Source organism: Mytilus trossulus, chromosome 1, assembly GCF_036588685.1.
Source record: "Mytilus trossulus isolate FHL-02 chromosome 1, PNRI_Mtr1.1.1.hap1, whole genome shotgun sequence".
Lineage (NCBI taxonomy): Eukaryota > Metazoa > Mollusca > Bivalvia > Mytilida > Mytilidae > Mytilus > Mytilus trossulus.
The window spans coordinates 46,022,309-46,146,360 of NC_086373.1; the positions used below are offsets into that span (position 1 = coordinate 46,022,309).

General features: G+C 31.9%; 3 protein-coding genes and 2 long non-coding RNA genes across 8 annotated transcripts; 4 read left to right on the forward strand and 1 right to left on the reverse strand.

Annotated features, from left to right (window-relative positions):
• Positions 1 to 14,978: 14,978 nt before the first annotated feature.
• On the forward strand, positions 14,979 to 57,511 carry LOC134725617 (gelsolin-like protein 2). Of its 3 annotated transcripts, none has more exons than XM_063589585.1 (14): positions 14,979 to 15,058; positions 29,679 to 29,723; positions 35,467 to 35,547; positions 36,823 to 36,896; positions 38,873 to 38,947; positions 40,005 to 40,079; positions 40,574 to 40,701; positions 42,491 to 42,596; positions 43,839 to 43,949; positions 47,334 to 47,417; positions 48,914 to 49,005; positions 52,388 to 52,466; positions 55,118 to 55,213; positions 55,486 to 57,511. In XM_063589585.1, exons 2-14 carry the CDS (start codon positions 29,717 to 29,719, stop codon positions 55,579 to 55,581), a joined length of 1,104 nt encoding a protein of 367 aa, XP_063445655.1. In that variant the 5' UTR covers positions 14,979 to 15,058; positions 29,679 to 29,716; the 3' UTR covers positions 55,582 to 57,511. The 3 variants fall into 3 exon arrangements, with proteins under 3 accessions (XP_063445655.1, XP_063445646.1, XP_063445665.1); XM_063589576.1 differs by lacking the exon at positions 43,839 to 43,949 and adding an exon at positions 43,677 to 43,787 and having other exon boundaries at positions 14,980 to 15,058; XM_063589595.1 differs by lacking the exons at positions 14,979 to 15,058; positions 43,839 to 43,949 and adding exons at positions 28,613 to 28,631; positions 43,677 to 43,787.
• Positions 23,234 to 32,949, reverse strand: LOC134725631 (uncharacterized). The gene is made up of 3 exons (XR_010108576.1): positions 32,864 to 32,949; positions 30,980 to 31,194; positions 23,234 to 23,729 (listed from the first exon to the last, which is right to left on the reverse strand). It is a non-coding gene; the product is annotated as an uncharacterized LOC134725631 (long non-coding RNA).
• An 899-nt stretch (positions 57,512 to 58,410) lies between the features above and the next one.
• LOC134721733 (uncharacterized) lies at positions 58,411 to 62,230 on the forward strand. Its single transcript, XM_063584959.1, has 2 exons — positions 58,411 to 60,709; positions 61,215 to 62,230. The coding sequence occupies exons 1-2, from the start codon at positions 58,411 to 58,413 to the stop codon at positions 62,228 to 62,230; spliced, it is 3,315 nt and encodes a 1,104-aa protein (XP_063441029.1).
• Positions 62,231 to 82,350: 20,120 nt separating this feature from the next.
• Positions 82,351 to 84,310, forward strand: LOC134708246 (uncharacterized). Its single transcript, XR_010105820.1, has 3 exons — positions 82,351 to 82,563; positions 83,224 to 83,341; positions 83,859 to 84,310. It is a non-coding gene; the product is annotated as an uncharacterized LOC134708246 (long non-coding RNA).
• A 3,134-nt stretch (positions 84,311 to 87,444) lies between these two features.
• On the forward strand, positions 87,445 to 117,597 carry LOC134725635 (gelsolin-like protein 2). 2 transcript variants are annotated; one of them, XM_063589617.1, is made up of 14 exons: positions 87,445 to 87,551; positions 98,089 to 98,126; positions 100,899 to 100,979; positions 105,628 to 105,701; positions 106,000 to 106,074; positions 106,799 to 106,870; positions 107,663 to 107,790; positions 110,498 to 110,606; positions 111,159 to 111,269; positions 111,615 to 111,704; positions 114,113 to 114,207; positions 115,803 to 115,881; positions 116,311 to 116,406; positions 117,281 to 117,597. In XM_063589617.1, exons 1-14 carry the CDS (start codon positions 87,472 to 87,474, stop codon positions 117,374 to 117,376), a joined length of 1,224 nt encoding a protein of 407 aa, XP_063445687.1. In that variant the 5' UTR covers positions 87,445 to 87,471; the 3' UTR covers positions 117,377 to 117,597. The 2 variants fall into 2 exon arrangements, with proteins under 2 accessions (XP_063445687.1, XP_063445696.1); XM_063589626.1 differs by lacking the exon at positions 87,445 to 87,551 and adding an exon at positions 87,978 to 88,192.
• The last annotated feature ends 6,455 nt before the right edge of the window (positions 117,598 to 124,052 follow it).

Consider the following 124,052-nt stretch of genomic DNA (forward strand, 5'->3'; position numbering starts at 1 on the left):
AGAGTTTTTAGAATAAATATGCTATCAGACGTTCTATGATTTGAACGGAATCCAAATTGATGACTGGAGCACTTATTTTCATAATGTTTTATTAATCTTTTATTTAAAATAGAGCTATATAATTTTGCTAGACAGTTTAAAATAGAAATACCTCTGTAGGTACATTATGTCTTCTTTATCTCCAGATTTATGGATTAAAACAATAAAAGCTTTCCTCCAGCTGGTGGGGTAAATACCAGATGATAAAATAAGATTAAAAAGTTTAACTATGGCTGTAACTGTTACAATGCTACTACATTTAATAATTTCATTAGATATTAAGTGTTTTAAGTCAGGTCCAGCGCTTTTCCCTGACTGTCAGTACAAATATTATGTTTTAAAGTACTCTCAAGTATATTTAAATCTTTTTGAACTTTTTCTTTAAAAGAATTATCATATTTTTTCAGCTTTACCAAGATTTTGAAAATGTTCTTCATAGTTATTTAAGTTAATATTTGAACAAGCATCCTGTTTAGTGTCTCCATTTTTTATTTTTTTTAAGGAGTTCCCAATATTTTTGGGGGTCCTTTTCTTGCAAATTTGATAATGTTTCATATAAGTTCTTTTTAAATATAAGTTTCTTTCTCTTTACTACTTTTTAAAGTTTTTAAGCATGTGTAAAAAAATTACATTTTAGCTCTAAATTAAATTAAGATCACGTACTTCATGGTCTACCCATGGTTTTCTATTAATATTTTCTGTTAATATTTTTTATATCTTACAATTTTATAGGATTTTTTTGCTAGGTTCTCAAAAATATGTTTTATATTAGAAGTTGCCTTATCAATTCCTGAAAAAGTTTGTTCAAAACAGGGACGAAAGATACCAAAGGGACAGTCAAACTCATAAATCTAAAACAAACTGACAACGCCATGGCTAAAAATGAAAAAGACAAACAGAAAAACAATAGTACACATGACACAACATAGAAAACTAAAGAATAAACAACACGAACCCCACCAAAAACTAGGAGTGATCTCAGGTGCTCCGGAAGGGTAAGCAGATCCTGCTCCACATGCGGCACCCGTCGTGTTGCTTATGTGATTACAAATCCGGTAAATAGTCTAATTCGGTAGGTCAAATTATCATTTTATTTGTTGATGTATTCTCCCATCTATATTTCACTCCTAACTGAGTAAAGGATTAATGACTTTTACGTTCTGTATGACATATATTATATATTATACTGCAATCAGCTAGTTTACTGTACAGATAAAGCTATACGTATAAACGTTAGCTTTATACGTCAATGAACCCAACTGACCTATAAGCCCCGCCTCCTTATTGTATTTCATCAACAACATCACGTCACAATCATGACAACGTAAAGTAACAATGGTCAAACTTTTTTCAATTTAAACTTTTATGTCTTCAAATTGGTTATTTATATATGATGTTTATCAAATGTTATTAATTAAGTTCATTTTCCCTTTCTAATTCCTTAATACGCCAATGTCTTACCTTTGAAACTTTGAAACTTTTTATTTCTCAAGACCCCATCAGGGGTATGTGAATATAAACAATAATAACAAACAATAACATATATACAAAATAATGAGATCATAGAATGACATGGTTACATATTCAATGGTATACTTAAAGTACATGATTTAAGGAATTTGCAGTGGAAGGCAAATCTAATTTATAACAGACAGAACAATTTTACAAAATTTGGCAAGTTTGACAATTAAATTGTAGTCATCAGAACAAAAAAGTTCACAATATTTTATAGCATTTGGCTTTTTATACACATTACAGGGCAAAAGCCTTTTTCTTTCATTTGAAAAAAAAGTACATTTAAATAGATAATGAAATTCATCACCAATTTCACATAAATTGCATAAATCACAAATGCGATCATCACGTTCAACACCCCAAAAACGACCTTGTTCTATTGGCAATTTATGGTTCATACATCTAAAATTACAAAATGCCTTTCGAAGATCATATGGTAGATCAACAATATATCTTTCAAAATTATGAATGGTTTTGAAAATTCTATAATTTAAACATTTAGCTGAATCATAAACAGTAGTAACCCATGTTTGTTTGAACTGATCACAGAGACATTGTTTGACTAGATTTGATATGGCTACATTTTTTGGTACACTCTGTGACAGCCAGTACTCTGAGAGACCACAATTATTAAGGGTTTTTTCAATACAAACAATCCATTTAGAATGGAAAAAATTCTTGGTATGCATGTTATATAATAACTTGTACAAAGTAGCAGCAATTTTATCTTGCTTATTACAAATAATTCTTTTCCAGAATGCAACCATTCTACTTTTGATAAAAATATCAATAGGAAATCTTCCTAGTTCACCATACATGATACAATTTGGTGTACATTTCTTCAGACTTAGTATATATTTATAAAATTGCAGACAAAATGATTCTAGTATACTGTTATTAGTAGAACCCCAAATCTCACAACCATACATTAATATAGGTAAAACCATTACATCAAACATCTCAAGCTGTATATCAATAGGTAAATTTAGTTTTCTACTTTTTTTCATTATACTAAACATAGCCTTTCTAGCTTGACAAACTAATCTTTCTTTATTTTTACAAAATGAACCATTTGAAGCAAAAATTATTCCAAGATATGTAAAATCATCAACAATATCTATATTTTGACCATCATAAGTGAAAGCAAGGTTATTATTCAGTTCAAAAGTACGTTTTCTAAAAATTACTATCTTAGTCTTAGCAACATTTACTTCTAATTTCCAACATTTGCAATACAAATACATGGCATTCAAGGCAGCTTGCAATTCAGATTCAGACTCTGCTAGAATTACAGTGTCATCAGCATAAAGTAATAGATACAATCTAAAGTATACAGCAATTTCATCATTATCAAGAAAAATATGAGCAGCATTGTAAACATTTGACAAACCTTCATAAGAATGTGACAAAAATTCAACTAGATCATTTAAAAACAATGAAAATAGTACAGGAGACAAATTTTCTCCTTGGCGTACGCCAACATTGCTAAAAAAGAAACTGGAGGTGTTACAACCTAATCGTACACAAGATTTGGCATTTTTATACATACTGTGAATAACTTTAAACATTTTACCATCAATACATTGTTGTAGTAACTTGTGCCATAATGCACATCTATCCACCGAGTCAAAGGCTTTCCGGTAGTCAACAAAAGCACAAAATAAAGGTTTGTTACATCGCAAGTAAAGATCAATCAGACAGTTCATATTAAAAATGTGATCAGTAGTACCATAATGCTTTCTAAAGCCTGCTTGCTCTTCGCAGAGAACATTAAAATTATCTAAATAACAATTAAGCCTATTATTCAGCACACATGTGAATAATTTACCAAAACAGCTAAGAACCGTAATGCCCCTGTAGTTATCAGGATTTGCAGGGTCTCCTTTACATTTATATATTGGTACAATAATACCTTCAGACCATGAGTCTGGTATACAACCAGATTCAAAAACAATATTAAACAAAGCAATAAAAACTGGTAACATTTTATCAGCAGAATGCTTCAAAAATTCATTAATAATCAAATCATTTCCACAGGCTTTATTATTTTTCAACCCTTTAATAGCCTGTCTCACCTCATTTTCTGAAATAGCTCTATTCACTTCAGTATTTAAACTAGTAATATTATCAACATCAATATTTTCAAATGTATCATCATTTTCATCTTGAGCAGAGTTCAATTTCTTAAAATGTTTATAAAAACAATCAAGAGACACTTTATTGACAATATTCTGTTTAGTCTGAGAGCTACATGCTCTGTTCAGCAAGTTCCAGTATGATTTACAATCATTTTGTCTAAGATTTTTTAACTTCTTAATGAAATTCTTATTATACAATCTATATTGATTACATAAAACCTTTTTGTACTCTTTACTACACACTGTTAAATTTGTCTTGCTTTCAGCAGTTTTAACTCTCCAGTTATAATTTTTTGCTCTATGATACAATTTGCGTTTTTCAGCACATTCTCTATTGAACCATGGTTTCTTAACCTTTCTTTTTTTTAAAGAATTATCAACCTTTCTAATGACCTTTTTTTCCAATAACAAATCACATTTTGAGGCAGCTTGTAAAATTAAAGAATTACATTCATCAACTATTGAATTAACAACAATATTATCTATCAGATCAGTATCTATTTCTTCAAGTTTAACAACAATTGAGTGAATAACAGCTTCATCAATACAATCATTAAATTCCTGATATTTGTCATTTTCCCACTTACATTTAGTAACAACAGAGGAATCATCAATATCAACATTTATATTTTCAACAACAGGCATACATGTATCTTTACTTGACAATTCAATATAAATTGCATTATGCACATCACTTAGCATTGGATCATAAGGAAGAATTTCAAAATCTAAAATATTTGTAAACAATTCAGGAGACATAATACAATAGTCAACAACAGTCGATTCTTTACAAGTAAGTGCCCCAATATTTTTATCTTTGAACAATCTGCCATTTGCAATCAATAAATTTAAGTCTTTGCATAACAATAATAATCTATTTCCATAATTATCTACAGATTTATCCAGGCTAGAACGTTTTTTACAAATACCTAATGCATCTAAGTCTACAAAGTCAAAATTCTGCTTAATCTCCTTGTCAAGTTGAGCTGATTCACTAACATAGTGATTCATTTCAACAAAGTCATCTTTCTTTCCGGTATGCGCGTTAAAGTCGCCAAGAAGGCAGACTTTACAGTTTTTGTCGACTGCATACTTTAAAAGTTCAGTTTCAATAACATCGAAAATGTCAATAGAGCTATAGTCACTTCTCTCAGGTGGTATATAACATGCACCAAATAAAACAGGTTCATATAAAATATTATTTACAATAAACCACAATGCATTTTCACTAGAACATTCAAGGACTTCAATATTTGAATATAAAAACTCTTTAACAAACCACCTGGACTACGCTCATAGGGAAATACCCCAAAATGGTACCTCAAGAGGGAAATTCCAAACACTTTTTTTAACAATTTTTGTTACATGTTTTTTTCATTTTTCATTTTTTTTTCGATTTCAGTATAAAAACAATATACGTATAGTGTCTTGAAATATGAAATTTATTTGTATTCGGCACGAAACGGGAAAATACTCGGTAGAACCTCGCATTTTCCCGTTTCTAAGCCTCATACAAATAAATTTCATATTTCAAGACACTATACGTATATTGTCTAAGTATATAGGAAGTAGATCCCCGAGAGAAATGACAGTGTCTGTTTTGCCGGTTCCGGCAACATAGTTTCCTTGGTGTTATTTTGCAAAACTAAACAAAATGCACCAAATGTAAGGCACTACGGTTTTGTAACGCTTGAAAGGGGCACTAGCTTCGAGATATATAAAAAATCTTAAGTAAGATTGTTTTTGTTCAATCAATAATGAAAGTGAAATAGTGAAATAATAATTCGCTTTTAGCAGCCAAAATGGTTCAATTTTGTCAAATTAAGCGAAGAAATATTGATAATTACTCATTCACTTGCAAGTGAATTAGTCGACCTCATTAAATCCGTATTCATGTGAACTTCAATTTAACCCCTAACTAGAGATTGACAACGCATGCATTATACGTGTACAGGTTATTTAAAGAAAAAGAATGTCAACAATGAAAGTGAAACTACGGCAAATCATTTGATTACTGATTCGATCTATATAAAATCATTCTTATACGGTTAAAAACAATGATAAACATACATTTTTAATCTATAAGAAAAATCAAACAGACCTATAAAAATCTAATTGCACGTGTTGGTTTAAGCTTTTCATATCTATACTATTAAACGAGAAGACCTCATTTTGTGTGTCGCTTCTCTTCCTTCCAAGATAAATTAATCATCATGTCTCTGTGTTCTATAGGTAACATGCATAGTCGCATTTGTCATCCATTCTTATGATTTTTCAGATTGAGTTATTTTTGGAGAAAAACGACAAAAAAGGAGTCCGGATATTGATTTCGTCATCAGACTGATTTTTAGTCAGATGAGACTTCCGGTTTGAAACATGCACAAGTACAATCAATCGTATGATAGATAACAAAAATGAAAAATAAATAAGCCAATCAGAGCGTTCTCCATATCATGGTGTTTAGATCGCAAGAACCACAACTATTATACCTCCTTGGAGAAAACATTATTTTTTGCGTTTATCTACATGTAAACTAAGATTATACTACTTTAATATATTAATATAGAGACTCTGTATTCTGTCTACTGTTTTCTTTGAATTGTTTACTATTTAAGGGGTCATACCAGTTGCATATATATTAAATATATATGTTCCTGGTAAAACATGTGGAAACAAGAATGTGTCCAAAGTTCACGGATGCCACATCGGCACCATTATATTTACTAAGTTTCGAGTTGATTGGACTTCAACTTCATCAAAATCTATATAGCTACCTCGACCAAAAACTTTAACCCGAAGCGGGACATACGAAAGGACGAACGAATGGACGAACGCACAGATACACAGACTAGAAAACATTATGCCCATAAATGGGGCATTAAAATTTATTGTTAAACGTGAAAGTAGTGATTTGGCAAAAATGAAAGAAGGGCAGAGATTAGAGTGAGGCAGGACCTTTTTCGGGACGTCGGGATAGGGTTTTTAAGCGAGGGATTTATGGGATCCGGGAATATATTTTTCGATTTTGGGATTTCGGGATATGAATTTCTTAAAATTCTGCATCTCGGGATTTCATGTTTTTAAGCCCGGGATTTCAGGATCAGGACCCCTCCGACCACCCCTAAAATTAGCCTTAGTCGGTCTTAGTCATTTATACAAGATTCATATCCTACCATTGACATGTTAATAAGGCTCTCAGACGAAAAAAAACACTGATGGGTTGTCCTAGAAGCATATTTTATTAGACTAATAATGGTCTATATATAAGCAGTTACGTTTATTTCATGTTTTTAGCGGTGCAAATTTTAAATTTAATTTGACTTTTACCAAAAGATGCATTGTAGCAAAGGAGAAGAATAATTGTGGTTTGAGGCCAGAAACACGAAAATAATTGAATTTAACAAAAATGAAACAAATATCGGACTTTGGAAAAAGGGAGAGGGCTTTTGATACCTTTTATGAAATTCTCCATACAATAATATCTTTTACCAAAAAACCGTCCTATTACAACAGTTCACAAGCTGTATATGCCCGCGATTTCGCGGGTGTGTTCTAGTCGTTATTTATGTTTACCGTCGCTTATATGGTCATCTGAGGTCAAATCAATAGTTTTAAATTAGATGGCGTCTGGGCTAACATAGATACACACGAAACGAACCTACATATTAGAGGCCCCTCATGGGGGGGTCCTAGTAATCACATAATCACCATTGTTTGCCAATATAATCACATAATCATTAAATATTTGCTTATCTTTAGTAACCAAATAATCATAAACTAAAAATACAGTCCTAGGTAATCAAATAATCATGAAATATTTGGCTTAATAATCAAATAATCATTAAAAAAACGGCCAAGTAATCACATAATCAAAAACCCCATGAGGGCCCTCATATTATCTACACCATGCTCTGTAAACTGTTTATTTTAGACTTTTGGTAGTTTGGATAAATGTTTTACATTGTTATAAATCAAATATGAGAATTTGAGTCAAATAAGTGACCATGAATTTGACAGCTAGTGCCCCTTTAATTGTGAAGCAGTTTTTTTAAATGTTACTTTTCTAGGGAAGCTAGCTCACATTTTCTGGGTAGGCTGAGGCACATATAAAAACAAATGTTTCTCATCAACATTCTATTCTAATCTCCAAATTCTAATTACAAAACAATATACGGAACATAATATTGAAGAAACTATACAAAGATGTTTCAGATGGTCAGTGAGATTTCATAACATTAAAAAAAAACATTATTCAAACAGATCAATCATCATCAAATACTTCTACTTTCGAAGACTCAAACTCAATGCTATAATATGATTTGCGTGGTATATTTAGACTCGCAGTAAATATTTATCAACAATGTGTATAACCTAACACTGTAACATGTATGTATACCCTTAGAAAATGAACAACACTGCAAACTTAGCATGTTTTCAACGGTATTAATGAAAATTCATAAAAATACGGATGATTTTACGAGAGAACTGTTTATAAATAGGTATTCCATTTTTGGTTTACACTTGAAACCGGAATTAACCACATAGTTCATTGACCTCTCAAAATATTTTATGACATCCGATAACAATGTGTACCATTTGTTTTCATCTCATTGAACCCTAAATTCGTTATCTCAAGGGAAATTTGTCATAATTCTACATGTGTAAAACAGTCATCAATAATCAAAAATACAATATCAGTTGTACACAATAAATTGGAAAAAAAAAAAAAACACTTCATAACAAATACACAGCAAAAAAAAACAAAAAACTTCAGACTTTATATTTTTCTATTGTTATCTTTTTTTTCTTTTTCTTATAATTATAACTAGCTACTTTACTAAAAAGCAAATTAACGACTAAGAAAAATTTAAAAATGCTAAAACACAAAACTAACTACAAAAACTTGTCAAATTAATAACTATTGTCTATGATATGGAAATGCAATCATGTCTATTAAATTGTCAACATATCAATTAACGAAGTAATTTCAAATGGTATTTAAAGTCCATGAAAAGAATGTAACATCACTCTTTACTTCTTATTCTATAACTGGAGGTGGTCTTTTTATTATAGATTGTTTTGCGGCTTCATTTAACTGGTTCTCCACGGTCCATATCGCATTTTGTGCAGGTTCACCTTTATATTGCACTAAATATTCATAACACTCGTTCCGTTTTCGTTGAGCCAAAATGCGTTTGACTTTGTAAAAAGTATTGTCAGTCTGTTCAGATGATGAAGTATCGGCTACTGTACTTTCACTTATATTGTCTAGTTCTGATCGATACCGCACTGGCTTACGAATTTGTCTCACGGGTCTTGTTCGTAAATTATTGTTAACTGAGGGTTCACTATTTGGTTCGTCAGAGACGACATTACTATTAGGTTCGGAATTAGTGATAGCTCCTTTTTCTATTTCATTCAAAGTTTGCTCATTTTTCACTGATATTGGAATAAAATAATTGGTCGGATTCGGAGCGCGAACAAACGCTATTTTAAGACGGTCCAAATGCACTGGATTCTTAAACAATTTACCACTGTCCTTTTCTCGGAGTTTAACTAAATGTGGCGATAAAATTTCATGAACAACATATGGTCCCGCGTATTTTGGTTGAAGCTTTTTTCCTGGTCCAACTACTTCTTTCAACATATATACAAAATCACCAATGTTAAGTTTAAGCGGATTTGTCTTTTTATTTTCGCGTTCCTTCATAATTTCACTTGCTTTTTGTGCATTAACAACTGCTTCTTCTCGGATTAGTTTCAGTTTGTCTATTTGTTGGTTCATATAACTATGATAATCACTATGAAGCGAATTAAGGTCTATTCCAAGTTTCGAAACGGAAAGAGGAAATTTCGGACGAAATCCGTAAACCACTTCGTACGGCGAATATTTAGTTGAGCCACTTGGCGAGCTATTAAAAGAAAATGTTATCGCAGGTAACATATTGTCCCACTGTATTCCCTTTTTAGTATAAGGTGTTAAACGTTCTGCAACAGTCCTATGTGTACGTTCGCACAATCCCAAGCAATGGTGTATAAAACTTGGGGTAAAGTTTTGATTTACTTCTAAAATTTTGCAAAGCTGATCAGTGCACTGTGAAATAAATTCACTACCTTTGTCACTTATAACGCAATCACACACGCCAAAAGTACATACTAATTGAAAAAGTGCATGTGACACTGTAACTGAGTCTGAACTGAGTAACGGAACACAAAATAATAGTTTGGAAAACATATCAATTGCTGTTAAAACATATGCGTTCCCTTTTTGTGTTATTGGCAATGGTCCAAACAAGTCTACCTGCCAAGTTTGAAAAGGTTCTGTAGGCTTTCGAAAAGAAATTATTTCGGACTTCGTATGAGCTTTTGTCATCTTTCGTTCCTGACAGTCGTGACAAGAACGAACATAACTTGACACTGTTGATGGCAAGTTTTGAAAATAAAATTGTTCTGAAATATTGTCCACTGTTTGTTGTATACCCATATGGCCTGCTAAAGGTGTTTGGTGGTAAGTTTCTAAAACTTTAGGTATCAATTGTTTTGGTATAACTAACTGAAATTCTCCCATTCTTTGGGTGCGTTTCGACTTTGCAACTCGCGAGTGAAATAATAAGTCATCGATCATGCTGTAATCAGGTGCTTTTAATAACAAACGACGAGCTTCCTTCTGAAGTTTCGGTAATGTTTCATTTTCTAAGTAAAGAATAACTGGAAGTAATGTTTCGTCTAGTCTTTGTAAATGTTTAATATTTTCTCTGTTAAAATCAGTTGGCTGATCACGTGTCTTATCAGCTGTGCCAACAAATTTTATATCCTGTACTGTTGTGAATTCAGTACCAAATCCAGAGTTATGTACATGTAAATATAAACTATCACCAGTTTGATCACATTCAGGTCCACAAGAATCAATAAAATCAATAGGATGCCGTTGGAAAATAGGAGTTAAGTCATCAATGCGTAAGTTATCAGTCTCATTTTCATATTTATTTACAAACAAAGTGTCACAAGCACAGTCAGAAACGCATTCATTTCCACATACATCGAATAAATCCGTCGGGTGCCTCTGTAAAAAAGAATTGTTTTCGGAACTATCTACGTCACATGAGTGACTATCGATAAAAAGTATATCGTTTTCATTAGTAGTTCGGTTATCATCAGGGTAATTCGAAGTAATCCCACTATCGGCTAAAGTCACTGAATTGCACGGTAAAGACGAATGTCCATCAATACTTTCTTGTTTGAATGTCAATTTACTCGACTCCTCCTCGGTATCTGCCGTTTCGATTTCGTCAGTACTGAGTTTTGCAAAATTAACAAATGAAATTTTTCCAACTTCTTCGACTTCATACGGAAAATGGGGGTCATTTTCATTGAGTGATTCTTCCGCATTAACGTCCAGTAGTGGCGCATTTTCGACTCTTGAAAGTGCATCGGGAACTTGCATATCGGCGGCAGGCTTGTATTTGATATCAAAATTAAATTGTTGTTACACAGCTAACCATCGGTCGTAAATGGCTCCTTTAAACTGATTTTGAAATAATGATCGCAACGCCTGATGGTCACATTCTACGGTGAATCTGTCTCCGCGTAAATAACTAGCACAGTCAACTATACTTGTAACAACTCCTAGTAATTCCAATTTGGTTGGTCCGTACGATTTCTGCCATGAGTTCAATGATTTAGACCCAAACCGTACCACTCGGATTTGTTCACCTGTATCACTTGGGTGTTTTTGATAAAGCATGTAGCCTATACCTGTCGCTGAACTATCTACTGCTAGGAAAAATTGTAAATCAAATCTAGGAAATGCCAAAACTGCGGATGTTAGCAATAAATGTTTGATTCTTGTAAATGATGTTTCCTGTTCCTGTGACCACACAAATTTAGCAGATTTCTTTAATAATCGAGTAAGCGGTTCGGCCGCTGAGCTGTAGTTTGGAATAAATTTCCGAAACCAATTAAACATACCTAACGCACGACGTAGCTGTTTAACATTCTGTGGAGGAGGAAATTCATTCAAAGCCCTGACACGGTCGGAAGGTGGTCGGATGCCTTCTTTTGAAATATGGTGTCCTAAAAATATTGCTGACGAATTTGCAAAAGTACATTTCTGTGGATTAAGTTTAAGCCCTGCATTACGGAAACGATCAAAAACTTCTTGAAGATCAGACATATGTTGTTCGAAAGTTTCGGAGCAAATGAGAACGTCGTCTAGATAACATAAGCAAGATTTAAATGTCAAACCTCGTAAAATCTTGTCCATTAACAACTGAAATGAGTTGGGAGCTGTGTGTAAACCCATTGGTACTCGCAAAAACTTGTAAGTCCCGAAACATGTATTAAATGCGGTATATTTCGAACTATTTGGTGACAACTTCATTTGAAAAAATCCACTACTCATGTCTATTGACGCTATATAATTTGGAATTCGTTCCGTAAAGGATTCTGTTAGCTCTTGTATATCCGGAATAAATGATTTAAGAGGCTCCGTTTGGGTATTTAAATAACGAAAGTCGACACAAAATCTAAATTGTCTTAAACTAGTAGTTTTTTCACTTATTTGTTCAGAAGACGGTTTCGAACGTTTTGCCACTAAAACAACTGGGCTCGTAATCGGTACATCTTCAGTTGCGTTGAGTTCACAAATAACACCTTGTTGTAGAAGCTCATCAAGATGGTGTCTTAATACCTCCTTTTTGTGAGGAGTTAATCTATACGGTTTTTGATGTAAAGGTCTCATATCTGGTTTAAGTATGATATGGTGTTGAGCAATATCGGTGCAGCCAAGATTCGGACTATCCGTTGTTACAAATACCTCCTTATTGTCACATAATAAATGATTTAATGCAATCTTTTGATCGTCCTTTAGATTCGGATTAATTTCAAAATTTTCTAGAAATTCGCAATTTATGCTGTCACCTTGTTCAGCTGGACATTGTTTCACTAAATTAATATTTTGTACAACAGGAACATTGTTCTTGCAATTAACATGTCGGACCTGGTACTCCTCGGTCAATTGACTAAATTTGGCAATGATTTTACCTTTCGGAATAACAACAGAATTACTACCGGGATTCAAAATTTTAACGGGTACGGTTCTGTCTTGTGATACAGTAACTACGGCTTTACTAGAAATTAAACCATGTGACAATATCTGAGTACTACTTTCACACATTCCTTGATAACCGAAGTGAATATTTCTCGGTAGTCTACCCCATATTATAATTTCGCTGTGTGGATCTAGAGTAATGCGTTTTCGACACCTTATGTTTGCATGTTTTTGAACAACTTTGGACTCTCCAAAATCAATAGTAATTTTATTGTCTTTTAAATACGATGTACCCAAAATAAATGAATGGGACGTTTGCTCCAGTATATACACTTGTAAACAATGTTTATCACCCTTATAGTACATTTTCACTGTAGCAGTACCTTTTACCTGCACATTTTGGCCATTAGCTAACTTTATATTGTCACCATTATTTACATCAATCATCGATTTACACGCTTGTGGAATAGAATTGTATAAACTTGTGGACATAATATTGATTGAACTTCCCGAATCAAGGAGTGCTGCAACTTGTACAGAATGAAATTTAACATGTAAAAAGATAAACTTAGAGTCTGTTGGTGCAATCGAAAAATTTTCGTTGTCAGAGTAAAACTCGGATGTATCATTGTCACTATAACCACTAAAGCTAGGTACATTATTAGTATTAGTCAAAGTATTTACAATCCCTGAATGACGAAAAGGAGCAGGCTCTCGATATTCGGCACCATTTACCTTCCTGAGGGGCCGTGCCTGGTGTCCCCCAGGGTTTCCCTGTTGAGCGAATTGATTGTGATAGCATTCAGATGCTGTATGGTTTGGTTTAGAACATATCTGACAAACAACACGATTCCTATTATAGTTATCAGTTTTTGCTTTGAATTTTAGGCATTGACCTGCACCATGTCCTGACTGATTACATAGCTGACAAGAAATGTCAGCCGATATCGTTCCACTTCCATTCCAATTGCAATACCTTTTAGCGTGTCCGGTACAACTACAATTAAAACAACCTGATGACTGTCGTTGGTCATTTTGTTGAAATGTCTTATCAGGGGTCAGTCTCTTCATCATGTTAGTCAACTCAGAAATTTGCGATTTCATCTCCGATATATCATCGGAATGTGAAGCATTTCGGAATGAGGGACCTTTTCCAACAGCGGCGCATTGTTCGTGAATTCGATATTTATATGCCTCGCCTGCTTTGGCAAATGATAACGCTTCTGATTGAGTTTTTGGATGACTAGTCCTAACATAAAACGCTAGTTTCTCAGGTAGACCATTGATGAAACGAAACATAATTTCATGTTCAGGTTTAGCTAATATTTGCCCCTTTTCTTGAACTTGACAAGAAAAATCTTCAATTTCCTGTGTTGGACCCAATTGCATATTGTGAAAAGTTTCACTTTCTATAACTACCGAAGGATGCTGCCAACCAATTTGAACATATTTGTCAGTAAATAGTCTCTTTACAGTGGTCCATGAAAGATCCGGGCTAAGACCGTTAAACCAAGTGAGGGCGGGTCCCTCTAAATGAAGATGAAAAGCAGCAACTGTCTTTTCATTTAAAATGTCTAGTTCATGAAGCTTACAGAATGACTCAAATTCTCGTAGAAATTTTGTTCCATTGTCTTTAGGATAACCCGCAAATTTTCGGCATGTACCCAATTTTTCCATTACTGCAATGCTCCTGTATTTTGAACTTGAATTTATGATTGAGGGGGTACTTGTGCTAAATGTTACTTTCTTCAAATTTTCGGAATTGCATTTTATATTTTGTCTAGCGGAAACTAATTGTTCATCAATATCAGCAGGTGTTAATACAGTTTTTGTGAAGTATGGCTGAACTGGGTCTATTTCAGGTGTTTCGGGAGTTTGTACCATTAAATATTTTTCAGCAAAACTAGAGTCAGAATCAGACCTTGAAATTGGTGTATATGTTTCGCCCAAAAAAGTTTTAATTATAGTGTCGATTTTTTTATATGGGTTTGCATACTTTGCTCTCAGACTTTGCTTATATGCATGATGCATTATATATATTTCAGTTTTAAACATTTTTACATTTACAGACTTCCTATTAAAAAAATACTAGTAAACTTGTATTTATGCTTTGAAAAATGGTTTTAAAAGCGTGTCTTTAAGACTTCTTATAAAAGTAAAGAATATCAGGGACATACTAAATATCGACATACGCATATTTTCATTTAAAAAAGGGCGCGAAAAATCTCGCCCACATCTCAGGTGAAAACCATATAAGGTAGAACCCGGAAGTCGGCACTTGCAGAAAGTTTTTTCCACAGTTAGTGAGTTACTCTTGGTAAGTGATGCTTGTTTGATATTAATTAATGATAACAGTTACTTGTTAATTATAATATATTTATGAAAAAAGGACAGAAGTCGAATTGATTGTTAGTGAATCTGAATTAATGGTTATCAGACAGTATTAAATAGATAAGTACAAGAATGGGAAAAAGTTTTGACACGCCCAATATATTGCACGGTCGAATGCACCTGGTATTCAATGAATGTAGGGACAATGTAAATGGATAGCCGACCGTGCAAGGGCTGTATAGCCAGTCAAGGTCGTTAAAAACTTCCATTTGTAAATGTTTTTATTATTGAAAAATCAAAACTAGAAATAACCTCCTATCACACATAAAATAACAAATTACATGTACTTGTTAATCTATGTAATCACCAGCTGGTATTCTATGAATTTAGGGACAATATAACGAGAATATAACTATTTTTATTAATGAAAAATGAAAATTGAAAATAACCTCTGTATCACACATAACTGAGGGTACCTTCATGACGTATAATTAAAAATTCTTGCCAAATGATGTTAATGGTAATTTTTAGTGCATGACGATAAAATATGTACGCATTCTTTTAGACGATAAAAAAAACCTAGCTGAATTGACGAATCAGGCTATTTTTTTTTCCAAAAATAAAGCTCATAACGATAATTATTTGAGACCTCTGACGAAACAGGATAAGGATATTTTGACGAATCACGGTAAAATTTTAACCAATTTGATGCTAATGACAGTTTGAAGCCTGATGGTAAAGGGCATTTTCATCCTCATAAATAACCACAAATTACATGAACATAAACTTTAATTGATAACTTTTTAATATCTTTACTGGTATTTGCAATTTTTTTTAACAATTCATTCATAAAAAGCAAACGACATGGAAGTTGGATTGGAACAGCAATCGATGACTTTGGCGATCAGCTGACATATGAATATATGTAAATGCTCTTTTGTTCCAACGTTGGAAAGTTCAGGCGGAAAGAACTATCTAGCCGAAAAGTTCTGGAGGAACTTATTAACTAGTTACTTTGTTCTTCCTCTGGTTTAAAAGTTCCAAAGTGACTAGTTGAAAAATTCAACAGAACATATCAACTAGTAAGAAAGTTCCTTTTGGCCAAATTAGTCAAAACCGGAACTAACAAACTAGCCCAAAAGTTCCAACAGAACTTATCAACCAGTCACAAAGTTCCTTTTGGAGAATTGATGCAAAGAGCCACATGAGGAGAGGGGGTGGGGGGGGGGGGGTATTCTTCCTTCTCTTGAGGGTACTATGAATACTAAATTTGCATGATAATGCAACTTATTCCGTTTTATGTGAGCTATGAAATACAACTTAAATTTTGCTGGCGGAGTTTGTTCTTCCCCCTCAGTACATCACAATTTAAATACATGTTCACTTATAACTCAAAAACCATGCATTTAGAGCAAATCAGACAGATTATAATTGTTTATCAGGTCAAGATCTATCTGCTCTGAAATTTTCAGACGAATCGGACAACCCGTTGTTGGGTTGCTGCCCCTGAATTTGTAATTTTAAGGAAATTTTGCTGTTTTTGGTTATTATCTTGAATACTATTATAGATAGAGATAAACTGTAAACAGCAATAATGTTCGGCAAAGTATGATTCACAAATAAGTCACCATCAGACTTGGGGTCAATTACATTGTAATGTAAGTAATTAAATTACACATTACATTGCAAAAATGGTCAATTACATCAATTACACATTACACTGTTTTTGGAATGTAATTAATTAAATTACAATTACTTTACTAAAGTAATTAATTAAATTACACATTACATTTCATTTCGTCATGGGATTTTTTAGCAGTATTATGCATGTATAAATAATGTCTGTGTAAACTATTTGTGTAAGCATAGTTTAAACGTTGCATTTGATAATCATTAGCTATTTTAATGATTTGTCACTTAGTCTACAACCCTCTGGTCTGAACACTGCGACATCAATTCTAAATAGCTTTTCAACAGTTACTAAGCTCATGTGGCAGATATTGCTTGATCAGAACATAGAAGTTCCATGATCAGAAGATCATCGTACTGAAAGGAGGGGGAATTGGTTCTTATTAACTTGACAAAACATCAAGGGGTATTTTAACATTTCAAAAATGGAGTCTTTTAAATTTAAATTAAACAGAATATAAATAAAGATATTTTACATAAATCATAAATGTTTTTTTTTACATTAAAAATATCAAAAAGTGAGCTTGTCACAATATTGAAAATAATTTTTAGTACAAATAATGTATGTATAATGTCTAAATATTAGCAATATTTTGCTAATTAGATAAAAATACATGTAAAAGTGGCATTGCCCCTGGATATTTTAATCTGATTAATTGCTGTTTGTTTTTACAGCTATTAATTTTTATTACTATAATCCTTTTGTGTATACTTATTTGAAAAAATGATAGTGTGCAGTGATTTTAAATTATAAATGAACTGTCTAAGAAAGATTTTTCACAGTGACACTTGTTTGTTTTTGTTTGTTTAACAAGGTGATTAATACCTTATCAATCTATTTGTTAAAATATCTTTCTTAACACCACTATATGATTCTCACATTTTTTAAATTTATAATTAAAGAATAATTATCAAAGAAAACATCTGTAGGTCAAATAAATATTAATATACATTGTAACTTCAGTATTAATTATAGACTTCATATATAAAAAATAGTATGTGATATCAATATTTGAAAAACCAAGTATAATATTAGTTTACAATATATATTATTAAACACAAATCCTTATCTTTAACACCCAAAAAGTATATGTAATTGAAATGTAATTCAAAAGTAATTGAGCATTACATGCTTTTTTCAATGTAATTAATTAAATTACCATTACATGTAATTAAAAAAAATGCTCAATTACACATTACATTCAATTACATGGAAAATTGTAATGCATTACACTTAATTACCATTACATTTTCAATTACCCCATCCCTGGTCACCATGAACGAAATGGTCAGTTGACCCCTTTAGGAGTTTTTGCCCTTTATAGTAAATTTTTAACCATTTTTCATAAATCTTAGCTATCTTTTACAAAAATCTTCTCCTCTGAAACTACTTGGCCAAATTAATCCAACCTTGGCAACAATCATCTTTGGGGTATTTAGTTAAAAAAAATGTGTCCTGTGACCCGGCCATCAAATCAAAATGGCCGCCACAGCAAAAAATAGAACATAGAGGTAAAATGCAGTTTTTGGCTTATAACTCAAAAGCCAAAGCATTTAGAGCAAATCTGACAGTGTGTGACATTGTTTATCTGATCAATAACTATCTGCTGTACAATTTTTAGAAGAATCTGACAACCTGTTGTTGGGTTGCTGCCCCTGAATCAGTAATCTTAAGGAAATTTTGCTGTTTTTGGTTATTATCTTGAATATTATTATAGATAAAGATAAACTGTAAACAGCAATAATGTTCAGCAAAGTAAGATTTACAAATAAGTTAACTTGACCATAATGGTCAATTGATGTCACCCCCTTAGGAGTTATTGTCCTTTATAGTAAATTTATAACAATTTTCATAAAATTTGTAAATTTTTATTAACACTTTCCATTGAAACTACTGGGCCAAGTTCATAATAGATAGAGATAATTGTAAGCAGCAAGACTGTTTAGTAAAGTAAGATTTACAAACACATCACCATCACCAAAACACAATTTTTTCATGAATCCGTCTGCTTCCTTTGTTTAATATTCACATAGACCAAGGTGAGTGACACAGGCTCTTTAGAGCCTCTAGTTTCATATTTTCCCCCAAATAAACCCCTTTCAGTGCGTTGGGTATTCTTGTAAATTAATGATTTGCTCTTATACATGTTATATATGGGCCATAATTTACTATTGGGCTCTGTTTCCTACATTTATAACTATAGAAAAGTGATAAAATGTGAATTCCTGTAAGAAAAGTTGTAACTACATCTAAAGATGCCATTATTTTTATCAACATACAAGTGTATGCTACTCTTCCCTAGAAAAAAAATTGAAATATACGAATTTCAAAGATTCTACAACCGTATTTTTGTGTCGTTTCTCGCGTTACTTTTTGCTTCCGAAGAGCATAACGCTGACTGATTATAGATAATCGTCACCGGCAAATTCGTAACTTTTGCTTTCAAATAACAAAGAACATCGACCAATAGAAGAAAATGCCGAGAACTTTAAGTATTTATGTAGCAGATGTAAGAACAGTGGCGTGACTTTTGTGTCCGATTTCGTAACGCAAATTTTAGATGATGTAATCTGCTTTGTTGTAATAGAATTCTTAAAAAACAATATGCAAATATGAACTCTCACGAGATGTTCAAACAGGTAAATCAGAGATGATTTACATTCTTGTTTTGATCTTCGTAATAATTAAGTAAGAAAATGACGTTATCGTTATGCGTTACATTTCACACGAAACAGAAGTCCAGTTATTTATTAAAATTGTTTTTTGTCCTTAAGTTCTAATCATTTCCGGTCATACTTGAAACATGTGACTATTAAACATGTGATCACGCCCTTACAGCCGGACATACGATATACTAGTTCTAAACAATGTTTTTGTTTCCAATGGGATGTTAGCAAACATAATCTGTAGAATTGTTTCGACTTGTTTAAAAAAGGAAAATACAGTTTTCAAAGAGATTGCGCCGGGGGTCTATCTTTTTTCCTATGTGCATAATGTTACATACGATCTTGTGTGAAAATAAATGCCCAATGACTTGACAAAATCGAATTCAGATTTGACCGATGTTTAAACACACTACGTTTCCCAATAACGATGTAAAGGGTCCTTGGAAAATTCAATCGAAATTACGTCTCTCATCATGGTGCCGATGTTTGTTGGATTGATTTTGCTTCAGCAGTAAATATTACTGGATATTTTAGGTTTATAAAGATAATTAAATGAAAAATGCATGTGAATATACCGTTACACTTGGAATGTACAAAGTTGGTAACTTTGTCACAATTTTTAATTATTTTTTTTTATTCATGTTCTGCAAACACTTTTCAGAAACGCAATAAACTTGTCAAAGGAAAAGTAAACTTTTACCAGGCATTACTTGAAAGGAAGTACTTTATTGATTTTAGCCCACTAAAGTAGGTTAAAATGTGGAAACCATGTAGATGGTGTACAGGTCACAAATATCACATGGTGCCTATTTTAAACATTGTTAAAGATTTTAATTCCAAGTTAAAAGTTTTTTCTTTACTGGATTTAAAGAATTTTACATTGCCAATGATTTGGAATAAATTTTATATAACTGGAATTTCAAAACCAAATATAAATATATTTTTTTGGCCAAAACATCAAGATACAACGATTATGGTATCCTGTATCAATGAAAAAAATATGGAAAATTCTGAATAAATTGTACTAATTGTTTTCAAAACAAGCACATATTTAGGAGTTTTATAATACTGTTACATTTAAGATGGATTTTAAGAAAAAGTATACTGTTCATATTATTTTAAGCAGATTTTGCAATAAAATAAAACTAAAAAAATGTTTTCGGTTTCTTATGGTTTCCTGTCACGTTTAAAAAAAACTTTAATATAACATTGAAAAAAGATTTTAAATATTAACATGAAGCAAGTAACACTAGTAATGGTGTTTATTTATGCCTTTTGAATTATATTGTGCAAAATAAAGAAAATAAAGATTGGTTTCCTGTCACGTAAACGGTGAATCAAAATGTATAAATTTTTCTCGAAAAACTCAATTGTTCCATTCATACTATTCTAACACCAACACAACCCACAAAATAAAAGTTAAAATTTTAGAACTTATAAAAAAGGATACAAAAAGAAACCAAAGGCTGAATACCAAATTATGGTCCATATACTGATACTCATTCTTCCCCCTCTTTCTACAATAAGGACAAAATATGGTATATTCGGAACGACGTAACTAGTTGTTCTGTTCTGCCAGAACTATTCAACTAGCTACATTGTTCCGGGACTTTTCAACTAGCTCCTTTTTTCAGGAACTTTTCGACTGCACTCGGAATAAAACAACTAGTTGAAAAGTTCCACCGGAACAAAGTAACTGATGGAACATAGTGGCTGTTAAATATATTTATATTTTACCAGAGTTGTGTACTCAAAGCATTTGAATAGTTAATCTATTGTCAAAAATAACTTCATTTGTAAATATAGTTGTTTTTGAAATAGCTATAATGACATGAAATTTGGAACTCTAAAAACATCTGATCTTTTAAAGGAGAAAGATTTCGGCCTAAAACTCGAGGTATGTCTGATGAAAGATTTTTTACTCTTTTTAAGCACTAAAGTGTCTACTTCATTCAATCCAATTGGTTATTGTGAAATATTTGGACTGACTTGGTAGTTAAAAATGCTCAAATTGAAGCTTAAGGGGGCTCAAGGGTATAATTTTATTTTATTTAAATATAGGATTTCTCTATTCTTCTCTGTATATGAACTTTATTCTATACTTTCCGTAATAGAAAAATAAAATAAAAATATGGGGTCACCGTTCATTTTAGCTCACAATCTGGCTGGGAAAGAAGCATGCATTTTTGTTAAGGTACTTTTTTTTCTGTTGAATAAATAGGAGAAAAAAAGGTAATATCGAAATAGAACTAAACTACAGAAATTGATTAAATTTTACAATTGTTCAGTTTAAGATCAGCTAATTTTTAAAAATTATAAAAAAAATATAAGTTACAGATGAGTTATATAAATATATTATAATTTTAATGCAAACAAAATGGCATTTTTGCACCAAAGGGAGATAATTTTGAGCTTTTTCAATGATATAAACATGTTTAAAGTCATCGGGGACAAAACAAATTGATTTTTTAGGTAAATTTTTGTACCATATAATAGTGTATAATAGTATTAAATCAAATTTGTAATGAAAAGCAAAATGTTTAATATTTTGCTGAAATTTTTGTACCAGTGAGCCTCCTTAAATAAGAAAAATCTATCAAATATGCCATTTAACCTCACTATTCAGACGCTTTGTGGTTAAAACAGAAGTGGCTGCATTCTTGTTCACCCTTAACATTTAAATATGTTGTGTATTATAATAAGCTTCAACATATATTTAAATATTAAGACTGAACATAAGTGTGGCCTTATTAGTTTTAGACGAAAACAGTCTTAAAATAAGCACAAATTTTGAAGATATCAGTATTTTAGCATGAACTAATGATGCCAGTACCTGATGTACATGTATGTCCATTGTATTATCCAATACAGCCCATATTTCTGTAACAAAAGTATACTACTTTCTGATAAATGAGTAATAGTTTACAATTTAACAAGCCAAAAAGGGGTCTTACAGGGCCTACTCCTTTTTGTTAACCTTTTTAATTCACCATTTTTATTGTTGTTAAATTGCCTGCTCTCTGTGGACATTGTGTTTTCTTAATACATTTTCATACACAGAATCTTCTTATAGGTCAATAGTACATGTATGGATGAGGAATTTCTGTTAATAATACTTATAAAACTCCAGTGTGTATACAAATTATTGAATGGTGCTGCAACCTACCCTAGCACACAAACTACATTTGTAGAAGCAAGGTTATCCCTCATCTTGTTTTGCAATCAATTGTTTTCCTTGTATATAATGTACAGTTTGGTAGTCTACATGCTTAATTAACAGTACTGATCATTTTCATTTCTGTTCCACACTGGTTATCATTATTCTTCTTGTAGTTAACATGGTTAATAATACATTGTTGTAATTAGTACCCTGAGTTTAACTTATCATAAACATATTTTGGAATGCCTGTTTTCACAGAAGAATGTACAGGTGATTTGTAGATAAAATTGAAATATATATTGAAAAAAAACCAACATTTTTCTACATTTTTTTTAACCATGCGTACATGATCAGTTTAAAGCATATATTGGAATACTCATCAGAGTTACTGAAATAGTCACGCTCAGGCCTCTTTCACACAACTGCTGCGGATAGGTAATTGGGTCAATCCAAAGTTTGCAATAACATGAATAATGTGGCCTATAGTTATCATGCTGTTTGTCCGTTGGCTTTTCTTTGTCATACCATCAGATAAGTTCCCTCAACTCATTTCCATAATTTTTAAAACGATAATGCTAATACCTATTAACATCATTAAAGAAAGACTAATAGGCCTGTTCCCTTTTTATGTAAATTAGACAAAAATGGAACATGTAGTTTAATAAAAAAATCACAAAGTAAAAGAAATATATATATTCATCATGCTCATGTAAGAACAAAATGTTAAAAATAAAAGAAAAAAGTGGAGTTAAGTTTCTTTTTTGGAATAATCACAAATTATAAGAAAATCTTGTTAAATTGCCAGATCCCGTCAAACATTTTTTACTGTGACTAATCATTTTATTACCATATAAGGAACAAATTTACTATTACAAATGTATTTGAGATATAAATGCTGAAAGTTAATAACAAAAATTTAAAGTTCCATGTGTTCCTGGCAATAAACTAAATAATCAAACTGATTGTTCCATAATCACTCAGCTGGTGGCTGAATATCCTGGTAAAACAATATACCACTCATTCAAATTTTGAATACGATAGTCCTCAAAAGTTTGTTCAGCAAGCAAATCCATTGGCTTAGTCTAGTTTATCTTTATTTTGTCCAACAACGTACTATGTATCCAACTTTTTTCTGAACAGCCTGAAAAATAAATAAAACAGCTGCAGACACAAGAAATTGTTGGTAGATTGTAAGGGGAGGTGGGTGGGTTTTTTAAATTATCACAAATCTAGAGCGGCTAGTTCAAATGTGAGGCTGAAGTCACGTGATGTTTATAAGCGGGAAGCAAGATGCTGGTCCGAATGATAAAAGACGTCATTTATGGAAAATAAATATATTAATCAAATCTCTTTCATTATAAAGTTTATCTTATAAATGAGATAAACCTTATTATACTTGGATTTCAACCATAAATTCATAACTGATGATACATTTACATGTATCATCGTACAGTAAGTCTAGTACATACATGACATATTCATTGAATAATACCATATCAACTTGTTGTTAAATAGGGTAAAAACTTTCTTTATTGATAAAAGTCACAAATTTTGGAAACCATCTTTTTGTGTTAGTTTTTTTAAAAGAAAATTGGTATACATGTACGTACATGTATAGAGTATGCCGGCTGTGTTTTTTTTTATCAACCAATTTTCTCTCTTTTGACACTTTGGTACTCCACTCTTACATTTCACACCAAATGAAACAAAAACTATATGGGAAAAGTAACATTTTTACCTACACAATATATGAAAGGTATGCCTTTTTAAAATCTAAATTATATGAAAAGGGTCCAGCGGTAACCCTATAAATTAAGAATTGAAGTTGCCCCCAGAACTGTGCCCTCTCTATGCACTCATTTCCCTATAGCCTAAGCTCTACATGCATGCATGTTGTTTTCCTTTATTTTACAACCCTTAGAATAAACATTTTTTTAAATTCTTAAAATTTATAATCTAATACATGAAATTGAAAGGATCAAGTTGTGCCTTTTGATATATGACAACACCTGGCTGAAGTGCCTATCATCAAAATGTGTCCTACTGTCATTGAAACCTAGCTAGAACACTGAAACCACACATGAACTTGAATTTCTTTGCTTGTGTGAGCATTTGATAATTATTTGTGTCTGTGTCTAACAGCAGAGCACTTGCTGACATGTCAGTTTTGTAAGGTGATAAAATATGTTGTTTCAGTAAGTGTGATTATGCAGCTGTTTTTAGCATTCAGTGCAGTACATGCATGTGTTAACACACTTGTAATCAAAACAATATGTTAATTGTTTATTTTGGATGTGTATTGATTGATTATTATTTGAATTAAGGTACATGTAGTTTTGATATGATTATCATTTATTCATTGTAAAAATACTTACGAAATCTACATTTTTGAAGAAACTTTAAACACCAAATAGAGGGATGGGAACTGTGGATACATATTATACAGATTCAACCCCACCATCCCAACTGATAATAAAATATTTATATTTTCCAGTTGTAATGTATTTTTTTGCCCCTGTCGATGCTGAGGGGGCATTAAGTTTAACCCTTGTCTGTTTGTATGTCCATCCTTACAAGTTGATTTCTGTTCTCTTCCTTTAGTTTGCCTCAACCAAATGGTATGAAACTTAAACTGTCACTTAAAGAGTAATGCCCCTTTACAAATGGAAAAATTGCAGAATTTTCTTTTCTGATCTGCATGATCTCTAACTTAAATTTGCCTAAACCAAATGTTATGAACATGATGAAACTTGTACACAATGCATATTTTCACAAAATACAGATTGAGCTTAAATTTTGGTGGTGTCACTTTTAGCCATTCCAGAGTTCTATATATATGCACATTTACAAATGAAAAAATTACTGAATTTTTCGTTTCTGTTCTTCTTCTCAGGTTTACCTCAACCAAATGTTATAAAACTTATACAAAATACTTATTTACCCAAAACTCAGATTAAGAACAAAATTGGGTAGTGTCACTTTTACCTTTCTTCAGTTATGTCCCTTTATAACAATATGATATGCAATTGGGGGCATCATCTGTGTCCCATGGACACATTCCCCATTTATTCACTTTAATATGTGAGGTTTGCTAAGAAATTAGAATTTAAAAAAAACTTTTCTCTTATGGTATATAATGTAAAATCTTTAGTGCATACTATTTTGAATAGATGGTGGGACGTTACAGTTCACAAATTTGATAAATGTTTGGTTTATCAAAACTAATCAAACTAGTATAAATACATACAGATTAGAATACATTTTTTAACAATACACATCTGATTCTTGTTTATTAACTAGAATGTGGCTGGGGTTCAAGGTTTTGTTACCTGAGTGTAAAATAATCAATTCACTTTCATCAGAGACATATAATACATATATAGTATTATATGTCTCTGCTTTCATGTATAAATAATGTAAACAGACAGGCATAGTAGAATATATGTATGAATACAGTATTCAAGAATGTAATCAAATCTTAAAAATAACAATTAATACTGGTACATTTATATGTTGTGTACAAGTTGTAATGTTGTACAGATTATTTGTACAAGTTATTAGTGTTTTATGAACTGCTTCACACAAATAGTTGATGCAAGCATTCAATTTTTTTCCCTGCATATTTCTAGCTGTCATTTTTCACAACTACTATTAATGGATATTAATATTGTATATGGACAAAAATAAAATTAAAATTCAATCCATTTGGTAGATATCCTCATTTCCAGTTTGAGGACAAGGAGAACAGCACTAAATGTTAGGTTGAAGTATATAAATTGGAATTTAAAACATTAAACTGGTACATTAAAGAAGATAAACCTGTATCACCTGGTGCAAGAAGGTATGTGTCAAAAAACTTATAACTTGTACAAAAACCCTGTACAAATTATAACTTGTACAAACTTTCATCTTGTACACAACATACGTGACATATATACAATTATTTCAATATAATTTACTTTGGATGTAGCATTGTCTTCTGATTGGCTGACAGTGTTTTGTCTATCAGCTCATAGACATAATTAAGTCATGTGACTGTGATGTTGTCAGCGTTTTTTCATGATTTACTCCTGTTTAAAATGGAGTTTACAATTAAATTGCAAGAAATGACTGTAAAAGGAAAAAAAATCTGTCTGTTCTAAATAACTTAAAAAATGTGGTACACACTTTGAAATAACCCACTACGCTGGTTATTCAGTGTGCACCACATTTTATATCTGAAGAAAACTTGTTAATTTTTTTTTAATTGCTTCAGTTAAAAAATGTTTTCACCAACTGTGTCATTAGTGATGTATTTCTGACATCTTAAATTATGGTATATTTCATTAAAACCTGATTTTTTTGCACAGTTTTTCAAAAATGATGACAGCTGTTTGAATAATTAACAGTCACTGGTGCCTCCCCTTGCCAACAAATATTTTTGTTGAAATATTCTTCACTTTTCTCATTCACTCAGTCCCTCAACCTCGACCTGACCTGTTACTTTTCAAATTCCGTCAGTTACATCTAACTAAAGTTATTGAAAACCCTGATTTCAACAAAAATTTCAATGGTCATAAATTATTTTTTAATGTCTGGGTCTTTTATAGAAGACATTGTATGGGTTTTTCTCAGTGTTGAAGGCTGTACAGTTGTCTTACATCCTTTTCATTTGAACTTTGGTGGATAGTGTTGTCTCAATGACAGTCATTATTGTAACCACACATCTCTTTATTTTTCTAAAAGGTAAGGAACTTAATTAACCATAAAAATTGGTTGAACAAGAATGTGTCCAAAGTACACGGATGCTCCACTCGCACTATCATTTTCCCTGTTCAATTGGGTAAAAAATCTAATATGTCTTTAAAATTAGAAAGATCATACCATAGGGAACATATGTACTAAGTTTCAAGTTGATTAGACTTCAACCTCATCAAAAACTACCTTGACCAAAAACTTTAACCTGTACATGTAACTTGCATTTTCATTTTCTATGTTCAGTGGACCGTAAAATTGGGGTCAAAAGTCTGATTTGGCTTTAAAATTAGAAAAATCATTTCATAAGAAACATGTGTACTTTAAAGTTTCAAGTTGATTGGACTTCAACTTTATCAAAAACTACCTTGACCAAAAACTTTAACCTGAAACTCGCACTTTCATTTTCTATGTCCAGTGGACGGTGAAATTGGGGTCAAAAGTCTGATTTGGCTTTAAAATTAGAAAGATCATTTCATAAGAAACATGTGTACTTTAAAGTTTCAAGTTGATTGGACTTCAACTTTATCAAAAACTACCTTGACCAAAAACTTTAACCTGAAACTCGCACTTTCATTTTCTATGTCCAGTGGACGGTGACATTGGGGTCAAAAGTCTGATTTGGCTTTAAAATTAGAAAGATCATTTTAATTTATAAGAAACATGTGTACTTTAAAGTTTCAAGTTGATTGGACTTCAGCTTCAACAAAAACTACCTTGACCAAAAACTTTAACCTGAAACGAGACAGACAGACGAACGAACGGACGCACAGACCAGAAAACATAATGCCCCTCTACTTTTGTAGGTGGGGCTTAAAAAGGAAAAAACGGACTAAAATGAAACTTAATCTGATTTCATGTCAATATATATAAATATAAAGCAGGTGTACAATTTTTCTTAAAAATACAGACTTTTACTTTCATATTGCTGGTAATCTCAATCTTATCATAAACATTCTTTCTAATATATATTCCCTTAAAGGGGACCAATATCATCTTAAGCTAGGGGTTTTTCAAATGGAATGGATGAACATTTTAACTGTTACCTTATTACATGTATTGTATGGTTATTTAGTAATGCACAAGTAAATTTCGTCCATGTATTATTTACAATCAGGGTGTATGCTTTTTGTTACAAATCAAACAAAATTTTGTTTCTTTCTTCCCTGATTTTTGATTCATCATCACAAAATCTATAAAGCTTTCATACATTATTTGCCTGGAATGTGAAATTATGAATCATCTGATATGTGTGTAAACCTGGTTACAATCTTGTCTGTGTTTAAGTTAGCAGTTGATGTGTCAGTAAGTAAGTAAGTTAGTAGCATAGATTATTATGAAAAGTTGTAAAACTTGATTTGATTTTAGAACTTAGACTACTTTAAATAAAGTTTTAATGATTTAGTAAACATTGATTTTAATTTTTCCTGACAAAGTTAAAAAGTTAGGAATCATAATTTATTGATATTATTTTATAACAACATGAACAAGGGACATCTTAATTTGTTCACAATTTTATAAAAAAAAACCTTGCATGAACTGGAAAAATTAGATGTCAAACATATGAAAGAAACTTAGCGATAATTTGTTTTCTCCGACATGCTTGTCAGACAAATAATTGTTCAGTTATATCTAGATAAAGGAAGACGTGGTATGATTGCCAATGAAACACCTCTCCATCCAAGTCATAATTTGTAAAAGTAAACCATTATAGGTTAAAGGACACATTATTTCCTACAATTTGTGGAATACTAGTATGCTATTTTTAAATGTTTGTCCTGTATTATTCATTTTTCTTGCATTCATTTGTCAAAAAAACACCTTTTCTATTTTGTTGTTTTAAAGTAACTTCCTGTTCATTGATAAGTTGGTAGTCACACTTAAATATTAACTGTATAAGTAGTATTTTCCGGGTTGTACACCTTTCATTGACATGAATCACTACTAAGGAAGATTTAGGTAGGAGTAGATTAAAAGATATTATCTCATAGAAGTATATAAGTGTAATATATATACCAGGGAAGATCTATATTTTGTAGTTAATCATTCACACTTGTCATATGTTGTAGATATACATGTAATGATAATTCTTTACAACTACATTAAAAAATTTTGTCAATGAGTATAATATACATATAAGTCATAAACCTTTAGGGTGTTCGAAAAGAGAATACTTAAATAAACATTGTAAATCTGAAACCATCCCCTCTATCATTTTTATACAGAAAAATGTTTTTTAAAATTATTTTTTTCTCATTTGCATTTTGCAATTATAATTGACCAACAAAATTACAGTATAAACAGAAATTAAAACAGTATTGACATTTTTAGCTAATAATAATGCTTTTTTTTACAGGTCTCCTCTGTTGATTCAAAATACAGTAAAAATAAAAAATGACAGGTAAGAAAGTTATCCAAAAAGACAAAGTAGATCCCCATAGTTTGTATGTTATTATGATTGTAATGATTTTTGGAAGCACTGACAGATTTAAAAGGAGTAGGTCCTTAATGGGCTGATTTTGGCCTCAAATTTCAGGTTCATATGACGAAAAATTTTGGGACACTTTTTAAACACTTAAGGCGGCTTGAGGGTAAAATAATTTCAGAAAAAAATCAAACAAAAAAAAAAAATCCTAACAAATTTTTATTTTTTACTTTACAAGATTGATGGTTTATATAATTATACAGTGTTAATTTCCATTGTTTAACGCAAACGAACATTTAAGATAAATAAATTGAATGAAAACTACGGTTCCATTGAGTTTAGTTATGTCTCGTGTGGTTCTGTCTCTGACCTAGGTTTTCTGTATTTGGCACATGTGGTGCATCATGACATAATACATTGTTACGTGTGCCATGATGAACTTTTGTGCAGGACTGCTGTGTGTATTTTTGACTTGGGACTATGACTTTTTGACTCTTGACCTATGCACGTTGGGTGTGTCATCATGATACAGTGTGTATATTACCTTGACCTCAAAATATAATTTTCAATTGACATTTCTTCTGAATATGTGGCATGTAGATAAGATGCATTGTCATAAGATGGTGAGTCTAGCGGCACGAAAAACTTCATGTGAGCTTATCCTTTGTCCTCAATGTACAACTTGTATATATTGTTTGAATTAAATGGAGAATTGTTTGATTGGCACTCATACCACATCTTCTTATATATCCATATATATATTAGATATGAAGATACATGTGTTAGTTTTGTGTACCACAATGACCCTTTTCTCAAAATCTGATTTGTGTTTTTTTGACAAGGAACTCTTGACCATACTATGACTTTTCGACTCTTGACCTATGCATATTGGGTGTGTCTCTTGATATGATTACCTTGAATCAAGTCAGGAGTCTCTGGCTTTTGTTAGTCTTGTAAGTTGTATGTTTTTGATTATAAGTTCATATTTTATGTTTTGGATTTTGAACTTGTAAAAATTTTGTTTAAGGGCCTTCTGAAGCCGCCTCTGGGTGAGGGACCCATTGGTAGCCTTCGACTGCTTTCTGCTCTTTTGTTATATTACTGTCTCTTTTATGCATTCCACAGTTCCATTCTCAATTTTTAAGATTTTTTTTAACAAAATCCTTTAATTTCCATGAAAAATTAGAGAAAACAGTTGTGATAGATAACGCAAAATATTTCAATAATTTTACCTTAGATTTCATTTCATGGACATGTAGATATGAGTAGTCTGTTTTTACATCTTATAATTTCACACAGAAGGTATACTCATATCAATAAACTGAACTCAGTGCAAAGAACCTTTAAAGTACACTTAGACAGAGAGCTCAATCTAGTGAAACACTTTGTTATGCTGGTCACATGTAACTTGAAATATCACTGTCTGTTACCAAACTGCACCAAGATCCTGAAAAAAATATGCAAGTTAATTCTATTAGAAGTAGAATTCAATGGAAGTAAATAAGTTGTTTACTGAAATAAATATAGAATATGTCTCTGGGCCGCAGATGCCCCTGCTTGTGAAAAACCATGAGTAAACTTCAACATATAGATGCAGGATTCACGTAATTTTTACTGTTTTGTGACCATAAGCATTGTGTATAAGTTTCAAAACATTTGGTTGAGGCAAACTAAAGTTAAAGAACGGAAACAACAGATTTAGCATGTTTCCTATCTCAAGGCTCCGTGTTGACATTTGTATCATTGGTACTCGTACCACATCTTCTTACATCTAATTATGAATAACTTATGAACAGTGACGCCACCCAATATCGAACTTGATAGGTCTGTGTTATGGAGTAATAAGCATTGCGTATAAGGTTTATAATATTTGATTGAGTCAAACTTATTTAAGAGCAGGGGAAAAAAAATTCAGCATATTCTATGCTTTTAAAGGGACATGATAACTAAAATTTGATTTTGTGCGATGTGGTAATAAGCATTATCCCAGGTCAGGGGGATGATGGGGATCCCGCTAATATGTTCAAACCCGCCTTATTCGGTATGTATGAGCCTGTGGCAAGCCAGGAGCCTGTAATTTATTGGTTGTTGTTTGTTTATGTGTTACATTGCGGCTTATTTAACGATTTATACGGGTATTTGTTTTTCGTTCATATTTTGCACATAAATTTGTCTGTTTCTTTTCTTGTTTGAATTGTTTTAAAATGTCGTTTCGGTGCCTTTTATAGCTGACTATGCTGTATAGACTTTGCTCATTGTTGAAGGCCTATTGTGACCTTTAGCTGTTAACTTCTGTGTCATTAGGGTCTCTTGTGCTTGGAGAGTACTCATTGGCACTCATGTCACATCTTTTTTATATTTTTTATAAGTTTTGTAGTATTTGGTTGAGGCAAACTAAAGCACCCATGTTTTGGGACGTTCGGGACAGACAGACTAGGGTAACACTTTATGCCCCTCCACCATGGCAAAAACACAGAAGTTCTGACTATTGTGCTGGTGATACTCATCCCACTAGCACTGTCATGAACACACACACACAATTTTGTTATAAAAATATTTAATCTTAATTTTGATTTCTTTATTTTGGACCGAATGATTATATGCATGCCCTTTACAAGGAGTATCAAATTTGACAATACATATACAATTTTGTAATATTTTATAGCTTATTTTTCAACTTATTAAAGCTTACAAACTGAAATTGATCATCACTTTCTTTTATATGTCTTTTAACATTCTGTTTTGAACAAAATTATTGTTTGCATGTATATACTTCACATGTATTTCTATCAAATCTGACATTATTACAAAGATCTGCAAAGCCAATTAAATAAAATTCAGTCGAACTTGAAAATAAATGTGCAATCAAATATATATGCAAGTCGTCAACTGGTCAAGTGGCTAGATGCACATATCGTTGGCCAATTGAACGAGGACCTAATTGGGTGGTTTTAAAACTTCTAGAAATATTACGGAAACAAGGGATTAGTAAAGGAAAATAAATGAAAACAGAATGACTGAATCAAATAAAGATGTTCGATATACTGTATATTTCGGTTTATTTTTAAAATCTATACGATTCTTTATTTTTATAATTAAAATGAGAAGATAAATACCTTAATTACAGCTTCCTTTACCGTTGATGCTGAAATGTTTAATGATTTAAAATGCTGTTAGCGTCTTTGACCTACTTCAACTTTTTATTCGGATACTTGCGGTTATCTTCTCCAAGTTCAACGGGAACATTAGAATGATCTAGAATAGAACCCAGATGGAACCAAGAAGTTGGGTTGCTATAACCAAACAACCTGGATGTTGAACCAGTTACCATGGCTTCGAAACCAAAGAACCCCACACAGAAACGGACTAAGCATCAGACAAAATCCCACAGGAATAACATCAAAACCAAATACATGAATTTGGGATAGACAAGTACCGTGACACGTCTTATCGCAATGTGAATTTACACTCAAAAATAAGAGAAAACAAACGACGCAACTTTAAAATGTAACACACACAGAAACGAACAATAATATAACAATTACATCTTCCTTACTTGGTACAGGACATTTTGAAAGGAAAAATGGTGGGTTGAACCTGGTTTTGTGGCATCCCAAACCCCGCACTTGAATGGCAATGTTGAATATAACATTGAAATGACAACATAATATAACAGGACTACAATACAAATTAATAGGAAAACATATTAGACAAAGAAACACATGATTAATAGATAACAAAAAGCATCAGGTTAAACTTGATGCAATAAATGTTCATCAATCATGATAATTTTCATTGATATTCAAATGCAATCGATTTTAGAAATATTTTTTTTTAACAAATACACTTTCAGTTCAGTTAAAAGACCATGCTAAGGTTGTAATATGTTTATAGCCCACAATTAGCTTACCTGTGATAAATGTAAATACGGGCATTACTGTACTTCGTTTATAAAACATTTATTAAAGACCAAAGCTATTGATGGTGATATTTATTCACATAAACTGATAACAACTATGAGCATTGCATAATTTAGCAGCTGATAATTCTTTTTAACAAATGCGATAATGTATATGGTATAAACCCTCTAATCCTTTATATACCCATGTATAGCAGTGGTGAAGACTTGTATCATGTCGGGATTTGGGCAACTCATTAATTCAATTATCAATTAATTAAATATATCTTCTAATGCCAGTAATTGGATCGTTTTTGCCAAGTTTTGGGTATCAAATTTGCACAAATCTACTGTACAATGGATGAAAACTATTAACTTTATATAAATCATTGTTATTGCAGCAAACTCTGCATTTGTGAGGCATACTAGGGCTAGCAGGTCAGTTTTGCTGGGCTAATAGTTCTTCCAACAGGGCTAGTAATATCATGCTACCAATTAGCCCTGGGCTAGTTAGCTAATACAAAATTTCTTAACCCTTGCCGATATATCCAAGGTTCAGAACCAAAAAACCCAGATGGAACCAAGGTTTAGAACTAGAGTGCTCGGATAGAACCTAATTGCATTCGGAATTCTCATGACTTTTTATATCTTCAATGGATTTGGAAGGTTTAGAACCAGAGTGCCCAGATAGACGCAGAACCTAATTGCATTCGGAATTCTCATGACTTTTTATACCTTCAATGTATTTTCCAAATCATTTATTTATTTATCATACATGTATGTTACAAAAATCATCCAAAAAAGTCTATTTGTTAAGGCCCCAGATGACTTTTAAAATGTATATATGTCATTGAAAAAGCTCCAAATTATCTCCCTTTGGTGCAAAAATGCTATTTTTTGGCATTAAAAATATCTTTTTATAATTCATCGATGCCTATATTTTTTATTATTTTTTTCAAATGAGCTGTAAAATTTGAGTGATTTCTGTAAGTTAGTTCTTTTTTTATTTCGACATTACCTTTATTTCTCCTATAAATTCAACAGAAAAAAAGTACCTTTACAAAAATGTATGCTTTTTTCGAAGGAAGATTGTGAGCTTAAATGAACAGTGACCCCATATTTTTATTTTATTTTTCTAATAAGTATATGTTAAAGTTCATTTAAAGAAAAATATTGCGAAATCCTATACAGTACTTTTGATTTATACCCGCGAGCCCCTAAGTGTCTACTTCAGTTGATTCAAAATTTGAACTGATTTAGTCATTAAAAACACTCAAATTAAAGCTAAACTATGAAAAATCTAAATCTATATATTCTTGATGAAGATAAATTGATCTATCTGGGTACTCCACAAATAAAATCTGGCCATCACTCTATAGACCAGCATGCTGAAAATAGTGTTACAAAGAGATGGCATCAAAAAACATGGTCCCCTCACATTCACGCATCAATAAAAATGTGGTACTTAAGATGAAGTCTGCTTTGTACTAGACAGACATACTGTTATAGACTTGATTAGCTTTAAATGTACTCTCTAGGCAAATGTTAGCAGGACAACATGTCACCCTTAAGGAACACTGGTTCTAACTCAGAGCCTACCAATCTTTGCTCCTACTAGTAAATTCTTTGTGTAGAATCAGTAAATACTACATATGAGGCAAATACAACATCACTGAGGATGAAATAATCAACTGTCTCTTGTAACTTAAAATTATATAGATTAGATCTAGCCTAGTGGATTAATGATGAGGAATTTTATGATAAGTGGAATCCTGGCTTTATAATAATTATATATTTTATGTTACAATAAATCTTTTTCAGGATTAATTAAAGCTAAGAAGTATGATTGGAAGGACTCCAATATGGCTCTGTTTGGTACTGATGTCGAAAGACAAGTTAAAAGTATGTAGGATATTGAACAAACATGATCAGTACTGGGTACACAGTTCAATGTGCAGTATTTTCCACTTTTAATTTTTTTTGGCTTAAAATTCTTGTTAAGGTGGTACCATGCTAACACTACAGGGAGATAACTCTGTAAAGTCAGCTAAACATTTTAATTAACATTTGGTGTAAAAGGAATATTAAGATTCTCCAGAGTGATCAAATTGGTGTTTGTCAAACTGCTATATAACCAGTGTAATTTGTCTGATAAAATGGTTGGTTCAAAATTTTCAAAATAATTATATTTTTGTTAACATTGTTAAAGGGTCAAAGTAAATACTTTTATGAAAATTAAATGAGCCAAATTAATTTTAGTGCAAGTGTTGGTTACCACCTTAAAAACTATTACATTGTATCATTCATGATGACACAAGCTTCCACAATTAAGTGCACAGGTAAATAAAAGAAAAACTTCATAGAATTCCTATTTTCAGGATCTTAGCAAAAAAATGTAATTTTAAGTATTGAATGCTTCTTTAAATAATTTTAAAGGTTTGTAAAAGCTTTGACCATGCACAAAATTTTAAAATGAAGCACTTCTGCGCTTCATACAAATGTTCTACAGTCAATGCTTTACAGCCTAATAAATTTTCTAAAAGAAACATTAAATTCTTAAATAAGTCCCCTTGATGTAGTTGTTGAACAAAAGGGTGTCTTCAACCTATGCCAACATTTGATAAAAACATATTCAATCTATGCCTACAAACAAAATACAATAGGTGTTGTTATAGCAATTATTAATTAATTAAAGGTAAAATACAGTCAGTATATTTAAGCATTGAAAATACTCTTTGAAATTTCAGAAACAAAAATAAAGTATTTGGAAAATTGTGTTGTAGTAAAAATGGAATATTTCGTTTTCTAAAAGGACACATTTGTTAAATAAAACCCTTGATACTAGCAAAATTGTGTTGAAAAAAATAAAAAATGGAAAAATGAAAAAAAAATTATCTTCCTGAAATTAAACACTTAGACATGTTAGATATAACAATACTTGAGAAAAAAAGAGATAAAAAGCTATTTTATTGGTGCAAATTTTTATGATCATTTAACTTATAGTTTACTTATTGATCATACATGTAGTTAAAGGGAGATAAATCAATCACGAACTGACCAGAGAAAATGAAAGTAAGATGAAGATTAATTGTTGGTCACACTTTTCCCAAAAAATGAAAACACTGCAAAATTACAGTATTTTGCAGCCTACATTGTACTTTACTTTATTTTTTTTAGAGGAATCAGCCATGGGAGAACCTGCTTGGGAGGGAGCAGGACAATCTGTTGGTCTAAAAATCTGGAGAATTGTGGTAAGCTGACATTGGTGTTGACATAGATATAAAACAAAGGAATTATTTGAATCTGGAATTATTTTGACTTCTGGAAAATTAAAAAGAAATATATGATGAAAACTAACTATAAGATGAAAACACTCATATTTTTCCAATGTGGAATACATTTTTGTATTACAATACATGAGCTTTTGAGTGCTATTAATATTCTTAATCAAGGATTGATATTGTCACCCTTTTGATGGAAAAATTATTCAAGTAATTTTATTTAAGAGCTGATTCTTCTTTTTTATACAACCGCAAAAATTGAAAATTTTTTGGTCGTATATATTGGTATCACGTTGGCGTCGTCGTCATCGTCCCAATACTTTTAGTTTTCGCACTCTAACTTTAGTAAAAGTGAATAGAAATCTATGAAGTTTATAACCACAAAAGGAAAGTTTGGATTGGTTTTGGGAGTTTTGGTCCCACTATTTTAGGAATGAGGGGCCAAAAAGGGCCCAAATAAGCATTTTCTTGGTTTTCACACTATAACTTTAGTTTAAGTTAATCGAAATCTATAAAATTTTGACACAAGGTTTATGACCACAAAAGGAAGGTTGGGATTGAATTTGGGAGTTTTGGTTCCAACAGTTTAGAAATTAAGGGCCAAAAAAGGGCCCAAATAAGCATTATTCTTGGTTTTCGCACAATAACTTTAGTATAGTAAATAGAAATCAATGAAATTTAAACACAAGGTTTATAACCACAAAAGGAAGGTTGGGATTGATTTTAAGAGTTTTGGTCCAAACAGTTTAGGAATAAGGGGCCCAAAGGGTCCAAAATTAAACTTTGTTAAGTATTGTGCAATAGCAAGAAATTTTCAATTGCACAGTACTCAGCAATAACAAGAAATCTTCAATTGCACAGTATTGTGCAATAGCAAGAAATTTTCCATTGCACATTATTGCACAATAGCAAGAAATCTTCAATTGCAAAGTATTGTGCAATGGCAAGTATTTTCAATTGCACAGTATTGCGCAATAGCAAGAAATATCTAATTGCACAATATTGCGCAATAGCAAGAAATTTCAATTAGAGTCATCTTTCTTTGTCCAGAATAATAGTTAAATCAACTTAAATCATTGTTTTATACAATATACAATGTATATTCACTTTTACTACCAACTGATAAATTAAAACAATCTTTACCATTCAGTGATAACAAGCACTTTTTTTACATTTTAATATTTTATGATGTATTTAAATGAGTAGTTATTGTTGCAAACTCCATTAGAAATTTGAATTGAGATCAGTTTTAGAATAAGGGAAAGGGGGATGTGAAAGAAAATTGGGGTAGGGGGCAATTTTTCTCATTTCAGATTTCATAAATAAAAAGAAAATTTCTTCAATTTTTTTGAGAGGATTCAACAGCATAGTGAATTGCTCAAAGGCAAAAAAAAAATTTTAAGTTCATTAGACCACATTCATTCTGTGTCAGAAACCTATGCTGTGTCAACTATTTAATCACAATCCAAATTTAGAGCTGAATCCAGCTTGAATGTTGTGTCCATACTTGCCCCAACTGTTCAGGGTTCAACCTCTGCAGTCATATAAAGCTGCGCCCTGCGGAGCATCTGGTTTAGTTTAACTGGGTTGTTAAAGCATTGAATTGACTATAGCAGATGTTGTTTACCTGAAGTTATGAAGCTTGAAGTAATTTTTGCAGGTTTTAACATTTAAATAGAAAGTACCTAAGGCCATATTTTAAAGAATGTCTGTTTAAATTACCATTTGATTTATTTAAATTACCGATCCTTTTGCTTTCAAACTCTTTTCTAAAATGGAAAGGAATTATTTTCGGGAAAAAAATTATTTAATTTTTTTAATTGAATATAATTTTTTGAACTGGGTGGGGATTGGGAAACAACTATTTGTAATTTTGGCCTAATACATGTATGAAAATGATTCTCATTTTTAAGATATTAATATAAAAATTAAGGTTTGATTTTCAGAAATTCCAAATCACAGACTGGGCAGAAGAAGACTATGGAAAATTCTTTGATGGTGACTCTTACATCATTCTAAATGTGAGTTACTATTACTTTTTGAGTGTAGATTGACCTGCATTATCTGTTTCAAATATTTTAAAGGAAGGTTCCACAGAATTGAATCCATGTTTGAATGATTGAAAAACAAAAAAGTAGAATACATTCATTTCAAAAATTGTGCTTTTAAAATAATTGGTTTCACAAGTTTTATACTTTGAGTCTATTTTAATGGCCTGCAATGAGAATGTCACAAAATGTGAGACAGAGGGCTGCAAATCCAATGACTAACGTAAAATATTTGAATCAAGCTTATTATTTGAGAGGTAAAAGACCTGCATGCTTTATGTATACAGATGCCATAATTATGTTTTCATGTCTGTGCGTCTGTTCGTCTGCTTGTCCTTCAGTCTGTCCTGCTTCAGGTTTTTGGTCAAGATAGTTTTTGATGAAGTTGAAATCAAATTAACTTTAAAGTTAGTACACATGTTCCCTATGATATGATCTTTTTAATTTTAATGCCAAGTTAGAGTTTTTACCCAAATTTTTATGGTCATATGTTTTTGTGTTAATATGTTTTTCAGATGCTGTAAGCAATAGATCAACTATATTTGGTGGATGGTATAATTATATTGTTAAAGTTCTTCTTGACCAAATCTTTGCAATTTGAGCACACATGACACTGTCATGAATCATATTCTATTTGAATGGTGTTAACATTTACTGATTAAGATTTATTCCTCTTGATTACATTATTTGAAAAAAAATATATTATTTGATGAAGTCATATAGATTTTAATTCAATTGGCTTGAAACATAATATATATGTTACATTTCAGTTTGAAGTTTGCTATTCATTTTCTGTTAAAAGAGTTTTTCTGCAAGTGTGTTTTCTTTTTTTCTCTAAATCACTTAACTAGTTAGTATTAAAATTGATATCAAGCAATTTCTACTTCAGGAATGTTTTAAAAACAAAGTTTTAATGTTATGTATAGAATTTGTTATAAAGCAAAATTGAATGCTATACATTTATAGCTATATCTTATTTAGTATGATAAAAATATTTTTAATTACTATTTTAATTCCCATTTTGCTTTAGACATACAAGAAGAATGAAGATTCTGAGGAACTGTGTTATGATCTCCACTTCTGGATAGGCAAACATAGTACACAGGTATAATATTTCTTTTAGTAAAAGTGGGGAAAGATTAAAACTTCACCAATTCCAGAAGCCAAAATTCTATGAAATTGATAATTCATAAAAAAAAAACCAACAACATGCAAACAAAACATAATGGCATAGAATAACCAAAAATTTTGATATTAACGAATCTGACATCATCCTACTGTCCAATACATTGGGCTCATGAGGAGCAAATACATATACTTATGTATATACCCCCTCATGTACATAATAACAGCAATTTAAAAGTATTCAGTTGTATTCATAATACCTTCAAACAACAATGACAAGTGCCAAACTCTCAATACACAGTTCCAGATTCAGAAAAGTTATGAATACATTTATGTGACACTATAAAGATTTGTAATGAACAACAAATTCCCTACAGGGATTGTCAATGTTAATGATTATGAATATTTGTCAATCATCAATGTCTGAATATCCTTTCTAAATCTTATTTCTTTGCATTTGTCTTTTGAATGTAGGATGAATATGGAACAGCAGCCTACAAAACGGTTGAGTTGGACACTTTCTTAGATGATGCAGCTGTTCAACATAGAGAAGTTATGGGACATGAATCTACTCTGTTTAAATCATACTTTAAATCAATCACGTAAGTCATTGATTCAACTAGTCTTCCAGGTTATAAATGAAATAAATTGAAATAAATAGAAAGTTTTCAAAGATGGCCCCTATTAAGCAGAGGCTCTTAAAAGCATGTGTCACTCACATAGGCCTACATGCATCTTCAAAATTTGACTCTCTCCAACATTGTGAACTATAATAGAATTCATGACAGAAATCTGTTTTTTGTTCATTTTGGATTGCTGATCATTTTAATATTTACATTTTTCTCTGATCATTTTTGCATTTTAAAGTGTCTTCTAATCTTATATAATTACAAGATAATGCACAAAAGCACTAGAAATTGGTAAAAATTGTCATTAAACAGCAGTAAATGTAAGGAGGAGTCAACTAACGATTTTGGCCATTAGACTTATTTGTAGATCTTGCTTTGCTATAAAAAGTTTCAATCAATCTAAGTTTTGTAAGCAAAAGCCCCCCAAAAAATTAAAAGTCATCCTTTATAGGCAAATAATAATATTCTTGTGATATAACCTTTGATAATTTGTAAAAAAATGGTTTATTTCTAGTTATAGGTAACAAAAAGATGCAATATTAACAAAAACAGCTTAGTACAGAAAATTGTTCCTGTACAGTTAATGATGCAGTCACTACCAAAAAAAACCAACCATACAATAGTGCTTTTTGTCTTTATATTGAAAACTTAAATCTTTTTACAGATTCCCTTCCCTTCAGAAAATAACAGATGGTAGACCTGCCTTAACCCTTTCAACGCTATACACGGCATATGCCGCGATGACATATGCCGTTCGCCACTGCTATTTGCGGCATATGCCGCGATGAAAAAGGATTTTTCATTAGGACTCTTAAACCATTCGGTTTTCATTCGGGTTCTCTCTAATTTTTCATTGTTTGAATCTAGGATATGCAAGGTCTCATTTGCGCTTGAAATCCCGACAATTTTTATAGTAAAATCATGCAGTAGAAGGAAAATAGAAGGAAAATAAAAACAAATATTTTGACAAATGCAAATGGCGGAAATCGGAAACGAAGCTGTAAATATGGAAAAATTTCAGCATTTCCTTGGCTCAACTATCAACGAGGATTAGTTAAAAGGTTTCTTGTTATCTCAATGTGTTTATTACATTAAATTCGTGTGGGAAATCTGATTTGATCGATCATTACGAGACGTAGAAAAAGGGGGGAAAACGGAGGTTGACTGAATTTTTTTAGGACGGAGCTATTTATTTGTGCCACGATTACATAAAACGTTATGTATGGTACAATACGCTACGGAATCGGGCAACTGGTGTCTTCTTTACAATATGGCAGATAAAACAACAAAATAAATGAAGACTAAAACTAGTTTTTATTCAAAATTCAACACAAATGTAATAAATTACACCTTTTACCTGTTAATTACATGAAAACGCAGGTAACCTGATAAAAATTTCAGTAAAATAATTGCCTTACATTACAGTTCATGCTCTCCTGAGCATTTTTCATGCAATAAATTTCTCTGTATCTCATAAAATAAAAAAGATACAGCAGTCTGAAAAGGAAAATACTGTTCTAATGAATGAAATAAAAAAAAATGCAGCAGCAGCCATTTTTCTATTTTTTTGTGTAGCGTTGAAAGGGTTAATCAGTTATGTCAAGGATTTCTATACAAACTCAAAACTGCTATAGGATATCATTAATGAGTAAATTGTGTTACATTTGTAGATATATCAGGTCCAGAATTTCTGAAAATGCTTTTTTTTTTTAATTTTCTCTGTTCTTTCTGAAAGTGAATGAGAAATCTTTGTAATTTTCAGAACTATGCAAGGAGGAGCTGAAACTGGCTTTAAACATGTTTTACCAGAGGAATATAGACCCAGGCTTTTACACTTCAGTGGAAAGAGAAGAATTGAAGTTAAAGAGGTTAACTTACTGATCTATCAAAGGCTTGATACAGTTGTTATGGGTTTCCCTTACACTGATTCCTACATTTAAGTTTTATCAACTAGGAAAGAAATCAAGAGTTCATAAAATTAATATATGCCTATAGCCCCGAAAAATAATGAAATCTCAGGATGTGTTGTAGTTAGTAGTTGTGGTTGCATAAGAGTGAAACCAGAAGGAATCTAGCTCAAGATCATGTTATGAACAAATTCACTTAACTCTGCTGATCATGAAGTGAACAAAAAAGATTCCACTATTTCCAAGGAATCTCAAAACATGTCTTATACTGGTAGCCTTTTTAAATGATATTTTCATATTGTTCTTTGTATAGAATGACCACATATAATTAGCTATTACATGTATTACGGTAGAAATAATAAAACTGCTGTGTTTTCATTTATTTTCATGGGTACCAATTTTAATGGATTGCAGAAAAACTCAATTTTTATTGTTAGATACTTAATTTCATGGTTTTACCAAAAATTCTGAGTATACAATTTGTATTGTGGTGATTGATCAAATTTATGGTTCACTTTATACTCATGAAATCTATGAAAAATATTACTCCATGAATGATAAAGTACAATATTATAATACATTTGTCACTCCACACATGTATACATGTATACTTGATTTATAATAAGTTTCAAAATTATAAAGTGAGGTGCAAGAAATGATTGGCTGTATTTTGATTTTTACTTGTTTTTTGTTGACAAAGATAAATGCCATTCCAGGATGAAGACATACAGCTTTGGTTTGGCTGATGAAGACATAAATAAAAGTGACATGTAGTCACTGTGGACACTGAATTTTACTCCATTTTTACAGGTCAAGGGTTTAAATTGAATCTTTCAAAATCCGTTAAAAAGAATTTATTCATAGTGTTGTCTGTGTTAAAAATCGTGCTGAATCTCAAAATTATTCAAAAACATCACTAATTATCTTAAAAGGATCTGTTTAGCCTCAAATAAAAAATGAACCAAAACAAACCTGAATCCTTCCAAGTTGCATGACATTGTAACCCATTGATCCATGATCTATCCTTTCCTATTTCAACAGGTACCCTATAAACGATCAAGTCTTAACTCGGGTGATGTATATGTTCTTGATCTGGGCATGCAGATCTACCAATGGAATGGTGCTGAATCAAGCGGTATGGAGAGAATAAAGGTAGTATTTAAACTTTTGACTTTTTCATAAAATATTTCCTTGTATTGACAGGTTCCATATGTACAGTCAAGTCTTAACCCTGGTGATGTGTATATATTAGATTTGGGTATTCAGATCTACCAGTGGAATGGTTCAGAATCCAGTGGTATGGAGCGACACAAGGTATCATGGTCTCACGGCTATATTTATTTTATTTCTTGCTTTCAGGTATAGAGCTTTATTTGTGCTTAATATACTGACCAAAAATTAAAATGCAGCCGATAAGTTTCAGTCATTAATTTTGATGATGTTTGATGGAAAAATTAATCAAATTGACATCATGAATGAATACTTGCTTCTTATTTGAAGACATTTTTTTTAATTATAAATCAAATGTTAATAACAGCATGAAGCAGAGATTTGCAACTGTCATGACTTTCATGCTTTTAGATGAAATAAACTGAGTTTGTCTAAATCAGTTTTTGCTTTTCCTATTAATTTATTTGATATTTCACCATAACATATTTTAGATCAGAGTTATGTATTTCTTTTATGGTCAGTATATGACATTTTGCTTACAGTAGTCAAGAGGGCCAGCAATAAATGTATTTATTTGCAATATATATTTTATATATGGGTAAAGAAAGTTGTAAAGGGCTATGCCATGGAAATTGAAAGTAAGGGTTGGAAGACATTCTTAGGCTTGGTTTGTGTAGATACAAATACATTAGTCTATTAAATTTGCATTTCTGTTGATTCTTTGACAAATGTTCCTTCCAACCCTGACTGTACATTTTATTGGACTAGCCCTTAACATATATAGATAGATTTAGGTCACAGTAAAACCTAAATGCCAAACATCATGTTTTGATTTTGATTTTTTTAATTAATATCTACATGTATCTATGGTTTTTGTTTGTTCAGTATGATATTATACTATCAAAAAGTTTTAGTTTGAAAATGTAGTGTCTTTGGCATTAAATTTTATACTGTTTATACCCAAATGTAGCTTTATATAGTGGATTTAGAATTTATGTTAGGGTGTGAAAAAAAAGAGCTGCATATCTCTAGTTACATTCCAGATTAAAAGTAACAAGACAATTTTGACCTTTACTATATTCCATAAAACAGTCTATTTTATAATAAGATTATTAAAACTTAATTAAAGTGCACTTTATATTAAATTTTGAACCTTAAAAGCATAAATTAAGATTATTTAAACTTAAAGGGATAGTAGCTACGATTTTGACAAAATTATGAACAAGTTTTTAAGCTGCAAAAATCAAAGATATGGACTAAAAATAAACAAGAAGATCGCTAGAATGTTTTCATAAACTACAGAAGTGTTAATAATTGATAATTCATATTGTGTTGCGTGCCTATTCATCTCATTAATTATGCATCAGGTTTACTTCCCGAACTTTGCAGACACAGCGAGTGAGCTAACCAAGATATAAATAGATATGAACACATGCATTTTGTTTTCTTACATATTTGATAATTACTTTATATTAAACATACATATTTGACGTCATTTATCAAATTATGTAAATAAAAAATATAACAAAAACTGGCATATTATTCCAACCCGAGATTCTCCAACAATGGCGATATTATACACTTGTTATTAATTTGTATGACCAAACCATGCTGATAACATATACACGTATTTATGTGTTGAATAGGGGCCTCCATGAAGGATACACGTGAAGAATAATACTCAATTGTAGGAAGTTGATTTCTAATTTCTTCTAAGGTGGGAGATTCCTGGCTGTAAATTTATTAACATATTTTTGACAATAATGAACACGTTGCGATTTATTTTCACATGATCTGGAATTTTTAAGTAATGTAAACAAGTTACGCAAACCATTGGCTACTTCTGTTTGACTTAGCCTGCGTCGCAGGTGTTTTGAGTGATTTTAATTCCAATCTCATCGCCGTTTTTTATTTTTAATTTACAATAATTTGTCTGCACCTCTTTTTTGTTTCTTTTCTCGCAGAAACTGTAAATTCACGTACCATTTCCGCGATAACATTCCCCTGTTTGACAAGTTTCCCTTTGAGGCACAATGTGCGATTGTGCATTAGGAACTGAAGAGTTCAGATCAACATAGGTCATATGAATAAGGATTGGGCTTAACATCGAATTATTATCTATAGACAAGAAATAAATTTAGGTGTTAAATGTTAAAAAGCTTCTAAATGATAAATGGAAAGTAACCAGTAGTTGTTTTAATCATATTTATTAAACTTTTTGTACAAAATCCGGCATATAGATTAAAAAAGTAATTTTTATGAAAATCGTAGCTACTATCCATTTAATTAAAGTGCACTTTATATTAAATTTTGAACCTTAAAAGCCGAATTAATTTCATTTTCTTTGAATTTTTATGTTTTTCTTATTTAAAGAATTCTTAATTTCAACTGAACATGTTTACTTTATTTGTTCAAGTAAATCTGATGTGCAAATATTGCGTAAATATGTTATTTAAGAAAGTAGAAGAAAATATGTACTATTGCTTCATATTTATAAATAGATTAGCCAGAAAAGGGAATAGCGGTATATAAGATATTAAACTTTTTAAATTTTTTAAAGACTTTTAGAGCCTCAATTATGAATTAGTGAACCCAACTAAGTAGAGGGGATTTGCAATGTATCAACACCTTTCAAACAGAGCCATACATGTCCGTTAGTTATGTATTTTTATATATGCTTTATGTGTATTTTGTTTGACAAAGTGTATGTAAATATGGAGCTTTATAAGTAGTATAGAAATATTTGTTTCCTATATATGTAACAAGGTGGTAGTTCATTGACAGAAATTTACCTTTTATTTTACCTAAAAAAAAATTGTAAGCTTAAGTCAATTGTGTTGTAATCAAGTTTTATTATACCAAACTAGGCCTTTTGAATCATTGTAAAAGCACTTACCTTACATTTGTAACAAACACAAGAGATATCATCAGCACTAGACACATTTTTTCCTCATCTCTCAAAAAGCTTCCTGTAATACGAATGTTGCCATTTTGTTTATTTACGTCTGTGACGTCATTTACATGGGCAATGATGGAGATAAGTTGTGTTCTAATCAAGAAAGTCACAGATTATTCTCCTGTAGATAATATTGTTATTCACCGCTGGTGTAAATATTTTTAGAGTTATTCGTCCCTCCTTGCAATGTTATGAAAATAAACTTAATTATTCCATGTCATGTGATAATTTGTTACGGCTGAGAACATGTATAACAATAGACTTAATTGACAACTATTTATTTACTTTGATCAATTATTTGAAATTAATCATGACTTTGTCCGATTTCATTTTCTACATAGATAAATATACACTATAAAATATGCAATGTGTAAAGAATCTGATTTTTTATAAAACTATGTATGATGATCTAGAATTCAAATGGAATGTACATAATTCTAAAAAAAAAATAAGGTATAGGAAAGTTGAAGTATTAAGTATAGGAATTTATATGTATTATAAACTATAAGCAGTGTAGTGCTCATTCAATGATTTAACATCTTCAAAGGAAACTTCATTGATTTTTTTAATAGGCAGCTGAATACTTGCAACAGATGGAATCAGAAAGACCAAAAGCTAGCACAACAGTTCTTGATGAGAGTGGAATAAGCAAAGCTGTAAGTGTACATTCATTGAAAAAATTATTGATAATTTAGCTTATGTTCCTTCTTGAAAACTTTTGGCATCGTGAGTCTATCCAAGAGGCCCGAGAACAGTTATTACGTAGTGCATTTTTTTTAGACAATAAATTCAAATTAGAAAAATAGTACCTGCTCTATTTCAAAATGATTTTTACTGTGTAGTGTACTACTATTGGGACAAATAATATCAAAATTATAGAAACTTCTACCAGCCAAAATATTGACAATTCTGTGATAAGGGGGTCTAAAATTCAGTTTGACAGCTTCAGATGTACTAATTTTTTTACCTTTTTTTCATCCCCATACTTAATATTTCATGCATAGATATCAAGAAATGAATTGGGAAAGTGTAACAAAAAAAATGCAAGTTATACACTGTTCACACTAAGGACTATATTCGTAGACAAGGCAATCCAAAGGACGATAACTGAGTCCTTTGACCAGTAGATAGACAATAGCATAAACAGGGTTTTATTTGTGACAATATTAATCATTTGACATCACATTGACTGATTTGTTTTATAACCCTTAGTAGTTGTAGCAAATATTGTTATCAATGTCCTTTTTTACCTGCCCTCATTCTGTCATTAATTCCTATAGTCCGTTTGATATGACAATTTTTTATGGAAGTAATAGGACTTCAACTTACAGAAAACTCTCATGCTTGGTAGTACTATTTGAAATCATGAGTTATTGAACCAGATTATACTGTCATTTTAATCTGACCACTTTAAAGGGCAATATTGGACTTTGAATATTTTTTCTAGTATCTTGTTAATTTAACTCCTTTGATAGCAATTGAATGTATTGACAGAAAGCTCTCATACCTGTTAGTATTGTTTGCCATCCTGTGTTGCTGACCATATGTAACTGTCATTTTGATTGGACCATTTTTATGAGAGATATATGACTTGTTCCATATTTTGCATCAATGTTATCCTGTAAAATATCCTAAAATTACCCAAATAGCTAAGAATGTGCTAGCTCATGCAATAAAATCAGTAACCTGTATTTGTAGTTTGCTTATAAAGGCAATTTAAATTGTGAAAATGACTGACTTAATCTTCCTAGTTGGAGCTTTAAAAGGTTGACACCTATGAATTATATCTAATGATCTTCAGTTAAGATGGCTGCTATTAAAATGTAAAATAAAAAAACCTTTACTGTTTAATTATAATTTTTTGAAATTTTGATTCAAATGAAAAGGAGAAGGCATATTTTTATTTGCATGAATTGTAAAAAGCATGTTGTAAGGGAGATAACTCTTGATAATATGGAATAGTACAATTTTACAGATTTCTTGATCAAAGATTTGAAAGTCTTCTGAAAATTATATGTGAAGCAGTATAATGACATATTTTATGAACAATTGGTTTTATCATCATGTAGATTTAAATATGCTCAAGGAATATTCAAAGTTGCAATAGTTGCAAGCTATTTTGTCACCAAATAAAAAGTATTTTCCATTACAGCATCGTTTCTATGAAGCCATTCCAGAAGGGGATGCTGATGAAGTGGACTCAGATGATGAAGAGGAGGGTGATGATGAGAAGAAACTTTTGAGGTAATAATTGATTATTTGTAGAATCTAGTATGCTGCAAAGTGATGAAATACATGTAATTTGCTACTGTAGATAAAAAAATTGGTCTTCCCATTTTAACTTAATAAATAAATACAATCTTCAATTTGAGTTACAATGAGGTAGAACTGTACCACATTTCTTAGAATTTATTATATTCTACTGCTTTTAAAATTAATATAATAATGTAATAATGGTTGATACATCTACATCAAATATAACCATATTCTGCCATAGATATAATGATTTGGTTTTAAAGTTTGGTTGTACCTGTAGAAAATTTATTTTAAACAGGGTAGCACATCTTCATTTTTATACGAACGCAAAATTTGAAAAAAAATTCGTCGTATATTGCTATCACGTTGGCGTCGTCGTCCGAATACTTTTAGTTTTCGCACTCTTACTTTAGTAAAAGTGAATAGAAATCTATGAAATTTTAACACAAGGTCTATGACCACAAAAGGAAGGTTGGGATTGATTTTGGGAGTTTTGGTCCTAACATTTTAGGAATTAGGGGCCAAAAGGGGCCCAAATAAGCATTTTCTTGGTTTTCGCACTATAACCTTAGTTTAAGTTAATAGAAATCTATGAAATTTTGACACAAGGTTTATGACCACAAAAGAAAGGTTGGGATTGATTTTGGGAGTTTTGGTTCCAACAGTTTAGGAATTGGGGGCCAAAAAAGGGCCCAAATAAGCATTATTACTGGTTTTCGCACAATAACTTTAGTTTAAGTAAATAGAAATCAATGAAATTTAAACACAATGTTTATGACCACAAAAGGAAGGTTGGTATTGATTTTGGGAGTTTAGGTCCCAATAGTTAAGGAATTAGGGGCCAAAAAGGGACCCAAATAAGCATTTTTCTTGGTTTTCGCACCATAACTTTAGTATAAGTAAATAGAAATCTATGAAATTTAAACACAAGGTTTATGACCATAAAATGAAGGTTGGTATTGATTTTGTGAGTTTTGGTCCCAACAGTTTAGGAATAAAGGGCCCAAAGGGTCCAAAATTAAACTTTGTTTGATTTCATCAAAAATTGAATAATTGGGGTTCTTTGATATGCCGCATCTAACTGTGTATGTAGATTCTTAATTTTTGGTCCCGTTTTCAAATTGGTCTACATTAAGGTCCAAAGGGTCCAAAATTTGACTTAGTTTGATTTTAACAAAAATTGAATCCTTGGGGTTCTTTGATATGCTGAACCTAAAAATGTACATAGATTTTTTATTATTGGCCCAGTTTTCAAGTTGGTCCAAATCGGGGTCCAAAATTAAACTTTGTTTGATTTCATCAAAAATTGAATAATTGGGGTTCTTTGATATGCCAAATCTAACTGTGTATGTAGATTCTTAATTTTTGGTCCCGTTTTAAAATTGGTCTACATTAAAGTCCAAAGGGTCCAAAATTAAACTAAGTTTGATTTTAACAAAAACTGAAATCTTGGGCCTCTTTTATATGCTGAATCTAAACATGTACTTAGATTTTTGATTATGGGCCCAGTTTTCAAGTTGGTCCAAATCAGGATCCAAAATTATTATATTAAGTATTGTGCAATAGCAAGAAATTTTCAATTGCACAGTATTCAGCAATAGCAAGAAATCTTCAATTGCACAGTATTGTGCAATAGCAAGAAATCTTCAATTGCACAGTATTGCACGATAGCAAGAAATATCTAATTGCACAATATTGTGCAATAGCAAGAAATTCCAATTGGATTTCAATTGGAGTTATCTTTCTTTGTCCAGAATAGTAGTTGAATCAACTTAAATCATTGTTTTATACAATATACAATGTATATTCACTTTTACTACCAACTGATAGATTAAAACAATCTTTACCATTCAGTAATAACAAGCACTTTTTTACATTTTAATATTTTATGATGTATTTTAATGAGTAGTTATTGTTGCAAACTTCATTAGAAATTTGAATTGAGATCAGTTTTGAAATTTTAAGTTCATAAGACCACATTCATTCTGTTTCAGAAACCTATGCTGTGTCAACTATTTAATCACAATCCAAATTTAGAGCTGAATCCAGCTTGAATGTTGTGTCCATACTTGCCCCAACCGTTCAGGGTTCAACCTCTGCGGTCTTATAAAGCTGCGCCCTGCGAAGCATCTGTTTTTTTAGTTGTTAGTGGCTTTTAACTAGCTGTCAGTTACTGTGAGTACTCTCAGATCTGTACTTAATGTCTTTTTGTTGTTTGGGTATACAAGTACCTGGCCACTTCCACTCTAGTAGTGTAGTATTTCTATTTGTATCTATCTGATGAGATAAGCCTTTTTCAATTGATTTTTATAGTTTGTTCTGTTGTTATACTGTCACACAACTGTCCCAGGTTAGGGGAGGGTTGGGACCCTGCCACATTCTGTATATATGTGTCTGTTCCAAGTCAGGACCCTGTAATTCAGTGGTTGTCGTTTGTTGATGTGTTACATATTTGTATTGTTCATTTTTATGCCCCTTCAGTGATAGAGGGGGCATTAAGTTTTACCTTTGTCGGTCTGTATGCATGTCCATTGGTTTCTTTTCTTTAACTTTAAAATGTTTATTACCACAACATACAGATCAAGTTTTAATTTTGGTGGTGTCACATTTAGAGTTATGCCCCTTTACAAATGAAAAAAAAATGCTGATTTTTTTTGTTTCTGTTCTCTAACTTTAGTTTGCCTCAACCAAATTTTATTAAACTTATACACAATGCTTATTACCTAACAATACAGATCAAGTCTGAATTTTGGTGGTGTAACTTCAACCGTTCTAGATTTATGCTCCTTTACAAATAGGAATCTAACATCTGTTCTAAAAATATCAATGGTGTAATTGTTAAAATTATTTTTTAATTTTTTGTAATTGGAGTTATCTATCTTTGGGAACAAAGGAAGATAACTCTAATTTTAAAAATCAATTTTAACCAACTACAATTATGGACAAAGGAAGATAACTCCAATTTTAAAAATCAATTTTAACAATCACATTACTACAAAAAATGCTTTATACAATGCAATGTTCACTGAAAAAATTAAAACAATCTTTACCCTTTAATTTTTACACAAGCACTTTGATTAAAGTTCTTCAGTTTTGTCCCTTTATAACCTTATATGATATGCAAGCAGGGGCATCATCTGCGTCCCATCTACACATTCCCCATTCATTTGTACATAACTTTGGCCGTTAGTTTCCTTGTATTTATTGTTTTACATTTGTCATTTTGGGGCCTTTTATAGCTGACTATGTGGTATGGGCTTTGCTCATTGTTGAAGGCTGTTCCTATAGTTTATTGGTCTCTTGTGAAAAGTTGTCTCATTATCAATCATACCACATCTTCTTTTTTATATAATTAAATATGTGTTCTCAGATTATCAGATGCTGGAGGATCCTTCACTTTCTCAGAAGTAAAGACTGGAGATGTAGCCATGGATGATCTTGGAGAAGATGTAAGTCATGAAAGAAATAGCCAAGAATTTTACAGTCAAAAGTAGTATGAATAATACCTAATAATTTCTAATTATAATCAACAAATTATGATAGATTGTTTTTGAAAATATCTTTCTATGAAAGGAGGGTTTATACTTTTTTTTACATCTGTCTTTTTGTCCCATGAAGTTTTGTTACAGTATTCTCCGACACTACAACTCAGAGCTTCCTGAAAGGAGTAGGTCCGGTAAGGGCCGATTTTGACCTCAAACTTCAGGTTCATCTAACAAAAGATTTTGGACACTTTTTAAACACTTAAATGTCTATTTCAGTTGATTCTATTAGTGTATGTGAAAGATTTTAACTGATTAAGTCATTAAAACGCTCCGATTCAAACTTAAATATGAAAAATCTATCAAATATGCCAAAAAATGTCATTTTTCATATGGTTTTTGTCAAAAATGAAAGTGGCCGCATCTGTGTTAATCCTCAACCTTTATATATGTTATGTATTATCATCAAATACAAATTACAATTCAATATTAAAAATTAACTAAAATGCTAAAATTGTGAAGATTTCAGTAATTTAGCATGACTTATTGATACTAATACACGATATATGTGCATTGCACTGTAAAAAACAGCCCATATTTATGTAGCAGAAGCATTTTACTTTCAAATAAATAACTAAAAGTTTACATTTTAACAATTTGGTAAAACTGCTATATTTTGGGGCCAAAAAGGGGTCTTACTGGACCTAATCCTTTTTTGTCAGGCCCTTTAATTTGAGCTAGCTTTTAACTGGCTCAATATCTTTAATTGTTTTTTCATAGGCGGTAATGGTAACGTTTTTTCCTGTAGCTCAGTCCATATCGTAAACTTGGATATGTATGATAGCTCGTTTCGAAGCTGTGACATTTTCACATATGTGGTTAAATTTTCGGGGTACGAAGTGAGATTACTTTTTCCGTAAATTAGCAAACCCCGAACATCCTTTTGTGATGCGGCTCCTTGTGGTAAAATATCCCCTTTTTAACACAATAAGTTCTTTGAAAATTTGATACTTTGAACACATTCAATAGCTCCATAGTTTTTACACATTTATTTTATGTTCTCTTCTTTCCTAATCACCACAAATAATTAAGTTCAGTCATTTGTTAAAAATAGAAACATGTCCAATATCACTACACAGAGATTTTTTCTTTACACATGACTTTTGAGTTCCTCATTTCGAGGCGCATTAGGGATGTTGTCCCAACTGTGCAATGCCTTTTCAAATTCATGGCTCATCAACCTCCTGTTAAGTCAATACTGACATACTCTTACATATAATGGCTATGTATTTATTTATTTTTTAATTTCTCAGGAACTACAGATTGGGTCTATCTGAAATTTGAAATTAAGCTTAATGGAAGCATACTTTACCTTATTATTGCTCATCAACCTATTGTTAATTTAGAACTTGTAGCTAGGGTATTATTTTTGAGAAATGACTCAGTTCAACTTGTATCAAATTAAGGTAGATCATATATACAATGGGCAGACAATAAAAAACTGTGAAAATAATCATTTTACGTTTTAAGTGCAAGTTACAAAATTTTTAAACATAAACAAAACCAACTCAACAACAGAAGTGAAGATATATAGCTTGCTAAATACTTTGAGAAAATAAAACACAAAGGACAGGAAAGTCAGTGTTTTCATTTTGTTACTAGTCTCCAAAATTGACAAAGTACTGTCTAAGGTTAATTTATTAGGGTGATGCTACTTCCTAATTTAAATATGAATGCCTAAAATTGAAGAAACCAGTAGCTTTGTTTGTATTTTAGTTAGATTTGAATGTCTTCAATTATAGGGAACGATAAAAGAAAATACTTTTTTTATTTTTAATGTTAGATAATTTGAGAAAATAATCTATACCTAGTAATCACATTCATTGAGTGTACCAGTTTATATATATATACAGTGAAACAGGTGTCACACATTTTACTGATAAAAGATGATTTAGTATAAAGTATCAACCTGGTGTACTTATAACTTATAAATTTGATAGCATGACTTCTAATAATGACCTTGAATGCTCACTTGAATCTAGCAGGGTTTTATTTTATGATGCAATTGTCATTAGTTCTACAATATAATTATCAGAATTTGTTTAATGTTGGCAAGAGATCCTTTATATTTTAAACATATTTTATTTCAAAAATCATGTACATAACATAAACATGTAAATACAGTAAAACAATAATAGAAAGGGATTCGGCTCCCTTTCTTAAAGAAAAGGGAAATAACTGCAAATAAAAATTTGATTATTTTATTCATCAGATCTTTTAAACTATATATATATAAACTGGCGGCAGTGTGTGTTTCTATGACTTTGTCAGACTGTCTCACCCAAATCGCCATCCCAATCATGTACGCTAAATGCCTAATGGCTTTGAATCTACTAAAAATTGTAGAACTGGTTTAAACACAAGTAGATTTTCTTCTTGACTGAGAATATTGCTGCCAAACAGTAGGGGTTTTAATTTCGTGGATATATTCTACAAAATAAACAAATTAAATCCTCCATGAAAATTTCTGCTTTTACAGTAGATAATATTTGAGATTGAGGAACAACCTTCTTGTGATATGTGCTCTAAAATACAATTTTGTACTATATAATTTACAGGATGTATTTGTTCTTGACACCAAGAGTGAACTATTTGTATGGGTTGGAGGTAAAGCTTCTGTGGATGAAAGGAGAAATGGAATGGGATATGCTCATGTAAGTTTTTATTCAAGTATATAGCCATGAAATTAATGTTACATTTTACTATAAAAGATTTAAGATACATGCCTTCGTGACAATATTTTTTTACTTATATTCATTCAACTAGCTCATAATTTTTCATATTTGAATATCTGATATTGCAGAGGTGAAAAAGGTCCATAATCATCAAATTAGAGCAGACAATTGAATAAAAAAATGTTAATAGACATGTATGTATGTCACATTATTTATACAATTCTCTATACATCATTTTTATTTAATTACAGAAATACTTGATGGACAAAGCTCGTCATTATAAACCAGTCTCTGTTGTCAGTGAAAAAGTAGGAAAAGACAGAATTGAAGTAGCATTATCAGCATAAACTCTTGCCACTGTATAAACAATATACCATGATATAGAAGCTTTTGCAGTAGTTAGCCCATAAATTATTGTTTGTTGTTAACCACCCTTTTCTTCTAAAATATTGCCATGACATATTTTGTCTCTAAAAGTAACATAAAGTTATTGTTAAGACTTTGTATTTAGAAATTTTATTGTTCAATTTTGAACATTCAATATTTATTTCAATATTACATGAGCTGGACTATTTAATTTGTAAAATTTATATTTATTTGATGTTTAAAGTGTTATGCAAAAAGACCTGGTATATTTTCTGTACATTTTTTTTTTTGTACTTGCAATAATTGGTAAGACATGCTCCATCCTGGTTACGAGTAGATTGTCACAAAAGTTTGATAAATGTATCTGCAGGCATCCATTTACAAATTTTATAGAAAGGGCCCCCCATCAAGTAACTTGGGAATTTTGTCTAACAAGAACTTTATTTGGATTTGAATCTTAATTTTGTCGTCAATCAATTACACATTTCTAAAATTTCTAAAATTGATTTTCTGTACTATATGGGATATACTCAGAATAAGTCAATGAACATGTAAGTGATGTACATATAATAAAAGATATAAGATAAAAATTTGATGAGTGGGTTTGGGAAAATTACAGATTTTTTGGGACTGCATATACCTCTGTCAGAAGGGGTATTTTTAAGGGGCCCCAGCTATTCTAATGTAAAACATTTGAGCTCATCCCATCAGTTGTTTTCGATCTTTTATAATTGATGTGACATGTTTGGCCTTTAGAAATATCACTATAAATGTTTGTTATTATTATTATTTACATTTAAAAGAAAATACATTTGCCTACCCTATTTTGTTGTTGTAACATTGTTTCAGTTAACTCTATGCATATAAATGGCATTAAGGCTTATGCTGCTAAAATTATACATACAATACACAATTATTGTGCTATTTCTATGATTTACTGATTTAGACTTGAATCTTAATACAGCATTTTTTATTAGGTTTTGTCTTTGGAGAACAGCTGCTCTCACATTGACTTAATTATTGTTTTGTTTTCTAGTATTTTTTTTTATTATTATTTACTACTGGACCAAATTTGTGCACAGAACTACGCGTTCTACCTGTGTATATATATTGTGATATGTATCTGACTGATTAGAAGAATCTAAATTTAGGTAAAAAATATATTGTAAAATCTACATTCTCTTTGATTTTTAAATACCTGCCATTATTTTGACTTTAGAAGTAAAGTTAATTGAATTTCAATGTTTTATCTGTATTAACCAATCATCAGCTGACAATTATTTTCCATGATTTACATTAAGGTAAACAACAGTAAAAGAATATTAGTAATGCATCAGAGATTTGAATATCAGTTATTTGTAAGAGACTTTTTTATGATTATTTATTTCTACTTTTGTATTAATTTTATAGTGCAATATGATTTAATAGTAGTAATTAGTAGTGGGAAGTTCATTTCTGTACCTTTTAAAAAAAAAGATCTTTTGTCAGTCAAAATTGTGTGAAATAAGATTTATGTGTAATATTGTTTTTCAGATTGTTATTCAGAATTATTTATAGATGATGTTTTTCTTTTGATAACAATGCACTACAAATAGATTTTTATGGTATACCGAAAAACTTTAATTTAACAATGTCTTGTCATCTATTGTTAAATGGAATTTTTATTTTTTATTTATCCTAAACCTTAACATCACATTTAAACATAGACCTTCACATTACATTTAAACATACAAGTGTCGTGAAATAGGCCAGTTTCTATTTTCAAAGTTGACAGTAATGATATAAAGTTAGTCTATCTTAAAAATAATATTGCTATGCAAAATAAGTTGGTAATCTGTTGTTTCATTGCAATTTTGTGCTGTATTTTTGGAACAAAAAATTTACAGAAATAAACTAGTTAAGTTAACAATTTGTTCAGTTATTTCTTATTTTGAAGTTCAGAATATTACCTTATTGATATGTATATTCACATAAAACAATATATTTATATGTAACAGTATATTTATAAAACAATACAAATAATAACACTTGTTTAATTTGAACAGATAAGTTTTACCTGCTATAAAACAAAAAGATTGGACAGTATTTCTTGTATACAGATACTTATTTTACTAATGTATTTATAAAGGTTACTCGGGAACACATGTATTTGTTTACTTTTAACACGTGTGTTTAAATCAAAACATGTTTATGTTTAATTTGATTGGACCATCAGTAAGTTATTACCGGTTTAAGTTATATCAATCATGATAACTTCATGCTAGAATTTTAGCGCTAAAATTATAATAAGATATCTAGAATTGTCATTCGAGGTTCGCCTATCCGACAGAAAGGTTCGTTTTTTCTTATATCGCCACTTGGTAAAATGTCCGAATCTTCTCCACGTCTGGAATTGAATGAAGACATACTACTCGAAAGAGATAATAGTTTACCGCCACCTAATATTCATAAAGCAGCTGATAAGTCGTCTGATTTGGTAGATACTGTAGAGCTTTTTAAGACAATTTTAGACAGCAAGTTAGGCGAGTTGAAATCTGAACTCATTACAAGAACAAGATTGCCTTAAGAGAAAGATTAAGGAGGACGTAACTCTAAAATTTAAGGGGGAAGGAAACAGAATTCAGTACACCAGTTTAACGAGGAATTATTAGACACTGTTAATAAACTTTCAAAATTCATCCCTAACTCCAATACTCAAGCCTATAGATTAGTTCTTGACATAACTGATAAGATCAAAAGCCGTAATAAGAAAATACGCATAGCTGATGCTTCCCCTGCTGGTTGGGGAACCGTTAGGGAATACGAATCCAATGCCGTGGCTTCAGATTCTGAAGATGAGAGAAAGATACAACAAGCTGAGACCAGAGCTATCCGTACCTCCAAGGAGAAGTCAAAATCTCACTAGCAACCTTACCCTAAAAATCCGCCTCGTCAACAACCTGCGGAATCTTATGGTAACCCTGCTTACGCTCAGCATTATCAACGTAATCAGCAACAGCCCTTTCGTGGGAGCTTCGCAAGGCGTGAGCCTTGCTCAATCGACACGTGCCACTACTGCAGGCAACAAGGCCACTGGAGAAAAAACTGTCCTCTTCTCGCCAGTCTCAGGTCATCCAACAACAACTCCACAACCTACCAGAAGTAGTAAAGTAGGGCCTGAACGTCACTCTCCAGTCATTGTGAATGATAAGTATTTAGACACTATTAATGACCAATTTTCTACATGTTTTGTTGATAACGATTATATAGAATCTTTTTTAGATCAAGTTCAATATTTTGAAAATTGTCAGTCATATGATAAATTTAAAGGAGTGAAAGGTAGATTAGCCTGTCATGTAAAGTATTGGGAAAATATAGGTGCTTGTCCTTTTGTGCTTGATACAATACAAAATGGTTATGTTATTCCATTTATAGATACACCTTTTAAAATGTACCACAGAAATAATAGATCAGCACGGCAGAATACTGAATTTGTCACAAAGTCAATTGAAGATTTAGTTCAAATAGGTTGCGTAATTAAAGTGCCTTTTCAACCATATGTGGTAAATCCACTGAGTGTTGCTACTCAAAAGTCCGGTAAGAAACGACTTATTTTAGATATGAGTCAATTGAATAAACACATAAAGCGCGAAAAAATAAAATTTGAGGATTGGAAGTTAGCTATACAATATTTTGACAAAGATATGTATCTGTTTAAGTTTGATTTAAAATCTGGTTATTTTCACTTAGACATATGCTCACAGCAACAGACTTTCTTAGGTATTCAGTGGGAAGGTCAATTTTATTGCTATACTGTTTTAGCTTTCGTAATTACTACCGGTCCGTACATTTTTACTAAATGTTTGAGGCCACTAGTAAAATTTTGGCGTGGAAACGGTATAAAAGTTGTTTTGTATTTAGATGATGGATTTGGCATGAGTCCAGATGAAAATACATGTAATGAGCAATCGTCCTTCGTAAAAAGGTCTTTGATTGATGCTGGTTTTCTTATTAACGAGGAGAAGTCTGTTTTTAAACCTGTTACCGAGTTAAAATGGTTGGGAATAGTTTGGAACTCGAAAGAATACAAATTATCTATTACCCAACGTCGAGTTGACGATTTGATTTTCTCATTGAATGTCATTTTGGCTAAATTTCCCTATGTTACAGCTAGATCTTTAGCTCAGGTTGTAGGTAGAATTATTTCTATGACTCCCGTAATCGGAAATGTGGCTAGAATTATGTCAAAGTTCTGTTACATGGAAATTGAAAGTAGAATTGGGTGGGATATTCCCATTACAGGGTACAAACCCGTCGAGGTTTTATCAGAGTTAAAGTTCTGGTTAGAAAATGTCACCATGATTAACTATCGTAATTTATGTCATTACAGTAAATCTTCTGTTGTCATATACTCAGATGCTAGTAATATTGCCGCTGGTGCATACACCGTTGAATTAGAAAATAAGATTTTCCATAAGATGTGGACATGTAGTGAAACGGTACAAAGCTCCACATGGAGAGAGCTGAAAGCTATAGAGTTAGCCCTTTTTTCTTTTAAGAATAGTTTCACAGGAAAAACTATAAAGTGGTTTACTGACAATCAAAATTGTGTCAAAATTGTTAATTCGGGAAGTATGAAAGAAAATCTTCATGTTATAGCAAAATCAATTTTTTCATTTTGCATTCAAAAAGGAATATCAATTGACATTCAATGGATTCCCAGAAAAGAAAATGAAAAGGCTGATTATATCAGCAAAATGGTTGATTTCGAGGACTGGGGAGTCACACATATATTTTTCAATTTTTTAAATGATATGTGGGGTCCTTATTCGATTGACAGGTTTGCAAGTGTCGAAAATAGAAAAGTTATGAGATTTAACTCCTTATTTTGGCAACCTGATTCTGAAGCAGTTGATGCATTTTCTCAAGTTTGGACCAATGAAAATAATTGGCTAGTTCCACCAATTAATCTTGTGATACGATCGATAAAACACATGATAGCTTGTAAAGCTCGAGGCACGTTAGTTGTGCCTAAGTGGATTTTTGCTGCATTCTGGCCTTTGATATTCGATAAACATTTGATTTATCAAGATTACGTAAAAGATGTTATTGTGTTTAAAAATACTGATGGTATTTATAAGCAAGGTTCGAATAAGAATACGATATTCGGAATTGAACCGTTTGGTTCGCCAGTTTTGGCTGTTTTGCTAGATGCATCTTAGACATGGCCCTAATATATATAGATATATTTTAGCAGGCATGGTCTGTTTGTGACATGGCCCTAATATATATATAGATATATTGTAGCAGGCATGGTCTGTTTGTGACATGGCCCTAGTATATGTATATTGTAGCAGGCATGGGTGTTTATGTTGACATGGCCCTAGTATCGGTAATGATATTGTAGCAGGCTTGGTTTTTTATTTGACATGGCCCTAGTATCTATAATGATATTGTAGCAGGCATGGTAATTTGTTTTACAGTTTATGGCCCTAGTATCTATAAAGATATTGTAGCTGGCGTTGAAATATTTGAATATATATTATATTTTACTGTGTATAGAAATCTGAAATATGCTAATAATTCGTCCTCTGTATATGTATATAAAATGTTATTGCAATTTTACGTTTTTCAGATATTTTTTCAGTAGGACATTGGTCAGACTTTAATTCACAAGTTACCTCTAATAATGATCTTAGCAGTTTGTTCAAACAGTTGCCAGAATTCCTTCTTTCGTCCAAGGCTGCGAGTACTCAGAAGAAATATAGATATGCCTTCAATTCATGGTGTAAGTGGACTAGTCAATATTCTTTTTCACCATTGCCAGCATCTCATTTACATATTTCTTTATATTTTATTCATTTGTCTGAAACTGCAAAATCTGTTTCAAAATTAAATGATGCTTTTTACGCCATAAAATGGGCACATAAATTAGCTGGCGTTGCTGATCCCAGTGAAAATAATCTAGTTGCATCTGTTCTTGAAGGGGCTCATAGAAAAATAGGTCATTCAGTTGTCAAAAAAGAACCTATCACACCGCATATTTTGAAAAATATTGTATGTAAATATGCTAATAATACTTGTAATTTAAAAGATGTAAGAATAGCATGTATGTGTTTATTAGCCTATGCTGGCTTTTTAAGATTCTCCGAGTTAGCTAACTTGAGAAGGTCTGATATACAGTTTTCCCCTACTTACCTTACACTTCATTTAGTCAAGAGTAAAACTGATGTATATAGGAAAGGGAAAGATGTTGTCATTTCAAAAACAGGGAATATTACATGCCCGGAAGATGTACTTCAGCGTTATCTAAAGTTAGCTAACATTCCTGAAGAATCGAATGATTTTATCTTTAGATCTATTTGTTATTGTAAATCTTTGAATATATACAAACTTAGAAAGAGTAGTCATATTTCTTACACCAGAGCCAGAGAGTTATTGTTATCTGCACTTGACAGTTTAGGTCTTGATAAAAAACAGTTTGGCTTACATAGTTTGAGGTCAGGAGGAGCTACTGCCGCGGCAGAAGCTGGAATAGATGACCGGTTGTTTAAGAAACACGGGAGATGGAAAAGTGATAAAGCCAAAGATGGTTATGTTAAAGAGAGTATACTCAACAGATTGTCAGTATCTAAGAATTTAGGCTTGTAATATATATTGTTTGTCCCCCTTTTTCTTTATGTCCCTTTCTTTATCAATCGAAGCTTTCTGTGCTGTCGGGGCGAGCTGATAACCAAAAAGATAACCAAAAACTGTGTTGAGTTTTTACTTTGTAAATGCTTTATGTTCGTTTGAAGTATTGAATAAGAACATAAATGTATTTATAAAGGTTACTCGGGAACACGTGTATTTGTTTACTTTTAACACGTGTGTTTAAATCAAAACATGTTTATGTTTAATTTGATTGGACCATCAGTAAGTTATTACCGGTTTAAGTTATATCAATCATGATAACTTCATGCTAGAATTTTAGCGCTAAAATTATAATAAGATATATAGAATTGTCATTCGAGGTTCGCCTATCCGACAGAAAGGTTCGTTTCCCACCCACCCACCCCTTTTATTAAGACTTCATAGGAATGTGAATCAGTATGTTATGTAGAAAATAGTTGATAAAATACATGTACGTAAATCGAAATGATTTTTTCTTCAACTTATAGAACATTTTTCTATTGTAGATTGTGTTTATATGTGATGGCAGCGGTCGATGACAGCAAATTGGACATTTGTTTATTGTATATAATAAAAATAAGCTTTCTGTGCTGTCGGGGCGAGCTGATAACCAAAAACTGTGTTGAGTTTTTACTTTGTAAATGCTTTATGTTCGTTTGAAGTATTGAATAAGAACATAAACTAATTTTCTGTCTGTGATAATGTCCATTATTATCCTTGACCTCATTTTCATGGTTCAGCAAATGCTTGATAAAATGTCCAGTTTTTTCATACAACCGCAAAAATTGAAAATTGTTTGGTCGTATATTGATATCACGTTGGCGTCGTCTGAACAGTTTAGGAATTAGGGGCCAAAAAGGTTCCCAAAAAAAGCATTTTTCTTGGTTTTCGCACCATAACTTTAGTATAAGCAAAAAGAAATTTATGAAATTTAAACACAAGGTTTATGACCATAAAAGGAATGTTGGGATTGATTTTGGGAGATTGGTCCCAACAGTTTAGGAATTAGGGGCCAAAAAGGGTCTTAAATTAAACTTTGTTTGATTCCATCAAAAATTGAATAATTGGGGTTCTTTGATATGCCGAATCTAACTGTGTTTGTAGATTCTTAATTTTTGGCCCCGTTTTCAAATTGGTCTACATTAAGGTCCAAAGGGTCCAAAATTAAAACTTAGTTTGATTTTAAAGAAAATTGAATCCTTGGGGTTCTTTGTTATGCTGAATCTAAAAATGTACTTAGATTTTTGATTATTGGCCCAGTTTTCAAGTTGCCTGTTGGTCCAAAATTAAACTTTGTTTGATTTCATCAAAAATTGAATAATTGTTTTTTTTTTTATATGCCAAATCTAACTGTGTATGTAAATTCTTTATTTTTGGTCCCGTTTTCAAATTGGTCTACATTAAAGGGTCAAAAATTAAATTAAATTTGATTTTAACAAAAATTGAATTCTTGGGCTTCTTTGATAAGCTGAATCTAAACATGTACTTTTTGGGCCTAGTTTTCAAGTTGGTCCAAATCAGGATCCAAAATTATAATATTAAGTATTGTGCAATAGCAAGAAATTTTCAATTGCACAGTATTCAGCAATAGCAAAAAATCTTCAATTGCACAGTATTGTGCAATAGCAAATATTTTCAAATGCACAGTATTAGGCAATAGCAAGAAATATCTAATTGCACAATATTGTGCAATAGCAAGAAATTTTCAATTGGAGTTATCTTTCTTTGTCCAGAATAGTAGTTGAATCAACTTAAATCATTGTTTTATACAATATACAATGTATATTCACTTTTACTACCAACTGATGAATTAAAACAATCTTTACCATTCAGTGAAAACAAACATTTTTTGATGTATTTAAATGAGTAGTTATTGTTGTAAACTCCATTAGAAATTTGAATTGAGATCAGTTTTGGAAGAAGGGAAAGGGGGGTTGTAAAAAAAATAATTTCTTCAAACATTTTTTTGAGAGGATTTATATTCATCAGCATAGTGAATTGCTCAAAGGCAAAAAAAAAATTTAAGTTCATTAGACCACATTCATTCTGTGTCAGAAACCTATGCTGTGTCAACTTTTTAATCACAATCCAAATTTAGAGCTGAATCTAGCTTGAATGTTGTGTCCATACTTGCTCCAACCATCCAGGGTTCAACCTCTGCGGTCGTATACTGCAGAGCATCTGGTCTTTCACTAATTGTGAGTTATATTGTGAGTAATAGGATACACTATAGGTATATTGGTTCCTTGTAAGGTTAACCTGATTTCAACCTCATTTTATGGATAAGTGGTCAAGGTAAAAGTTATGTGATAAGTTCTGTTTCTGGGATGCTGTAAACACTTGTAATCAACGATTTTTCGTGTATGGAATGATTGTAAGGTTAACATGTCTGTCTTGCAGGTCACATCTGTCTGACCTTGCTATCATTTTCACAGTTCATTGGTCTAGTGTGTTTACTTTTTGTGTTTTGGTCTTTTTCTAATTTTTTAAGCAATAGGTCATTTTTATTTGGTGAATGGAATGATTATAATGTGTATTTATTTTGTATGTCTGCTTTGGAGGATTGATCTGTCATGACCTAATTTTTATGGTTCATTGCATTGGAATTTTTATAACTTTCAGTGGTTATGTCCTTTTCTAAGATGCTGTAAGCAATAGTTCAACTTTATTTGATAAATGGAATGTTTGTTAGGTGTTCGCATCTGTATGGCTAACTCGAATAATTCAAGCCCTTTCCGTGTCCGATTTACTCCTTCGTAGATCAGCGGAATATAACGACTGAATTATTCGGGTTACTGTATGGCAGGGTTCATCTGACCTTAATCTCATTTTCGTGGTTCTTTAGTCTATATCAGTTTGTGTCTTGCTTGACGGGTTCAAAAAGTGACACATGCTGTTCCCGGCAGCGACATCAACAATGTATTAGTTTGTGATTAGGTCTAGTTTGTGGTGAACCACTAGTGGTTAGTCAAATATATTTGGTAAGCAGTGCAGTTGTATAAGTGTTGGTTCATCTCATTAACATGCATGGAGATTATTTGGTCCTGCCCCTCCAGTTATGGTTAATTGACTTTGAAATTTTTACTTAGTTTTTATGTACTAGTTTGTGATTAGGTCAGTTTATGGGGATCACTGAGTGGTAAGATAATGATAATTGGTGTGCAGTTGTATAAACATTAAAAAATATCTCATTGCCATCGAGATTAATTGGCCTCGCCCCCTCAGTCATGGTCTATTCACTTTGAAATTTTGCTTATTTTACATGTATTAGTTTGAGTTTGAAGGGAACTACTAATGATAAGTCAATGGTGTTTGGTAATGCCTTTGTATTAGTATTGGCACATCTCATTTCCATGGAGATTTTTCAACCATGTACCTTCAGTCATGGTTTACTGACTTTGAACACTTACATGTTAAAAAGTGTTGCTATTTTAATTTCAACTTTTGCATTATCGAAATTACAAAAAAGTGAGACATATCTCTGTGATAACAGTTTATTTATAGTTGAGTTTTATTAAATGAAAATTCGTCCGTCCGTCTGTCCCACTACAGGTTGATCGAGGTAGTTTTTGATGAAGTTGAAGTCCAATCAACTTAGAACTTACACATGTTCCTATGATCTGTCTTATTTTAATGCCAAATTAGAGATTTTACCCTATTTTCATGGTCCACTGAACATAGAAAGTGATAGTGCAGATTGGGTATCCGTGTACTATGGACACATTCTTGATTATATAAAAGATGGTTATCAAGCCATCTCTATGAACATTGGTCAAATCCTCTAAATTTAAAATCGTCAAAGGAACAAAATATCATTATACTCCGTTCATCCAACACATAAGCATGGAGTTTCGGCACGTACCGACATGTAAAGTAATGAATTTATCAATACTTTTACCTCTAAGATTAGTTTAAACATATTTGTTTATAGTGGATTGGGAAACAAGTTTTTACAACTTATATTAATCCCTTTCCACTTTGCGGGTGCGAGTACTGCCTTGTAGCGGCATTAGCCTACTCTTTTTCGAAATCTACAAGGGTGTCTTTAACGTGCAAGAGATATGGCTCTCTCTTAACACGGGTCAGCCATTTATCGTCCCCGTCCGACGGACTATCATCGTTTCCTCAAGACCATACTCGCAAATGGTGTCAAGGGAGAGCCGAAAATTGAGTTCCTGAAATTTTCATCCCAAACGGGAATCGAACCAGGAACCTTTGTGTTAGTAGTCCGATGCACTAACCACTACACCACGGCTCTCTCTAAGATTAGTTATGTTTAACATTTTAACATTTTATCTGTATATATTTCTAGGATTTAGAGCTTGTGCATACAAAAAACTGACTTATATTGCTAGAAATCCCACTTCCACAACATCGTTGGTTAGCAGGGGACTAAGACTAACAGAATGCGTACTTATACTTGTAAATAATTGAACCAATTAGAAATAAATAAGTATTATTACCTGTATTTACCTAAGTTTACCTGTAAAAAAAATGCGCGCAATTGTAATCAAAAGCTGCGGGCAATCGTAATGATTTAACACTTCAGTCGACTCGTCAAATCCGGATTACAAATTAAATAAAAAATAACAGCATTTTTGAACTTTTTCTATAATCTCGATAACTGTCATGTCTGTCATGACTTGAAGGCCAAACACTTGTCTAGAACATGGATTTTTTTTTTATGTTTCTGCAAATACTAGAAGCTAAAAAACTTTGCATCGTCTATTTCATATCTCAACATCATGTGATATCAAATAAATTTCATTACAAGGTTCTATTGATTGTCAGTTTTAAGAAAGGTTACCACTGCGACCTGACTGGAAAAAAAATGTAGCTTTGCTTCAAATGGAATTTCGGTTAGGATTAAGCATTTTTTTTATGTATATTTGAATTTTGCCAAAACCTATCAAAATGTGGGTTTGACATTTCTTTGAGCGTTCGTAACTAAATCGTCAATTTGGAATCGAGCCATTTTAAGTACACACTATGATATAAATTGGACTGGAAGACTTAATGAAACTAGTCAGTCTGCTGTGAAATCAACTTTGGTGACCATTATACCTCTTATATGCAGTCAACTTTAGCGTTTGATAGTTCATTGATAACTTTCTGGCGTATCACAAACAAACAACTTGTTACGTTTCATTTCATTGGCCGAAAGATTTTTAAAAATACAACAACAATGTAGTCAGTGTGCACGTGAATTGACACAGGTGACCGACAATGGAATTTACTATGTTGCTACGAACGTAAAAACAATGATTTTGATAGTTTACAAAAACCTTTGGTCAAAAGAATTAAATAAATGTTTTTTAACTTCAAATAGTGGGGTCGAAATATTATACTGATATTTTGTTTTTTAAAAGTAATATTCTATTAGGTGTAGTATATAATGTCAGACGGAGAGTTCCTCTAACCAGGGGCAATTTGTACAAAATGGATAGTGCATTTATATAGTTAGTACAAATAGACGAAACAGTTATGTGATACATACGAAAATCCAAAGCATGTGAAACCTGAGGATGATAAAAAAAAACGTGGATAATAAAGAAACCATGTGGATAATAAAGAAACCATGTTGATGATAAAGAAACCATGTGGATGATAAAGAAACCATGTGGATAAAAAAAGAAACAATGTGGATGATAAAGAAACCATGTAGATGATAAAGAAAACTTGTATTTTGTAGATCATTTTTTCATCAGTGTATATTGATTACTGATTTTTGGTATTCTACCTATAAATGGTGTTATATTAAGGTATATAGGGGAAAAAATTCGGAGACAAGTGCCTGTGGGAGAGTACCCATTTATGAGGATATTTCCCGTACTGTTCAACCGACTGATATAACCACCGATTAGCATACAATCAATTCAATCAGCGTATATCAAGACCTAGCAAGATTCAAGATTTTATTGTACACTCTGACAGTTTACACTGTTACAAGAGGCAGATATACATAATATACAGCTTGACAGAAGTGGTATAAGATTTGTATAATAACAGAACAAAATTGAAATAAACATATATACAGGTCAATTGAATATAAGTCATCAAACACACCGTAACATACGGTTGTTTGACACGTGATTTAAACGATCAAAACAAATACACATATCATGACATACATACATATATATATATATATAATATGATCAACTGGATTATAACACACAACTTGAATTACAGGGGCGGATTTAGGCGGGGGCGTGGCGGGCGTGCGCCCCCCCCCCTAAAATTTGCAAAGCATGGGTTGACTCCAACATATTTAACTGTTTAAGTATCAGAAGAGACCATTCAATCTGTTTTAACATTCAAAGTATATTAAACAGTCAGTTTAACAGAATCAACGTGATTACTAATCAACTAACCTTCGCTTTATTAAAGCTCTATAAATAATTTCAAAGGAAGGTGTCAAAAGCGGAGCTGCGTTTGATAACAAATATAATAAGTTTTAGCAGTTAAAGTAAAAACAAATGATACATTGTATTTGCGGTTTTTATAATCAAATTGTTTGATAAACGAAGTTCCGAAACATCACATACTCACTTTAACAATTTCATCATGACACAATCAAGAAAACAGTTGGCAGGTGAGATTCTTTTATAAAATCCGTAATGAAAGATAGAAATACTGTTTCAAGCGAAAGTTAGTTTATTAATTTGTATCTCTGTGTCTATATTTATTTCTCACTTGCAACCTAAATATTCAAGTAAGCCGAATTCTGCTTGGGATTCCAAGAAAATAAATATAACTGCGTAAATGCATCTCATTCTGATTTTAGTTGTTTGTGGCGAACACAGTAAAGTCTGGCACGACCGCCGAAAATCAAAAAAGTAAAAAACAGATAGTATGAAAGCACATTTAAAAATCGCTGGTAAAAGTAGAACTTTTCGTTTGAAAAATAATTTGGTTAGGTGAGCAATTGTAATCTGTCTCGTCTCACTTTGCGTCCGTCCGTCTGTCCGCCCGTCTATCTGTAGATTGTTGTCAGGTGTGGATTAAGACGGTTTCAGCTTGAAACTTTAATTCCTCGCTAATTTTACCCCTTTAGAAGAATATTTCAATAATTTTACCTAAGAAAACCTCCAAAATAAAAATTTGCGCCCCCCCTAACTGGAAATCCTGGATCCGCCCCTGAATTAGGTAAGTACTAGACAGTTTCTTTTATCAAAAATACTTCATGATTTTTTGCAAAAATAATGCGACATTATTGAGTACTTTTATATTACAATAGTATAGCAAACCAAAGAGCTTGTCCTCTGTTGGATTAAAAAAAATAATATCTTGGTATATGCATTTTTCTAATTCTTTCAATATTAGGGTTACAACATACTAGCAGATAATGAAATTCATTTCCTATCACCCCCATGTCACATATTGTGCATATTCTGTCCTCACGAGGTATATTTAACCATCTACCGGCTTCTATAGGGAATTTTAAATTTGAACATCGCAGTTTACTCAATTGTACTCTGCGTTGTTTATTTAGTTTTACCAAGTAGCCTTCAAGACAGAAATCCCTTTTAAATGATAAATAAAGTTCCCCTCTTGAGGCACTATCTTGTAAGATTTGTTTAACATAATATTTTATACTATTTTTACTAAGAATTTCTTGGCTATCCCATACAAACGATAAGCCAACATCATTCAGTATAGATTTCACATTTAATAACCATTTTGATTGCATATTTGCTGAACAATGCATTTCAGAGGATTCTACGCATGCGTCAGTGAAAATGGCAGGAAAATTTGAATTGTGAAATTTGTTATTGTTATATTGGGATTTATTGCAAACTAAAAACTGTAAAATGTGTTTGTTAATGATAAAACTATTCTGGGATGCCTAGAGGAAAGCCTAGAGGAAACCCTAGAGGAGGAAACCATTCTGGGAAGCCTAGAGGAGGAAACAATTCTGGAAAGCCCAGAGGAGAAAAGAGGAAACGTACACAACGAAATTCTAAAAAAACTGTGAGTGATTCTTCGTCATCAGACCAGACGAGTTTCCTCGATAAAAGAAAATGTACGAAGGTAAAAAACAATACACAGTCCTATTTGTCGTCAAATGAAAACAACTCAAGTAGTAGTTTCAATCAAAACTTTCCGATGAATAATTCCAATCAACAATACACAGGCCCAATGGCTAGTTCGCCGATAGGATACTCACCCTTCCAACCTTTCCAAACATATCAACCGTACCCCCCACCACCTTTAGCTCACGTTACGCCCCCGCCCAATATACAGGGGATAGAACTTACACTTCAAGAAATGTGTCAAAGGATGGCCAACATAGAAACAAAATTAACAACACTTGACAAAATAGAGTCTCGATTAAACAAAATGGATACAAAATTTGGTTCTATGGACAACGAAATTATAGACTGTAAAAAGCGCATTAGCACATTAGAACAAAGTGCACAATTCTTGTCAAATGCACACGACGATCTGAAAGGTTTGAAATTAAAAGTTGACACTATTAACTCTGGTGTAGAATTGACGAAAAATGAAAACAAAGAAGTTCGTGATAAACTGGTGGATATTGAATCCCAAAATCTAAAGCAAAATTTAGTATTTTTTGAACTTGAAGAACCTAGTGAAAACAACGAAGGAGCTGAGGGGGGTGCAACGGGAGATAAGGGGGGTGCAACGGGATCAACATCTGATGAAAACTGTATAAACAAAATTTTGGATTTCTGTGAAAACAAACTGAAAATAGAAAACGCAAAAGACAAAATTACTTTGGAAAAAGCGTATCGATTAGGAAAAAGGAAAAATGGCGCAACAAAACCAAGACCAATTGTGGTGAAATTTAGAAAATTCGAGGATCGTGAAATGATTCGCAGTGTTTCAAACCGTTTAAAAAACACAAGTTATGGCATAAGCCCACAATATCCCAAAGAGGTTCTGGAAAGACGGAAAAAATTGGTACCCATCATGCTCAAAGAAAGGAAAAAAAACAAGAAGGCTTATATTGTCGGAGACAAATTGTATGTTAATGGTGAGCTATGGAAGGAATAGGAGGTAGCGGAGAATGATTGTGCTAAAAATAGTGGTTCCTTGAAAATTTGCTCTTGGAACATATCAAAAGGGTTAATCCGGAAATTATCAGATAGAAATTTCTTAAATTTAGTGAATAAATATGATATACTGTGTCTAAATGAATGCTGGCTTAAATGCCCCGATGAATTTGAAATGAAAGGCTACGAAAAAAATATTGTGTATAGAGAAAAATGTAAAGGGGGAGGTGTAGTTATTTTTTATAAGAAATGGTTAACCCCCCACACTACTTTATTGAAATGTTGTGCTGATAGTATGATCTGGTTAAAAATTGACAAAAATATATGTTTAAATGATTTAGATTTGTATATTTGTGCTATTTATATGCCGCCTGATAAAAATGTATTTTACCGTAAATATGATATAGATGTCTTTGATATACTGCAAGAAAATATCGAACATTATAGTACATTAGGAACTGTGGCTGTGATAGGAGACTTGAATGGACGAGTAGGTTTAAAAGCAGACAATATAGTTAATGATACATTAGATAAAGAACTGATTAACAGTATTTCTTTTATTGACTATGTAAATGATAGTAATATTTGTAATAGGAAATCTGAAGACATTAAACCTCCAAATAGTTTTGGTCAGCGTATATTGCAGCTATGCCAGTCGTCCGGCCTACGTATATGTAACGGCAGATTCGGAACAGACAGTGGGAAAATAACATTTAATAATAAAAACGGTAGTAGCGTTATTGATTATTTATTGTTTACACATAGTGAAATGTTTAATTGTTTAAAATCGTTTTATGTTGAACCATTTAATATGTATTCATGTCATGCTCCAATAGTAGTTGAATTGTACCTTAAGGGTAATAATCAGTCTTACGGTCAATGTCATTGTAATAAAACTAAGTTCAATGTATTTAACTGGAATGAAGGGTCAGAAGATGATATCAGAAGTAAATTGATACTCAACACACAAAAGTTTGATGATCTACTGGTAAATTTTGACGAAAACAGCGATATTGATACGTGTGTAGAAAGACTTAATAATCTTTTAACTGATATATATGAACAGTATACGAAATCTGAAGTAACATTCAAAGAACAGTGTGAATCTTGTGAAAATGGCGATAAAGTTCATAAATCTAATGCAGACAAGCCTTGGTTTACTGATGAATGCAAAACATTATATATACAATATCAAAATGCACTAGACAGTTTCAACAAATACCGCTCGGATGAAAACAGAATTAACTTTAACCTTGCTAAACAAAAGTATAAGTGGTGCGAAACAAGACTTAAAAGACATTATAAGAACCAACGAGGAAATATGCTGTCGTCACTAAGGAAGAAAAATCCAAAACGCTTCTATAAGAATTTTAAAAAACGTAAAAAGCGCGTGATTAATAACATTTCATTGGATCAATTCGAGGAACATTTTAAAAAACTTATGTCTAAACCTCCTGATGTGAATGTTGGAACGAGTGACACCCCGGAAACAGTTTTTGAGGAACTAGATCTTCCGTTTACAGAAAAGGAACTTGATTCGTGCATCAAAAAATTAAAAAGAGACAAGTCGACTGGTTATGATGATATAATGAATGAGTATATACTTTTCGGTAAAACTTTATTGAAACCTGTACTTTGTAAACTGTTCAACAACATTTTATGCTCTGGAAATTTCCCTGAAATATGGGTGAAATGTATTTTAATTCCTATTTTTAAGAAAGGAAACCCTGACGATCCTGGAAACTACAGAGGTATTTCGTTGGTGTCGCATTTAGGAAAACTATTTACGTCGTTGATTAATTCAAGACTTATAACATGGTGCAAGATTAACAACACTCTGACAGATGCACAATTTGGATTCCGTCCTGGATACGGCACTTCTGATGCCATCTTCTGTCTTCATTCCTTGATATCTAAGTCATTAAGAAAAGGCAAACGCTTATATTGTTGTTTCATTGATTATATTAAAGCCTTTGATAGTGTTTTTCATGTAAAATTGTGGTTGAGATTAGTTAGATGTGGCGTTACTGGTAAACTTCTTACTGTAATTAAATCTATGTATTCTAAATTGAAAACTTGTATAAAGTGTAATGGAAAAATTTCAGATTTTTTTAATTGTAATACTGGCTTGATGCAAGGGGAATCTTTATCCCCTTTATTGTACTCGTTGTATGTCAATGATATGGAAGTAGACCTAATCAGTAATGGCTGTCAGTCATATGAATTGAAATCCTTAAATTTATTTTTACTTATGTACGCAGACGACACTGTTTTATTCAGTGAGAACATAGATGATCTGCAAAATATGATAAATACTGTAAATTCTTCGGCAGAGGAATATGGTTTATACATTAATATGTCTAAAACTAAAGTTGTAGTGTTCAGAAATAGAGGTAGTGTAAAAAGTCAAGAAAAATGGTTTTTGAATAACAACCAAATAGATATATGTGACAGTTTTGTATATTTGGGTATTCTTTTTAATTATAATGGCAGTTTTTTACATACTCAAAAAATGTTAGCAAATCAAGGAAGAAAAGCTGTTTTTGCATTATGTAGTAAAATTGTAGATGAATATTATAACTGTGAAACACTACTGTCCTTATTTGATACCTATGTATCTAGTATACTTAATTATAGCTGTGAAGTGTGGGGTAATCATAAAGCTGGTGATATAGAGAAAGTACATTTATGTTTTTTAAAACGAATTCTAAAGGTTAGAAAAACTGCTGTTAATAACATGGTTTACTGTGAATTGGGACGTTATCCAATGTATTATGAAAGACAAAGAAGACTGATTCAATTTTGGTTCAAATTATTAAATACTGATAACTGTATACTTAAAGCATGTTATGAAGATATGTTGGAGAGTTCATTTAAAAAACCCAATGACAAATCGAATTGGGCTTGTTCAGTCAAAGATATATTATGTAGTTATGGTTTTCATGATGTATGGCTAAAACAAAGTGTAAATAATGTTGATATATTCATACATGAGCTAAAACAAAGAATGAAAGATACCTTTATTGCTGATGCTAATTCTTTTTTTAATAATTCATCAAAATGTATACTTTATAGATATATATATGACACAGATATACTGCAGTTTTATTTAGATAGACCTGTTAATCAAATGTATAAACCTTTTATATGTAAATATCGTATCTCCGCACATAGCCTCAATATAGAAACAGGCAGATATTACAATGTAGATAGAGAAAATAGATTTTGTACTATGTGCACTAACAATATTGTAGAAGATGAATACCATGTTATTCTAGAATGTAATAGATATAGTGATGTAAGAAAACTATACATTAAGAAATATTATTGGCAATATCCATCCACTTTTAAACTTATACAGTTGTTATCAGTTCACAATGTAAAAGAACTTAATAATTTAGGTAAATTTTTGTTTAATATTGAAAAAATTCGTAATATGTAGTTGTATTATTTATTTATCATATGAATTTTTGTCTCATTCTCCGCCATGCATGTATTGTGTATAATTGTTGTATTTATATTTCACTGATGCATTCAAAAATATTGTAAAATTGTATATTCTATAAGCTGTATTGCTTCTGAATAAAGTATTATTATTATTATTCATACAATAACTTATACATAATACTAGACAGTTTAGAATCATTCGAAAGTAGCTTTACCCAAAAATTAAGTATACGTAATTTTACATGTATGTCTAGTGGATATCTACCTGTTTCGCCGTACACCATGAAGTTTGGCGTTGATCTACGGACAGAGAGCACCTTTTTTAGAAATTGCAAGTGCACAGTTTCCAATATGTCTAATTTTTCATATCCCCAGATTTCACTCCCGTATAAAAGTATAGGATCAATCAAAGAATCAAATAGCTTAAGCTGTAGATCTTCTGGAATAGATATATTCCTAATCTTTCTATATAGAGCATAAAGTGCTTTCTGTCCTTGTTCTGCTAACTTCTTTTTTGTTATAACAAATTTCCCGTTTTGGTTTAAAAGCAAACCAAGATACGGGTACGACTCCACTCTTTCAATAATTGAACCATATAGTTTAAAATTATCACGCATAGTGTACTTTCTTTTGGAGAATACCATTACTTTAGTTTTTTCAACATTTACTGACAGTTTCCATATATTACAATATTGTTCGAATACATTTAAACACTTTTGCAATGCTGCTGCTGATTCAGCTAAAATTATTGTATCATCAGCATACAATAGTATAAATAACAACAAAAACGTATTTAAGTGTTCAAGAGCTTTTTGTGATACGGTTTGGAGTCCAGATATACCATTTTCACTGAAAAAAGTCTCAAGGTCCGAGAGAAATACAGAAAATAAGAAAGGAGATAAATTTTCCCCTTGACGAACACCAACTTCACAAGGAAAAAATCCTGATAACTCACCCCCCTTTTTGATACAAGATTTGATATTGCCATACATATTATAAATAACTTTAAATATCTTTCCCGTGATATTACAATTTATAAGTTTTTTCCAAAGCCCCACCCTCCAAACAGTATCAAAAGCTTTCTTGAAATCTACAAAAGTACAGAAAAGTTTCTTATTATTATAAAAGTATAATTCTATCAAAACATGTAGTATAAATATATTGTCATTTGTACTATATCCTTTTCTAAATCCGGCTTGTGCCTTTGGTATAGTTTCTATCAGTTCCGCATACTTTGTCAACCTACTATTAAGTACTGCTGTAAAAAGTTTACCAAGTGAGGACACTAATGTAATGCCTCTATACGAATCTGGGTTGTTCAGATCGCCCTTATTTTTGTATATAGCAATAATTATTCCAACCGTCCAGATTTGAGGAACTACACCAGTATTCAAAATCATATTAAAAATCTCTCTATACATAGGCAAAGTAGCATTAATGGTTGATTTAATATACTCATTAATGACCTTATCAAACCCAGGGGCCTTGCTGTTTTTTAAATTTTTCACAGCATTCAAAATTTCTTCGTTTGAAACTTCACCATTGAGTATATTATTTACAAAATCATCATCACAGTTTGGCAAGATAAATTCGTCATCATCATCATCTGGATGTTTATCAATATTCAAATTCTTAAAATACTCATACAAGTTATCGAGATCAATTTCATCTCTTTTTGAAGTAGATTTATTCAAATTATTCAAAATATTCCAGAGCTCTCGTGGTTCACCTTCAGATGCACTGCGCAAGTCTTTCTCTGCCTTAAACTGGAAGTCATTAAAAGCCTTGCTCATTGCAATCTTATAAGCCTTAGCGCGATACTTCAAATCAGCTCGAGAATCGTCTGTTTTAGAGAGATAATGTTTTCTCTTTGACTTGTGAAATTCAAATCTCTTTTGATGACAAATTTTATCAAACCAGGGTTGAAACACTTTGTTTTGCCTATTCGGCTGGTTATTTCGAACTACCTTATCACCAAAACAATTATGCGCTGAATCAATAAATATGCTGTTAAAAAAATCTACAAAATTGTCAATATCTGATTGAAACGTGTCACTTTCAACATTTAATGTGACAAGTTTTTTGAACAAATCTTCAGTCGAAATTTTGTACTCAACCATGTTAACAAACTGATCTTTCATCTCATTGTTCCACCGAACAGGTATATTTACCGTGTTTGGAGTAGAATCATTGTTATGCAAATCAGTAGTAACACCTGTTGAGAATATAACATGTAACCTGCAATGAACATCTGAGTATAAAGGGTCAAAGTCAATGACCTCGAATTCCGACAAAAGTGGAAATAGATCTGGCGATACCATACAATAATCAATAAGACTCGTCTGACTACTCGTAACACGACCAACCCCCTTATCTGAACCCACTCGTCCATTGCAAATAAACATGTTATTATTTTTGCAGAAACTTAATAGCTTTGATCCAAATGTATTACATCTACCTGTGTCCTCATTAGCTCTGTCTAATGGGATATCATACACTATCAATTTTTGGAAGCTATGAAAATAATTATCTATTACATCTGCACCATCAAAGTTCAAAATTTGTGCTAAATCATCATTAGGATATATAAAGTCTCTACCTGTGCCGCATCTGGCATTTAGGTCACCAATAAGGATAGTATGAATATTTTCCTCTTGAAAAAAAATGAGCTCATTTTCTACTTCATCAAATGCCTCTACAGAGGAATACCTCGAGTTTTCAGGAGGTATATAGACACAACCAAGTAAAAAATTTGTTTCATGTCTTAGGTTAAATTTCAGCCAAAGAACATACTCCGAATCACTAGACAGGAAACTTAAGTGTGATTTTAATAAAATTTTAAACACAACAACTATCCCCCCAGATTTTCTGTCAATTTTTTTGCGGTTTTTGGAAAAATATTCATACCCTTTCGGAACATTTAAGATATCTAAATCATCAGTTTTTGATTCACAGAATACACAAATATCATAAGATTTAATGAGTTCCTGAAATTCAGGGTAATTAAGCTTTTTTTTAAGTCCACATACATTTAGACAAGATAATTTAATCTGAGATGACTGTCCTCTTGTATGCCTGTCCTACATATTCTGTACAATTGGTTGCTGATTTACACCAGTAGGAGGTCCAAAGTGTTTTAGCAGAAAAGGGGGCTCTTGCTGATCATTTCTGTCCATCTGTTTGTTAGGGGCTGAATGATTTTGACGGTTGTTTTGATAGGTTACATCTTGTGGAAAAATCCTACGTCCGTCCACATAAAGCTTGTCCTCCTTGAATCGGACTCGTCTACCTGCTCGTTGTTCCCTCTTAAATATGGGCCATAATATATTTCTACGCTCCATAATTTCATTCGGAAATTGCTCATAAATGCTGTAATGAGTGTCTTTCAAATTGTCGCGTGCAGCCTTTAATACCCTATCACGATCCTTCCTACGCTCAAACTTTGCAACAATGGTGCGTGGTTTACCATCTTGTCGTGGACGTAGCCGATGTACCACATGAAATTTGATATTGTCAAGGATATTAAGCTTTTCCTTTATGAATTTTTGGAGAACTTTCTCAGTTTGGATATTGTCACGGTCCTCTTTTTCACATGTATCCTCCTCTATACCCCCGAATAAAAGATTCTCCCTCATAGATCTTGCTTGCATCTCCACAACCCTTTCTCTTAAATCATAATTTTCTTGTTTAATATGATCTCGTTCCATTTCGATATAGTTCAATCTTTCATTTAATTCCGAGTTATTACATTCCGTTCCCTTAACCCTATTTTCAAGTCTGTTTACATCATTTCTCATCTGCACTATTTCATTCTCCATTCTGGAAAATCTATTTTCTATGCCGCCAAGTCTTGCGTCAATCGAAGATAATGATTGCAGTAAGTTTGGTAGAGTGTCAATGTTTTGCAATTTTGAATAAATATCATTCAATACCGCCTCGAGATTGGTCATCTGTCTTGGGTCGAGGGGGGAGGGCTGGTCAGAAAAGGACAGTTTTTGTTGAACATTTGAAGCCACGACTGCTGGTGTGTTACACGGGACGTTATATTGTGATGTATGACCATATAATACTTGTCGGGCCTGTTGAATACTATTCCCAACAGGTGTATGACATGTGGCAAGTCTATTGTTTACATCATGATTTGGTGTCTCCGCCATTTTGTGACAAAATAGAGAGTGTCAGTTCATTAATATTTATCACGTTTTTGTATATACTTGCTATTTACAGGTGAAATATTATATCTGTATCAATATAATTCAACTTCAAGTACTCCATTCCTTATGAATTTGCATTAAGTACACAATATAAGACATTCATGTGAGAGCGCCCATTACCCACTTCTGTCTAGCCCGCCATATTTGTAGCATATGCAACATATAAAGCAAATACGATATCGATACAGATCAGCATGTTCAAATAAAACGCATACAGGATATTATTATATGATATCTCACACATGAAAGTTTTAAGAACAATCATGTGAAAGAAATAAGCTGAAGCACAATTTAAACAGGAACAACATAATACAGCTTATTAGTTATAATTAGACAGCAAATTATATAGCAAGTTTGAAATAAAAAAGGATGGAAAAAAGTAAATAAGCTCGAGTTTGCTTTTAAGTTAAACTTCTGGCAAACAAGGAAGGTCGTTATTTGCGTGAGCTACAGGTACATTTTTCTGAGAAAAGAAAACATATTTTTTTACTAAATCTTGTATGATTCTCTTACAACTACTTTTCATGCTTATCATACTTCTTTCTCTTTACAAAAAAATCAAAATCTGACTTACCTGTGGTTATTGAACATACCGAATTTTTGAAGTCGCACGAATTTCTTAAAGCGAAATTTTGGACCCATGAAAGTTTGTTTCGGTTTTGTTTGCTTTGTGAAACAGTTCTTTCAATCCTTTGCCTCACTTAAATCAGTTTTAAAATGTTGCATCTCTTTATTGCCAAGACTGAGAAATAAAAAAACTGAATTAGCTCTTAAGAATACTGTAAACAAATAGTGGGGTCGAAATATTATACTGATATTTTGTTTTTTAAAAGTAATATTCTACTAGGTGTGATATATAATGTCAGACGGAGAGTTCCTTTAATATAAACAGGGGCAATTTTGGCAAAATGGATAGTGCTTTTATATAGATTCAATTCAATTCAATTCAATTCAAAGTTTCATTGCCATATAAACTTTACAGTTTGTGACATATAACAACAACAAAAACAAATAAAGACAATAACTAAGTAACTCAATATATATACACAAATTCAGGTAAATATTAAAGGGTCCCCTGTCCTCAGTTCCATTGACTTTTTTATAAAGGATATAGAGAGTACAAATAGACGAAACAGTTATGTGATACGAACTAAAATCCAAAGCATGTGAAACCTGAGGGGAAAAAACGTGCATAATAAAGAAACCATGTGGATAATAAAGAAACCATGTTGATGATAAAGAAACCATGTGGATGATAAAGAAACCATGTGGATGATAAAGAAACCATGTGGATAAAAAAGAAACAATGTCTAGATTATAGCTTGATAAAATATATGAAAACACCTTAAGAGTTGTTTGTTATACTCTAAAGACTGCTAACAAATCAAGAATAAATACATTCTGATGAATAGAAGCGGTAAAGTTATAATTTTGTATCAATTTTTATTGATATTTCTGCCTTTTTTGCAAGAGTTATTTCCCTTTTCAATGTAAATCTCCATAGGAATTTTAAATGGTGATTTTTAAGTCTTCCTCAAGTTAGATTTTATGGGACTTATTTCTGTGTATATTTGGGGTATAATGCTAAAGATTAAAACTTAAAAATCTTCTGTTGCAATTACTTTCGGGTCAGGGTCAAATTTATGCTAGATTGACTGGACTAATGTCACTGTGTATCATCTCCACCGGAAATTGGGTACTAACGAAGCGGAGAGAAATAGAAAAAAAAGTAAACAAGTTAAGATTATTTAATTTAAAACATTTCCATTTTTTTGATGAGGGTGCCGCTTAAGAAATGATTTTCTGATATATAATTCTTTAAAGTATTAGGCCAATAAGTACAAAATTAATATAAGAATTTGTGTAATACTCCTAAACTTGCCACTTAGTACCGGAAAATTTTGAGGTCGATCGTCCTCTGTCGCCCCATTCTCAAGATATTGAACTGTTTTTCATTATTTTTTCAGACACGTTTTTAGCTAATAATAGTGTGGCATCATATTTACTGAAATTTGTTGTCAAAAACATGTTTTTAAAAGAATATGGGCAAAACGATTGTTTGTTTGATGTACGGCGAATTGCAGGACGTTGCAAAATAACAACTTTTGTCTGTACGGCGTCTTGCAATTTATTCTAATGTTAAGAGAAAATTAATCACTGTTTACATAATATCAAGTGACGATATTTTGTTGATATCAAAGCATTACAGGCTAACAAATATACAAAATGTCGTATTTATCAAATATTATTAAATAAATGCCGTTAACTTAGTTCAGAAGTCCTAATTGCGTACCGCTTTTCGATTTTCAACAACGAAAACTCGTACCTGTTACATGTTATAGTTGGCAGTAAAAAGCACCGACCGAAAAATGTGGAAGGACTCAACAAGAAAACTAACGGCCTAACTCATAACAAAACAATTGATGAAAACAACAAATAAGATAGAGATGAAGCAACGACAACCACCGAACCACAGGATCGAGAATTCTAACCAACACACACAATTTTTTTTATTATTTAATTTCTGAAATGATTCATTTGTAAAAAGAAAAAATAGGAAAATACTTTGTTTTCATCGAAAGTAAGGAGAAACAAATCGTAAATTGCGATTACAATTAATGTTCTTGTCAGTTTCTTTTTGAAAATATATGATTTGTATACATCTTAATATGTTAACAACACCTCGATTTTTGACAAAAACAGTTAACAACAAATTTAAAATACTGATAAGAGTTAACAGCAACTAATTTACCCTTTGTCCAAACGAACACAAAAGCAATGAAAAGGGGAAGACAAATTTAGTGCATATCTTCAATGTATTCAAAAGTTTGAAAACCACTGTACAAAGTCGCAGGAATGCCAAGCTCCATAAGGAATCTTTTATAAAGCTGACTATTTTTCAGAATACACATGCAAGTACCATATTTTTTTTATTTACACATGGACAGACACTTGAACGGATGGAAACGCAGACTCCAACACTGCAAATATTGCAGACGCCTGACGCGTCTGGACGCGTTCCAATTTTAAACACAATATGTTCAGTTATTAACATTAGTGTTCCACATTGAACGTCTGCGTTAAAGAATATAACACATTGTGTTCAGTCTTTTAACGCACATATTCAAGACAAGTGTTCTAAATTGAACACTAAAAATGTTCTTATATTGTAATGGGGAGTGAAATTTTTTTTCATCATTTCAGAGTCAAACATACGATGAATAAGGGTGATTCGTACTATGATTTGACGATAAATGTATTTTAGCTGTATCGGCATATAAGCAAATTATAGTTTGGTAAAAAAAAAATGAAACATTTTACAAGAGCGTATTTATAAGCGTGCAAATGATTGATTTTTAATATGAATCTTTTTCTAAACGACTTCAGTTCTTAAGGTATTTTTTTTAACAATGTAAATGCGTAAATGCTCATGAAAACGTTGCTCTTGTAAAAGCGTTCTGGTGTCGAACATGATGCGTTCAAATTTACCATTTTCCCTGAACGCCATGTGTTCCAAACATATCCGCGTACATAACAGCGCGTGACGTATTAATGTACCGGAAGTTTGGTTTTTGATCGTGATTGAAGAAGCTTCACTGAAGAAAATTAACAACAAAACTTGATATAATAGGTATGTTTATCTATATTTATCTACACATGACGAACATAAAAATATTTTTTTTTAGTCATGAAATCAACAAATGTCTACTTGGACAGGACACACTGAAGTATAAATGGAAGAACGTTTTGTTCGAACATAAAACTGCCCCCTCCACTTCCACTTAACTGTGCTGTCATAATTCGATTAAAAAAGTAGCGGTTCTTTGAGAGATTACATTCAAATTATCATGTTTAAAAAAAAATTAACCTCTGTAAATTTATACGTAAATGATGATATCGTTGCTATTGTAAATGTGTTCTGGTCTCGAACATGATGCGTTCAAGCTAATCGTTTTCTCAGAACGCCATGTATTCCTAACACGGCTCAAACATTGTGTATAGAAAGCATTAAGAAGATCAAACGATCATCTACACTTTTGAGGATGTACATTTTTTAATTAAATAAAACCAATGCATAAAGATTTGTTCACAAATGCAAAAACTGTCATGACATTGCAATGTCAAGACAGAAGTTTGTAAAAAAAAGGCATACTGCAACACTAATTTTAAATTTCTCATGTATATATATGTTATTTATAATAGCTTTGTAATTAGTAATTCATTTTAGCAAATGTCCACCCTTGTGCACTGCATTCATGTATTGTAATGTATTCCAATGTTACTTTTATAGGATACAAACCCAACTATACTGTACTTAAGGGTAATTGTTCGTGCATACCTCGAGAATAAAGAGAACATGTTGCAGTTCAAGAGATGACTACTTATCCTGCACCATAAAAGTACTATATGTAAGTTTAAGAATTTTGAATAGGAGTGCATGTCCATTGACTTCTTACAAGTGTTGTTATTGCAGATTTATCAATAAAATGTGCACCATTCACTTGTTTACATTAATCAGAAAGCTATTTGAGCTAAATTTGATGCAATTACATCATCCGTCAATTATCCGTATACAGATCATAAGTGAAAAAATTACTAAATATCTTTCAAAATAAAGGCAAATGGTAATTAGTTTCTTGAAATGTTAGCAGTTAATTTAGTGACAAGTCTAAGTTGACGATAAAGTTTTGCCTAAAAACATAATAGCACTTGCTGGACACTTTCTATCATTTTTTTTTAAAAGATATAGAACACGAGAGCACATTTGACCACGCAATTACCACTCATTGGCAAATGCATCTTATCTTATAATGCTGACAAGTATAATGGAATTACAAAAACGAAATAAGATTTTCTAATATTCTTAAGGAATGTCGACATGATGAATAATTTGTTTACTCATACACTTCATATTTCACATTTTAGAACTTACGGTTGATGGATAACAAGGTTAAAGAATAATTATAACCCAAGGAGACGAATCCTCTAAAAAATGAAAGCTCAAAATCAGTTGTAGACGACTCAAATCATGTTTAAAAGAACCCAAAGGTAGCAGTGTTACATGAACACCGACTCGACTACTAGCATCATATACACAGGGTATTTTATGTTTGATATTGACTATCTGAGTGCTATGCAGCCAGTGAATTATGGAACATTTTGGTGATAAAAGAGTCAGTGGCATCAGTCTTTTGCAAAGAAATTCAGAACAGTTCTTGACTTAGGAAGTTGCAAACGATGAGTTAAACATAAGACACTTGACTTTGTTGTAACATAATAATTTTAAATATATGACGAACATTTTGTTTATGAGTAAATATTTGGACACATTTTGCAAATTACAAATGTTATATTTCTAACTTGTCTAACTTGTCATTTTAAAGTTGCTTCAATATTTCACATTTTATTGTACTTTTTTTAAATGTTGCCATTTTAAATCAATTAAAGACGTTTTTAATCAATTAAAATATTTGTTTTACAAGACCACAATAATGTTTCAGAGAATATAACACTTTTTCTGGAACATGTAAAATTGTGTTCCAGTAATATACACTATGTGTTCTGGATATTAACACATATTTCTGGAACACAGTCCGAGCGTTCCAGAAGTGTTACAAGGCTTAGAACGCGTAACGGCATACAATTTTGCTCACAAGGACATGTTCCAGATTCAAACACTAGGCGTTCAAGAAGTACACACTATCCGTTCAAGGATAACACATAGCGTTCGAAAGATGCACACATGATGTTAAAAACTGGAACACGAAAGTTAATATCTAGAACACTGTTACGCGTTCCAGATTCAAACACTAGGTGTTCAAGGAGTACACACTATCCGTTCAAAAATAACACACATAACGTTCGAAAGATGCACACTATAAGTTATATGGTTCGCTACTGACCCCCTACGGATCCATAGAGGGTTAATAAAATCCATAGGGGGTGAGGCCGGAGGCCGAGTCCCCTATGGATTTTATTCACCCTCTATGGATCCGTAGGGGATCAGTAGTTAACCGTATAACGAATTTATCGCACGCTATACTTTTTCTGCTGCGTTTTGTTGTGAAATAAACAACAAAACACAACAACATTAATATATGACGTCACCATCACCGCGTCACGAACCCCCTATGAAACTTACTAACCCCCTACGGTCTCATAGGGGGTCACCACGTGACGTCGTTAAACCAATCACAACGTGATAATTTACCCGCGGTGCGATAAATAATGTTAAAAACTGGAACACCAATGTTAACATTGAGAACACCGTTACGCGTTCCAGAAGTGTTACAAAAGGGCGTTCAAAAAGTGTTCAGATTCTTAACACTTTTATTTACAGTGAAGAAAAAGGACACTACATGTATTTTATGAATAATCGAAAATGCTCCAAACCACACAAGGGATTCTTCTTCTGGTTATGTATATTGTTGAGTAAATGTTTTAAGTCAATCAGTCGTAGCAAACTTGGGTTATCGTCAAGACGTAGGAAAGTGTAACAAACAGATAGAATGAGTGAATACTATAGGGTGCGAACATTATTGTTTTTATGGCGGGGGCTCTTATAGATCATAGTTACATCTAAGTCAGGGTATTCATACGACTCATTGCTTACTTAATTTTATTAAAAGGAATTGCGAACTGACTTTTATTTTAACTCATCAAAACCAGTGTATAAATCAGAAAGTAACATGTAAGGTGTCACAATTTGAAGCACTCTTTCATTTCCAAGTCCTAATTAACAACTCTTGAGGTGATATATAAAAAGCTTAGGCCCATCTTTACTGAAGTCTTAGACTAGCAAATTTGACATCAATTTAAGAACCAAGTCCTCATTTTTCGGCCTCTTCTACCAGGCCAAACTGTTCAGTTATTTTACGAATTGCAAATTGAAAAGGTACTTTATTTTTCACAATTCCGTCCAGGTACTCTGGGTCAATATAACAATATAACTAATCAATTATTCCATATACATCTAAATTATTTTCATCATAGGACTGACCAGGGTTTTAGCTGGATAAGAAGTGGCTTTTCCTTTTAACGTTTTGGATACATTACAAATAGAAGTCAGAAATAACTACATTGGTTAGACATATAAAGAGGGGCATGAGATATCCCTACATGTTTAACACTGCCGCATTTGTTGCATCTGCGTGACCCGCTTCAGTCCGTAACCTTTGCTATATAGTCTTTGTATTTATTTCAATTTTTAAATTTTGGTTCATTTATATTATTCAAGAAACAAACATCGATCTTCTACCCCCTTTTGTAGTGAAATGATTGCTCACTTAGGAGACAGCTTCAGTTATACCAATACACCGTAAAAGTTTTGTTTCGCATTATAGCCATGGTAAATTTTCTAAATATGAAAGTTTTTGTACAATAGAATTGATTTTTAGATAGTTGAATAATAATATAATAGCCTTCCTAGTGGGTTTATATGAACATTTAGATTGGTTTTAACATGTTTTATAAGTCATTTTATATTGTATTTTTCAACAAAGATTTGACGATCGATCTTTTCAAATCAATTTTATGGAAAAAACAGCAGAAATGCATATGATTTTTGTTTACCTCTTGATAGATATATATGTCTATCATGGTTTCAGGAAAGGTATCACTCTTATTGATTGAAATGTTCCTTTGGACCAAGTTTTTGAGATCTTTGTGACATGTTCAACCCCTATTTTGCAATAATTGGTATCAAATAAATGCTGATTGTTGCCATGGTTACACAAAAAAGAGATTATATTTCACCATTATTACTATTGGAAATCAAATCTATGGACGATTCTCTTTCCATGAAAAGGACAAAAACAGTTTAACATCAAACGGTAACCCCCCCCCCCTCAGATATTTGAACTTAAGACTTTATTTTCTTTGAAAGTACGGTAAATAACTGTTTTAAAATTAGCAAGTTGCCATACAGTTGAAAACAAGTTGCCATACAGTAAATTTGTCAATACGAGCAAGTTGCCGTACCCTGGACTTTATTTTTTATGTTCTATATTCTTTAAAATACATCTTTTTGACAATAAATTTTAGTAAATATGATGCCACACTATACAGATTCTATTTTATTTAAAGTGCAACCTGATACAATATACATGAAATTACAATTACATTTCAATACATTACCAATAGTATACCATATCAGCCAGCCTTTAGAGGCTTATGAAACACTAACAATATTCATACAAGATTATAAACACTATAATAATCTAAAATTGTGTCTGGAAAAATAATGAAAAACAGTTCAAAATCATGAGAATGGGGCGACAGAGGACGATAGACCTCGAAATTTTCCGGTACTAAGTGGCAAGTTTTGGAGGATTACACAAAATCTTGTATTAGTTTTGTACTTATCGGCCTAATAATTTAAAGGATTATATATCAGAAAATCATTTCTTAAGCGGCACCCTCATCAAATGAATGGAAATGTTTTAAATTGAATGAATTCTTAACTAAGTCTTGTTTACTTTTTTTTTATTTCTCTCCGCTTCGTTAGTACCCAATTTCCGGTGGCGATGATACACAGTGAATGTGGATACTAATGAAAACTTGTACTACATGTAGTGGCAACTTAAATTGGTGGCTGTATACAACTGGGACTTTTATACAGTGTTCAATCATTATTTATATCAATGTTTCATTTAATTTCCGATTTTTCGAAAATTTCTCCTGCAATTTGGCGAAGTACATGATTACTGAAATTTAAATCTATATTTTTAGAACTCAATTCCGAGTAATTGTATGGTCACAATAAATAACTTTTCGCAGAATAGGATATTGATTATACCGCAAACTTGTGTGACAACTAAAAATCTAAAATTAAAAATAACGCGTTAATACAACATTTGGTTAATTATCATACCATTCTGTTTATAAACATTCAAAGTTGTTTACGAATACAATATTTTAAACAAATTTTGTAAACATGTACACGAAAAGACGCACACAAAATGACAAACAATCACGGAAATCAAATTGGTAATTTCGAAATCTGATAAAAGCAGAGTCATTCATACTATAATAGTAAGAACATTTTTAAAAATAACCCAATACCTTGACCTGTTCAGATATTTTTCACAGGTAACTTTTAAAATAATTTACCTGTGGGATGATTTGTTTTGGTTCATAGTGCATGCATTGAATGATTTTCTGTACTATTTCGAAACGACCCTTTTGGTATTGAGTAATTGTCAGTTGTATATATTGGAGCGTTTAGATTTTGACATCAGAAATACAACGGCATCAAAACTGTAAGTACGCTGAACCCTTTGTGGTATGTTTTATCAATTAAATTATCATGTTTATCCAAGTTTATCTTTTTTCATATGGAACAACTGGTCACCATAGTGAACTCATAATGGTGCCAGTCCTAAATTATTTCTGTAACTATTTCCTGATATAATTTGAAAATTGTTAATCATAACTAAATGGTTCTATTGATCTCATAATTAAGAATTCATTCGATTCTAAAGATATCCAAACTGAGTTTACATTGTAAATTTTAATGCCATTTAATTGAGATGTTATTCCACATTGGCTAGAGGTATCAGTAGGGTGGGGATTTGAGATCTCACAAAACATGTTCAACCCCGCAGCAGTTATTTGCATGTCCTTAGTTAGGAACCATAGCCTTAGTTTGTCTTGTGTGTTTTTAAATTTTGATAATTTATGTTTCGGAGTTTGTGTGGCGTTCATGTTACTGAAATAGCTGTAGTTCGACTCCGGGTGCGGGATTTCAAAGTTATCGCTGTGTTGAAAACCAATTGTTGGCCTTGGGCTGTTTTCTGGTCTTTGGTCGGGCTGTTGCCTCTTCCCCTTTTCCATTCTCAATTCTATAACTTATTTATAGATTGAGAAGCAATTAAACAAGAGCCTAAAAAAGTATTTCTGTTAAACAGAATGTAATTATAGAAAGTAAGTTATCTTTATTTAAAGTCAATATTTCATATTTACAATCAATATAGAAACATGAGCTTTTTAGAGCACCTTAACAGGTTGGGAAAGATCCCCATAAATAGGTACTATTCTCATTTATGGGTATTGTACCCCAAAACGGATATCAATGTTCAGTGTTAAAACAAACCTTGGTCTCAAAGATATTTGTTTTTAAACACAAACATTCAAATAACATACATATTCATATAACTGTAGGACACGGTTTACTCTAAACAGCATGAATGAAATTTGTTCTGAATAAAAGATAAAAGCCTTCTAAAAGTGGGCTTTTGATACCTTTATCTTTGTAATCAGTTATTGTTTGAACAATGGAGTAAAAGGTAAAAATTATTTATGTAAGTCTTACCACTTTTAATACATATAATACAATCATCATTATATATACATTGAATGAAATAGTAATTTTATAAATCAGAAGAGTGCCATTCTATAAAGACTTATGAGAGACTATAGAAATTTGCACCGTGACAGCCATTATTATGAAATACCAATTTTTAGCTATTATGATGAAATACACATTTTGTAGATCATTTTTTCATCAGTGTATATTGATTACTGATTTTTGGTATTCTACCTATAAATGGTGTTATATTGAGGTATATAGGAAAAAAATTCGGAGACAAGTGCCTGTGGGAGGGTACCCATTTATGAGGATATTTCCCCTACTGTTCAACCGACTGATATAACCACCGATTAGCATACAATCAATTCAATCAGTGTATATCAAGACCTAGCATATGCAACATATAAAGCAAATCAACATTTACATATAAACTGACTCACACAGCATTAAAAGCATACGATATCGAAACTGATCAGCATGTTCAAATAAAACGCATACAGGATATTATTATATGATATCTCACACATGAAAGTTTTTAGAAAAATAATGTGAAAGAAATAAACTAAAGCACAATTTAAACAGTAACAATATAATACAGCTTATTAGTTATAATTAGACAGCAAATTATATAGAAAGTTTGAAATAAAAAAGGATGGAAAAAAGTAAATAAAGCTCGAGTTTGCTTTAAAGTTAAACTTCTGGGCAAACAAGGAAGGTCGTTATTTGCGTGAGCTACAGGGACATTTTTCTGAGAAAAGAAAAACAACCAGATTAAAATCTTAGAACTGGTAAAAGCCAACTACTACAAGCTAGGACATGAGACATCAATTTTTCTGAAATATTACTTCTTAAAATATTATCATACCCAACCAACATAGTCATAAAAAAGCAATAAAGCAAACACGAAAATGTATAAACACCAAACATCAGTTTTGTAATTTTTCATCATTACTTGACTTGCGTAATAGTTACAACTTCCTGTTAAAAACTAGAATGTCTTAGAAAAAACCCTTGACTTTTCTGACACGCCAGAAAAGCGGATCGAATTGCATAGGTCATATCTGTTTCACGACGACATAACTACTGTATGACGTGTAAATATAAATATACTCGCTACGAAATAGGAAAAAAGTTCGGCGTGCCTCGCTTTTCGTCCTGTTTCTAAAGCTCAAACAAATATATTGCATATTTTCCTACATTGAATGTTCATATACTGAACTACTTTTAAAACACAACACTCATCTTGTTGTTTTTGTTTTACCAAATCTTGTATGATTCTCTTACAACTACTTTTCATGCTTATCATACTTCTTTCTCTTTACAAAAAATCAAAATCTGACTTACCTGTGGTTATTGAACATACCGAATTTTTGAAGTCGCACGAATTTCTTAAAGCGAAATTTTGTTTCGGTTTTGTTTGCTTTGTGAAATAGTTCTTTCAATCCTTTGCCTCATTTAAGTCAGTTTAAAAATGTTGAATCTCTTTATTGCCAAGACTGAGAAATAAAAAAACTGAATTAGCCCTTAAGAATACTTCAAACATGAAAACATAAACGTGCTGCAACCATACTGTATGACTTCAGAAACTCGTCTTACTGTCTTCCGACAACGATGCAAGTAGACAAGATTTGTTCCTGGCCATCAATGAACAGATCAACGTGTAGTGACAATGGAACGTCTTTGACAGAATTTGATTACGCAACGTCATTTGCCAGACTTGTTTACGGCCGCAACGTCAAATGCCAATCAAATTGCCGAGTACTATTGTATACAGATTCATGCCATAAATGATTCCCATCAACTGAATTGCCAAAGAATCGACTGAAGGAAAACCTTTAAAGCCCTCAACTTCCAACCGCATAACTACGGGGCGCCGAATGGGACTCTTGTGGTTTTGTACTCAAAATTCAATTTTGTACGGACAAAAGTGACTTTGGTTCAACAAAAATGAGTTCAGTTTAACAAAATTTGTATCATACTACTAATTTAAAATTTTGTCATACAAAATTATCTATCAGCGGACAAAAGTCACTTTTGTCATGACAAAATTCAGTTTTGTTACACAGACTTAACTTTTGTTACCTAATTTGAAAATTGGGCAACAAAAGTGAATTTTGTATTCAAATTAGTTTAGTTTGGTTTCTGTGAACTAATTTGCATACAAAATCGACTTTTGTTACACAAAATCGACTTTTGTTACACAAAATTGACTTTTGTTACACAAAATTGACTTTTTTTACACAAAATTGACTTTTGTCTCAACAAAATTGACAAAATTGACTTTTGTCTCAACAAAATTGACAAAATTGACTTTTGTCTCAACAAAATTGACAAAATTGACTTTTGTCTCAACAAAATTGACTTTTGTGAGACAAAATTGACCAATGTGAGACAAAATTGAATTTTGTCTCAACAAAATTGACAAAATTGAATTTTGTCTCAACAAAATTGACAAAATTGAATTTTGTCTCAACAAAATTGACAAAATTGAATTTTGTCTCAACAAAATTGACAAAATTGAATTTTGTCTCAACAAAATTGACAAAATTGAATTTTGTCTCAACAAAATTGAATTTTGTCTCAACAAAATTGATTTTTGTCTCACAAAAGTCAATTTTGTCTCACGAAAGTCAATTTTGTCTCATAAAAGTCAATTTTGTTGTTACAAAATTGAATTTTGTCGTCACAAAATTGACTTTTGTCGCAACAAAATTGACAAAATTGACTTTTGTCTCAACAAAATTGACAAAATTGATTTTTGTCGCAACAAAATTGACAAAATTGACTTTTGTCTCAAAAAAATTAAAAAAATTGACTTTTGTCTCAACAAAATTGACAAAATTGACTTTTGTCTCAACAAAATTGATAAAATTGACTTTTGTCTCAACAAAATTAACAAAATTGACTTTTGTCTCAACAAAATTGACAAAATTGAATTTTGTCTCACAAAAGTTAATTTTGTCTCACAAAAGTTAATTTTGTCTCACAAAAGTTAATTTTGTCTCACAAAAGTGAATCTTACCTCACACAATTGACTTTTGTGATTTAATTTCCATATCAGGTAACAAAAGTCAATTTTGTATGCAAATATGTTTATATTTGCATACCTTTTAGACAAAATTGACTTTTGTTATGACAAATATGAATTTTGTCATGACAAAAATTAATTTTGTCTACACAAATGAATTTTGTCATCACAAAATTGAAGTTCTCACAAAACAAGTCTGTAGCACATAGTTTTGTAAGACAAAAAAGATTTTGTTATGACAAAATTGAATTTTGTACAAAACCATAAGAGTCCCATTCGGCGCCCCGTAATAACTGCCAAAACCAATTAATGGGTTGAACAAATGCAAAATCAGAAGTTGTAAAACAGAACCCAAAACATGTCAGACAGAATTTGTTCACCAGTTTGACAATCATTTTGACGTTTGAACGGTCAGTAAATATTGTTTTTATCCTGAAATGAAAAATTTAAATTAAAATCTGTTTCAAAACTCTTACAAATAAAGCAGAATTTATTTGTATGTCTGTTATTTGTACAAAAGTTGGCTAATTGCAGGATGAAACCGTCATCGATCTTACGAGAGTTATATATAATATGTATTATCATGGAAGTAATATTGAAATATTACTTCCATGGTATTATCAATAAATGATACCAAATAAACAGAAACAGATTTAACATGCATGAAAAACTTAAAATATTTCAGTATTACGATGGTGATCAATGGCATAAAAGTAAACTGAAGATGAGCACGATTTGGCATCGGTCTACATATTTGTCTTTATTGTAGTATACAGTATCATAAATGAGTAATATTGGAATTCTCTGTTCACTGAACGAGATGGAAAAGGGAAATGATACAAATAAAACAAAAACACATAAAAAGAACAGCCGTTTCGTTAATCTTCCTGTACATAGACCGAGATGACTATAATATGTCATTTGCTTTTACATTGCGATGACCAACGGGCATTTCGATGTATTGTTGTCGCAGAGATTTCTACTGACGTAGCTTTAGTGTTTGACTAGTAACTATGGCAAGCCGTTTTGCTATTTATTCTTACTTTAAGATATCTCATTAACTTTATAAGATATCTCATTAACTTTATAAGATATCTTATATATATAGTTTATAAAATATCTCATATAGCTTATAAGATATCTCATATAACATTTAAGATATCTTATATAATATGAGATATCTTATAAAAATGAAATTATATAAGATATCTTATTTATTAAAGGAGATATCTTGAAATTCGAATAAATAGTAAAACGGCTTGCCATAAGTTACCGATCTATAAATACGCGGACATTATCAAGTGCAAAATAACATTCCTTATCGCATGGACGTCAAGGTGGTTACTTTTTCCTTATTCCTTATTCGCTATTTATTCCTTATTCCTTATTCGTTACCTATTCGTTACTAATTCTTTTTTCGTTTCTTATTTCTTATACGTCACTTATCCCTTATCCCTTATTCCTTATTCGTTTCTTATTCGTTACCTATTCGTTACTTATTCCTTATTCCTTATTCGTTACTTATTCGATTTTTAATATCCTTCCCACTTTTTGATTGTTTATATTCTTCTCTCTGATAATAACTTTAAATTGGATGAGGTAAAATGACACTTTTATCACTTATTTATACGTGTGTGTGCTCAAACGATCCTGTTGCTTTATGTTCGATACTTATTTATTCCTTATTTGGTTTTTTTACCGGTTCTACCTTTTAACTGCTTTATATTCGTACTTTTGAAGATGGTTCTTGGTTCGAAAAGGTGAAATCACCCTTTTAGCGCTTGTATAAAAAAAAAGATGTGGTATGATTGCCAATGAGACAATTCTTCACAATAGACCAAAATGACACAGAAATAAACAACTATAGGTCACAGTACGGCCTTTAACAATGAGCAAAGTCCACACCGTATAGTCACCTATGAAAGACTCCAACATGACTATGTAAAGATTAGCGTGTACGTACCCGTTTCAGCGCTCAACTGATACCCTGTTATTTATTTGTTCCTTATTCGCGTATAATACGTGTGTTAAACGTGTTACTTTTAAAAAAATGATTTTCAATAATGTTTTATTTTCTCTGGTGGTAGATTTGGGTTCTAAGAGGTGATATAACTCTAAAAGCGCGTATGTATCCGTTTCAGCGCTCAAATGATACCCTGTTACTTATTTGTTCCTTATTCGCTAATAATACGTGTGCTATACGTTGCACTTTCAAAAAGAAATATTTTCGTCTCTGGTGGTAACTATGTGTTCTTAGAGGTGAAATAACCATATTAGCACGTCTGTATCCGTCCCAGCGCTCGAACGGTACACTGTTACTTGTCGGTCGTCCCTCTGTCTATATCACTCTGTTCAGCTCCGTATCATATCTTTGTGACGTCAAATACGTTGACCCGGCCTTAATAACTTTGACCCGGACATATCAGCGACGTCATAATGTTTGAACCGACGTTAATAACTTTGACCCGAACTTATCAAGTCATCTTTTGTGTGCTGTGAAACAAAGAAAACACTTCTGAAACACGCAAATATAGCCCGATAAATCGATTATCAGATTATCTGCATATTGATATTGTAAAATATCAGCTACTTGACATTATATGAAGGCTTTTTGATCTCGTTCACTACGCTCACTCGACAAAAAGCTTCATATTATGTCTCGCAGCTGATATTTTACGATATCAACATGCAGATAACCTGATAATCGGTACTTATTCGTTCCTTTTTCGCTTATGATACGTTTGTTATACGTTGCACTTTTAAAATGAAATATTTTCGTGTCTATGGTGGTTACTATGTGTTTGTAGAGGTGAAATACCCTTATTAGCGCGTACTTACTAAAAGGGTGATTTCGCCTTTTCGAACCAAGAACCATCTTCAAACGTACGATATAAAGCAGTTAAATGGTAGAACCGGTAAAAAATCAAATGAGGAACAAATAAGTATCGAACATTAAGCAACAGGATCGTTTGAGCACACACACACGTATAAATAAGTGATAAAAGTGTCATTTTACCTCATCAAATTTATAGCTATAATCAGATAGAAGATTTAAACAATTAAAAAGTTGGAAGGATATTAAAAATCGAATAAGTAACGAATAAGGAATAAGTAACGAATAGGTAACGAATAAGTAACGAATAAGGAAAAAGTAGCGAATAGGTAACGAATAAGGAATAAGTAACGAATAGGTAAGGTAGGTAAGGAATAAGAATAAGTAACGAATAAGGAATAAGTAACCAACTTGATGTCCATCCTTATCGCTTGTTACAATTCATTTCTTCAATGAATACTCATAAAAACATTTTTTTAGAACATAAATTAATAAAATGAAAATGTTTTGTCGTTAGAAATATATATAATATATATATGTATAATAAAAACTCGTACAGAAAAGTTGTGTTAACGCATGCGGAGGAATATCTAAAGAACGTTTTGCGGGAAAATATGAATGCCTACTCAAATCCAATCCATCAGAAAAATCGATTTATTACAGAAGAGTACATATTCACAGATCTTCACAATGCACTTACACTGTACTATTATTAGAAAAGTACATGTAGAATAGAATGATATACAAATGGATGAAAATAATATATGCATGTAACTGTTACATTTATATACAAATATTAATATAACATACAACAACAAACCAGAGTAAACTGATTTGTATAACTACAATATAATAGTTTTATAATGCTGAGATTGAAATCGCTGTCATTTATTCATCATCTACGCACGGACTTGTCGCAGAAGAAAATATATCTGTATTATATGGTGGCCGGATGCGGCCATTTCGTCTTTTCGCGTTTTCGCGTTTTCTCCTTTCACTCTCACGCGAAATCGAGAAATCGAGAAATCGAGAAATCGGGAAATCGGGAAATCGAGAAATCGAGAAAGCGAAAACGCGAAATCGGGAAATCGAGAAAGCGAAAACGCGAAATCGAGAAATCTATTTCATTTCGCGTTTTTGATTTTTTGATTTTGCGTTTTCGCTTTCTCGATTTCGCGTTTTCGCGTTTTTGCTTTCTCGATTACGCGTTTTCGCTTTCTCGATTCCCCGATTTCGCGTTTTCGCTTTCGCGATTTCGCGTGAAAGTGAAAGGAGAAAACGCGAAAACGCGAAGAGACGAAATGGCCACCATAAGAACTTGCAGTAGCACGGCGATGTTCATTACTTCAGTACTTTGTTTATTTTATCATTTTTTTTTATATATATTGCACATGTGTGTGCTTCATTGCGAATTCACATTCGCGTTTGAAGTACTCGTACTGATCACAGCTTAACACAACTCACTCACTTTTTGGACAATCATAATGGAAAACCAGATGAATTGAATGCTTTGTTAGCAGCCATGAAGTTGACTGGAAAAGAACCTGCCTGGAAGTTCTCGGCAAGCACTGACCAGGTGACAGTACAGCTAACGTGGACAAAGGCTACGGAACTAGAGGTATCCTCCAGTAAAGCCAAGCCGGCCCTGAAAAGTAAACCACCATCCACCAAAAGAAGGGACGCCAAGCGTTACAACCAGTGGGTGCAGGCCAAAAGCACTGCTGCGACATCGGCTGAGGTCCTACCACACACCACCAAGGTAGACCAGAACCAACAAACAGAAGCCACAACAGCACGAGATGGAAGCAGGGAGATAGTACCCATAAAGTATCAAGGGTAACCTGAGGGCATTTGCATCAAGACGGACACTGTCATCAGTCCGTACAACCCCAGGAAGGCATGCCACCGCCAATACTACCTCCAGCCAACCAAAGACAGAGGCAAGCGATGCCGGATCGACTATGACGAGGGATTCGACCTAGACGATCCCGAGTTGCTCCGGACAACACCACCTCACACATCGCCACTATTGATGCCATCTCCAGAGGCAGTTACATCAGCTCTTTTGATCTTAGAACGGCCAGATACGCCTTATCACACTCCTAGAAATAAAGTAAAGGCTAAACGGTCAACAGAACCAGACAATAAGTAGAAAGTCCGCAATATCCAAACAGGATAGTCGGACAGAAAAACCCATACATCATCTTCATTGCGAATTTGACGTATTTGCATTGATTATTACTTTACCAGATTTTTAAGTTTCTGTTTATCATAAAATGGAGAATGGAAATGGGGAATGTGTCAAAAAGACAACAACCCGACCATAGAAAAAAACCCAGCAGAAGGTCACCAACCGGTCTTCAATGTAGCGAGAAATTCCCGCACCCGGAGGCGTTCTCAGCTGGTCCCTTAACAAATGTATACTAGTTCAGTGATAATGAACGCCATACTAAACTCTTAATTGTACACAAGAAACTAAAATTAAAATAATACAAGACTAACAAAGGCCAGAGGCTCCTGACTTGGGACAGACGCAAAAATGCGGCGGGGTTAAGCATGTTTATGAGAACTCAACCCTCCCCCTATACCTCTAGCCAATGTAGAAAAGTAAAGGCAAACCAATACGTTTATTTTTCGTAATCTTTTTTTGCTTGACTTATTGTACAGAAACACCTTTATATTGTTGAAAGCTCTATCATAGATTCTATCTAGATATCAGTTATGTTTTTGGGTTTCTGTCTTACTTATCAACGTAAACCCACATCTCATTTTATTCATATATTGACTAAGTAGAGATGTAAAATAACATTAAAAAAAATATAGCATCCTTGTCACTGACAATATTTCACATCATGTACAAATGACTTCCTATGTTAACCATAATGATCAATACGTGACATAAAATCAAAAAAATGATTTTAATAACGTATTAAATCCGGAAACATTGACAAACATCCTCCTCTTTAACTTGTTTTATTTGTTTCAGATACGAGATTAAAGGAATAGGAAGAGAAACAAAAATGGGTAAGGTATTTGGGCTTTTTATTTAGTATTTTATAATAAAGACGAAACACCTCAATATGACTTCATCAGATGGTTCAGAAATTTGAATTGTTTTTAGAAACAGTGAACTATCTTATGTTTTTATTTAGTATTATTTTGTATACTGTTTTATAGCATATTATAATAGTTAAGTGCGCTTTCACAATGCATTATTTTACTTGCATTTATTTATTCCACGGTCCAGAATTTTAACTCAGTGCTTTAGAAATACTTCATTCCCGCCTATGTGTTTTTAAATGAAATATATGAATTAAAGTTTATAAAAATAATGATAACAATAAGGGATGTGCATACTGAGATGTATGGATTCAGGATCTAATAGTTTTTTTAAGAATTGAATGCTTCTTTTTGTAACTTTATTGGGGTGTAAAAGCGTTGACCGAAGTACATTTTGTATGAAGCGCGGAAGCGCTTCATTCTAAATATGTACGCACGGTCAACGCTTTTACAACCCTATAAAGTAACAAAAAGAAGCATTCAATTCTTATAATTACATTTTTTAGCTAGGATCATTATAAAAACACGATTTTCATGAAGTTAAATTTTTAAATTCACCTGTGCACTTTATTGTGGGACCTCGTGTCATCATGAATGAAATGTTATTGTCTCATGCAACTGCTTACGGAATAACATGTGATGTGCAATTAGCCAATCAGAATAACGTATCTATACTATTAAACGAGAAGACCTCATTTTGGGTGTCGCTTCTCTTCTTTCCACAATTATTTGATCAACACGCCTCTGTGTCCTATAGGTACAGTGCATAGTGCCATTTGTCATCCATTCATATGATTATTCAGATTGAGTTATTTTTGGAGAAAAACGAGAAAAAAGGCATCCGGATATTGGACGAAATTTTAAGTCAGATTAGACTTCCGGTTTGCGTTTTTCCGTATACTTTGAACATACAATACAAAGAATAAAGATTATTTTCAGAATTCTATCTGCTATCATTTTCAAGTTTACTATCCACGGCAGTCACAGAGTTTATTTAATAGAGAGGGTCTGTAAACTATATCAATGACCACTATGGATCGATTAGTAAACTTAGAATTGAAAGTAAATACACTATACTTAATATAGTAATGAATGTTCATAATATACAGATAAGCGCTAAAAATATTCATGTGAACTTTTGATACCTTTTCTGAAATTATCCAGTCATTAAATCTTTAACAAAATTCATTGATTACAACTAAAAAAGAAGATGTGGTATGATTGCCATGTTGAGACAACTCTCCACAAGAGAGCAATTTGACACAGATATTTATGGCACGCCGTTTTTATATTTATTCAAATTTTAAGATATCTTATTTATTTAACAATATATCTTATTAAGTATTAAGATATCTTTAATTTTTATAAGATATCTTATTTAATTTGAAAGTAAATAAGATATCTCTATTAGTTTATAAGATATCTCTATAAGTTAATAAGATATCTCTTTTGATTAATAAGATATCTTATAAATTATATAATATATCTTACTTCTTTATAAAGATATCTTTTAAATACATACTTTATAAGATATCTTATTAATTAATATTGATATCTTATAAACTAATAGAGATATCGTATAAACTTATGGAGATATCTTATATATTAAATAAGATATCTTTATAACCAATTAAATAAGATATCTCTTTAAGTTAATAAGATATCTCTAAAAGTTTATAAGATATCTCTATTAGTTTATAAGATATCTCTATAAGTTGATAAGATATCTCTTTTAATTAATAAGATATCTTATAAAGTATATAAGATATCTTACTTCTTTATAAAGATATCTTTTAAATACATACTTTATAAGATATCTTATTATTTATGAACAAAAAAATGAACGAAAAATAAATATGTAACACATAAACAAACAACAACCACTGAATTACAGGCTTCTTACTTGAATGTTCATAACATACTAAAGGTATGTTCATATTGAAATTGATAGAAAACCAAAAAATGGGAATATTTGAAATAAAGGAGGAGAGATAAAAAAAAAAAAAAAAAAGGCATTTTCCTGTCCCCAATAACCTATGACTTATGATACTTTTGTTGAAATTCTCCAGTCATTCAATATTTTACAAAATTCTTCCAACAACAGCATACTTTAAACTACGCTCTGAATGCCCGCGATTTCGCGGGTGTGTTCTGGTTATAATGAAACATACATCTAATGTAATTATTAAAGTCTCACCACATACATACAAGTATAAACACAATATAATATCAAGTACACAATATAAAATTTAGAATGCATGTGCCATTCTTAAAAGAACTATGAGAGACTGTTATATACAATTATAATACAATAGAATTAAAACATAAGTTTTGTTATTTATACAAAACATAAAAGTGCAATATCACCATGCACATCTATGGAACTACAGAAAGAAGAGGATGTAATGAGATATAATTTAGTCGATAAAAGCCGGGAAACAATTTATGTAAATAGAGATGAATAAAGCTTATGAAAAGAAATTGGATATGTATCTTGAGATGATGTTTATCCATAAAGACAATGAAAGGAGATCGGATGGGTATTTTGAAATCTGAAACGGAAAACAGAATACGTATTTTGACGAGATTTTTGAAATGCAGAAGGCTTATAGACAAGAAATGAATATGTTTATTTAGCTTTAATTTGATAGAAATAAAACTGTACACGCTGTACAAGTAATGCAAACTATTTTTAAAAAGTAATAAAAACATTAATTTATCATTTCTACTTGTTAGCTTTAGTGAAACCAAAACAGTACGACTGGAAGGATTCTAACTTGGCCTTGTTTGGTTCAGATACAGAAAAACAAGTCAAAAGTAAGTATATATATCAGGTGATAGACATTTTAGTGTTTCATGTCAATTAAAAAAATCTACTTGATGCTGAATAGTATAGATAAAACAGACATCTTATTTGAAGACATCACCTTAAAAAGTTCGATCTTACAGTATTATGTACTTTACTGAATCGAAGTTTACTCAAACATTCTTCAAATGAGTATATGAATATTACCAAAGTTTTATAAACATTCATGATCAGTGTACTGATATGAAATTTCAACTTTTTGACAATTGTAGAAGACTATGTATTACTAGTAACCTCAAGATTTTTTTATGACGCTTTGTCGTGCCTTTGACTCGCTTTTCTTTTTACTTGTATTTGAACGTGAGTGAGCTTGAACCGATCAGTTGAAACGGTGCTTTGAACTATAATAAAAGCTATTTTGTACTGTAAGTCTTTTCGTATCTGTGGTTTTTGAAGTTGCTATGTCGACCTGAATGTGTTTTTGTATTGGTGCTTCGAGCTAGCTTTGTCGTCGAACTGAAAGTATATTGTATCGGTACTCTGTGTCTACTGTAATAAGTACTAAGCTGATCTTTCGAACCTTCATCTGATTATTACAGTTTGTTCAGTGATTTTGCTGTTACACCAGCACGTTATTTTAACCTCACCATAATCAATATTTGCCCTTCCAGGCCCATTACACTTTTTGCTATAGTACTATTTTCTCAGGTAACATTTTTGAATTATTTAATGTTCACATGGTATCTCATGAACATTTTTAATATAAAAAGACTTAGTTAACATATTTATAAACATAATGATAAAAAAAATCGTCCTGGCTATTAATCACATTTCCCGTTTTCTGTAAATTGTATCCTTTACTGCACCATACTTGTTTCTGTTGTTTAATTTCCGAGATAAAATTGAAATAGATCACGCCTAAACAATGTCTGAAATCCAATTCCTTACTTCAAAGAAAAATTATGTATCGTCGTGTTTTATTAAAGCTATCAACCACTTGTATATGTTCAGGGTTTTTTGTTGTGTTTTTAATCGTTTTTTTTTATAACTGCAATAAAAATTATAACATAAAGTTAGACGTCCGCATTACATGATCGTGTGAAATTTGAAAAATAACAAGGATGTAATCGCAGATGACTGTGTATTTTTTGTGTGGAAAAGTGTAATAGGACGTTCTCTAACTGACTTGCAATGTGAAAAAAAAATAATACACTGACGTTCTATCATACAAATAAAAAATACTCGCAAGCTCACTAGGATATAGTTCACTGCAAGAGTAACGAAATAAGTTATTTTGTGTTAAAACTACCGTATACATATATATGTTATCCTAATTTTGTGTAAATATAGTGATATGAATCAATCAACGCATTTGTTCTACTAAAGGAGCTTAAGTTTTCATCCATCTGTCAATCGAATATCTGCATATACTGCTTTAAACTATAAATACTTAATATACAGATAATCTCTTCTGTACATGTATATCCATAGGTATAAAAAAAATCCTGTATTTAAATCAGTCAACTATTGATCGACATATTTGATATAAAGATTTTATCTGTATTATGACATCGACTTAAAATGATCGGACAAAAAATAAATGTGCTGACTAATATAATGGCCAGCACACGAATGTCTATTAAAGTAAATAGTGATCGAAGTTTAAATCTTTAAATGGTCAACCAAATCATAAACATATTCAACATACTTGGGAATTTGCGACGTTCTGTATTTTGACAACTCACTTAATAATATGTCAATACTAACCACAGGTGCTAATAGTATATTTTTTTTTTTATATTTTAACCTTTTTCAAACTATTCAATGTTTTCTTGCTCATATTTATACGATATTAAAATAACGGTCGGTTATATATGACGCCCCATCTATTCCTGGAAGAAAAGAGAGGCATCATATACATATGTATAAAAGAAATCAACATTTTTTTTTGTATATGGACTATATCGTTTTGCCTTCAACAATTGCTCACAGCTTACCCTCTTTAACTAAATATAATCGATTTTTTTGTATAACCATCATTGGCATACACTCTATATGTGATATTAATATTTCAACTGATTTCTAATGATCGGTGGATAAGAAGACTGTGCAATCCTCAGTTCATGTTGACTGATGCATGCTTTCATTGCCACTTAATAGTCCTTTCTTAGAATTTTCAATTTCATAAAATATGATCGTTCTTGGCATATGTGTACAATAAGAATGACAAGGAAGTATGGTCAAAAACATTGACAAGCAACAACACAAATAACCAAATTAGCAACATAAAATATAACCAGACTGGAACATCACAAAAAGCAGACTAGCAGCATCACAAATAACCCGTCACTAGCAACATCACAAATAACCCGACTAGCAACATCACAAATAACCCGACTAGTAACATCACAAATAACCCGACTAGCAACATCACAAATAACCCGACTATCAACATCACAAATAACCCGACTAGTAACATCACAAATAATAAGACAAGCAAAATCACAAATAACAAGACTAGCAACATCACAAATAACATGATTAGCAACATCACAAATAACAAGACTAGCAACATCACAAATAACCTGAATAGCAACATCACAACTAATTTGACTAGCAACATCACAAATAACCTGACTTGCAGCATCACAAATAGCCATACTAGCAGCATCACAAATAACCAGACTAGCAACATCTCAAATAACAAGACTAGCAACATCACACACAACAAGACTAGCAACATCACAAATAACAAGACTAGCAACATCACAAATAACAAAGACTAGCAACATCACAAATAACAAAGACTAGCAACATCACAAATAACCCGACTAGCAACATCACAAATAACCCGACTAGCAACATCACAAATAACCCGACTAGCAACATCACAAATAACCCGACTAGTAACATCACAAGTAACCCGACTACCAACATCACAAATAACCCGACTAGCAACATCAGCAATAACCCGACTAGTAAAATCACAAATAACCCGACTAGTAACATCACAAATAATTAGCCAAGCAAAATCACAAATAACAAGACTAGCAACATCATAAATAACCTGACTAGCAACATCACAAATAATCTGACTAGCAACATCACAAATAATCTGAATAGCAACATCACAAATAACCTGACTAACAACATCACAAATAATTTGACTAGCAACATCACAACTAACCTGACTTGCAGCATCACAAATAACCTGACTAGCAGCATCACAAATAGCCAGACTAGCAGCATCACAAATAACCAGACTAGCAACATCACAAATAACAGGACTAGCAACATCACACACAACAAGACTAGCAACATCACAAATAACAAGACTAGCAACATCACAAATAACAAAGACTAGCAACATCACAAATAACAAAGACTAGCAACATCACAAATAACCCGACTAGCAACATCACAAATAACCCGACTAGCAACATCACAAATAACCCGACTAGCAACATCACAAATAACCCGACTAGTAACATCACAAGTAACCCGACTACCAACATCACAAATAACCCGACTAGCAACATCAGCAATAACCCGACTAGTAAAATCACAAATAACCCGACTAGTAACATCACAAATAATTAGCCAAGCAAAATCACAAATAACAAGACTAGCAACATCATAAATAACCTGACTGGCAAGATCACAAATAGCCAGACTAGCAACATCACAAATAATCTGACTAGCAACATCACAAATAATCTGAATAGCAACATCACAAATAACCTGACTAACAACATCACAAATAATTTGACTAGCAACATCACAACTAACCTGACTTGCAGCATCACAAATAACCTGACTAGCAGCATCACAAAGAACCAGACTAGCAACACACACAACAAGACTAGCAACAGCACACACAACAAGACTAGCAACATCACAAATAACAAAGACTAGCAACATCACAAATAACAAAGACTAGCAACATCTCAAATAACTATACTAGCAACATCACAAATAACCCGACTAGCAACAAAACAAATAGCCAGACTAGCAACATCACAAATAACAAGACTAGCAACAACCGAAATAATCAAACTAGAAACATCACAGATAACCAGACTAGCAACATCACAAATAACAAGTCTAGCAACACCACACACAACAAGACTAGCAACATCACACACAACAAGACTAGCAACATCACAAATAACAAGACTAGCAACATCACAAATAACAAAGACTAAGCAACATCACAAATAACAAGACTAGCAACATCACAAATAACCTGACTGGCAAGATCACAAATAGCCAGACTAGCAACATCGCAAATAACAAGACTAGCAACAACACAAATAACCTACATTACCACACTATCAAAATAATCTGACTAGCATTATCTCAAGAAATCTGACTTAACATCAAATAACACTGTTTTGTATATCCTTAATAGCCAGACTAGAAACTTCACATATAACCAGACTAGCAACATCACAAATACCCAAGTAGCAACATCACAAATACCCAAGTAGCAACATCACAAATATCCAAGTAGCAACATCACAAATACCTAAGTAGCAACATCACAAACGACATGCCAAGCATTTTCCCAAGAACTCTGAATAAACCTTAAATTACTCTGTTTTGTATATCATAATTTTCACTACTAAGATGATGAATGTTATACTTTACACCTTTCAGAGGAATCGGCAGAACATGAACCAGCCTGGAAAAAAGCAGGTTTGAAGCCAGGTATCCAAATCTGGAGAATTGTGGTATGTACATTCGATTTAGTAGTTAGACATACTAGTTGTTTGCTTTTTGTCCTTATTCATGTTTGGAAAGGAAATTTATAAGTAAATCGAACTGTCAAACGTAATGTAAAATAAATCTACAATTTCTAATTTTTTCCAAACGACGTGCTAGCAAATATAAAAATGTTTAAGTTTTGGAATAAATGAAACCTTCAACATTATAGACGTGCATGGTTCTTTTAGGAAGACCAAGTTAGTTTTTCATATCCGTATAATTGGCAACACCAATTCCATTTTAAAATATAAACGCTCATTTCAGAAATTCAAAGTTACACATTGGCAAGAGGAAGATTATGGGAAATTTTATGACGGAGATTCTTATATCATACTGAATGTAAGTAAATAGTAACAGGCAACGTTATTGCACAACTTTTCTAAATTGTTATTCACTGATGCGAAATCAATTTTCTGTGAATAATCAAAGTTAGACAACGATATTTTCTATTTCCCAAACATTTCTCTGTATCAAAATATGGCAAAATATTACATGAGAAAAGGCTATTCTTTGTCTATTCTAGATTTCAAAAGTGTTCTGATGCATGAATAACCGATTCACAAAGTATGCAGAGACCGATTCTATTTCACAATTTAGATACAAGTACATGACTTTTTTTAATTTGTATACAATAGGTTTAGTTTAAACATATTTATTTATAGTGGATTGGGAAACAAGTTTTGCAACTTATATTAATCCCTTTCCACTTTGCGGGTGCGAGTGCTGCCTTGTAGCGGCATTAGCCTACTCTTTTTCGAAATCTACAAGGGTGTCTTTAACGTGCAAGAGATATGGCTCTCTCTTAACACGGGTCAGCCATTTATCGTCCCCGTCCAACGGACTATCATCGTTTCCTCAAGACCATACTCGCGAATGGTGTCAAGGGAGAGATGAAAACTTATTTATGAAAAAAAAATTTCAATTTCTACAGGTTGACTTTTCATAGAGATATTAAAGATGCTAAAATACCAGAACTGTATGATGATACATTTTTAAATATCTAAATTCCTTTCTCACTCTAGTAATAAATATCTGACAAATATATATGTAAATCCTGTTCCAGACATACAAAGAAGAAGGGAACGAACAATTGTTATTTGATGTACATTTTTGGATCGGAAAATACAGCACACAGGTACATTATATAAATATTTTGAATACCAATTATCATTGATTTGGTTTTTTATTTGTTTGACATTCAGACTCTGATGCTCAACATTTGATGTCTGTTCCACATATAACCTTTTCACAATGAATAACACAATGGCCCAACGTCACTCACTTTGGTCTATTTAAAAAAAAAACTTTCTTAATGAGGTTGTGAAACTAATCCATATTTTGTTTTGCATTTTTTAAACAGACGGGACTGGTCGTGGTTTCTTGTGTTTTAAACTAAGATCTTATAAAGGATTTTAAAGTTTCTGCTCTATTTAAACTATTCATTTTCAACCCTTCAATTGGTACAGGTAATTTCATTTTCATATCCCTGATACAAGTGTACGCTGCAGTTATATCATAGTCATCAAATATCTCTTATCAAACGCTTTATACCATTCTATGTCTAACGGGCGGGTTCTTTCGGGACGTTTTGAGAACATGCAATAAAAAATACTCAAAATGACTCGACAGCATAAAACAAAATCAAATGTAAAAACATTATTTTAGTAGGAGTAAAACAAAAGAAAGCATGTGCAAGTAATGTGAATGAACTGATATACTGGTAACTGGTTACAACAGGAATAAAATCTCTTAGCAGATTTAATTGTTGTTTATTGTCCACCCAATAAACGTGAGGGTAGTATAATATGTGAACTTTCAAATGCTCAAACCCTGACGTCAGCTGAATGAAATGACGTTTCAACCCCAGTAATACTTGAGAATATTGAAAGAAATGAATTTGATTTTCCTGATACTAATTAAATTTCAGGACGAATACGGAACAGCAGCATATAAAACAGTTGAATTAGACACTTATTTAGATGACGCACCAATCCAACACAGAGAAGTGCAAGGCCATGAGTCAGATATGTTCAGATCATACTTTAAAACCATCACGTAAGTTATATTGAGGACCTATCAAATTATATACAACATAAAAAAAACGTTTTGAACCACCTGGTATTTCATGTTCTATAATTATGCAAAGATTGGCAACAAAAATAAACTGGGCTCAATGCATAAAAACTGCTGTCTCTTTTGTTAAAGGGGGTTTAACCCAATATTGTGGAACGACGGGCATGAAGCGATAGCCCACTAATTATCGACTTAAATCATTGACATTTTTACATGTTCTGTATTACAATTCTTTTAAGAATGAGCCTTTTCAGATTTTTAAAGCATTCCAATTAAAATAAGAGCGCCTGTTTGTCCCCAGTTATTGTCTTCATCCAAGAGAAAACAAATTCTACAATGCAACTTCAAATGGACCAAATGAAAACCGTTTTAAACTCATTTCATGGGCTAATTTAGCATTGTGAAGTTTAACAAACTCTACAAAATTTCATGGTAAAACAATACGTTAACAGTTACTTTGGATCAAATGTTCATGTTTGCTCCCTTTGTAATGAACTTCTAACATGGTGTCCAGTGTTGCAAACTGTATTTCATTGTGTTTTTTTGTTGTATATATATCATGATTTGAAATATATGAAAATTTATGTTTTTTATATGGCCAATCTTTGATAGCCTTTAATTGAAACATCATTCACTTTTTAAGACAAAAGACAATAGATGGTTTGCGTATTGTATTGACACTTGCTCACCTGTCTGAGAGTTTACGGTGACCTCTAAACATGACATGTTTATTTTGTGACACAATGCTTCTATGTCTCAATGATATATACTCAATATGATCTCCTATTCTAGCAGATCCTAATTTTTGCTGTGTATCCGTATATTTTAAGGCTTTTAAAAATTATTTGATTAAAAAAAATAATGTCTTCAAAACCCGTTTGTATACAAGTTAGATGCAGTAAAATTGCAGTCATTGTTTGGATAGACCTTAGCCGTTAATTTGCACACAAAACATCATTCAAACTGTACTTGTATGATTCATGCAGTCCTTTAGTGGCCGTTTTATCCATTTTATCAGCCCAACCTATTTTACAACCCAATGAAACCTAATAAAATGTTCTAATATAATGTTTAACCATGTTCTTGTAGTTTACATTTTTGTATTAAAGATACCTGAACGGAATAAAGATACCAAAATTTTCTATTATTTTGTTGAACACTTGAAGTAAAATAAGTTATCAAAAATGCTTACAAGGAATTAACTAGGAAACAGGATTTTTTTCAAAATTATATCATATGATACTTTATTTACCATTAATAATTTATTATCATACCATGTGCAACATAACAAACAGGTGTTGTTACACAAGTGGAACTGCTTACCTGATTAAGTGTCCTGATCATGTCCTTCGTAGACATTGTGTTGCTCAGTCTTTAGTATTTTAAAAATAAAATTGAGAATGGAAATGGGGAATGTGTCAAAGAGACAACAACCCGACCAAAGAGCAGACAACAGCCGAAGGCCACCAATTGGTAATCAATGCAGCGAAAAACTCCCGCACCCGGAGGCGTGCTTCAGCTGGTCCCTAAACAAAAATGTATACTAGTTCAGAGATAATGGACGTCACACTAAACTCCGAATTATACACAAGAAACTAAAATTAAAAATCTTACAAGACTAACAGAGGCTAGAGGCTCCTTACTTGGCACAGGCGCAAAAATGCGGCGGGGTTAAACATGTTTTTTTTAGATCTCAACCATCCCCTAATACCTCTAGCCAATGTGAAAAAAAACACACAACAATACGTACAGTAAAACTCAGTTCAAAAGAAGTCCCGAGTCCAATGTCAGAAAAGTTAACAAAAGAAACTAAACAAAATGACAATAATACATAAATTAACAAAGGACTACTAGCAGTTACTGATGATGCCAGCTCCAGATCTCAATTAAACTGATTGAAAGATTATGTCTTCATAATATGAATATCAAGTACAATCCCTCCCGTTAGGGGTTTAGTATTATACCATCATAAAATATATGAGAAGAACATAATCCGTATTATGCCAACAACTGGTTTTAGAATAAATGTGTTTATTTCCGATGCAAAGACCTATAAGTGAATCAATATTTAAAGCAAAAATATGACCTGACAACAGTATCGTAACTATATCCCTTCTTTCATGAATCCATTTAAAGGTTTTGTAAGCTTTTGAGGTGAATGCCGACATTTTTGTGCTTTGCAAAGGATACCACTATGAAAAATTGAATGTGAAAAACACGAACGTATAAGATGTCTGCATGTTAAATTAAAGTTACGAATGACCTTGTAACAAACAAAATTTAGCAAAAGTCTTGACTAGCTTGTGATATCGAAAACCCTGTAATACACAAATTTATCTCGCTAAAATCTAATACGTTGTTACATACACGAACGAATTTTACATGTTCAGATATATAAACACCATAAGATGGTGACAAGGGAACGTCACTATCTAAAAATTGATAATTAACGATAGGAAATGAAATATCATCTCTTTTATCATAAAATTTGGTATTGAGTTTCCCGTTAATGATATAGATATCAAGATCGAGGAAAGGGCAGTTTTAAAGTCCGTTTTTTTTCTTTTCTTCTATTTTCCATGATTATGTTTTTTCCTTTTTTACTGGCCCTTATATTATATCTTTATTTCTCTTGTATTAAAAGTCGTTATTGTTGTACCTGTTTATACTTTTATAATAATACCTCTAGATATCTTCATGGTGGCGCTGACAGTGGTTTTAGACATGTTAAACCAGAAGAATACCAACCAAGACTATTTCATTTCCATGGTGATAAATACGGAGTAGAAGTTAAGGAGGTAAATTTTCCCCAATTTAAGCTAAATTATTGATTCATGTTCAACTTGGATATCTGCTCAAATATTGAAGAAATTATGTTTTTACAAATAGCAATACTTTACATGAAAAAGGACAAATAGGTAGGTATTTATTTTATCGACAGGGTCAAACTCCGAAAGTTGTTTAAATGGAGCAGAATTAGAATATAACAGAGTAATAAGAATATAACAGAGTAAGTGGCCTGTTGCAATAAACTTTAGACCCTTATCCAACAATTCTACATTTTCTAGTCATAGTCGATATCCCCGCCCTTTATCACAGGCCACACAATAAAGTACTGTTGCAAATGTTAGTATGAAGGTGCATGAGGTATATCATAATGACATAACAGTAAATGTGAAAATTGTTATAAAGCGTTTATCTTGCCTTGTCATTGCCCTTAAACATTTGGAATTAATATACAGCAATGAAGAAAAAATAAATGCTTTGAGACTGACAACTTTTAAAATGAACGAAATACTACTTAAAAATATATATGACACTGAAATAATATCAATATTTGAAAATTACAGGTAACAAGAAAACGAAGCAATTTAGATTCGACAGACGTATATATTCTTGACATGGGTGCTAAAATATACCTCTGGCTGGGAAAAGGTTGCAATAAAGATGAAAAATTCAAGGTATGTAGCCTTGAAATCTACACATGCCTTGTATATATACAGTTATATGTCCTTAAAGTAACACTGAAATGGTAACCTCTAAATGAGGAATTGAAATTTGCAGTGAATTCATTTAAACTGAATTTCAGTCCACTTTCGAAAATTAAAAAAAAGATGTTCTTACCTGTGGAGCTAAATCGCGAATTTTAAGACTAAATATTCTTACTTTTGAAGCTACATAATTCAAAACTTTTATTATTCTTTGAATATTGTAAAAAATATTTTCGATTCTTAAAATATTTTTATGAATAAAACAGGTTTTTTTCAATGTTTGAAAAACTGATATTTGAACATCTGATTCTATAGGGTCTGCAGTATGTCAATTCCCTGAAAGATGAGAGGAGAGGAAAGAAGACCGAAACTGAGACTTTAGAAGAGGAAACAACCTCAGAATCAGTAAGTACATATTTTTGTATACCTATATGAATCTATTATAGAACAACAGTAGGCGCAGCATTGTTGCATGTTATAGCATTGTAGCTTTATTTTCTGTTGTAAAGGTTTTGATTGAGATTATTTCTTTTTCGATATTGTATATATAAGATATGTACAAAATTGAATCAAGCTAAAATGTTAATCTAAATTGCAAAGGGTTAGATTAGTTTCAAATCTAAATAGCCTCTTGTGAAATCTTCAAAATCCTTATAAGAAAACAACATATTTAGTAATTATTTATCATTAGAAATCCTTCTGGTAATGACAATATATATATGTGAATTTTTTGTTAAGATTCAAAGAAACTCCACTACTGTTAGCACTCACTGTTTTCACTGATTTACATTAAGGTGTAACACCACTAATTCGGGCCCGGCCAGAAAGCACATACCCGAAAGTAATACATATTTAACGCAAAATAGTTCCTATGCATGAGTGTAACTTTCAAAATATGTAAGGTATTTAGGTATTTTTGGCATCAAATGAAAGCTGAAGGACTGGTGATCATTGTAGAACACTTTTGGACTTTAAATTTAAAATATTCAAAAAACTGCAGCAAATTTTAAAAAGAGGGTACATTTGGTCTGTTTGTCAGATCTGAAGTACCTGTTTTGGTACATCCGAAGTTCCGGGAACCAGTTCTTTCTTATATGCCATGTAAGGTATGTTGATTTTTTCAGTAGAAGACACCATAAAGTATTACTTTGACATGCAATGATTGCCACTTTATTTGAACTTAAAATGAAAGAGGTGTGCCTGGTTGAAATGGAGGAATTTAACATAGAAAGTAATGGGACCATGAATTAGTGGTGTACTTCCTATTACAGAGAATCATCAGAAATCCAATTTTTAGAAGTTGTACCTATTCCAATGAAAACAAGTCAAATTTGATGTTAGTAATCATGCTCAGTCATCTTTTTTTGGTTAACAATTTTGTTTAAGGGAAATTTCAGCTCTTAAATTGGCATACTAAGGTAGTTTAGCCTTTTATGGTCATACAACATGCATGCAGTTAAAGACTTGACTCCAAGTTCATATTTTAGCATTATTTGTGATTGAAATCAATAAAACATGTATATTATGACTTGTGTATGGTACAAAAAAGCTCTTTTATTCAAATAATCCTATGATTTTTTAAGTTTTATTGTTTTTCTTATGGTAGCCTTTTACAATCTGGGCAAATGGTATATACTCATATAAGAATTCCAAAATCTTACTGTACATGCAATTTTGAACCAGTTTAGCAAGTTATCTAGCTGAGGGATATATAAATTGCTCCTAATAATCTATGTTTAACAACATAAGCTTGGTTTATCCAAAAAAAGTGCTCTTTTCCAATTTGAAGAAAAAAGGGGGGACAATATTCCCAATTATGTCTGAACTTTGGACTAATATATTTTCATTTAATGAAGAACCTCTGATAAGAATATGACTATAGGTAAGCACATTTCCTTCCTAAAAAAGATTAATAGATAAAACAATGATATTGAGAAAAAAAAAGTATATTGACCAAAATCTAATATCCATATGCAGTTTTCTTCGAATAACCCATATAATACTACCAGTCCAATTTGAGCTTAAAATTAGTAAAAAAGTATTTGGACTAAAACTTTATATGTTTTTTATTGCTTGACATAGGTCATAGAATGAAATAAAGTAATGCTCAAGTCAATAAAGCAAGTTTGGTTCTGTTATAGGTGTAACACCACTAATTCGGGCCCGGCCAGAAAGCACATACCCGAAAGTAATACATATTTAACGCAAAATAGTTCCTATGCATGAGTGTAACTTTCAAAATATGTAAGGTATTTAGGTATTTTTGGCATCAAATGAAAGCTGAAGGACTGGTGATCATTGTAGAACACTTTTGGACTTTAAATTTAAAATATTCAAAAAACTGCAGCAAATTTTAAAAAGAGGGTACATTTGGTCTGTTTGTCAGATCTGAAGTACCTGTTTTGGTACATCCGAAGTTCCGGGAACCAGTTCTTTCTTATATGCCATGTAAGGTATGTTGATTTTTTCAGTAGAAGACACCATAAAGTATTACTTTGACATGCAATGATTGCCACTTTATTTGAACTTAAAATGAAAGAGGTGTGCCTGGTTGAAATGGAGGAATTTAACATAGAAAGTAATGGGACCATGAATTAGTGGTGTACTTCCTTAAGTGCTAAATGAACTAAACCTTTTGCTCATGGTAACTAATGTCAAACTCTTTATTTGCTGTAACAGTAACTGTTTGCCAAAACTTTGTATCATTTTTTTTAATTATTAAAACAGGAATTCTACAGGTCATTGTGAGTACTTCGTCATTGTTTACTTGGGGTTTGTAGATGATAACTATTCTGATTGTTTAACAATTTTAGGACGAATTTTATAAAGCTTTGGACCAAGATGATGAAGATGATTTTGATAGCAGTTCTGATTTTGTTTCTTCAAAAACAGAAAAAGAACTTTACAGGTATGCTTGTCATTTAAATAATATCAGAAAGTTGTGTGAATAAAGCTATAAATCAGAGGAAAATTAAATTTTGGAAACATTTTTGCAATAATTTTTATATTTAAAAATTATTGCAAAAATGTTTAATGTAAAATGTAAAATGCATAAAAATTTTGATAAACATGAAACAACATTTTACACACCTTTATATCATATAACTTGATATGAGCAATGTCCAACACCCGTTTATATTTAATTTTTATTTCCTTTTGCCATAATATAGATATAGATAATGTGCCCTTAAACAAACAAAAAACAACCATCTTTTTCGTGTCATGTCAGAGAACTTGATGTTTGAATCAGACTGGGTTAAGAGGGTATGTTTTCTCGCTTCTTAATGGACTGGCCATTGCTATTTATTCAGCAAAATTGGACTTGCTCTTTAAATTCCTCTGTCTGTAAGCAAAGAACGACGAATACTAGCTTTAAGGCAGATAAATCAATGTTTATGCAACTAAAGGAGAAGCAGCACTAAAAATGAATGTGCTCAAACACATGGTCTTTTTTAGTATCCACATCTCATCAAATTTATATCACTCCTAAAGTTGAAATTTCAGTCATTTTGAAGTCGGATTTTTTAAAAATGATTTGATGATTGAGGATAAAATAATTTCTCTAAAAACGTGTTGTGATCACAGGTAGGCTGAGCATATTCTGCTCCACATGTACCACTTAATTGCGTTGTTTGCAGGAACACTTGTGTAACTTCTGTATCCAATTAAGTGTAGGAAGATTCAGCTTGTCATAGATGGTTGACAGTCAATTTGAACATAACGAAAATCTTTAAGTGTTGATTTTCTATTAGTAAATGTTAATAGCAGTATGTGTTGGAATTTTCAAGGTTAGGAAAAAGTAAAATTACAATAATACCGAACTCTAAGGAAAATTCCCGACGAACCTTATCTTGAGGTTAAAATCTAAAGCTCAAACACAGCAAACGAATTGAAAACAATTGTCATATTCTTGACTTAGTTCTGTCATTTCTTTATGTAGAAAACAATGAGCTAAAGTAAAACCTGGTTTATAGCTATTTAAAACTCATACTTGTATGGCAGTCTCATAAAGTTCCATTTCATTGACATGTCACTAATTGGGACAAATCAGTCAACATTAAAACTATGCTTAACAAACAGTTAGGTCGAGAAAGAATTCCCTAAAAGCAATTTAAAAAAAGTTTTTGGGGATTGTCATTAGATTTTTGGACTGACGACAGCCTAAACTATTTGATACAAACATATATATATATGTATATAAACGAGTCTAAATTGAAAACTACGTTCAAACCTATGACTGCGTTGGATAAAAACCGCAATTTTTATACGTGTGCATGTCAAACAAATTTCGTTGTAGAAGGGTATAAAAACAGCACAAACAACATTTTCCAAAAGACCAAAAGAGTGAAAAAGTATATTTAAACAAAACGCATTTGACTAACAGGTCGAACAACCGATGTTCTTTAACCCTGCTGACTGCCATTGGCGATTGCCAAATATATATATATATATATAATTAAAAAAATTCTTTGGAATCGTATATAACTAAATTGTTTTCTGTAGGTTATCTGATCAAACTGGAGAAATGAAAATGACATTGGAAAAGACGGGTCAAGTACAACAGGGTGATTTAAAATCAGAGGTAATTTAGCTCATAAATAATAATTTGTTGAACAAAACGTATCTTGAGTATTCAGTGAAAAACTTGCCTTTTCAACATTCCAAATAAAGGCAACAGTAGTATACCGCTGTTCAAAATTCATAAATCGATAGAGAAAAAAACAAATCCGGGTTACAAACTAAAACTGAGGGAAACGTATCAAATATAAGAGAACTACGACACAACAGAGACACAACACCGAAACGTAACATACACAGAAACGAACTATAATGTAACAATGCCTTGGTACAGGGCTTAAGTAAAAGAGTAAAATCTTTGTCATACACTGAATTCTGATTGTTTCAAAAATAGAAAAGCGGAAAAATAGGTTAAAATAAACATGTTTAAAAAACTTTTTGCAATGCATAAAATATTCTAAATGGTCTGATATGTTTCTTTTCAATTGTTTAGGATGTTTTCATATTGGATATACAAGATGAACTATTTGTATGGATCGGAAGTGCTACTACATATGCTGAACGCAAAAATGCCATGACATATGCACATGTGAGTTTACATTTGTAGTATTTTCCCTTTTTCCGTATATAAATTTATAATATGCATGAATTATGTAATTTGAATATAGAGGCTAGCAATTCAATTACAATTATCTTAAAATGATAACATAGACCAGTAATTCAACTGGAGAATTAACTCAACCAAACGGAGAAACCTTAAATTCATAAAGTAAATAAGGACAAGAATAAGAAGTGTCTCAAAATCAGATAAAAAATTGCCAATCAGCTGGAGAGGGCATCAAATTTTCATTGAAATTAATTATTTGGCATTACTTCTCGATCACGCTCCATTGACCTTGATACTTTGCATAATTTACAGTTGTAAGTTAATAATTTTGTAAGTACATTTTAAGGGAATCACATATACATGATATAGTAATAATTAAAATATATTTTGTAGGTATATGTATCATGTTTAAGCATTGGCTAATATCATTTTTTGAAGTTTTCATTAATTTTGTTTTGATCCCATCCTGCAGTGATACTCCATTCACCTTGACAGTTTTGCAGTTTATATGTTTTTAAAAGAGTTGCAATTTGGATTTCAACACTCATGTACTAAAATCGAAATTATATTTAGGGGAGACAAGTGTCAACAGTTTATAAATGTATTCAATTGGTGGGATTTTATTTTATTTAAATTCAAATAATGTTGGACTCAAACGAATTATATCTTATCTAATGTGAAGCAAAAATGACCAAAGTAAAAGATGAGTAGTATATAACTATATATGATTAAGAAATAATGATTTGCGTTTTCAATACTTTACACACAGACACACGCGTGAGTTTCGTTATTTTGAAAAATATATGAATAGTCTATGATGAATTCTACACTGAATTAACTTTGCAATTAATTTCAGAACTATTTAATGAAAACAGACCATCCATTGGTACCTGTTAGCTGTCTTAATGAAGGAAAGACAACAAAGGCGTTCCACTCTGCAATTGCTGCATAAACAATCAAAATTTGTATTGTATATCTTCATCTACATAAACATATGTATATCTTCATCTTTAAGTGAATTGTTTATAACATACAGGGTGGGTTTCAAGAAGTTTATAAATTTGTGAAGTTCTCTTATTATTTTTTCAACTCTGAATGTATGCCTTGGAAATTAATCCTGAAGTAATTAATGATATTTGTTAACAACTTGTAATAAATATTTTGTTAACTGTAGCTGTTTATAATTTGTGAGACTGTTGAGTAATTGAGTTGTTTTAAAAATCATACACAACTCCAGTCCGTTTTTTCTTTACACTTTTTAAACATCATATATCATGGCATACCATTATCAAATTTTCAAATATTACAACGATACAAACATAAAAACCAAAAGAAATGATTATAACAATAAGTCCATCACCTCGAACGTTTAACTGCTTCGATTACACGTTGGTTCATCATTATAATACATCTGTGTAACTGATGACCACACATATGTGGGAACTGTAACCACATCACCGTCCTCTTTTCCTCCATTGTGACATCAACGAGTGAGACTTATCATGAACTTGTTCTTTCATTGCTCAACATAAGAGGTATCACTAGTGGAGCATATTCTGCTTAGTGATCTGGAGCACCTGAGATAATCCCCTGTTTTTGGTTGGGTTTAACATGTTTCTATGAAGTGTTAAGTTGACTTGTTAGTCTGTCTTTCGTCTGTTGTTATTTGCAATAGCGTTCAACTTGTCAGTTTCTCAGAAATTTCATTCTTAATATGTTAGTCCCTTTTGAGACTACACTATTTTGTGGTTTAAAGGTCTACACAGTTAAAACATGCCGAATAAAAGACATCCTTCGTGGACAGGCTGTAGATTTTTACATGTAAAATATTTTAAAAAGTTATTGCTATGGACAAATTCTTATAAACATCTACATACCACATGCAAGTTCAAGCACAAGTCATTTTGTAAAACTTATGCACACAAAATACATGACGATGATGATACACATAAAATAATTTCATATTCAGGGTGAGCACATTTTCGAAATGAATAATAATCCTGCTTTGAACAAGACCGACACGAAAGGGCAGATTTCTGAAACGCAGCAAATACCAATTTTAATATAAAAATAAAAAAATGTTGCATGGTTGCAAATGGGAAAACTCGCTTCCAAGATACCAACTGACTTAGAAGTTAACAATTATAGGTCACCGAAATCAACCTAATCATCCAAGAAAAACCAAAGGTATGATTTATGTAAAAAAAAAAAAAGAATGAATGAAAAAAAACACGGCAACCACTGAACAACTGGTCTGAACTGAAACAGCCGGGATCAATCCATGACCTCGGGGTTCCAATCCACGACCTCCCGCACTCAAGGCGAGCATGCTACAAAGAGACCACACGAGGAGGTAAAAAGTAAAAACACAAAAATACTGAACTCCGAGGAAAATTCAAAACGGAAAGTCCCTAACCAAAAGCACAAACACTTCAAACGAATGGACAACAATTGTCATATTCCTAATTTGGTACAGGCATTTTCTTATGTAGAAAATGGTGGATTAAACATTGTTTTTAATCTAGTTAAACATCTCTCTTGTATGACATTCACATCAAATTATATTAATGTATATTGTCAACGATGTATGACCAAAACAGACACAATAGGTAAAGATGTCATACATAAGGGTACAAGAGCAACACAAACACCACCGAAAACTCGGGTCAATATCAGGTGCTGCCGAAGTGTAAGCAGATCTTGATTCACATGTGATATACAGAAACAAACATCTGGTCCAACAGACAAAGCTTCAAACAAATGACAATGTTTTATGAGCGAAAATCATTTTTTGGAATGTCTAACTTAACAACTTGGCACTCACAGAAAAAAACTAAATCCTACATAAAGACCTACGCCGTTCAAAAAATAGAAGATTTTAGAATATCACAAACACGTGCATTTCTCCTATTAACTCAGTAAAAATAGGATGATAACAATCTCCAGTCTTTATACTTGATACCTATGCTTTCCTATAAAGAACGATGTATAGCCAATTCTTTTTCTATCACTACAGATTTCCTTCACAACTATTGCATATTTAACAAGCGGTGTCGCTGCAGTGATATTAATTCTTTTGATCTTTCTATGCTTTCATTAAAATGCCCGATCCTAAATTGACAGATCGACTATATCGTTATATTTTTCATCTGAGTCGAAATATGGACGATAACTTGACCCCTTGATATCTTCTACCCATGAACATTTATAATTGTTGTATTCTTGTCTTTCATTTTTGCTAATGTGCTTTGTCTGTATTCCTTTTGTGTTTCTTTGATACACATGACGTAGCTCTCTACTTATGAAATCCCGTCATTGAGTTATTGTTGTATGATAAGTTTTATATTCTTGACTTTCATTTTTGAAAATGTGCTTTGTCTATATGTGTTTCTTTGATACATATGACGTTGCTCTGTACTTGTTTGTTTTGTTCACACATAGTTGTCAATATAATGGAATTTGATGCGACTCTCATACAAATGAGAGGTTTGTCTAGCTATAAAACCGGGTTTAATCCAACATGTTGTACATTTGAAAACGCCTGTTCCAAGTCAAGAATATGTTGTCCATTCGTGTGATGTGTTTGAGCGTTTGGTTTTGCCATTTGATTAGGGACTTTCCGTTTTGAATTTTCCTCGGAGTTCAGTATTTTTGTGATTTTATACTTTCTACATCAGTCTCTGATACATTTTCGAGAAATCTAATGCTACACAGTATGCCAATATTGCGAGGAGTGGAATCTGATGCACCAAGGTTTCTGTTAGATATATATCTGACATATGGTCGAACTGATCCGTAATCCAAACCAAACAACAAATATCATGACAACGTCAAAACAAAATACAAAATTCGTCCGATTAGAGTTATATAGATAAAACCGGTGCCCTTTAAACAATGTTATTCATTAATGCATTTTAGGCGAGTGACTTATTTCAAAAAGACACTTAGTTAACGACTTTAATGCACCCACTTAACACACGGCTGTATTATATATCATTCGAAAGCTAATTATCTGTACTTTCTGTTTTGCCCGGTCGTAAAAAAATCGTACGGTGCATTTTCTGTTAAATCAAGGTCAAAGGTCATGAAAAAACATTCCAATGTTTGCGATTACTAAACAAAAAGTCATTTTCTTATTCTTTGTACCATAACATTTTTCAAAAGATCATATGAATTTTATATAACAAGATACATTATTTCCAAATCAAACAAAAAATAAGAGGTTACATGCGCAATATTTCCCGAAAATTGAAATTCATCCCAAATCCTAAAAAAATGAAAAATTGTTCAAAAAGCTAAATATATCTTGGGGGAATGATATATGCATGCTGAACAAAATAGATAAATGTATATGTTTTAGGTCAAGGAATATTATTTTGTAATTTAAAGATGCAATTAATAATTATTGTTCATAAAACAGCCTTCTATTGAAGAGTTTGCAGTTGCCCCAAAATCTGCCATCTGCAAATTGCGATCATTTTTGTCATTCTATGTAAAGATTGCACATCGCTAATTGTCTATATCAAGGAGCAGAATGATTTTCCGTAATAAAAGAAGGGATGTTTAAAGTAAGAAAAGAATATATACGAGCTAATTGAGGTAAAAATATGTTTTTACGAGGTCAAACTTATTTACTTTTTGTTATCATGTTGAAATGCAAACATGACTTTGCGACTAAATCGTTGGCAACATTGAAATCAGTAACCTTGTTTAGAAACACTTGGTTGTCGAACACAGGATGAAAACGAACTAAATATAATGCTGCTGCTTCTTATTCAGTTTAAAATTGTGATAGACATGTTAAATGTATTTCAATATCTTTAATTATTTGAATCAAAAATGCTTTAAGTATTTTCAACAAAACCTTTTAAAATACAAATGCAGGTCATTGTGTTTGTAAAATACTATAAGCAGTTGTGAAATAAACAAAATTAGAAAGTTGAATACCCTTCCTGACCTCATAAGATCATTCGCTGTTTTAGGCAGTGATCATGGTGATCGTGTCCATGCTGTGCTGTGTTTTGTGGAATACTGTTTGTTTTTAGGACTATGATTTTATTGTGTTCATGGCTTTGATTAAGTTTATTTGATTCATGATTTGAGATATTGATTGTCCCTTAGGTATTATTTTACTTGAAAGACATTAACTTGCAGTAATGAAGAAGATTAACGCAATAAGACAAATATCCGCGAAAGTAACCTTATGTGCTCACGGTGATATATATATAACCAAATCGTTATTATGATAGATTTACAATGATCTAAACTTTTTAAACTATTACTACTTGAAGAGTGACGAAATATGTCAAAGTGACATCAAACTCATAATTGAAAACTGACAAAGCCGGGGATAAAACGAACTAGACAAGCAACAGTAAACAAAACTCAACATATATAAAACTAATGATTGAGTAACACAAACCCCCAAACAATATTTTGGGTGAACTCAGGGCTCCCAATGGATACAAGATCATGTTTCACATCTGACACCCGTCTTGTGGCTCATGTTATTCCTACATCGGTGCCAAGCATTATTCGGTAGGTGACATTCAAGGGTATGATGACGGTATGTTGGTTACGTCAGTTAGAACTTATCAGTCGTCATCTGGTGAAACAGATATTTCATAATTGTCAACCAACTCGTAGTGACGTCCATTAAATTTTCAAAGGGGTGATTTCAACTTTGCATTTGAACTCTGGTTTGAAGCCATGTTCAAACATCACTTTTCTTCAAATGTCCTGTACCAAGTCAGGTATATGGCAGTTGGTATTGAAAAATCTCAGTTTCTTTGTATGTTGGCGTTTGTTGTTGTAGCAGTTCAGTGTTCTTATTATTCCTTTGTGTTCCATTTATAGTTGATTCCTTTCCCTCGGTTTTTGTTTGTGACCCGGATTTGTTTTAGTTACTAGTAAATCGATTGATGACTATTGAATAGCGGTATACTATAGATGCCTTTATCTAATATATTCATTGTTAGCAGTTACGCACTACCACGACAATCGTGAAGTTAATGCAACCTCTGGAATATTGTATCAACTTGGAGATATATACTCCATAAGAAGATGTCGCGAAATTGCGTTACAATTGGGCAAGTGTTTAAAAAGTTTGATTTATTTAATTTCGCGGGCAGTACGTCGACTGAGCATGCAAAGACAAAAGGAAATAAAAAACACTACACTTATCATGTTTATACGTCATAAATTATCATAAATATTTCTGGCTTGTTATTGTTTCAGAGAAGTTGAGGCTTAATGAAATCGGTCTCCTCCTTTAGTAGTATAGATATGCAGGCGTTGCTATAGTGTTGCTACATAGAGATGAAAAGTTTATAATTGAGTAGTAAGAAGAGTTTTATGGGTTGATTTATGCTAATCTCTTTTGTCGTAAAACGTTCTCAACAAATACTCATCGTCGATTTCAAGATACGTGGTAGAGTAAACTATATCTGTTGAGGCTGTTGAGATTTTTTTTTAATTTCAATAGAAAATACGGGTCCTGCATTGTCACAAATTTGGCACTTTTAGTGAGATGACATCATCTATATAGTGGAAGTGAAGTTTCAAGATAATGTTAGCTTCTATTCAGTCGTCAAAAGTTGTTCTTACATAAATTCTTCCTAGTATGAAAAAAGAACTAGTCATTCAAGGTATCCAGGAAGTCTAGTTGCAACAAGAATCGTTGTGTATTAATTGATATTTTCCTCAAAATTGTTCTTTTTTGATGAATTTATATATTTAAACAATGAACAACGCAATTTAAGCAAACAAGAAGTCAAGTTTAATAATGTTTTAACAGGTTTTCAAGTCTTTGAAATTTAAATTGTGTCAATTTATTTTGTATTTATTATTGTCAATCAATTTTGTATTGTTCACATTAAATAAATAAAAGGTCTTTTTACTACATCAATATTTATAATGAAGCTACAAATCAAACAATTAGAAAAGTCGAAAGATGATTTTTTTCACTCTGGTAGTTTCAATGCAGATTATAATCTCTTAGTTTTGCCTCCCCCTTTATTTCAAGCAAAAGTATGATTCGTGCACATACCTTTTTGTCTTAAACTTCACAGATTCCTAAGGATTTGTTTATTCAATCTTATATAGACCACATACAATGTTTAAATAGGAAGAAATGCTTGAAAACTGTTTTTTTCGCAGATGGTGGTATTTTGGGCAACTGTATGAGTTGTTTTGTTTTGCTATTTGATTAGAAGTAAGCATTATTTTAGGACATTTATGATGTCAAAAACTTCTTTGATAGTTATTACAGGGTTTTACTTAGTTTTAAGTGATAAGCATTTGCATCAGAAAGAAAAATTTGGGTTTTCACACATTTCGTTAATTTTTAATCAAATTTCTGGAAACATGTGCTTTCAAGTAAAAACACCCTTTAGATATTAAAAAATGCATTTGATTAATGACTGTTAATCTCTCTGCTAGATTTTTAAATTGTTTGCATATGTGAATTTAGTATATATAAGTCATTCTATGCAATCAAGCTGAAATCATAGAAAATATGCACTTATTCGTCCTTGACCTTTGATCTTGATTTGACGGAAATTGCACCGTACGATATTTTTACGACCGGGCAAAACAGATAGTACAGATGTGAAGCTTTCAAATGATGT

What these genes read in the sequence shown, in the direction of transcription:
- LOC134725617 (XM_063589585.1), top strand. An exon ending in TAAAAATCTGGAGAATTGTG is followed by an intron (nt 36,897 to 38,872) that starts GTAAGCTGACAT and finishes TTTGATTTTCAG; the next exon opens with AAATTCCAAATCACAGACTG. An exon ending in ATGGAATGGGATATGCTCAT is followed by an intron (nt 55,214 to 55,485) that starts GTAAGTTTTTAT and finishes ATTTAATTACAG; the next exon opens with AAATACTTGATGGACAAAGC.
- LOC134721733 (XM_063584959.1), top strand. Translation starts at nt 58,411, where the DNA reads ATGCCGTGGCTTCAGATTCTGAAGATGAGAGAAAGATACAACAAGCTG. An exon ending in TGTGTTTAAAAATACTGATG is followed by an intron (nt 60,710 to 61,214) that starts GTATTTATAAGC and finishes TACGTTTTTCAG; the next exon opens with ATATTTTTTCAGTAGGACAT.
- LOC134725635 (XM_063589617.1), top strand. Translation starts at nt 87,472, where the DNA reads ATGTGGATACTAATGAAAACTTGTACTACATGTAGTGGCAACTTAAAT. An exon ending in ACGGAGTAGAAGTTAAGGAG is followed by an intron (nt 110,607 to 111,158) that starts GTAAATTTTCCC and finishes TGAAAATTACAG; the next exon opens with GTAACAAGAAAACGAAGCAA. An exon ending in ACAGAAAAAGAACTTTACAG is followed by an intron (nt 114,208 to 115,802) that starts GTATGCTTGTCA and finishes TGTTTTCTGTAG; the next exon opens with GTTATCTGATCAAACTGGAG.